Source organism: Struthio camelus, chromosome 1 (assembly GCF_040807025.1).
Source record: "Struthio camelus isolate bStrCam1 chromosome 1, bStrCam1.hap1, whole genome shotgun sequence".
NCBI classification, from domain to species: domain Eukaryota; kingdom Metazoa; phylum Chordata; class Aves; order Struthioniformes; family Struthionidae; genus Struthio; species Struthio camelus.
This window is the reverse complement of record NC_090942.1, coordinates 58,947,647-59,068,923: the sequence shown is the minus strand read 5'-3', so window position 1 is coordinate 59,068,923 and position 121,277 is coordinate 58,947,647. Positions and strand designations below refer to the sequence as shown.

At 49.1% G+C, this 121,277-nt stretch overlaps 4 protein-coding genes across 9 annotated transcripts; 1 reads left to right on the top strand and 3 right to left on the bottom strand.

Annotated features, from left to right (window-relative positions):
- Positions 1–5,963: 5,963 nt before the first annotated feature.
- On the bottom strand, positions 5,964–17,506 carry C1QTNF6 (C1q and TNF related 6). Its single transcript, XM_009684305.2, has 3 exons — positions 14,939–17,506; positions 10,749–10,986; positions 5,964–9,140 (listed from the first exon to the last, which is right to left on the bottom strand). The coding sequence occupies exons 2-3, from the start codon at positions 10,978–10,980 to the stop codon at positions 8,593–8,595; spliced, it is 780 nt and encodes a 259-aa protein (XP_009682600.1). The 5' UTR covers positions 10,981–10,986; positions 14,939–17,506; the 3' UTR covers positions 5,964–8,592.
- A 3,995-nt stretch (positions 17,507–21,501) lies between these two features.
- Positions 21,502–30,773, bottom strand: SSTR3 (somatostatin receptor 3). Of its 2 annotated transcripts, none has more exons than XM_068942912.1 (2): positions 29,709–30,773; positions 21,502–24,596 (listed from the first exon to the last, which is right to left on the bottom strand). In XM_068942912.1, the coding sequence occupies exon 2, from the start codon at positions 24,540–24,542 to the stop codon at positions 23,337–23,339; it is 1,206 nt and encodes a 401-aa protein (XP_068799013.1). In that variant the 5' UTR covers positions 24,543–24,596; positions 29,709–30,773; the 3' UTR covers positions 21,502–23,336. The 2 variants fall into 2 exon arrangements, with proteins under 2 accessions (XP_068799013.1, XP_009682603.2); XM_009684308.2 differs by having other exon boundaries at positions 21,503–24,596; positions 27,627–30,773.
- Positions 30,774–30,910: 137 nt separating this feature from the next.
- Positions 30,911–40,399, bottom strand: RAC2 (Rac family small GTPase 2). 2 transcript variants are annotated; one of them, XM_068943119.1, is made up of 8 exons: positions 40,316–40,399; positions 40,186–40,249; positions 37,197–37,268; positions 35,634–35,751; positions 34,101–34,163; positions 33,145–33,304; positions 31,940–32,074; positions 30,911–31,176 (listed from the first exon to the last, which is right to left on the bottom strand). In XM_068943119.1, exons 2-7 carry the CDS (start codon positions 40,218–40,220, stop codon positions 31,944–31,946), a joined length of 579 nt encoding a protein of 192 aa, XP_068799220.1. In that variant the 5' UTR covers positions 40,221–40,249; positions 40,316–40,399; the 3' UTR covers positions 30,911–31,176; positions 31,940–31,943. The 2 variants fall into 2 exon arrangements, with proteins under 2 accessions (XP_068799220.1, XP_009682604.1); XM_009684309.2 differs by having other exon boundaries at positions 40,186–40,392.
- Positions 40,400–49,418: 9,019 nt separating this feature from the next.
- Positions 49,419–68,285, top strand: CYTH4 (cytohesin 4). Of its 4 annotated transcripts, none has more exons than XM_009684310.2 (13): positions 49,419–49,737; positions 55,598–55,680; positions 58,033–58,133; positions 58,384–58,450; positions 59,956–60,074; positions 60,451–60,531; positions 61,194–61,306; positions 61,882–62,030; positions 64,030–64,141; positions 64,610–64,686; positions 65,068–65,139; positions 66,358–66,512; positions 66,839–68,285. In XM_009684310.2, the coding sequence occupies exons 1-13, from the start codon at positions 49,719–49,721 to the stop codon at positions 66,909–66,911; spliced, it is 1,221 nt and encodes a 406-aa protein (XP_009682605.1). In that variant the 5' UTR covers positions 49,419–49,718; the 3' UTR covers positions 66,912–68,285. The 4 variants fall into 4 exon arrangements, with proteins under 4 accessions (XP_009682605.1, XP_068798977.1, XP_068798971.1 ...); XM_068942876.1 differs by lacking the exon at positions 49,419–49,737 and adding an exon at positions 54,738–55,278 and having other exon boundaries at positions 65,068–65,118; XM_068942870.1 differs by lacking the exon at positions 49,419–49,737 and adding an exon at positions 54,747–55,278.
- Positions 68,286–121,277: the final 52,992 nt, after the last annotated feature.

The following is a 121,277-nucleotide window of genomic DNA, read 5'->3' as shown; positions in this document are numbered from 1 at the left end:
CCAAAGGCCAACCCTCCCCCTTCCTTTAAGCCCTTTGGGGGTTACTGACTTGTGACTATGTCGTTAAAGTGCCTGAGGAGAAATGACTTGTTTGGAGGCAGCTGCCTGTCTCCCCACAGCTCTGTGTTTGGGAAGTATGCTCCTCCCAAGGATTTGAGGACAGTTCATGCCCCCAAGGGATGTACCACCTTGTGAAACAGGTCAGCACAAGGGGCTCCTTATCCTTTTGGGAGCCTACCTCTGCCAGAGTTTCAGGTCTGGCCCTGCTTCTCTGAAGACCTTTCCTCCCAGGGAGTCCTTCTGTGAGGTGAACCGCCTTTAGTAGAGTGGCTCTGTAGCTTGACAAGGTTTTTGAATGTGGCTGTACATAGCTGCTGAGGCCATTCACTGGTTGTGAGGGTGGGATAGGAAGGGTTGCTTGTTACTGGGGACTATGAACCTGATCTTTGTGAACGCTGCATGACCATCACCTGGGGGAAAAAAGGAATCCTGTAGAAAATACTTTTTTTCCCCTCTGTGGCTACTGAAGAGCCTGAAGGTTCTCCTTGAGAGATAGGACATACAGCCTTTTGCATGTGTGACATTTCAGGTCCCTTGCAAAAAACTCAAAGCCCAAGCCAGATCTCATCACATTTGCCCCATTTGCTGTGCTTATATTTGGTAACTGTGATGTGGAAGCCTTGGAGGAGATGGGACTTGGGTCTTTGTGAGAAAAAACAGAGCAGGGTGTCACTTCCCTCATCTTCTGGCTCCTGAGAATGACATGCATGGAAAGGCAGGAAAGGTCCTTTGAAATGTTATCATTCCCTGTCACTCCAGCACCTCCCTCAAAAGAAACAGAAAAGGACAGGGCACCAGAGCAGTTCTCCCTCTCCCTGCAGCTCAGAAGTGCAATTATAGCCTTCATAGCCAGCACTGGGCTGGAGGACTGTTTTAGTCAGGGTGCAGCGCCACACAGTTGGGAACAGGATGTGGAGAAGGTTTGGGGGGAATGTCCCCTTTCTGCACCTGTGTACACATACACAGTGCCACAGCCGAGGGGGGAAACATTGAGGTTGATCAAGCACTTGGCTCCACTTGAATGTTTATCCTGGAAGCAGGCCAAGGATGATACATGTCCAGAGGCACCAGGGTCCCTTCCCTTGTGATGTCCCCAGGTGATAGCTTAATTCTAAGGAAACTTGCACTGCTGCCTTTATGTTTTGAGGACATGGTGTCTACATTTCCCCAGTGCTGACCTTCTCTGAACCTCAAGAGAAAGAAACCCCTTCCTTTCTCTTCCTGCCATCTCCTTTGCAGGCAGCAGGTTCCTCATCAGAGGTGCCCAGTGCTTAGAGGTTATTTGGCTATGAAAAGGGCTGCTTGTTTTTTTTTTTTCCCCCTCTGGCCTTGGAAATGATGCTGGCAGTGTGGTGCAGTAGCTCTCCCTCCTTCTCCCCTCCCCTTCCCCTGCCTCAGCCCCCGTGAGGGGGGAGGAAGAGCGTGGGTGGTGGAAGGAGTTGTGGTCCCCAGATGTGTGAATTACTGCTGAGAAGAAATAGCACACCACGGACAAACAGCAGAGCAGTTCAGCTGAGAGAGAGCCATCGCTCTGGGCTTGCGTCACTGACCTTTTCCTCTCGCCCTTCTCAGTCCTCCCCTGACCCTCCCACTGCTTCCCCTGCACTTTGCACCAAGAGACCTCTCTGCATAGTGCTTTGCAATGGTTATCAGAGCTGGCACTGGAGTTTAAAGGGAGGGAAGTGGAAAACAAGCCCTGCAGAAAACAGAAGGCAATTCTCTTCATTTCCACAGAGGTCAGGTTGTCACCTTGCAGGACAAGAAAATCACGTGCTGACCCAACATGCCACTGTCCCTACCTGGCCTATCCATTGCAGTGAAGGCATAGCTATTCTGCCTCCACAATTGGCAGGGTTATTGGGGCGGGGGGAGGAGGAGAAAGCTTCTCCTAGGCTCAGGGGATTGCCTCAGACTCTGAAATATAGTGAAGAAGTCAAAATGCTAAAAACATTTCAAACCCTTGCAGGGCCAAGCTTGAAATGTGGTACAAAACCTGCACCAGTCTTCTAAGAGTCAAACAATGCTGCCAAAGTACCACATGGAGAGAGAAGTGGGTGTCAGCGTGAAGTGAGGATGTGGGAGATATTTTGGAGTATGTCTGCAATGGCAAACCTGTGGTCCCTTGGACCAAAAGATCTATCGAATTGCTTCCTGCAGCTGCAGGAGATAGGGCTTGGTTGCCTGGGAAGTCCTTTCTAGTAATCTGCTCCATTCTACTTCTTTAGGGGCAGAATCAAGGATAGATGGAAAAACATGGGCAAATGAGAGAATGCAATAAGCCTAGAAATGTTAGTGTATGGCAAACAGGACAATGCAGCGAGCACAGTCCCATGCTATTGCTTCTGAGATACTTTGCCTTACCCTTGCATGAGGACATTGGTATGGCAAACATTTGGTGTTCAGGCAGGACTTTAGCACAGGGAAGCCAGTGAAAATAATGCCTGCAGGATGGGTGTCAGTGAGACAGACTCATTGCCCTCTTTCATGTTGGTGGGGCATTCCCTACCCCAGCTTCTTTGAGGCACTGCCACTGACCTCAGTGGCAACCACTGGGGCTTGGGCACATCTCCCACCTCAGAAGCGCACTGAAATATGCATTGACCGAGCTCCCTTGCAGTCAAGGGTCCTCAGCAATTTTAGGTTGATGCATGTCAGCCTCGTTTCCTGAAGGCACAGATGCAAGTGGGTTAAAGAGAATCAAGTGCCAACACAGCCCCACAGCTCCCACTCACCTAAGGCTGGATTCTCAGCCTTCCCAGGGTACATGAGCAGTCCTACTCCTAATTTCTGTGCACCCTCCCATTTTAACAGTTGCAAGCAGAGACTCAGAAGGGTGTGAGTTTCTGCAATAATCCTCTGGTCATTTGTGAGTTAAGTGACACACACTCAAGAGGTGGGACTGGTCTGTAGGTTGGGAAGCTGTCAGAAAGCTTTAACTTGAATCTTCTGCCTTGCCACTTGCTGTGGTGTAACTGAAGGGAGAGAGATCACAGAGGGCCAGTGTGGGGAGGAAGACAGGTCATGATGCAAGGGAGCTGTGCTCATACAGAAGAGGCCTGCTGCCTCAGCCCCCCTCTACTCACCTCCTGATAGCATCTTCAGAGAGAGCCAGGCTTGCAAAGGGCAACAGTTTCCGTTGGCAGGAAGGCGGGAGATGTCCATGTGGGGTTAGTACGTGTGTGTTTACACATGTGTGGGTGTGGTAGCAGAGCACAGCTCGGCGCTGGCCTCTGAAGCCTGTCATGGCACAGCAAACGTTCCCTTTCCGCTGTGGTCAGAGGAGGGCCATGCCATGCTCACAGTCTGGTGTGAGGTGATACAAAGATTGCCTTCAGTAATGCAGCCATGCCCCATCTTCCATGCAGCCATGAGCAGGGGCTACAGCCAGCCCTTTGGGCCCAACATTGGCTCCTGCACAGCAGTAGGAAAAGGAACATCAGAAATAGAGGAGCTAGGGCAAGTTTAACCCATTGCCGGTGTCTGGCTGTGATACGCTGGATGGAGGGAGGGTGGGGCTCTGCTTGCAGTGCTGAGCATTGCTGGCTGCAGTGCTATATTGCCCCCTCTCCACCCCTGACTCTGGGATATAAAAAAGCAGACTGTCTGGATTATGTGGAAGGGAAGGAGGGAGAGCAAGCTGGAAAAGGGGAAGCTCACCACATCCCAGAATGGCAGCCTCCTGAATGGCACTCCCAGCACAGAATTCCTTGGCTTGGGGGAAACCCTATACCACGGCTGGAAGTTGAGGCAAGGTTCAAGAGGTCACCTGAGTTGTGTCCCAAAACTGCCCCATCTGTGACAAGGTCTGGCCAGGGTAGGAGGAGATGCAGAGCCAGCTCCTGCCACGCTGGGCCCCTGCCCTCTCTAGCACTTCGGGTGCTTGCATGCGCACCTGCATCTGTGTGAGTGCTGAGGGTCTCCTTCTGGGCCTCCTTCCCTGGTGCTAACCCTACACCTTCCTTAGGGACTTTTATATCCCTTTCCTCCCCACCTTTCTCTCTTCTCCTTTCCAACAGCTATCACAGGACAAGGAGCTAGCGCAGAGCCTTCACCATCTCCTGAGCTGGGCCTGATATGTGTTTTCTTCCCCGGAGACAGCACCATATCCTGCCCTTTACCTTCTCTCTCCCACTCCCTCCCCCTTCATACCTGCAAGACCACAAACCAGCAGGAAGCCAGTTCAAGGGCCTCAGCAGATACCTTGAGCAAGCTTGAGAAAAACACATGAGACCTCAGTGCCCTTTTCAGGGCTTGTACCACTTCTCTGGGGGAAAAGAGAGGCATGGTCCAGGGCTAGTGCTGTCACTGCCAGGCAGTGCTGCCTGCCCTGGGGCATGCTTCTTGTGTGAGCCCCACAAGCACAGGGGGTCAGGTCTTTGGCCCGTGCAACAGGCATGGCACTCATGCTGGCTGTCCCCAGCTCCAGGTCCATATATCACAGAGTAGCCACTGTTGCATGGATAAGGCCCCAGAATTAGAGGGAATGAGGTGACTGGAGGCCTCATGGCCTGCAGGGCACAGCTGCACCTTGGTCATCAGGGCTGGCCTGACCTGGTCCAGATGTGGGTCATTCCTTCAATAGCATTGCAGGGCCCATCTTGCCTGAGCTGAGCCTCACCTATGATGACTCCCCAGTCAGCCTCTATGGTGTGACGGGTGGCACGTGCTACAGACCCCTGCCAGGGCTGCATGCATCTTAGCCTCGAGGGATTTGGCTGAATAGCCTCTTCTGGTGGCGCTTTCCCCTCCAAAAGGGCAGGCTGAAGGCCCAAATCGTAGAAAACTTTTCTAGAAGGTACATATGCCACTCTCCCTTGCTTTTCACCTCTTGTAAGTGTGACAAAAGCACCTCCAATCTACCAGCATCTCACCTCAATAGGCCAGAAATATGCACGGGCACAGCTCCTGCACTTCTTGAGGCTATATTTCTATCCACTTGCTTGGGAGAAAATAAAAAACCTGCAGAAGGCTGGGCTCAAACTGCTGGGTTATCACATGTATGGGGATTTATGTACCGGGATATATGTAGCCCTAGCTCTGGGCCTGAAACAGGACCAAAGAGGCCTGTAAGGATGTGGAGACAATGTGCTTATGCTTTCCACCCCTTGGCAAATAGACATCTGGAACACATTAAGCCACAGGAGAAGATGTTCAAAGATTAATAAGACTCAAAATAAGAGGTCCTATTTGGGCATGTTCCCTTGTTCTCTTGTCCACTCCTCCACTTCCACAGGAGTGCTGGTCCACACAGTGCAAACCCCAAAGACCTTGTGATAAACCGCACTTACATCTTTTTCCTACACTGAGACCTCCAGTGGGCCTCTGCCTGTCCTCAGGCTCTTACCCACTCTTAGATCTTCCACCCAGACCTCCAAGTCTCCTCTCCCCACTGATGCTCAAGTCTTCCCATTCTCCACAACTTCATGTGCAATTGTCACTTGTTTTTCCACCTCTAACCTAAACCTCAAGCCATTCCCATCACACACACGTCTTCCAGAAAGTGTGTCCAGTTTAACTCTTGAACCACCACCCAGCCTATTGTTAGCAAGCACAAGTATCTAGTCAACAATTTAATGTACCTACCTCTTAAGTCTACACTTCTGGCTTTACCTCTTGACAGAGAAGATAGAAATAGCGCAGTGAAAACTCACTCTTATCATGCTTACAAAGTACCCAATAGAAGGGTGTGATGAAATTTTCACAAGATAAAGGATCTTGTCCTTCTCAAAAGGTGCCTGACCTCAGCCCAGCCTTCCTCAATGAAATTAGTTAAGTACTTGGAGACTAATCCTACGGTGCATTGTCTTCCTCTTTTTTTGGTAATTTCCAAAGAAATCTTCTCTCAATTTGCTTAAAGCCTTCCCAGAAGGGAGGAGGGAAAAGTGCAAATCAAAGTGCAAAACAACCAGGGAGAAAAGTTTAATACCACTGAAAAAATATATATATACAAAAGTTATTGGAGTTTGTTTTTGTCATATAAAGCACCATTAATTCCACAGTACGTTACAACTCAGCCTACTACGCCTTCCAGAAAGCACCCAAGACTCTTGAAATCTGATTTAGCACCAAGGGATTGCCATCTTGTTTAGCACCAAGAAGCCTGTTAAGCATACCCTTTGGTCCCCCTGCTATCCTCTCCCACACACATCAGGCACCATCTGGCTGCTCATGGGCAGCATGTGAACCCCAGACCTGTCACTGGTACTCAAAAAGCAAATGGGAAAGGAGGAACAGAGAAGCTCATGTCTGGAGATATTCAGTCTTAGAAAGGCTTGCTTCTGTTCAGGGAGACAGAGTGGCACTGCACACTGTAAATACATAATATCTGGGTTTGCAGCCTGCAGCTAGGGAAGAGATAAAGAGATTTGGTCCTGAACATCACCTCCAGCATGCTGCTTCCTCTCCACTGCCTGAAATTTGTCTCTGAGCAATTCCACACAACCAATCTGCTAGTGGAGGGGAAGAAACTCAGTCTCCTTCTGTTCCTATGACCCCATCACCACATGGTTCACCAGGGAGGACCCAGCTTTACCTTGGTTGAACCCTGTTTTTATACCCATAGTCCAAGAAAGGATGGTGATGAGGATCAGGAATACAAAGAGTCTGAAACTCATTCCAGTTTGTATAGCTTCCTTAGCAAAGCAGGGAAGACAAGTAATCAGCGCAAGAGAGAAAATGGCCTGCAATTCTCTCAAGTTCATTTTTAATATTTAGCCTATATCCCTAAGCCTTTGCCATCCTGGGCAGAGCGTACCTGACTTGATCCTGTTTAATAATCTGATGCATATCTCTGACGGGAGAGCTTTGGTAGTCCCAGGTACTATAGGCAGAGACCATGGTTAATCATGAGACCACGGAAGCTAGGTAAGTGAGGGACTTCATTATTAGTTATGGACAGAGGAGAAATACAGTTTCTCCTGCTTGTCCTGTCCTGAGACTCAAAAAAGAGACAACCCTTAGCACTGCTGTTTACAGCAGTATCAGAACATGTGGAAGTAGGTTTCCCAAAGTGCTGAGTCAGCCTCATCTGCTCCCCTCCAAGACTATAGCAACCCCAAAGGGATGTGAATGAAAACAGCGTGAGACCTGTACTAGAAAATCCTACTGCTGGCCACCACGTCTCCAACCTGACAAGAAGCGTGAGGATGAGTTTTAGCCACATACTTTTCCCAGTTATTCTGATGGGGTTGCCAGAAAAGGGCACAGAACATATGACAGGGATGTTTATAATATTGGGGCAAGGTGCTGAAGTCTCACCTCTTTACATGCCACCATTTACCTCTACCTTTTTTTCCCTCGCAGAGGCAAAGAGGTACCAGCCTGTCCAGGTTTGAAAACTGTGGTTTAACTGCAATAGGCCTAACAGCCTATAGCTCAGGTCCTGAAACAGATGTCCCTCCGTACTGATGTGGAAGAACCACCTTCAGGAGGACTGACATGATGGCATACAGGGACCATGGTCCTGCCCTAACTCTCCCCTCACATCAGCAAGTGTTAGGGATAATTGCTGGCATCACTGGAACAACACAGATGCACTTCTGCCAAAGATGACAGCAGCATCAGGTCCACCATCTATACTTAGGAAAGGGATATCTCGTGCTGGACTGGGCTGGCTTCCCCAAGCTGGGAAAATGAAATTGAGTAGTGCTGCAGAGCAGGTTTGCAAGGCTTCTCTCTCATTCTGCGCTTATGATCCCTAGTGGAGATAAAGTGACTCTACTCATTCAGTAGGCAGATGCCTCTGAAGGGTCTGGCTGAGGGTCAGGCCCCTTTTCTCTTTGAAAAGCTAGAGCTGACACAGCAGAAGACTATCCCACCCGGCCTAGGCCTTACAGCCAACCTAGGCTGGGGAAGGGCCACAAAATCCAGAAGTCTGGGCTGTAACCTGAGGGCTTTGTGACACAAAATGGTGTCTAAGGCAAGTCAACGACATACTTTGGAAGGCTGGTGGTCCCCTATTTGGAAAGACAGTATCATCTCTCACCGGTCCTGCATTTTCATCATGCTACAAGGAGCCAACAGACCCCAGTCCATTCTCCAGTCTACAGGCAGGAGAGTTGACAGTAGAGTCATGTTGCAGGCTGCGAAACTGGCACATCCAGTCAGGACAGAGAGAAGCCAGGATGCACCTAGGCAGTGGGAACTTTCTAGCCCTTTCTATAGGAGTCCTTTGTGCATGAAATCCCAAGGAGGGAACCATCCCCAGGAACAGCACTTTAGCTTCCCTCCTGCTCCAGGACTCCATGTGCCAGATACAGCCTGCTGGCCGTTTATAGAACAAGTCAAGAACCTAAGTTAGGGTAATGAGTTGAGGGGGTAAGAGATAGTAGTGTCATGCTGTAATGCACAGATACAGGCCTGGCTATGGAGGAGGGAGCATGAGGTGGGAGACAACATGGCAAGTCTCATGCTCAGTGCCTGAGACTTGCCCGGCCCATTTCCAAGTGGTTTGCAGTGGTTGTGGGCAATACAGAGAGAGAGAGAGAGGAAGAAGAGAAAGCCCAGAGAGGCCCAGGGGGCAGGAGGAGGCAGTTAGTCAAGGCTGGGCTTGACCAGATACCCGTTGAAGGTGATGTACACATCAACATCATCACTGTAAATGGCGTTCTCCCGCTCCCGCTTGTAGAGCCGCACCCAGACCTCATCATTTTCCTGCAGCTCCAGCATGAGGCTCTGGCTCTGCATGATGCTGCGGTCACTGGGTTGGGCATACAAGATGACTGCCTCTTCTTCATTGTGCATGATGTGCATATAGGTCTCCTTGAAGTTCCAGGTGTGGACGTTGAGGCTGAAGTAGTAAAGGCCGCCTACATAGCAGTAGAACTTGCCATTGAACATGTCAAAGTGGCTGTAGAGGTTGACGAAGACTGTGTCAAAGATCAAGACCTGGTAGCCCTCGCTGCTGTGCAGTGCTTTCTTGCGACCCACGGAGAATGCAGCATACTGATGCTTGCAGGGGTCCCCTGCTGTGCCCATCTGTCCTTTACTGCCTTTCTCACCCTGGGCACCCCGCTCACCACGAGGCCCTTCTTTGCCCCATTTCCCTGGCATCCCAGGCTCTCCTCGGTCTCCTTTTTCTCCTACAAGAGAAAGCAGAAGACATATCCCCCACATAACACCAGAGGGAGAAGTGGAAGTGGCAGTGAGATAACACAACAAAGAGGCAGAAAGTTGCTCAAGGATGGGTCGATGCCGGAAGGAGGAATGCTCCTGAGACTCACAATATCATTGTGCCTTATGGGAAAAGAGCCAGCAGAGCTCTGAGTATAACTAGGGTCTCTTTTCTTGCAAGCCTCCTGCTCACGACATGATATGGTGTTGCTGGAGGCAACGAATTCCACCTCAAGATGGAGCTCACAGTACAAAGCACTCTTGGAGCTCTTGGCCTCTTCTTCCTCCTCTGTACTCCCTTATGCATACCACAGTCTCTGCCCTCCAGCACACCTCTCCCATGACACAGTTACCCAGTAGTAGGAACACAGTTCTTGGTGTAGGTTGGGGAAGGGGGAGAAGCACTGATGTCTACGGGAGAATATAGTTAGAGAGTGTCAAGGAGTGGGGTCAGAGGGAGAAGATCCAAGCTGGACTTGGCAGATGGTGAAGTGCAGGCTAGAAGACTGGTATGGTAGCAAAACCAGCGTCATTTGGTTCTCCTCTATATCTGCCTTGGGGTTGGTGCATTAGCCTGCTCTGTGTCTGCGCTTTGGGCAGGCATCAATGCAGGGAGAGAACAACACAAGAATGTACTTTATGCGTGGAAAGGAGACAGGGGTCAGAGCAGCCTCCGCACAAGTGACAGCATCCTAAACTTGTGCTTGGTTCCCCTTCTCTCCTTCTTCCCCTGAGTGGCTTTGCAAAACTGCTGGTGCACAGCTCCCCCTGCAACACCCCACCCTAGTCCAGGCCTTCGTCTGCCCTTGAATGCACTTCTGAGCTTTTATAAATTGCAGCTATTTTCAGGATGGGCCGAGAAAGGGGGAACATCTGCCCAGCCAGGCCAGAGGAACCACAGAACAACAACGAGTGAGTAGAGCAGGATCCAGCTGCGAACAGGCTTTCGCCCACAGCAAAGGCTGAAAGGGGGGGCCTCAAAGGATCTAAAATAGGGAGCGTTTCCCCCTAAGCCAAGCCAGCCACAGCAGGGTGGAACAAGCTAAATGTCACTGCCAGTTAGCTTGGAGGTACCTCCAAATAGCTGCTGCTTCTTCTTGCCCTCTTCCCCCCCACAAGTGCCTGTGACCCATGAAACTGGAGAAGGCTTCCCCACAGCCATGCCTGTCTTCCCTCCAAGCCTGCATACTTTGCAGCTGGATAAAGGCTGCTCTTTCCCTCAGGCACTACAAGACACTATGGAAGTCTGAGGCAAGGAAGGAGGCCTGCCAGTCTGGCAAGAGGCCACCACTGTCACTTCTGTGCTAGCAGGAAGGACGAGCTGGTGGCAGGCAGCTTCCTGAGACACAAAGGTCACAGCAAATATATACACTCATTTCCTCCCTCAGGCTACCCTTGGTCATGGCACAAAATATCTGGGCCCTCCGCACAGTGTGGGTCAGCACATACCCTGAAGGATGGTGTCTGGCAGTCTGTCAGGTTAACTGGCGTGCCAGCAACCCAGCTGTCACCTCCAGCACTGTGCCACTGGTCCCTAAGCAGGCCTCAGCACCCCCAGGGCCAAACTCGGCACTTACCCTTCAGTATGGTGATATTGATATATGGACGGACCTCTGGCATTGGGTAGGGCGAGTGGTGGTGACTGGGAGGGAGTGGTGAGGCATCTGTGGAGGAGTCCAGTGGGTCACAACAGCGCCTGCAAGCACCAGGGGTTGGTTCTGTGAGGTTGGGTTCATCGGTGGGTGCCCCAAGCACAATGAGAGGGAGGATAAGGAAGGCCAGGGATGTGCGCAGACAAATTATTTCCATGGTGACCTGGGAAGATATGAGGAAGTACCAGAATGAGACATTAGAAGGAGAGAACATGGGAGACCCTATCAAGGAACAATAGACTTTGGTGGCTGGAGCCAGTGGTGGGACGGAAATGGCACTGTCCTGTGGAGGGACTTGCGTGCTCAATTTCCCTGGAGTTTCAAGGCTGCAATCTGAGCAGCAGCCGCAGGGCCCAAGAGGATGCCCCACACCCATCAGTCCAGACCAATGGAGACTAGGTGTCGAGCCTGAAAGAAGGCTTGACCCTCAAAGCCTGCCACCAGGCAAACCACTGCAGCCACCTCGAGATTCAGTTCCCAGGCTGGGATAGAAGAAGGAGAGATGGCAAACCACACAGTCCCTTTAAGCAAAAGCATGCTCTGATAGGCTGCTGAATCTGTGGGGAGGACTGTGAAAAACTTCTCCAGACCTCTAATCACTTTGCATCAACTCTTCATGGGAGTTAACTCAGCCCTCTGGACTGGGGTCTGACCCACACCTTTCTCCAGAGAGGCCCCTTCAGCTGTGGGCTAGGAATCTAACTTCAACCTTCTCCTCTCCCCACAAACCAAAGCACTTCTCTCTCCACACTTCAGTCCCCACACCCAGGGTCAGTTTCTCCTTTTCCTTCCGTCACAGGAGGAGAGCTGACCCGCAGCACCTTCCTCAAAGGAACTGTCGAACAGCAGGTGATGCCAGGCCTTTGGAGAAAGACCGGAGGGCAGCTGCTCTGCTGCGGAGGGGGAAGGAAGCTGAGAGCAGAGCAGGCAGCCTGCAGAGAAGCATGTGTTCAAGAGACAGACACGCAAACAATCCCAGAGCCCCCCTCTCCCAGCCTCTGCCCCTTTCCCTCCGCCTGCACCCCAGTGCAGCGTGGCAGCTCACCCTGGAGGCTGAGGGCTCCCCTGTGTGCTCCCCAGCCCCTGCTCGCTGGCTCACCTCCGCCTACAAAGCTGGCCCCCAGGCCCAAGGCTTTAAGAGAGCTGGCTCTTGGCACAGGCACTGCTGAGTGCTGGCTGGGTGCACAAGCTTAGCTTGGACCTACTCCCTCCTCTGTCCTCTCCCTCCCTTCCCCTCCCTGGCTTTGGGCGCTCTCCATTGAAAATGGCTTGGGTTTCAGCGCCTTTTAACTCTTTCCTAGGGAGTTCCTTTCCATTATATATATATACACATATATCTTTTCATCTTCCTTTTTCCTTCCAAACAGCCTAGCCCTGGGCAGCAAAATGCAGGCAGAACAGCCTGCACCCTGTGCAAGGGGTGGGCAGGCAGCACAGTAGTGCCCCAGCCTGAACACCTCAGGATGGGCAAGGTGGGGTGCAGAGGGGCAAGAGACAGCCTTTCTTTCAAGTGGGATGATCCAGGACTCTGGCCTCACTGCTAGTCCCCTTTGTTAGCCCCTTGTCCTGTATTTAAGCCCCTCGCCCCTACCTCCCTGTGTTCTCCCTGTAGCTCCCCAGCTATGCCTGTCCCAGGCAATGTCCCTAAACTTCATCTTTCATTCCTTCCTGCATTATTTCTTTTGTGCCTCTCCTTGCCCTTTCTCCCCAGCCTTGGCATTTCTAGCAGGCTCTCCTGCCAGCTGGGAGAGACATCAGCTTTTCACCTCTTTGGTCATCCTCTCTCTCTGGGCAGAGCCCCAGTCCTTGCACTCTGGCATGTGTCAACGCCCGGTCACATCCCTGGCTGAGCAGTTCATGTTGGAGGAGCGTGCCTGGCCTGGAGCTCAGCCCTGCTGCAGGGAACTGCCTCCCAGCAAAGCTGACACTCTGGAGCAAACCATGGCCATGGTCTTCACCTCCAGCCTGGTGCTAAGCCAATCTAGTCATGTCATCGGGGCCAGGGCTATACAGCAGTGCTGGAACCTGGGAACAGACAGCATTTTGTGGGGAGAAGGAGGGTGAGGGGAAGCAGGGGACATTCCTCACACTGCAAAATTGATTGGGAAGAAGGTTTTGGGAGTCTCATGCTGCAGCAAGACCTGATTTGGGAACGTATACCCATGGGGGTGCACATATGTGTCTTCAGGAGGCAGAAGGGGGGACGGGCTAGCTGTAGTTCTTTTCTGCGGCAGCCGGAAGTGCCAAGTCAGCACTCTGTCTCCAGTATTTTCAGAAGGAAGCCAGAGAAGGCTGGTAGATTTCTGAGGGGAAAAGGGTCTTGTGCATGTGTACGTGTGCTGGCATTTTTTTTCCCCTTCTCCCAGTTGTTTGGTTTAGGAATGGGAGGCCCTGCTTCCCACAGTGGCTGGCGCTTGGCAGGACCCCAGCACCACTGGAGAAGTAAGCGGAAAAGTCTGGGAAAATATGTGCTGCGAGCTGGGGGAAGGGAGGAATGGGGGTTGGGAGGCCTGGAGATATTCTCAGGCTGCCTGTCAGCCCGCAGTTCAATGAACATGGAGCGAATATGTCTCCCAGCTGCGGCTGGGGGAGGCCCACGAAATTCACTGCAGCGCTCATGAGTTCCCAGCAGGGCTCCAGCACTGACAGGCAATGAGGCCCAAAGCAAATCTCCCACATCTGCCCCGTGCCTCAGTTTCACATCTGCCCTGTGCCTCAGTTTCCCTGTTTGGAAAATGAGAGGGAAAAAGGGCAACACTTCCTGCTAATGGAGCCTTGTCAGGTTACAGAAGCAGGTTTTCAGTTGTGTTATCTACTTCTGCCTGCTGCTGGGAAGGATCTCCTCGGCTAACAGTGCTATTGCTGCTGGCCAGTAAATTACCTTGGATGGAGAAAACTCAGAGACTCTCACACTGTCGACAGAGCTCATCTCTGTCCCATCAAAGCTGCTGCAGTGCTTCACTCTCTCAGGTTGTCTTGTCTCTGAGGCTATGGCTTATTTCCAAGCATGACATTTCTTTTGTACTCCCTTTCGCAGCTCTATGCCTTATCTCTGGCTGCACTTACCTTTTGAAGGAGAACAGGGAGCAAGGAAGGCCGTTGTCCTCATTCCCCCCCTGCTCTTGAGGAGTTCACAATCGAGCAAACATTTGTCGCCGAGTCCCTCAGTGGCCAGGGCCTCTGCCTTTTTCCTGTCTGACTGCGATCACAGGCCAGAGCAGAGAGCGAGCAGGACTTTGTACTGAATATCTCGTACAAGCCGAACGGGGTTGCTCTGGGAGCCAGCAGATGAAGACTTGCACTGTTGGCATTGTCCAGCTGGGCAGCAGTTCACACCAATAAAGGCACTTTTGCCAGGGTAATATTGCCATGCTCCCTGAAGAGAGCGGGCCGTACCAGCAACGTTTTGCAGCGTAGCTGCATTTGCAGGAGGCTTTGGCTTGTATAGCCAGGTGCTCGAGGACATAGGCCTTGAAAACGCTGTCCAGCTTCCCTGTGCCAGCCACGCTTTCAAGCGTAACCCAAGCCTCGAGGCACCTTGTGTACTCAGCTCTCTCTCCCCGTTCACACTCACTCTGCCTTGGAGGCAGCCCAAGGAGGTACTGGCCAGATTGGACTCTAGCAATCCCTGTTCAAAAGCAGCTGCTTCCTCCTTCTACATTTCCTCCCCTCTCCTGCCCCCTCCCTCCCTCCCACCATGGGTGAAGCCGGGGGACAAAGCCTGGATCCCCTCCAGTGGCTCCCTGCATCCTATTATTCCCATCCACCATATGCAGGGAAGGAAGGAAGGAAATTCCCTTGCTGTTTCCTCCCCTTCCGTCTGTATACAACTCCTCTTCGGCACATATCGACCCCCTGATCTGCTATACATACTCACATCCACTCCAAAACACCCACACACTCCCCCTCCCAGCTCCTCCCCCAGGAAAGCCTGGGCTCTTCCTCCCAAACAAATGTATTGTCCACACTGAGAGGCAGGGAAACAGCCCCTTCTTTTTCCTTCTTGGCTGCTCGTCCTTGATCAGAGCAGCTTTCCCTTTCCCTGTTTTCCCACCCCTCTGTTCCGAATCTCCCAGAGCAGTGCAAGCAGGAAAGGGAAGCAGAGGACCTCTTACCTCCGCACCCCTCTGGCGGGGTCCTGTGCAGGGTTACGCGTATCCTCAGCTGCTCCTTGTTAGCACCGCAGGGAGGGAGGGCTCGTGAGGCCCAGCTGACTATAGCCAGATGCTCGCCAAGTGCTGTTATGTAATTACAGTCTTTTCCATCCTGCCTCGCAGGCCTTTCTGAGTACCTCCCCCACGCTCTGGCCCGTGTCAGGCTTGGCTTTCACTCCCCCTCCTTCCCCCCCGCACTGGATCATGATTTGTTCAGCTCAACAGCTGATTCCTTCTGGAAGCAAAGTTCATGCTTTTGGCTCCTGCCATTGCTACCCTTGAAAGGAGAGAGTACATGAGTTGTCAAGTGGCCGGAGCTGGGAACCAACAGGCAGTATTCCTCTTCTCCCTTGCGGCCTGACCTTGGCTGGGTCCCATCGGCTTGCTCTTCCTTAGGGTCCCCATCTGCAAATGGGAAGGAGGGCTTGAGCTGCTGAAGAGTGGCAGTGAATTTTCATGCTTCTTATATTCTGGGATGCCCCAAACTTACCTGGTAACAGCAGGATTCCCTCTGCAGTAAACTGGTTTATATTCTGGCCAAATTGCACAGGAGGTTTGGGAAACAAAATATTTTCAAGCCTGTGTTCTGCAATGCCATGCATGAGGGTTGTGTCACAGCCAACCTTTGCTAACCAGAGTGCCAGCACTGTACAAAATTACCAAAGGGGCTGGTTGGGACTGTCCCATATACCTCTGAGAAAGTGCAGGCCTGTCAGTAGCCAGCTCAGTGGCTACATTTCACTCATAACTTCTGCCCATATGGGGCCTGGATCAACCAGGAATGTCCAGTCCCTTGGCTCTGTGAAGGCTGCCGCAGAGTTTAAGGGCACTTCTGCCAGCAGTGTTTTTTGCTGCAGGCTGTTCTGTCAGCCTGGCAGTCTGGAGTTTCTCGTACGGAGATTAGGGCCTGGCAAAGCTGCCACATTTTTTGCTATGCACTGCTTAAATGCCACGTGGCTGAGCAGTAGCTGGAAGAGCAGTTCACCTGTGCTCATAGCTAGGGCAAAGCTGTTACTAGAGCTGGTAGTCTCCAGCACTGAGCTAGTCGAGATCTCACGTGTCTGTTACACACAGCTGGATTGTATATCAGAGACTTGCTGACAAGTTGTGTCAGTGGAAGATGTACTGGAGCTAAGGTCACATCACCCAGCCTGTCCCTTTCTCTGTAGTCAAGTCCCACTGCTAGGTAGCTTTCCCAGCTTCAGTCTCCCACCTGCCACCCCTTACCCCCACCTTGTGATCCTGCATGTGAACCCCTTCCACACGCACCAAGACAAATGTCCTTCAAAACTCTGGCATGTGGCAACTCAAGCACTAACCCTACTGCAATCCGTGAGACTTCATTGCCTTGTCAGCACCTAGGCCCGGTAGCTGGGCTTGGTAGGAGATATCAGGTGACATTACAGCCTGTTTGAACCAGTTCTTAAAAATCACCTCCAGCCAATCCTGTTCCTTTCTCCTTCTGCACCTTTTCCTTAGAGCCCCTCCTGCCATCTGAGTACTTCCTCCTCCTTCCATTCACTCTAATTTAGATCCATGACTTTCTATCCCTGTGTTGTCCCCTCCCACACATACTCCCATGCCCTGTCCTGGGAACAGGGAGCTATTTACAACAGTACATCACTGCTTGGGACATCTCAACTCTCACAAGGGCTGCTATGAAAGGTGGACAGTGATTAGGACCAGAACATTTTCTTCAGAGGTTCCCATGAGCTTTCTCACCAAAGAAACAAGAACTCTGCAGCAAGACAGAGGGAACCAGTGCTTAAGAGCTCACAGAAACTCTTGGACTGGTGATGGATCTGTCCAGCTGCTGGACCCATTCTGACACCTGTGGGCCTGGGACAGCGAGATCCCACTATCACTTGGTGGTACCATCCAGAGTCTGGTCCTAAACCCATTCGGCAGAGGAGAGGCCTGCCATCTTCTCTAGGCATTTGATCCAGCATGAGCATGTTTGCCACTCTGGCCTCAAGGCACAGAGCACAGGCATTGCTCGATACTGGTGCGGCAAAGCTCAGTGCTTCCCACAACAGACCTCTTCTGAAAATGTACCATGCCCATGTGGTAGCTATGGTGCTTCTGAGGGCTCTGTGTGACTTCTCCAGCTCCAAGTGCTTGCATGGTGAATACATAGGATTTCCAAGAATATAGTGGTGGCAGAGAGAGGGAGAAAGCTACTGATGAAAAGCCTGACAATATCCCTTGTCGCTGCAGTCAGTGCACAGCCAGGTGTGCAGGACTATTGGGACCACGCATTCATGGACCTTCCCTGCTGGGCAGAGCCATGCCTCAACATCAGGGATTTCCAGGTGGGAAAATGCATGTCTGTGACACCTGGTCGCGGGTTAGCGATAGTGAAGCCAGCCCTGGGGCTCTCCGGTTTTGCAGCTGGAGGTCTGCTCGCCTCCAGCTCCCTCCCGTGTGCCTCCGGAGCAGGAGGAGCTTGCTCGGTGCCTGGAGTGACAGGAGGCGGATGCAGGGCCGCCGTCGGTGGGTGTCGAGTCCCCCCTGCAGGAAAAGCAGCGCAGCGCACCCAGGCCCCGTGTCGCCTCCCCCGTCCCCGGGCCGCAGGGGGCGTCCCGCTGCCCCCGCGTTGCGCCGGGCCGGATGCAGGGCGCTGCATGCAAACCGCGGGCGCCCTGCTTGTTGCGAGCGTTGCCTGAGGCTGCGGCGCTACAGGCTGTCTGTGCCAGTGCTGCTAATCCCCGTGGAGAGTACCTGCAGCTGAGTAGAGGAAGACACCTGGTTAGGCACAAGTTCTTTTGTCCCCTCTGCAAACCCACCTCTCAGCTTCGCTGAAGCTCTGATGAAAGACCACTAAAGGAAGCTGTGATGGGGCATACTTTGAAACATCTTTGTAGACACTGTATGTGAGTCAAGGCATATAGATTTCCTTCCCACACATCCCTGTCATGCATAGAAGGACGTGCTACAGCCCAGGCACGTATCTTTAGCTGGCTACATTGACGTGCTGGGTATGTGTGTGTGTTTGTGCATGACGTGCTAAGTGTGAGGTCTGGGTGAGCTGGCTGCATTCTGCGTGGCGTTTGCATATTTTATGCTTGGGAAGGCAAAGAACACTAAGTTTTCATGAGCAAATATTTGCATATTTTCCACTCGTTCAAGCAGATAAAACATTTCAGTTCTCTGTTGCATCCTCAGGAGAGCCAGGAACATCTTTTGAAGGGTGTTCCTTCCTTGTATCTCCCTGCCTCTTTTACTTACTGGCTCCCCTACTTCAACAACGGATTAACTGCTTCTTGCCCACTCCCCACACCTCTGCAGCTGAAGCAGAATGTGGCCTGGACAGTTTTGTATTTGTCTGAACTGAGCCACTGGGTTACTGTGCAGATTGCAGATACAGTTTCTTCCTGATAATAGCTTCAAAGGACATCAAATGTGGGCTGTGTTAGTAACAGCCTGGAAACACGTCCACTCCTCTGCCACTGGAACCACTCCTCTATCACTTTTCCCTGCCCTGCCAATTTCTCTCCAGAAAAGCCACTGCAGAGCTGAAGGGTCAAACTGAGTGGATCTGAAGTTGCCTGATGCCATTGTTGGACAGGCATGAATGGGCTTGGGTGTGCATGCATGGTGGGTCTGAGCGTGGGGAGGGTTGTTTGCAAGGTCAAGCTGTCAGCTCCCTGTTTTAGCCTATGCCTTGGCGGCAGGGGGGGGGAAGAACGTGCTGTGTTCTTGCATTCGTGCTTAGGCCGAGAGGTACAGTCGTGTCTAAGCACACGTGCGTCTTTGTGGGTGGCCACATATGGTCTCACGCACAAGTAGCTAAACATAAATTAGAAGCATCCACATACATGAATATATATATATATACACACACACACACACAGTCGCATGTACCCACACATACAGACATGCAGTCACATCAACACTCATTTGTATGCATGCATATACAGCACATGCATACTTCATATTTGCTGTCATGCAGTCTGACATGTACATATACACTCTTTCAGTGGCTGGCAGAATGGGCTCTCCATGACTCTAATACCCTGCCCATGATCAAATGTTTGTTAGGAAGAGACGTAGCATAATGCTGCTGGAATCACTGCGGCCTTTTCTAGTCTTGCAGCTCCAATCTCTACGTGACAAGAATAAAACCTTTTGTGCAGCACGAGGCTTGATGGAGCCCTTATCTCCATGCCTCTGCACCCAGAATAGAAAAATCCATTTCCACATCTAACTGGAACAAATCTCCCTGAACACAGTCAGAATTTCACTTAGCCACTGTGCATGGCCCCTGTGGGCTCTGGGTTGCCCACAGTCAGTCACACTGTTATTATGAGGGGGAAAGGGATCACAGAGGTATTCAGATTAGTGCTATTACCACAGAGAAAGATGGGGAATTCACCAGGATGGAGACAGAGCTGAGGAGAGACTTGTAATCAGTGGTTATACTTTGCAGAATTTTATAGTTTTCATTTTCTCCTCACGTGTTTCAGCCCCTTTTCATATCCTTTTTTTTTTTTTTTCCATTTGTCTCAGAAAAATAGGCCATGGGGTAGGGGGAAGAAGAAATCAAAAGGTAGAATAACATGATACTTGTGACCCTTTTCAAAAACTGCTGTTTAAACTAGACTCCAAATTGTTTGCAGGTGTCCCCAGAACATGTTTTGTTTTCCCCAGCTGGCTCCCCTGCCGAGCTGCCTTTCTATTGGGCTTAGATTCTGTGTACCACAAGGATGTACAGTGTTTCCTTGGAGCACCTGCTCAGTGTTGGCCTTTCAGTGCTTGAGCTGTTCAAAATGTAGATAAGTATTTTAAGAAGCCAGCCAGTCTGTGGAGTTTCTTGGGTGGTGACTTGCAGCAGATGGAGCTGCGAAGGCGTGTAAAATGAAGTCTCAGCTCGATTCAGTGGTGAGGGAGAACATCTCTGATAAGTGCTGTTGGCAGAGGGAACTCCCCCACCTCCTCTAGGCAGCTGTGCAGCCACTCAGTGGAGGAGGAAACCTTTCCTATATCTGCTCCCCACTCTTCTGAGCCACCTCCTGCAAAGTCATCCCCTATCACACACATTCCTCTGCGCCTGCTTTTTAGCCATGCACAGCACTACATGGTCCCCAGCTAATACCATCTGCACACCGTTCACTTTGCTCTGCTACTGACTGTAAGAGGAGCAACACAGATCCCCAGTTAAACTGTTGTGTTGTCCATGTGTCTACCCACTTGGTAGCTAAACCTTTTAATCTTTCTACTTTTTCTTGCCTCATATATAGGCAGGAGCTCTGGCAGTATATTTTCATTCCACTGGGATTTCTTTATTGCCCCTCCTGCTGTTGCTGCTGGAGCTCCACATGCAATAAAAGAGGTCTCTTTGGTTCAACAGACTGTCTATCTCATTTCTAGGAATAGGCTGGTTGCTTTCCCCACTGGAGACCACAGTGTGGGGATTTTGTTTTTGGATGGAAGGAAGAGGAGACCTAAAGAGGTAGCACAGGATAGAAACTGGCTACCAGGCACTAGGAAGCTTTCTTTTCCCCATGAGGTGAGCCTGCACTCCTGAGTATGTGCCTGTGCACAAGCTCAGTGGAGCAAGTGCACTTTGCAAGAGGAGGGGAGCAATAGCTGGGTGGTAGCATTGGTAGCTCAGCGTTGACTCCTGAGGCTGAGCCTGCAGGCATGGATGGCTTGGCACCAGTGTCCCAGACTTAGAAAGGAAACAAGAGGGTGGAGGAGCCATAGGGGTGAGTGCTCTCTATCTGCCCCAACGCCTGAGAGCTCAGCTGAGCGTCTTCAGCTCTGCCACATTTTACAGTCCCTTCCCACCCTCCCTCTAGTCTCTGGTGTGGCTGGGGCACGTTTTCTCACCGGCGCCCTGTCAAGCTCCTTTCCTGCATTAAGGTCCCCTGCGCTTTGGTCCCGCTGATGCCCGTCACGCCTCTTCTCATTTTGTCCTGGGGAGATCTTAACTCTTGCTTCTTCATAAGGTGGTTCTGTTCCCTTCACCCTCAGCTGCTCCAGCGTAGGGCTTTTGTCTTCTGCCCCAGCACACCTGGCCCTCCTGCCATCCCTTCACACCTCATGCCTTCTTTGAAATGACCAGTGACACACCTTTCCATCACCCAGCCAGCTCTTGTCACTGACTCTTCTCTTGCCATGTCCCCACCTCCTCCATCTCCTCACTTCAGGGAGGCCTTTCTACTCCTGGTGGGTCCCTCAGTCTTCTTTCCCTTTTCTCTGAATTACTTGAAACCTGAGAAAAAACTTCTTTACTGTGAGGGTGACAGAGCATTGGAACAGGTTGCCCAGAGGGGTAGTGGAGTCTCCTTCCCTGGAGATATTCAAAACCCGTCTGGATGCGATCCTGGGCAATGTGTCCTAGAGGACCCTGCTTGAGCAGGGAGGTCGGACTAGATGCTCTCCAGAGGTCCCTTCCAACCTAAACGATTCTGTGATTCCATGATACTTACAGAGAAAAGTGCCCAGATATCACCAAGGGCTCTGGTATGAGAGTCTTCTTTGTGGCTGTAACTTAGCAACAGCATTTGTGGGGAAGTTCAAGGTGTGAGGAGAGACATTTAGCAGAGCCTGCAGGAAAGTAGCCAAAGTGGAGGGACAGACCTTCATCCCCCACACATTTGTACATCGCTGCTCCTGTAGCCTGCACACTCAGGCAGACCCACCTACAACTTCCATCCACCAGCAGATATGCACAAGCAAACACACACACTAACACACATCCTCTCACACTCTTACACAACTAGCTACGTGCACACACTTCCATACATACTTGCATGCCTACACAAACAAATCAACTGTTAAAGATCCCACAATTACGTAAACATACTCCCTCCTCTGCATTTGTATATGCTTATATAAACACATATACCCCTTATGCATACTTGTACACATATGTACACTGAGCCACACTCAGACAGACACGCACACTTACACACATGCAGATTAACATCAGTGCCCAGCCCAGCCCCCACTGGCCCCACAGCACTGGCTGCTGGGTCTCTGACCCTATTCAGCCATTCTCAGAGTCAGATAAATTCCTGGCACCTGGAAAGCAAATATCTCACACACCTGCGTTTGGGCATATCTAATCCTTGTGCCCTTAGAGTGTGCAATTGTACCGCCACAAATTCTTTCCAGCTTCTCCCTGCTAAGAAACTCATTTCCAAGGCTTACCCAGCCAGTCCTGTGCACTCATATGGACACCCCCCCACCCATACAATCCAGGGATCAAACTTTCCCATACAGCCCCCTATATACACATGCAGACATATAATTTCTTCTCCATCCTGAGCCAAATACTCAACCATTCCCCACAAGATAAATTAGTTCATAGTATCACCCCAATTCCCTCCCCTGTAGCCCTCCCCAAGGACTGATACATGCCTTGATCTCCTGTACCAGCCAAGCACCCCTCCATACAGAGATCAATCTGTCATACAAACATTTAGGTACTAGTGTATATTCTCAGGAGACCCAAATCTATAGCATTCTCCCTCCCCTAAACACAGAGCGCTTCTGCCCAGTTGGTCTTTAAGTCCAAAGTCTTTTTGTTTATTTACAGTAAAACTTAGGGAAAGGAAAGGAGAAAGAGCATTTCTTTTAAGAAACTCTGCCCCCAACCCATGCCTCGTTGGCTTCTTTTCCACCCTTGTTATACCTTCCACCATGGTGCATAGGCACCAAGAAAGCCCTGAGAAGTGCAGAATTCAGGAAAGAAGTGTTGCATTTGCTCCCCCAGATAAGTCTCATCAGCCTGCCCAGAGCCTATGAGAACCCTAGAAACAAAGAGGAGGCTTTGGGCAGTCAGAGTGACCTCCAGCCAGGACTAGTGCAGCTGGGGAAGCAGTCCCCAAGACAGAGCAAGAGAAGGGTCGGCCATTCATGCAACTGGTTGGTATGTCTTAGCTGCAGAGATTTTTCGTTCCTGCTCTTCCTTCAGGGAAATCTGGCACTGGGATGCCCATTCTAGACCTTCAGTAGCTGTGGCCACATGTTCCATGTGCCATTTTGAGGACTTCCTTGAGGTGCCACAGTCAGATGGCAGCTGTTGCCCTTCACAGTTGGGCAATCTGATGATGGATCATGCTGCTGGCCTTCCTCTCTCTGTGTTGTCAATGCCCATCACTTCTCCAGCTCACCCTGGATACAGTCCTTCCTATCTCTGGTACCACACAGACCCGGGGGTCCCTTCCAAAGTCAGATACAATGTTTTGCCTTTTCCACAGGCTCCTGGAGCCCTCTTCATCTTTAAGCGGTCTTGGCCTTTAGTACCTCCCTTGTGGCAACCTCTCCCATCCGCTTCAAGCTGGAGTAACACAGAAGTTGAAGGGGATCCCATATTCCAACCTCTCTTTCCTCTGCACCATCCCTTTCATCATAAATAACTGACATGCAACCTGTTGCTCTTCTCACAGCCCACAGGCTCCTCAGGGAGTGGTTTTTGCTCATTACTTTCTCCTGCCCCACTGCCGAGGGGGTGTTCCTGTCTGTCATTTCCATTCTGGGTAATGTTGCTAATCTCCCCCTCTTCCTCTTCATCATCAGTCTTCTCTGGGGGACATGGTGGCGCCTCTTGGCTCTGGACTCGGCGGGATGGCCTGAGGATGGCTCTCCGGAAGCCCTGCTTGAAGCGGTAGGAGAGAAAGCCATAGATGATGGGGTTAGCGCAGCTGTTGGCGTATGGCAGCACCACCACAAGAAAGTAAACGCCAAAGAGGGATGGCTCCTCTGGCAGTGGGCAGACAACATTGATGATGTTGAGGACATAGAAAGGAAGCCAGCAGAGGACGAAAACAGCCACAACAGCCACCACCATGCGTGTCACCCTGCGCTCTGAGAGCTTGTGCTTGGAGGACAGAGCCCTCACCCGCCTGCCAGAGGAACGGACCTTTACAACGATGAGCAGGTAACAGAGACAAATCACCAACAGTGGCCCAAAGAAGCCCAGGGCAGCAGTGTAGACAATGAAGCCAGCTCTCCACACCGAGGCAGGCTCTGGCCACTGGATGTGGCATGTGCTCATACCTAAGGGGACATCTGAGAAGACCACCACGGGCAGCACCACCACGGATGATAGCACCCATACAGTTGCACTCACAGCCTTGGCCACCCGTGCCGTCCGCCATTTGGAGGACTTCCCTGGGTGGACCACAGCCAGGTAGCGGTCAACACTCATCACTGTCAGGCAGAAGATGCTGGTGAACTGGTTGATAGCATCCACGGCCATCACCAGGCGACACATGAAGGACCCAAAGGGCCAGTAGGACAGGGCATTTTGTGCAGCCAGGAAGGGCAAGCCCAGCATGAAGAGTTCATCAGCTAGGGCCAGGTTCAAGATGTAGACGTTGGTCACCGACTCACTCACGGAGTGCCGCAGGACCACGTAAATGACCAGAGAATTCCCAGCCAGCCCCACAACACAGACAATGAGGTAAACCAGGGGGATGAGAACACCACTGACAACCACACCAGGGCTAGTGGTGGTGGAACCGTTGGCACTGGTGGAGCCTGCCCAGCTGCCAGAAACATTCTTCTCTTCTGACTCTGGCGGGGTGGGGAGGCTGAAAGCAGACGCGTCCATATCAGAGACAGGGAAGAGGGACGGGACAGTCTCCCTGCAGGATCAGCTAGCAGTCTGGAGGTGAGAGAAGGAGAAGAGAACTATTTATACGGGGAATATGACAGCTGAACAAGCCACAAATAAAATTACAGCATTAATGGTTGGGGGTATGGACAGGCATGGGAAGCCAAGGTAGGTTTGTGTGTGCTGGCAGCCACTGGAACATTTGGGATAATATTGGCCCTATCCAGACCTGGGAGGCAAATGGGCATGGAGAGACAAACAAGGACCTGGCTCAATGTGCAGCCAACAGATCCTCTCCCCTAAGGAAAAATGCCCTGGGGAAAGAGCCACAGACTAGTCATAGGAAGGTAAATTTCTTGTTTTCTGCTAATGGCTCTAACACTGGGGAAATAATAGTTCTAAGGTGCCTAGTTCTCATTTATGAGGGGCAGTTGCTTTACAAACAAAACAAGGAAGAGCATACAGTCACAAAGTGTGAACCTAGCTTTGGCTCCCTAGTTCACTAAGTGTCCTATTGCTTGCTGAAGCTTTCTTTGAGCTGGCCAGGTTACTGTGGGGTTGCTAGCCCTCACCAGCAAGAATGAAAATGCCTCTTCTCTCATTTCAAGCCAGAAGCTAGGCTCTGCACCTGAGCTGGAGAGGAGGTGGTTTGTGTTATGCCAACTTGGGAGTAAAGGAAGAGCCAGATCATTTTAAATAACCCAAGAGGGAGTAGTCCGAACCTCTCTCTCTCTGTGTCTTTCTCTCTTGCATTTCCGCTCTCTCCTTCTGCACCCTGCAACACACTGCTAATGGAAGAGGCTCTGCCTGCCTCAGCTGTTCACAGCATCAAAGCAGTGTCCCAGCCTTCTTAATATGAGATGCCAGATTGCCCATCACATCAGGCTTTGGCATGGAAACAGCACACAGCTCACTCAGAGAGAGCCTTGAACAAACAAGCTCTCTGCTCTCCACCAGCTCTTGGCTGACACCAGGTGAGAAGTTGCAGGGAGCAAGGGGACAGACAGAGGAAGGACGTGCCTTTTGTCTTTTGTTAGGGCACCAGACATGTGACTAACGCAGCCCAGCACATAGTCAAGCCTGGAGACATCCTGACATATCTTATGCAGGGGAGATATGTGTGATGCTGTCAGGATCACTAGAACTCTGGCAAAGCTTGCTAGAGGTGTGAACTATAGAAGGGTAATCCTCTTGATGAATTCGCTTCTGGGAAATGGGGATGACTTGGATGGAAGAGGACAGGGACCCTGAGGGTCATCTGTACCCATCCCAGCAGATCTCTTAGAGCTCTGAAGCTCTTTTAGCATTCAAATAAGAGTTAGAGGTCTCAGAGGAAAGAGCTCCTAAAATTATCTACTTTCAGGAGGCCAGAAACATTCCAGAAACTTTCCTTCCAGATAGGATTCTCCACAGCATCGCAACTTTGTTCACACACGTCTTGATATTTCAGTTTTAATTCTTTTGTGTTAATGCCACTCCAACTTCTGGAAACCTCAGGGAAGACCTGAGTGTTGGATGGATTCCTGGGATATCAGATAGGTAAAACCGACAGAGTTCACAAATGCACTAAATCGTATGTGTTGATGGATCCTAATGTGATAGGCCCCACAAAGGGACATCTGGGCAACCATGTCTTAACCCCATTCTTCCCCTATTCCTATAGGCCAATGCATGAAATACTTAATACTTGGCTGCTATGCTTAAATGATCTTTGAAGGACTGGAATTTTTTAGGCTTTCCTTATTTGCACGTGCCTTGGGCTGTGAAACAGTGTCTCAGTGGAATCCCATCTGTTGGGGTCCTGCAGCACTGGATTGTCCTACACATTGTCAGTGGCTGCAATGGTGGGCAGAGTAGAAAGTGATTTGTTCAGCACCGTTTCTAACTTTTAGGATCTTCCCTCTGGGATTTTTTTCTGCTGCTTTCTAATGATGCATGTGCCCGTTAGCCACTGCTGGAGGAAAGGGGAGGGGCAGTGCCTGCTCTGGAGACAGAGCCCTGGGAAGGGTATCAGAGAACAGAATAGTGTGGTGGTCCTCTAAAATGTGGGAATATAATGAGGGATCCCTGTGGGTGTTTCTCCTGCATGCACAGGAATTTCCAAAAAGACATTCAGAGACAGAGCCCTACAGATGTCAACTACGGCTGGGGATACTTCTAATGGGGATGTAGAGTATATGGGGAAGTGTCTGGGGTCCATACCTCAAAGCTGATTGCTCAGGCTGTGGTTTAGCAATACACCCAGCTTCATGGCTCATAAAACCCTATCAGAAATGCTAAGGCATGCAACATAAAGCACTGATTCACTGCAGACAGCTGTGATGGAAAAACTTTGTCCTTAAGAAGGCATAGTCTGTCTGTGCTTTTCTAACTTTATCAGGTACCATCTACCAGCTTAAACTCCATATCACGCACTGCCTAGTTAAACAGAACAACCGTTTGACAGCAGAGCCTGATCTGGGTCAAATGCATCCTGCTGGGTGCTATGGCAGTGCCCATATCCAGCAGGAATTGATGGGAAACTTTAGCTTCAAAGTTGAAATTGCGTCAGCACCTGTTTGGGGTCAGCCCTTACTGATGTGGAGAACACCTGGTGCAAGAGGCTTGGCATTCCCAGACAGGTGCTGCCAGAACATAGCTGGTCCAGACAACTGGAGAGCAAGGGGTCAGAGAGGTGGGAGGGGGCAGTGAATAAGCGCCGCCATCGTTCTTTAGGAAAATAAAATCTTATTTCTATATTTCCACATAGAATGAGAGGAGGAGGTGGATGCTAAAAGCTGAGCCTATATCTGATAATAAAACAGGAATAGAGGCTGGGAGGGACCGCTGAGTTCAGTAACTTGCAGCACTCTTGCCACCCTCCCCTTCCTTTCAACTTATTTCCCACAGTCCCATTACAGTTCAGCTCTCCCCCTGCCCCATTGCAGCGCTGAGCTCTGTGGTAGAGGCCAGGATGTGCTGCCAGAGTGGGGAGAGGGAGTTGGTAGGCTTTCTTCTCTGGGACTGCAGAGTCAACTTCTGCATGGACTCACGCCCGCGGTAGCCATCTGGGAAGGGCAGGCAGAGCCGCCTGGTACTTACGTGTCGTTGGGATGTACATTTTCCTCTGCTTCACCAGGAGAATCCGTGTCATATTTTTCCCCTTCCCCTTTGCTAAAAGCAATTTGAGCAAAGCAATCCCAGGAGGGAGCAAGTCCCAAAACGTACTATCAGAGATGCAAGTCTTTCTTCCTGGACCTGCCCATTGTCCCCTCTTTTACTGACGTGGGATGTCTCCTCCTCAGCCCTGTGCCCCACTCATGCACCTGCTGATGGCCAGCCGGCTGTGCTTGCGTCCCTCCAGGGATGTGAGGCCGCTCACGCTGGTGGCTTGACAGACCTCAAACTCCCCACGCTCCCCTTGCCATCTGCCGGAGTGGGGGCTTGTCTGCAAGGGTTAGGTAGATGGAGTGGGGTGTCAGCTACTCCAGGAAGGATCCCAGCAGCCAATCGGCACCACGCACAGAAACACCAGCAGGAGAATGAGAATGAGGGGATGAATGATAGGGCAGGAGAACAGAGAGAAGGGGGTGGGAGCGACTCGGATGCAGAGAGAGAGACAGACAGAGATATAGGAGAGAAGCAAGGAGGGAGAGGGAGAGGAGAGGTGGCGGTGGAAGACAATGGGAGTGACAGATGGAGAAATGGAAGTGCAATAAAAGGAGGAAGGAGCCAGGGAGAGTGGAGCTGAGACAGAGAGGAAGAGAAAGAAGAGAGGGATGCAGAGAGCAGCTGTATGTTGGGAGAGTGGCGTGGCAGGAGGGGGTGGCTCGGCTCAGCTGTCCTGGGGGGGGGGGGGAGGGAGGTGGCAATGCAAAGCATTCTGCTAATGCCCACAGGCGCTTCACAGCCACAGGGGAGGGACTCCCAGCCCCGAGGATCTTCCAGCCTGGACTAGTGCCCCTCAGGGCTGCAGCCTTCTGGCTGGCAAGGTACCCAGGAATTGGGGGGGGGGGGGAGGGGGCGTGGTTAGCACACAAAACCTTCTCCCTCCTGCTTTGCCCCACAAGCACTTCCAGATGGACTGGGTTGAAGGCAGATGGGAATATAGAGGGCTGCCTGTCTCAGTTCTCTCCTTTCCCTGGCTCCCTGCAGAATCCCATGGGGTTTTCACTTTCACTGGGAAAAAGCAACAACCTCAAACTCTCCCGCCAGATCTTATCTCTGCTCCAAGGTATGCACACAGAGGAAATGGGGCAGGGCTGAGAAATCAAGCTCCTTTGTATGAGCACTTTCCCCAGCAAGGAGATTAGGATTTCCCCATCCCATTTGCTGCACAAAGTGCTTCCCTTTCCTCTCCATCCCCTTCCCTGCAGTCAACAGAGTGACTCCTTGGGCAAATTTTAGCTGAGACAGAAGCAGGGAGTATCTCTGCAAGCAGAACATAGCTGAGGCTACAACTGGGCTTCCAAACCTACTTGAGCAATTTTATTTCCAGCTCAAAGGAACAGCTGAAGTCAGTACAGGGTTACAAAACTGTCAGGATAGCTTTAGCCTAGGTTTTGGCCAAGATGATGGCTGGAGGCAAGCTGGAGGAGGCCTCACGGGGGAAGGAATGGCGTGGGCAACACCCAGTGGCTGTCTGTGTCATGGCAGGGGCAAGTATCCATGGCACCATGCAGAGAGCCCATGACCTGTTTCCTAGAAGAAACAGAGCCATGCAACAGCAGAGTTCTAGCCATGCTAACCACCCCTTTGAGAACTTGTTAGCACAAGCACAGAGTCACCAATCACAATTTCTAGGTCTCCAGCTTGCTTGTTCAATAATCAGTGTTTTGCCCCATACTTTGCCTCAAACAGCTTCAGCAATGGTCCTGCAAGCTACTTCAATTGTATTGGAAGGAGAGCTCAGCATGTGCAAGTAGACAGATATACAAACTACGTTTCACACATATAGCAAGCCTCTCCTCTCTCTGCATTGCTGTGTGGGATAGGTGACAGGGCAGAAAAAAACACTGAGAAGATCAAAACTAGGGCTTGGGAACTGGAGAGGGAACAACAACCCTCTTTTTAGGAATTCAATGGTTCCCTGTTTAGGAATTCAATGGTTTGAATGATGTTTAGGATGTGGCTAGGTCCCAGTCTCAAGGACTTTGTGTTCCTTGCCCTTCCGTAGATATGTACCTGTACCTGAGAGTCCATTGCTGCTCCACTGGAGTTGTGCTGACACAATTTATGTTACCTTTGGACAGGGCTTGGGCACATTGTCTAGCAGCCCATGCACACTGCAGGCACTTGTGGAACTCGCTGCCACATGACGTCCTCCAGGATTGCTCTGGAGATACCAAGACATAATGTTTCATGTCACTTAATTGAACTGCCTTACTCAGATCCGACCATGAATTGAACTTGCAGAAATTTCCCTGGCAGCAGGGTCATTCAGGGGTTTCACTGAGGTGGGTTGTTGCTGAAGCTGCCTGTGCAACTGCTCAGCACAGGAAGCAGCCTTTGAAACTCAGAAGCAGTTCTGCATTGACTGAATGGTAAGCTGGCTCAACTCCACAGTTTCTCTGTGCCCTCCTAGGACTGCAGGATTTTGCAGTGCCAATCTTTTCACCCTGAACCCTCCTCCCACCTGCAAACAGTGGCAGCAGCAGCCACCCTATAACACTTCTTACTCTCAAAGCCCTGCAATGCATCAGTAAGGCAGGTGCTCATAGCTGCCAGATCCATAGTACCTCTGGGACCACTCTCTTCAGCTTAATTTTAGTGACTTGGAGGCAATTTATCTGGACTGGTGACTCATTCCTCTCCCTCTCTTTTCTCCTGCCCTCCCCTTTCCTCTTCTCACTCTGCCTTTGCCTGGCAGTGTGCCTGAGTACCAGTACTGATATGACTGCCTATGACGTGAGCTCAGGATAATTAATGCAGAACTATTTTGGTGAAAGGGTGTCCCCAGCAACTTGCAGGAGCAGTTCCCACAAAGAGGAGCCTAGGTCTGGGTGTCCCTTCTGAAAGCCTGCACAGGAGGGAACGGCTTGCTAGGCTCCGTCAGGCCGGGCCTGAGGGGAGAAATTTTTTTCCTCTGAACACAGAAGCTGAGAAATGGAAGGGCAGAAGCTGAGGCACGATCACACGGATGCCTTTGCCGGGCAGGCTATTTGCTCCTTGCTGAGGAATGCTAGGGGCTCAGCAGAGAACTTAGCCACTCAGTGCATAAAAGAGGCCACATCTCCTCAGCCCACACTGGCTGGGGCTCCCCTGCATGGTGCTGACTGGGATGTCACTGTCAAAGGAGGGTACACCTAGGAGGTGCCTTGGACTCTCCAGCTGTCCTGTTGCTCAGTGAGTCATGGCTGTGTCCTTGAGCTGCAACAACACAGACATGGCAGGAATGTACAGTCCATTTATTGGGTCTTGTTCGCTGTAATGTAATCTAGGGATCTGTGAGGGAGGGGAGGGGTGGCTGGGGTGGGGTGAGTGTGGGAAAGTTGTGCAAATGGACAAACCGTTGCTGTAGACCCACAACAGTCTTTCAAGCCAGCAGAAGTAAAAAGCACAGTGACCACCACAAGGTACTGAGCTCCGGGATCCTCCAGCCATCACTCTCCTGCATGTCGTGCAGAGCCTGGCATCTGGACAGGGCCGGGATCTGTAGCCAAAACAACGACAGGCCTCATGAAACCAGCTCAGCCATTTTTCTGCTCTCCCTCCCCCTTCCTGGTGGTGGGAGAAGGATGAAAGGGCCTGGATCCTAGTTAGAAAACTCCCTCTCTTTTCTCTCCTCAGGTTCTGAACAGCTTTGCCTCTTGTCCCAAAGTCCCTCTGCTTCCTCTGCTGCATTGAGTTGAAAAGGAAGAATAGGAGGGGATAATATGAGAAGTAAAGAAGTCCTTGGGGGGCAGCAGCTGTCTGCTGACAAACAGCAATACAAGAGACCCCTTGAGGTGAGCAGGGACTGAGAAGAGCAAGGGCTGTCTGGTCAGTTTCCCATAAATAAGCAAGAGCTTTTTTGTTAATTCTTTTTTTCCTATGGACAAAGGCTGCGGCTTCACAGACCTCACAGCAGGTCATCCCCAGGGCAGCTTGGAAGCTGTTCCCTCTGTGGCAGAAGGTGACAGACAGCCCTTCGTGAGGGCAGAAGTGGAAAATCGTGCACCTCCGCACACCAGGAGATGGGGGCAAACCTGCACATGAGCAGGCAGTAAGGAGGGGCAAGCGGATAGGGGGCTGTGTGCTCCATCATACCATCTCCAGTTCTCTCCCTGCACAGAGCTGCTGCCTCTCTCTCTTTCTCAGGATGTCCCATCCCACCAGGCACAGCAGGCCATAGGAACACAGCAGTCCTGACCGTCTGGGTCCAGGAGCAGGGAAGGACTGGCAGTATCCTGCCCAAGGATCCCTTTCTCACTTACCCTCCTAGAGGAGGCTGCATATTCGTTTCTTTGGCCGGGTGGGCTGCGGACAGAGCACTGCTCGGATGGCCTCGTCAAACACTGTCTTGAGGCCACGTTGTGTCAATGCCGAGCACTCAAGGTATTTCACAGAATCTGTTGGGAGGAAGGCAGGTGCTGTGATGAGGAGGAAGGGAATTGAGGGTGGACAGGGTGGGTATCCAGGAGTTTGTAGTGAAGGATCCTCAATCAGAAGAGAACCATGCAAGAGGAATACAACAAATCAACGTCAAGCAGAGAGACGCACATGTCTGTATCACTGATACTCTTCTGGTTCCCATCACCTCACAGTTCCAACACACTCCCCTCCCAGTACCCATTTTACAGAAGGATCCTGAGGCACATACACATCCCCTAAACACCAAGTGAGTCTCTTCTTGACAGGTCTTATTCTCAAGCTTTGAGCGTCATTCAGACCATCTCTCCTCAAGGACATCTGGTAGCATCTCGAATAACGTGGCCCCCTCCATTTTGGGACTTTGAACCCCTGTGTTCTCAGAGGCCCTGCGCTGGAGAGCAAGGCACCTAGCTCTTACCTGTATTGAATAAGCCCAATTCGGGTGCTAAAATCCAGTAAGCATGCCCAGAACACACTTCACTCACTCAAGCAGTCTTGACCTGGCAGGGGGATTTGTGCATGTCACCAAGCACGAGAGGGAGCTGATGCCCAGAGGTGAATGCTAGGGCGAGACACGTACTTGGGGCTGCATGTATAAACCCAGTTACAAGAGGCAGGAACAGGAAGCCGCAGTTGCAACTCTTCCTGAGAGAGGTTAGAAAACTCATTCTTCTGCCTGTTTCCGGGTGGTGGAGGAGAGGCCCCTGCCTGCACAGCAGCTGTGGCTTTCATAGCAAAATATTGGCCCAGATAGAGGCAGCAGAGAAAAAGGGGAGGGGAATGTGAGAGTGTATATATGTTGGGGGCGGGGAGGATGGGAAGGAAAGAGACATTGGGTGCTGAGGTTCCCTCATGACTAGATATCCTTTCTGAGCTTCCTGAAGTGCATTTTGTTCCACAACCCTTAATGAGTCTACCAGTCTCCCTCAGAGAAACTGTCCATGGTCTTTGACCACTGTGAGATGCCTCCAAGGAGGCCTCATTAGGCTGAGGGGAAGCCATTACCTCTCTTTTCAGTAGGTCCAAGATGTTACCCCCAAGCACATACCGATTTCCTTGGCCAGGGCAAGGCCCTGAGGATATGTAATGGGGGATAGCTTCTTTTCCTTCAGCTTCTCAATGGTGTCCTTGTCATCACGAAGATCCAGCTTTGTGCCCACCAGGATGATGGGAGTGCTGGGGCAGTGATGCCGCACCTCAGGGAACCACTAGCAAGAGAGCAAAAAGACAAAGATGTAAGAGGAAGTAACACAAATGGACATGCTTTAGGGAAACAAAGAAGCACCCCTGAAAAACTAGCAATAAGTGGCTAACACCATTTCCTTCCACACTGCCCTTTCATCCAGCGTTGGGTACTGTAGCCTGGCCAAGACCAGCCCCTGTTACAGGGTCCACAGAGGCAAAATCCCTGAGTTGGAGCTCAAAGCATGAATTTGATTACTCAGGAACTAAAATACCAGAGTAGTGGAGTGGTGAGTGGGGAAGGGAGAGCCACAGCTGAACACTGTCTATTAAGCAAGAGCTCAAGTTGCACTCTATCCTTCACGGCTCCCCCAAACCCAAGGAGGAACCAAACGTTGCAGGAAGGAAACACTATGTTGTTTTCCTCTCCCTCCAACTCTTCATTCTTCCCTCACTTCCTAGCTAAAGGCTGTGTACCTGCTTCTCATATCCTATAGATTTGTCCTGAAAGTAAGAGCTGTGCTGTGATTGGCTTAGCTGAAAGATGCCCTCAAAATATAAGCCTATGGTTCACCTTGAAGTATCCTAGCAAGATGAACACTAGCCCTTTAATACAGTTGGCCATCTCCTTTGAGATGAGCCAGAAAAGAAATCCGTAGGAGGCAGATATTGTAGTTCCTTCTGACGCAAAAAAGATACTACTTCGCTGGGTCTAGACAGATCATTAGCAGTCTTCACCCTCAATTGCTGTCTTTGTAAGACTAGCATCAAGCTCCCCCTCACCCTCCACAGCCCCTCTTTGACCAGGATGCTTTGTCTCACCTTAGCACGGACGTTCTCATAAGATGCCGGGCTGACAAGGGAGAAGCAGATCAGGAACACATCCTGTAGGCACACAATCGCAGTATGGAGTTAGGGTGAGACCATGGGATTGCATGACAGGAGGCAGGGAGAGGAGCCCAGAACAGGGCAGGCAGCATCCTCCCTCCGCAGCAGGAAGGGCCATGCTGGGAAAAGCTGTCCCTCACAACCAACACAGTCCTGACTGCTACTACTTGCCTCTAGAAGAAAGAAGGATATTTGCTCCCCTGACTCATGGTAACCATAGCCACCACTATCAGAAGAGCCAAACTGTTAGCTCTGAGGATGGGGTTTTTGTGGTAGGCACGCTCATCCTCACAGGAAATGGTCTGACAGTGTCCTTTTCATTTCTCACAGATCACCACAGAGCTATCAGGCCAGAATAATTTTGCCTGCTCTTGATACAAGGCTAGGTTCAACCCAAAAAGTACATATGCAAGATAGAAATGAGGTGAAGTCTAAGGACCCCACATAAGCACTTCTCTTGCGCACAGCAGAATTTAGACTTCCATTCAAAACAAAACAAAACAAAACCAGCTCTTCAAGATGATATTTATTTCAGCCAACTTTCACTATCTAGAACAAGTGTGTCAGGTCCAACTTACCCATTTCCATACTTCCACGTTCACCAGAGATGAATACCTCAGAGCACAGTTCCCCCTCACCTATCCTTGGCACTTGTCCAAGGGTGGGTATAAGCATGTGATTGAGAAATATGCCTGTCTGCCCTGATTGTAGAAGGACCCTAGGCAAGTAACTTACAGCAGGTGACCAACTTTTAGGTGACTGAAACTAGCTGAAAAAAATACTGCTCTCAACTCCTAGCCCTTTTGTTTGCAATGGCAACCTTCAGACAAAAGCCTGAGGCAGAAGGGCCTTTTTGAGCTTGCTGGGAAACTGCTTGGAACAACATCCTCACGAAAAGGTGACCTTGAAGCCCTGAAACCAACTCGGTGACCAACTGGTGAACTCTGTCTGAGGAGGAACATCCACTTGTTCTGTTAGAGGCTTGGGCTTAACTGAGGCATCAGCGGATCAAATACAAGTATCTACACAGTACATCGCTTTTACAAGGCAAGAGCCAGAACAGTTCAGGCTCCCAAATAAGGTTCACAGAAACATGAAAAGCTCCTGTGTCAGCTCCTACATCCCCTAGGCCACTCTAACTTTATAAGAGGAGATTTGTTTTTACCCAGACTCCATGAGGCATCTGTCCCCCACTGAAATCAATGCCAGCTGGGCACATAAATACCTTTGAGGATCTCAGTTTTCTTGCTAGGTGGTACCAGTAATGAAGTTTAGATAAAGGCTCCAAAATCCCTTTTACCTCTGGAGTTTTCAGATACTTGTATATTAACAGAATTATCCTCAGAAAAGGGCAGAGAGAGAAAGGAACAGTCCTGTCACCACTGAATGGCAAATGCTGGTTCTGCAGCAGGGAAAGGAGGCATCTGAGGGAAGCACAAGGGAGGAGGGGCAGAGAGTGTGACCCACCGTCTGTGGGTAAGAGAGGGGCCTCAACCGGTCATAATCCTCTTGTCCAGCTGTATCCCATAGCCCCAGATTTACAGGCTTGCTGTCAACCATCACGTTGGCGGAATAGTTATCGAACCTGAAATGAAGAGACACAGACGGTGGCTCAAACAGGGGGAAAAGGAACTGTACGGTGGCACTGTAGGGTGGGCTGAGCAATCCCATTAGGTGCACCTCAGATCAAAGGGTAGTGATTCACCCTCTCAGCTCACCCGGCTGATGCTGTTTTCCTGTGATCCTTTAGCTCAAAAACTGTTCATGCAGCATCACCTTCCCATCACCCCGCTGTTCTAGACAGGTGCCTGGCTGCAGCTCCACCTTCTCCATCTCACGTGCAGATCCTTAAACTCTTTCTTTTTTCCACATGTCTCATCAACACCCTTTCCATGACTGTTCCTGCTCTAATCAAGCCTCTGCCCTTTCTCTTGTGCTCTAGAAACCAACTTTTTTCTTAAAAGTTACACACTGTCTCTGTAGCTCCCCTAGAGCTCTGCACTCCTCAACCCCCCTGCAGGAATTGAGGCCAATATGCCAAGATTTCCCCTCTTTTCCCTTTGTGAAAACACGACATGAAATATTTGAGAATGGTAGTCAAAATTGCATGCTTCAGAGCAAGACATATTGGAAAAACAGCTATTAAATCAACTGAGGTGTTCTTCCTCCCCAGGGCTTCTAGTAACTTTTCTTTCCTGTCCCATTTGGTATATTTTTTTTCTAAGCTTTCAAACTAAGGCAAGGGAAACCAGTGATAGGAAGGAACCAATGCAAAGACCTTGTGAATGTACTCAGGGCATATTCTGCCCTCTTTGTTAGGGAAGCCATGCTGCCCAGGAGAACAAAAGGGCCTCCCTTTCCTGCCTCCAGACACAAGTCTCGGTCATGAAGAGAAATGGTGTGCAGCACGCAAAAAGCATGGCCGCTTCATGGCTACATGCCAGGAAGGGGTGGTACCCTGACGCAAACCAACTTGTGAAAAGAGATGGGTTCTTGCTGCTTCAAACGTGTTGCAAATGGTCTGGAAAAAAAGTGATGCTCTGAGCTTTTCTTGTACCTCTTGGAGAGACAATTCCTTTAGACTCAGCCCAAGGCAACCCTAAACTTGCTCCCTGTTCCAGTAGGCTGCAGATCTGTCCCAGCCTCACACATGTGTCTGCTGGGTTACATAGGGCTTCTACTCTAGCCTTTAGCTGAATCTTGCTTTATAGTCTGATTACAGTCCACTATCTTTATAGTCTGATTCCTAGTTGTTCTGCCTAGCCGGACCCCTTCTACTGCCTGTAAACTTAGCAGGCAGCAAGACCCTTAATGTCTCCCAAATGTCACATTTATACCAGCGCTTTATAAAGCTGGTGAAAGGTGAATGATAGATCAGAAGTACAGATGCACCTTTGCTAGTTTGGCAGCCCTTCCTCTGCTGGCATGGAGATTGACCCTGCCTTCAGAGTGCAGAACAGGAGTTTTCTGGCCCCCTTAGTACCCCGCTTGCCTCCCACCCACCCCAGGCCCTGTTTATGTATCACTCACACAGTGGGGATGTATTCTCCTGGGAAGGCATTGGTGGTATAGCTGATAAGGAGACAGGTTTTCCCCACAGCTCTGGAAGATAAAGGAAAAAAAAAAGAGTCACTGTGGTGCAAGCAGTCTTGCTAGCATGAAATGCAGCTGGGGGAATCCTTCCACACCTCAAAGCTAGTGATACCAGTGGAGACCAGTGTAAGCAGAGACATATTTAGAGTGTGCATAACCACAGGTTAGACAACCAGCAGGAGAAAAGACAGGATGTCACCCAGAACTGTTGTCTTTCAGCACGAAGGCTTGTTTTGACAGGCTGGTACAGAGATCACTCAACTGAAATGCGTCTACTCTGAGGTGGAGGTGAGAGCCCATTTTCCACTATGTGCACAGTGCTGTACACTCAGCCAGGATATGTGTATCAATCTTGTACAAGAGTGTCAGAACAAAGCTTCCCAGGTGGTTATGGCCTCTGAACACAGACACTCGTGCCTAGTCCTGCAGGTGCTGTGGCCGGGGGCTGAGATCACTTCTTGCTGACTTGCCACAACAACTGCCAGTCTGATCTGTCTGTATGACCCAAGAGCTGGTGCAAGCTGCAGTGTCACCCACAGAGAGAGCTGTAAGCAGCCAGCAAGGTGCTTCTCCTCGTGGCTGACTGAGGCTGCTTTTGGTGTTTCTGAGCGAGTAGCTGATGCTTCTTCTCTCTTCAGCCTCCACCACCTGCATGCTACAGCAGGGTAGAGCACAAAGAGCCAGGGTAGCAGCCCAGCCCAGACTGGATGAGAACATTGGTGTGTGGCAGCTGGGAAGGACACAGTCAGACTGCCAAGGGGACAGCTGTGTCCTGGATACAGGAAAACCTACGGTGAAGGAAAGAAGAAATGGGAGAGAAACTGGGAGAAGGTAGATCAGCCAGGACAAGTGTAGAAAGGAGAATCCTTTTGCAATATACTCCGCAGTCATCTCTCAGGTCTTTGCGGCCTGGAAAAGTCTGACTGTGCTTCAGATTCCCTATGGAATCTCCAAAGTGAAGATGGCAAGAGCACAAGAGCAACCTGCCTCCTCAGCCTTTGACCACAACTGCAGGACCAGGGAGAGGCCTCTCCTGAGAAAAGTGAGAAGCTGGACTGCCACTGCTGGGAGCACTTGGACTTGCCATGGAGCCATGCTCAGAACATCCCAGCGGTACCTGCAAAGTCTTTTGGCAGGCCCCCGGCATGCTCAGCTGGCATCTTCACCCTGGCCATGAGGCACCTGCCTCAGTTACTGCACTGTCAAGCAGCTGAGGAGGAAATAGTGCTCTTCAGCGTGCTCTGACACTAGGTTCTTCATCCTGTCCCCTCCCTTTCTCTGATCCCCCTCTCTGAGTCTGCTCTCTTTCCCTAGCTTTCCTGCTTCACTCTCATCATAGAGATATTGAGGGAAAGCTGTGGGGGGCTGCATGCTTCCTGAAGCTCTATGAGGAAGGGCTCAGGAGATTTATGGTGAGGGGAGGGCGTTATTCATGGGAAGGGAGTATGGTTCTGAATTAGTGCCAAAGAACTGAGAGGAGCACAAAGGGTCAGTGAAGCAGTGAGGGTTACAGCAAAATTATTGAGGAATGAGGTGGGGTTAGTGCTCTGGACACCTGCAAGTTCTTGGGGTTGAGCTCAGGGTGTGTACTAACACAAGTGATGTGCGATGGAGAGGGATACAGGGCCAGAAGTGCTGTAGGGGAGCATGGGGGGCTTAGTGGAGCGATGGCAGAAGGTCTTCTGATTACTGAAGATGAGCCAAAGAAAGGTCTGGTAAGGTTGGGAGGGAGGCCAAAGGAGATAAAGGGGGGATGAAGCAAGAGCAAGTTATGGAGCCCAAACAGTTATAGAGTTGGTGCAATGTGTGAGGGGGAAACTGTGGGGTTAACAGGGCAGTGGGAGAAAGTCCTGTGGATCTAGTAATCCAGCTCTAGTTTCCAACCTGCAAGGGACTTTTCTAAGAGGTAACAATGTTTATTTGGGGCTCACTCTCCTTCCTTGTCCTGCCTCCTCCCCTCCCCCAACCACTTGCCGCAGCCCCTGAGAATATGTCTAAGTTATATTACTATATTTGTAGACTTCTTCCTCTCCGGAAGGGGGAAGTCACTGTGAAGACATTGCAAATGTCTCTTCATCTGCTACTAGATAGCTGCCCCAGATAACAGCCCTGCCAGCTCCTACCTGTGAAATAAATTAACCTGCTCCATGCCAAATATCCCACCCAACTTGTGGACTCTCCTCTGCTCCCCTCATCCGCTAATCCCACAGGGCAGGGAGAGCAGAGGCCCAGTCCCCTTGGCAGTACTTATCAACAGCTAGACTGCCCCATTTCCAGCAGTCATGGGACACGGGCAGAGACACTGCAGTGCTGCAAAGGCAAGGTTGCATTACCTCCCATGCCCAAAGTGATATATACCTGTGCCCATCTCAGTGGAAACAGCTCCTCCTCCTTGTGCCCACAGAAACCCCTTGCCAGACAGTCACCCCCACACCCTAATGCAGCAATAATGTGTTGAGAAGAGCTGAACATAGATACTGGAGGATATCTCATCAGAACCATAGTGTCATGTCCTGCCTCAGTCAGCCCCTGTGAGCAGATGGCTTTCAAGTGGCCATGCACTTGCAATAGAGTGCATGCACCTCCCAGGTTTTAAACCTGATTCCTGCCTACAGGCTGAATCTGGCAGCAATAATACTATCCCCTGCGTGCTGGACAGATCTGCCAGGCCTCTAAATGATCGTTCTACTTTCTATGCCTCTTTTACAGATGCCCTTCATAATGCCCTCTACTTCTCCCTCCCCCAGCCCTCTCAGAGAGGCGGGTTCCTTGCCTTGATACAGGAAGAGAGAGCAAGAAAGGGAACACAGTTTGCAAAAGGTCAGAAGCAATGCTAGGGAAATTTCACCAAGCAGCGACCTACTTTTTTGCCCCTTGTCACCATCCCTCCCTACCCACATCCACAGAAAAAGAACGGGGTACATACCCATCTCCCACCACGACACATTTGATAGCTTGCATGTCTCTGGACCCGTGGCTGAGGACAGCACCTGGGGCAAAGGAGAGTCAGGCCAAGGCAAACAGCAGGGAGACACAGGCAAATTTGAGTATCAAACCTTGAGCTGAAGTAAGCGGCAGGTTGCAGGGAGGGAGGAAGAGGAAGAAGGAACTTTACTCAATCACCCTCTGGTCCCTCCTCCCCTCCCACCACAGCTCTGCAACCCAGGCCGTTAGTTGCAGGCGGGGCGTGCATGACTGTGGTTTGGAAGATTACTTCTGTAATTTTTTTCTCCCCGCGTGTCTTGCCTCGCTCTCCAACCCATCCCAATGAACAGTTGGGGGCACCAAACTGCTTTTACATGGGAGCTGAACCAAGGTTGGAGAGGAATGAGAAACTGGAGAGATGGATATCCCCTAGTGCTCTTTGTCATCCAACCTTTGGAGCAGGTGTAAACAGGCAGATCTGAGGTGGCAGCAAGAGGTGCAACATGGTGCAACAACGATTTTTCAGGCCTTCCTGGTGTCCCTGAGAGCCAATGGTGAAATGTTACAAGGAGCAATGTTTTCTGTGAAGGCTGAACAAGGGACTTAAGCAAACTGTGGGAAGCAGCAGCTACTCCACGGCTGCTCTATCCCTCCCCTCCTATGGAGATAAGGTTCTGCTGCACGTCTCCACTTGCTCAGATTGCTGGTGCAAAGAAGTAACACAGGTACCTATGTGTTCACCATGAAGTGGTGCAAACACATCAAAGGAGGTAATGAATTTTTTTATCCCCCTGCCACTGCTGTAAGAGCCAAGACTGGGGATGGAAAGGAGTCCCTACAAACTCCCAGTTTCTCCCATATAGCTGCTGCTATACCTCTTCCATCTCTTCCTCAGAGGAAAAAATAGTTTTAGAGCTAGACAGCAAAGAGAATGGAGGAATTGCTTTAAGGAGAAGAGACAAGTAGCAGCAAGATCCTAGGAGGTTCGACTCCTTCCTTCTCTTCCTCATCCCTCCTGAAAATAAGGGTCTGTCTGCTCTTTCTCCCTTCTCCTACCTTGCAATGCCACACCTGGGAAAACGTATGTGTATGCATGTCTGCTGTGCTCCAGCCTGAACTGATGGGCAGACAGGCAGGAGATGCATTTCAGAGGAGAATAGATGTAGGGACACAGGGTTAATTAGAATTCTAGGCTTTGTCAGGTGGTCAATGAGACCAAGAACAGTAGGTTTTTATCTAGGGTATTCTTAAAGGCAAGGAGCTTTGAGAGAAAGTGTTTCTCCAAAGATTGGTGACCTTTGTGCTTCTGCAGCTGTGGGAAGTTGTTATGGACTGACCTACTTGGGAGAAGAGCTCTCCAATCCATCACTCAGTGTTGGCCGCAACCCAGAAACATTTGATACTGGATCCTTTCCAAGTCTTACAGCTATTTCAGAAATGCAAAGCTACCGGCTGTACTAGGTGTTCCCTCTGTTGGTGGTCATGAAGGGAGGAGAAGGAAACTCACTGACTCCTCTGCAAACATGAGGAGGAAAGGGCTGTGGAAATGCAGGTAACAGGGGTCAGAGGAGGACAGGAGGGAGAAGGAGAGAGGTTGCTATAAGAAGAGTAGCAGTAGGAGCTGTAAAGGGCAGGCAGGTGCAGAAGTACAGTGTGACAGGAGATAGGGGCCTAGTCAGAATAGAAGGCAAGTGTATCTGATTCTAGAGAATGTTACTGGTGGATAGAAAAACACTTCCAGTCTGAATCAGACCAGGAATCCTCAAACCAAGCACTGCTGGTAGAATGTGTTATACCTTTCCCCCAGACCCTCGCCCAGCAAGTGTCAAGGTGTCTCTGCAGGCCATAGGAAGAGGATTGTAGCTGTACTGCAAAACCAGAAACCTGTGAAGTGCAACTCATGGGCAGTTTGTTAGCACAAGAGCAGAGTTATCCATGAGAAATTCTGAGCTTTGACAGCAGTACATCTATCCAAAATATCTGGAGAGCTCTAGCTCTCCAAGTCCCCACATCTCAGCTAGAAAGCTTTGGGACATCTGATAGGAATTTATTCCCTGGGAAACTGGATACACTGGGAGCTCTCTGTGGCTGACACCTAGGTAACTGTTGAGGACCCGGGGATCCTGAAGGTCCTGAGGGCTGGGGCTGGTGCAGTCCTTAGGGAATGAGGGAGCACTATTTCCCTGGAACTTGGCCAGGCAGCCAGGGACAGGCAAGCAGGAAACTAATCCTTTCCTGCACATTTTTGGAACTGTATTAGGAATCAGCTTCTCTGGAAGAATGTTTCTGTTTCCACCAGATCTTTTATCTGAAAGTTTCTGATAGACCCTAGGTAGGATAGTGCTTAGGAGAAGTAAGGTGAGCAGAATAGAGAGCAGACACCTGGGGTGCGACAGAGGGAACTGGAGAGAGAAGCGCTAGAGAGAGCTAGAGAATTACAGAATCACAGAATCGTTTAGGTTGGAAGGGACCTCTGGAGATCATCTAGTCCAACCTCCCTGTTCAAGCAGGGTCACCTAGAGCATATTGCCCAGGATCACATCCAGAAGGGTTTTGAATATCTCCAGCGAAGGAGACTCCACCACCTCTCTGGGCAACCTGTTCCAATGCTCTGTCACCCTCACAGTTCAATGAGTGTTATTTGGGGCAGAGTAAGGATTATGGACAAAGGAGACAAGGAATGAGATTTAGGCTAAGGGAGACTGGACAGAAAACTGGCCAGTGGCACGGTAGGGCCTGGCGTCAGGACAGAACAAGGACCACTGACCTACTGACTTCAAGCGTGTGTTTCTGTCCTTGTAGTCTCACGTGTGGGCCAGTGGGATCGGCAGTGTGGGAACAAGTGGAGAAGTTAAATGAGAATGAGTTAAAATGGTCATGGAGGAGTGACTGCTTGAGACATGTGTCCAGGTGAGACCCATTTATAAGACTCAACAGTCATCTATGGCAACAATAAGCTGTGAAACTCTTGGCTAGAAGCAGTGTCTCCATCCTCCTCCTGGACAAATTACCTTTGGAAGATAAATGCCTCCTACTACTACTGATAGTCAGTTCTCTTACAAGTCAGAGGTCTGTGCTATGAATTTATAAACATCTCTCCTCTGCCAGTGTCTCTGCAAAGGGATGGTAGGGTTCTAAATGAAGCCTTTTGTGCAAGGGGTTTCTTTCCATCATACTTAAATTACTAAAAAATGGAAAATTACATTCAAATAACACACACTGTAACAGCAAAGCTGCCAGCTCAATCAGTTCAAAATTAGGGAGAGCTGGGCAGAAGCTCTGAAAACAAGCGGTACCTGCTCCTTTTACATCTCTCAGTTGTGCATGTTGAAGGAAGGAAACTGCAGGCTGGTAATCCATAACAAGTGCATACAGCTCTGTTGCTGCTTTGATCTGCTCTCACACCACCAAGAGGTGCTCTTGACATGGGTTCCCTTCTGCATGTGCAGCGGAGCTGAGAGAAGGAAGGCATTCATCTGGGGTTTCTTGTTCCCTTTGCTGAGTTTGAGGAAGATGCTAATAGCTGAAAGAATTGCTCAGTGAGACAGTCCTACTCTGAGAAATTTCCAGGGCCCCTGGCTAGGTCATCTCCGAGGCACTGTGACCCACAAGTCATGGGTTTGCGCAGCACCCATGTGGAAGAGTAAGCAAGAGAGGAGATGCATGCCAGATGCACCATGCAGATCCACAGCAGAGAAGAATTTGAGTCACCCCATTGCTCCCCCTTTTTCCATGGTGTTCTGCTCCCTCAGAGAGGAGAGGAAAAAGCTGGGGGGGGGGGGGTCTTTCAGAAAAGATGTTCGCACATTACAGCCCAGCACAAGAGGGCAGGAGCAGAGCAGTAGGCTTGTTCTTCAGCACAGAAGAAGAATCAGGGGAATCCTTCCCTGAGGGACACATGAGGCTCATTTCTTTGCACAGGGCATGACCGCAGCAGGTAGTTTTATTACCCTGGGCCCTGATGGAAGCTACTTTATGTGAGCTACTCCTCAGGCAATTCTGTGAGGCCCTGAGACTTTTTCTGTGTGTACTGGGCCTCCACCAGGGAAGACAGTATTGCACTTCAGCCAGACTGGGCTGCAAACTGTCCCCTCTGGCTCTATTCCCCTTTTTGTGACTTTCCACTTCCCTATTCGCTCAGCTTCCTGCCACCTGCCTCCTGCTTTTAGTTCTTGCTTTGCTTCTTCTCTTCTCCAAAACTCCCACCCCTCCCTTTCGCTGCCACCCTTTCCCCTCACTGTGCTGGTTTTTCACCAACTGCCATGCTCATTTGAAAAGTCTGGCTTTGAATTTGAGACTGAGATCATAACTAAAATGGGTGCTATGCAACTCAGGCCATGATGTCCTACAGCCCCTGTTAGACAAGTTGTGGAGCTGCTTCGCTCAGAGTCTTATTTCTAATATGCCTGTACTAGGGGCTTCTCAAACCTGAATTTTCACTCTCAATCAAAGCCCAGAAAAATGAAGTTCCTGTTCTTTCTGCATCCCCTCCAATCCCCTTGAAATATAGTAACAACAAACTACCTACATTTACATCATACACAATTTCAGCTTCTTGGCAAAACATAACTTGGCTTGCAAATGATATTTAATTAACCTTGGACTTACCTTGCTTTTCTGGAGACCAGCCCTACTGCAGCCAGGGGACAGGTGGTCCTAATACATTGTGTCATGGATGCTCATCCATCTTCAGAGCACAGCTGCTCTCAGTCTTGCCCTTTTTTGGGCAAAGGCGTTGGCCCTCTGTCATCTTCCTGTCTGGAGCACTGATGGAGGTTCACCTCCTCCAGCTCTTCTCCATGATGTGCCTGGGTAAGCAGAAGACGACGGCACAGCCCTTTGGCCATCAAGGCCACTGTGATGGCTGATTCACACTTGCACTTTCCTCGCTTGAGAAGTTGCTCCTAGAATCCTAAAACATACTGAATTTTTTTTTTGACTTGGCTTTGTCTTTTTCTCTAAATTTCTGCAAATCACCAGTGACTCTGATATCAGTTTCCATTCTTACAGACAGTTTGTTCTCAGCATGTGACAACCCCCACCTTGCTGGTACCATTCTATTATTTAATGCTGATAAATACCTATCAGTAACTAACTGCATCCTTTCTCACTAGGTGCTCAATTAGTTCAACAGCGTTTTCCAACTGCCTACTGTAGTGGGGAGGTAACGGGAACTAGAGATTATACGTGTTAACTCTAACTTGCGTGTAAACCACCCAAATGGGCTCTTTTGATTGACTTCTCCTTTTTGGCAAAGACACAAAGCTTCAAGCTTGCTGCACATCTGAGCCCAACAAAAAACATCTTTGGCTCTTAGTTCAGATCTATCAGACTCTAAGTGACCATCCTATAATCTTTATAACAGTTTTTTTTCCCTATGGCCTTTTATAATCCCTATCTTTCTAGCCTTAAAAAAATTTGACTTCAATTCCTTGAATTAGTAAAAGCACCTGGCAATAGGCTATTTCTACTACTCTGCACTAGTAGCTTTATTCACTGCCTGCACATTCTCATCCTGAGCTCTTGCTTTAGCAATCAGACTCCATGTTACTCCTCACACTGGACAAGGATTATTTTATTCTAATTGTTATACGCAAAACTGTGTTATTGCCTTCATTCTCATGCTGTTTTACCTTGCATGGCAGCCTGAACCTCCCAGAGGAGCTACTGAATTTGTATGAAGCTGTGCTTTGTTTCTCTGAGGATAGTTGTCAGAATACAGTTGATATGTTCAGCCCAGAGAAATTTTGGCTTTGGCTTTGTTGCTCTCTTTCTTTCCCAGGATTTATCCTCTTGAAATTAGTAGAAATATTTATATTTCCTTTTTATTTACCTAATTATTTGAGGCCGATAACAATGAATAAAAAAGTGCACCTACCCTGTTGGCTCAGTATTTCCCTTTATGACTCCCAGAACAACAGATCTTTCCAGCTCCAATTTAAATCCCTGTGTACAGTCAGGGAACTGCCCTGGGAGCAGAGATGGCTTATGGCAGCAGCCAGAAGTTGCAGCCGGCAGCAGGCAACAATCTGCCTAATCTGTCCATGCTTGATGAGATGGGAACTGCTGGTCCAGCCTAGATGTCCCTACAGACACTCCCACCTCCAGCTTGCACAGCCCCAGCCTAAGGCCACAGGGAAGGACAGTGTGAGGTTAGCACAGCTGGAAAGGTTGTGCAGCAGCAGTAGCAATTACTGGCTCTAAAGCCCTGTGCCAGAAGCCCTATTCTCCAGATATCTTCTACCTCTTCCTCTCCCTGTTCCAGCAGTTCCGGAATCATAGGAGACATTTCTCTCCCTCTCTCTGTTTCTCTTTCTCTCTCTCTCTTTACCTCTCCCTTTCTTTCTTTTCTTTTTCTTTTTCTTTTTCTTTTTCTTTTTCTTTTTCTTTTTCTTTTTCTTTTTCAAATAATGAAAGAGTTGTGTTGCAGCCTCCCCAAGGATATTTTCATGCCAGGGCCACAGAAGATGTATCATGTACTTAAGGACATTTCTAGGCTCTTTGCCCACTGAGATAATGTTGGTACCCACCTAGGTTCAATACACATCCATACTGTCTGTCTGGGATGCTCAAGGAAACCGACTGTGTCATCTGGGTCCAGGTTTCCTCTGGAGAGGAACTGTCTGGTTTGCTCCAGAAGGAAACCTGGAAGCAAATTTGTTTGCCTGCCTTATGAATGAATCTGGCACCAAGGACCTGAAATGTATCAGGGAACAAACCAAACAGACCAGTGAGACATATTTATCCTGCATTTTTGAAAGAATGGGAAATGGTCTAGGCTTAATTTAGTCATATGATCCTGTCTACTTTCCCTCATGAAAAACATCTCTTGCATATGTTTCATTATTACATGAAATAAAATTACGTAGTTTTGTAATAGTGTGCTTCCTATTCAGAGTTCTCTGGCTGAATTAACTGAAAGCATTTACATGTCACCAAGCACTGCTAAAAATGAGGCTACCAGAACTAGGAGAATGTGAGTAGTGGAGGTCATCATTGAACTGAATTAGTAGGCAAAGTCCCAAAATAGGATAGTCAGAAACACCAAAAGTGAGGCAGGAAAAGCTGGGGGAAGAAGGAAGCATCAGGGAGTTAAGAGATTAAGCAAGTATGGATTAGAGAAATCGGTAGGGGCTTTTCATTGGTCTCTGTTGGAGTGACTGAGAGTACTTCTGCAGTGTACAGAGCCATCCATTTTGTTGTTTGCAAAGTTTGGCCTGCCCACAGACACATGTATAAAAAAGTCCTGATTGAGTTGCCTATATATATAACCTATCCTTGAGGCAGGCAAGTTCAGGGCTTTCAAGGAAGCACCCTAGGTTGGCGTATCTGCTTGACATCCGCTGCAACATTGCTGAAACATACTTTTGCAGAAAACAATGATGGCAGGATTGGAGGTAGTGTGCTATGCCCAGCTCCAGTGCAATAATTGGGGCGTTGAGTTGGAGCTGCAGGACAGTGAATTCTCTTCTGCTGTGGCTCGAAACCTCAAGACAGAGACTGAGTTTATGAGGTGCAGACTCTTGGCAAGTTGTGACCAAGAGACAGGCTTCTGATAAACTTCATGGACAGACCTTCGGTGTGCTGAAGGTCAGGGCAGATATGGCTTATCTGACTGCATGAGTGTGGTGGTTTGAAATCACAATTTGCACTAATAAGGCTCTTTTCTCCTTCCTTCTCTCCCTCCCAAGTAAGGTTCTAGCTTCTTCTCTAAATATGTTGGCCCTGACTATGGAAAGCAAGTGGGGAATGTTTGTCACTAACTCTTGCTGAAGATCACAGGTTATTTGTGATCCCACCTACAGCTGCCTGTCAGTATCCATTCTGGATTTCTGTCACCCCTTCACACAATGCCTTCAAGGCTGGGATATCTCCCACTTTCCACTGGAGGTTCATTAGAGTGCTTGTCCTCTCCAATAACAGCAATGAACCTATAGCATGACCACAAATAACAACAAATGCAAGAATGAGGAACTTGAGAGGAAGGGAGGGCAATTTCCATGTGTGCCTTTCTCTGTCAGGTTAAATAGACCTAGAGCAATGGACCTTACCCAGAAAGTTCAGGCAAATCCTACTTTTCACCTCATACATTTTTAAGTGACATTTTTTTCTGACAGCAGGATGTCAGACCAGTCTGAGTTAATGGGAATGTGAGAAGGACTTAGCTCCTCCTTTGCTAGTGAGTTCAGGACTTTCAGTCTCACAGAAACCTGTTTTAAAGTGTGGCAAGTGTGCGTAGATGCCAGCTCTGACTCCACGGCATGTCAGAGGGTGATTTCTTGTTTTTCTGCATGTGCAATGCTCTTGCAGTCTCTATCCTGCTGTCCCATGGACAAAGAGCAGGCAGAGGTCTGGACCTGTTTTGGTCCAAGGCCTGCTGTGAGTGCAGCAACAGCTGGGAGAGCTCAAATTGTGACTTGTCATGCGCTTCAGAGGTAAGTGCCCATATGTAAGTGTTGTATGGAGAAGAGCTGTCTCTCAACACTTCAGCCCTGTCAGAGGAGGGAAGAGACCTTCCTGGGCCTCACACCTGGTCTGAATTTTACATTGACCTATTTCTTCACAGTCAGCAGTTTTTCTGGCTCTGACATGCCACTTCTTTTTTCCCATATCCCCTACATCAGAGATCTACCACATAAAACAATAAGGATAGTGTACATGGCAACCAAGTACAATTAACTCAAGGGGAAGTATACAGCTTTCTGCGGCTGTATGGAAGGGATGGAGGAAAAAGAGCCCTTCTCTGCCTCTCAAATGAACTGAGCACCAAAAGTTCCCTCAAAACTGTCCTGCTAGTGCCAGCTCTCCCCTCTGGAAAGAGTAGCTCTAAATCTGAGAGAGGAGTTCTTTCCTCCTCTGTTCACTGCATCCTTACTTAAAAGGGTTCCCAAGAAAAATAATTTGTTATGGGAAGATGGGAGCAGATTTGGAGTACAAGTCATTCAGTGGGTAGTGAGGGAGGGAAAAGAAGAAAAAAGACCCTCTTATTCACCCCTTCCCCATCAATCACCCTCCAGTTTTTGAGTACTTATCCTCCTACAACCTTCTGCAGAATTAACACAGGAAGAATATTTCCTTTAAGATCAAACCACTTCCCAAATCTGACGCGTTTTCTGAATCAGGAACTTCCTTTTTTTCCTCTGTTATCAGAGTATTTCACGCAAAATCCCAAAGTACTATCAGTCTCTTACTGCCCATTTCAGTCCCTTCAAACACCCACACACAGACGCTCCCACCCCAAAAAGGCTGCTGGCAATGGAAATGCATTTGTGGGTTTGCATTTCAGAAGTAGTCAAAGAGCCTCTGTGAGCTCCTAGCAGTATGCACATACAGTTTCCTTCACTGATGTGAGCTCATGAGATGTGACCTGAGGGACGAGGAGAGGAAGGGCGGAGTCACAGGGCAACCCGCCCCTCTAATGCTGCTACGATTTTGATCACTGACTACAAGTCGCTTCAGTTCTGTGAAGCATCTGAACGAGCAGAAGGCAAGGAGGAACGGCACTCGTGTGGAAAATACACTGGGCTTTTCGGGATGGACTTTTGTCCTGCTGGTAAGCCTTGACCATCTTTTGTCTTATTTGCTGTTAAGGCCGTTCACCTAGTTTGATGGAGCATAGCACACTGTGAAATCCCAGCAGCGAGAGTGGACGCTGTGGCTGGTGGCAGGAGGAACCAGGTGGCAGAGGATCCCTGGTGGTACAATTAATTGCTTGTCAGCCTCATGCAGTAAGCATAGTTTTCTTTTCACTTTTCTCCCCTGAGCAAGTTCTCTTCACATCAGGAGAAAATTTCCCACTGATCTGAATAGGCCTTTGTGCTGAAAGTCTCTGTTTCTGAGGTTCCCTGCACTAGTGATCTCGAGCTGAGTTGTGGAACTGACTCAGGGCTATCCGGTGTACACGTGGCACTTGGGATGAGCGCCCATAAGCTTTGGCTTCTCTTCATGCAGCTCTGGTATGGTTTGCAAGCTCCTCAGTAATGTTTCCCTACAGCCTCCAGGAGCTGTTTTGCCTTTGCAAGAGCATCTCATGCAGTTGAGTTTCCCAGTGTGACAGGCTTACAAGGCTTTTGGCAGTGGCATCCTCTCTTGCTTATCCCCATGTTAAGGCAAATGACTGTATTGGGGTTCTAGCACTTCCAAATGACCTGCAGGTGGGCCTGCCTAGTCTTAAAATAATCTCAAAAGGCAGGCGTGGGTGGAGGAGATGAGCTGCATCTGAGAAACAGAGAGAGATCTCAGTTTTTATTTCCTACTTTGGCAGGTGGTGGATAAAGTGATTGGGATTTAGCAAATCAAGGGATACTAATTGACAGACTGTTTCTAGCCCCCTTCTGGCTATGTGTGTGTATGCTTGATGAAAGGCAATGGAAAGGAAAAGCAGAGAGGATATAGGCTGAGCAGGAGCAAGAAAGAAAAGGGATCATTTTGCAAGGACACTGAGACTCAATCCTAGCAGGCCTTTGCATATAAGATATGTAGCACAGAGTGAAGGGAAAAAGCACTGCTCAATTTCAGCAACAGTTCTCTGCTTTGTTAGCTCCTAGCTAGATGGCAAAGGAGCTTCTACAGGCCAGATCAAATCCCACACTGGGCTTGCCTGCCAGGGAAATTGGTGGGACTCATGGGAGCTGAGCCCTTGCCAGAATTTGGCTGTGTGTGTTGGTGAAGGTGGGTGTCTTCACAGCACCCGGCTCTCACTGCCTGAAAGCAAAAGTAAAGAAAGCTGCTGCAGGACAAACTGAGGTGGGAAGGGAGGTGGGTATCTCATGTTTCTCTGCCGGTACAGAGCTTATTTTAAGGTCTATTTTCCACAAAAACTGGGGCTCTCAGAATGGATAGTCTGACAGTCATCTAGTAAAATTATGTGTTATTGAGTTAATTATATCTTAAAACTATGCACTGCAGTGGTGCAAAGGGGTCCTGCTCAGGGATGATGAGGTTTTGCTCAGCTCTCGCTAGAGGCAGAGCCAGGACACAGGCAATGCCTGAAGAGAGATTTTTGACTGGTGTCTTTGTTCAATCCCAACTTGTCACTTCACAGTCTGGTTAGGAAGTAGGCTTGTTTGATGCTGCTCCACCTTGGGAGCCAAGACTCCCCACAGATGCAGGTTTCCAGTGGACTCTGGAGCCCTGGATGTGTTTCAAGTTGCTCAGTTGTGGCATCATTTGTCTGAAAGACATGGGTGTGTGTACTCCTTGTACTTTTCCTGGAGTCTCTCCTACCTAGAGAAGCAACGCCCCTGTTAGGTACCTGCCTGCTCAGGCTGGGTGAAGTTGAGCCCTATGTCTATGGGGAGTTTGTTCTCCCTGCAGTGGACTTCCTCTTTCAGGTTCCTTCAGGACCCTTGAGTGACTGCCTGGGTAAGGCCACAAAGCCAATATGCCAAATCACTGAGCTGGGTAGCAGGGGTTGGGGGAGCAAGCCTGTACCCCTCTATCACAACACAGGATGTGCGGGGTGGGAGCCCCAGGTTAAAGTGGTTGGAAACTGTCCTGAGTGCTGTAGGTTGTCATGTGGGATAAGGGGACCAATAGCCAACATAAGCTCTTCTTCCCACCTTTCCCCAACATAGCAGGAAAGAGCAGTTTCTACCTGTGTGAGCTCACTATTGAATTTCTTCTGGAACAAGCTGGCAGAGAACTGTAGAGTGGCTGCAGGAGAGAAACAGATTGGGCTGGAGGGAACTGAGTAACTGGTAGGTCCTTGCCCTGGTACCTGGCTGGGTGGGTGGTCATCTGTGCTGAAGATGACACAGTCCTGTAGCCCAATTCAAAAAAGAGAAGGAATTTCAGGTAAAATTCTTCCATCACGCAGGCTCAACCAGGCAGGTGGTGCCCAACAGGCTGGTCTGCTTGTGTGTTGTCCTGGGTGGAGGATCCTAAAGTCTTTTGTGGCCAAAATAGTAAATACTATTTACTGGAAAAGGGGCCAGCTGAACCTCTGCTGTCATGCTGTAGGCATGCTCGTGGATGCACATGGATGGTCTATAACAGTGCTGCAGACAGTCATTCTTGGTAACCTTCCACTGCTGCTTCTACAGACCATCCTTCCAGTTCTCCTGTAAGTACTGCCCACTTACCTCTATGCTCCAAAAGCTACTTTCTCATTTGTATACTTTTGCTTGGAATTGAAGGCCTCACTTTGCACCTGGACAGCTTTGCACAGCCCACTGCAATGGGAAGCAGTTACTCTTGGCTGGCCACACGAGCACCTAGACTTCTGGGTAACTCCAGCCTGCTCTCCAGATCAGGAGGCTGATGGCCTAAGACACCACAATTGGAATTTAAATCTCTGTTCTGTGTTGAGATCCAGCACTAAAAACACAAGGCTGGGTGATTTATGAGCAAGCGGCAGGTCTTTCTATATGGGTCTGCCCTGAGCGAAAAAGCAACCTCCAGAGCAGGTGTGAGTCCCACAAGTGTGGTGCTCTCATGCTCTCCCTCCAGATCTGTTCTCTGGAAATTAGGTTCCCAGCAGCCACAAGTCCACTTCGGAGAGGGTACTAGCCAGTATCACAACACACTGCTTATGTGTTGTGTTCTTCAGAGTTGTGTTTGACTGCCAGCATCCCCCTGAAACCTGTGGGTGTTTTCATAGGGTGTTCTTCAGCAGTAGGTGAAATTTCCCCCTGTGCAGAGAACCCTGACATGGGCTATGCATCATCTGTGTCCTGATTTGACCCTAAAAGGAAGTGGAACTTGGTGGTATGGAGGATTTTGATGGTGCTGAAACCCCGCCTCAGTCCCCTTGTGTAGGGATGAATTCCCCCTGCCATTCCAAGAGTCTGGAGTGAGTCAGGGTAATACTTCACTGAAAATCTCCTTCTCCTGCTGATTCAGGTTGTTCTGAAAGTGGAGAAGGAAGGAAGGCAAAGCAGTCTGCTCCCATTATCTCATCTGCTGCTTGCCCCCCGCCTCTGTTGCTTTCTGTGACTTTCTATGGACGGTTCCCCAAACACGACTTCTGTGTTCACTTCCCCTAACTGTAGTCCCCAGTGCATGCACTAACATTGATGAATAGCCTCAAAATAGCCTGGAACAGAGCATCAGGAGTTCTGTTAGAGAAGCAGAGTGATTTACAAGAACTGACCTCAGAGTTATTTTCCAAGGCAACCAGGGACTTAAGCTGTTTAGGCTACTTATAAAACCTTACAAGGACCCTCTCTGCACCTTTGGGTACCTAAATTGCTCTGGAAGTTTGATCCTTGTATTTTTTTTCCCTCCTTTTTTCACCCCTTCTGTTTTTTTTAATTCCTTGATTCCTTCCCCTTCTCCTTAAGACTCATATGCTTTGTCTCCCCCACCCTCCCCATACTTTCCTCATTCTGACAGGCTGGGCAGGTAAATCAGTTGGGGTTTTCAAATGTTCAGGAGAAAGGGGGACTGAGTTATTTACAGTTTCAGCGGGGGTCATGTGAGTGAGACAATATCCTCTGGGATCCTCATGTCTCTTTGAGATGCTTTAGGCTGCTTCAGTAGACACAGAGCAACTGAAGCAAAGCAGCCAGCCACACCACTCAGTTTGCTGATGGGATGGAGGAAGGGAAGACTCCTCAGGTGAGTCCTGCTGCAGCGCTTTTGTGGAAACAAGTACAGGCCAAGATGTCTTAGTGATAATTTGACAAGGTATGACTCCAGTGATTCCACAATTCCCAGGCCCCAGGGGGTGAGGGAGATAAAGCTGGAGAGGTGGAGAGGCTGGCCTCATCTCCTGCAGGCTCCAGAACTGGGGGAGACATAAAAGTAAGTTGAAAGGCCCAGGTTTTCTTGAACACTGCTCACAGGCCAGGCTGACATTCAAGGGGGAGTCAGCAACCTGCCCAACATGCAGCAAAGCCACTGCATGGGGTTTTGTTTATTTGTTTTTAATTTCTGGCCCACAGATTTGGCTGTTGCAAGCTGCTGGATGCCACAACTTTTCCTCCCTTCTCAACCAGCTTCAGAAGCAGTCAGGTTTTTTCAGCTCTTCATGGAGGTTCCTTGCAGAGCTAGGAGGGGATATGGGCCCTTCTCAGCCCACACTTCCCAATGTTTACTTGCCCGACGCTTTCCCTCCAGGGGTGTGGCAGCCTCTCCCTGGGGAATGCAGTGCTTGAAAATGTCTGTAAGAGTGTCAGCGAGAGGCTGCAGTCTGGAAAAGGTGCTAGCACAGAGTTAGCACATAGAAACCCAACCAGCCAGGATGGGGGAAAAATTAGGATTAGGGATGACAGGTCTCTCTGAGCTGTTTTGGGTATGGCAGGAAAGAAGCATATAGGCTCCAACCTGACTGCCTTTGTCCCCTTTCCTCTTATCTGTCTTAGCTGGTTCCTTCCCCTTTTCTCCCCACTCATATTTATAGCAGTTGTTTTGCATGTGAGATCCACACTAAGAGTATTTCCAAGGCAGCTGGTGCCACTTCCCCTTTTTCCAGGAAGATGGGAGGCCCAGGGGATTTTAGCTTATAAAACAGTAGAACAGGGCATCCAGTGACCTGACCTGACTTGCCAGGAAGCTTTGTCTTTCAGTGTTTAGGTACAGCAAAGACCTTGACTGTGAGTTCTGCAGTGAGTTCCCAGGAGCGCCATACTCTCAGCTTTCTGTGAACCCCTGGTTTTTCCTGTGGCTCACCATCTGCTTTGCCTTTCTGTGGCTGCAATCTCCTCTTTCTCCTTGCTGAAGATGCTGCGCTCCAGCTGGATTATATTTAGTAGCACTGCTGTCACCCCAATTCTTTAAGGTCTTTTATGAATCATTCTGTGGTCTCCTTGGCTCTGCTGCTGTATGTTTGACTTCCTGTACATTACAAGGAAGCCTGCTCATATTTCTGTATTGTCTGTAGTCCACAGTGGGGGAGGAGAGCAGAACAGCAGTCTCCCACAGACAGTCCTTCAGCAGTGCTTTCATCCCCGAGATCCTGCTCTCAGACTTGAAAAATCTTGATTCTCTCTCATAAGCCATTTCTGTCTCTAGCTATGGTAGATCAATCAATGAAGCTAGTGGCTCTTCATGGGACATTTGGATTTAGATGGAGTATTTGGGTCACAGCCTTCCTGTTCCCCAGATCTTGTACATAAAAGTGACTATCATGAAAACCACCAAAGAGCGTTTGGTGAGACCTCTTCACTGTGTTCGCAATGAGTAAAATCTGTTGAGTAGGCAGGGTAGATTGCTGCAGGGTTAGATCAGAGGGCTGTCAGGCAGGAGGGATATGGTGGGCTGAGTTGCTGGCTTTGGACTGAGAATCATTTGCAGGGCAAATCTGAGGTGCAGTAGCTGCAATAGCAGGGGAGGCTGGAACATGGATATAAGAGGTACTGTGGCATGATCCTAGGAGAAGGAGAGGATGAGCATTGGGAGGCTGAGGCAGCTTTGCCTGTGATGTGCTGGGCCTCAGTACCCTTCTCACAGGCACCTGTTTGTTCTTCCAGAGCCATCTGACTTGAGCGAGGCTGAAGAAGCTGAAATAGAGACAATCAGGCAGCACAGAGAGGAGCTTCTGAAGGACATTAAGGTAAGGACCTTACCTCCTCCTCACTGCTTAGCCTTCTAAAAAATGTGTTCACCAGGGAATCTCTTCAGTAACAGTCCAGGCCATGCAAAAGTGCTCCTGGACAAGGGATATTTGCTTTGGCACGATCCAGCTTGACTTCTGAAATTCAGGCTGCCCCAGCATGTGTGCCATCAGTATTCATCCAGCTTGTGGTACTCTGCTACAGGAGTCATCAACTACCACAATGGGGCATTTGAGAAAGGCTTCTCAACTCATTAGCAGAGATGAGCTAGGACCCCATACTTAGCATTAAGGAACCTTCACTAAGTTCTACTGACAGGGGTCTGGCTCAGCATTTACGGCTCTTTCTAATTGCTCACTACCTGATGATGACATATCCTAGTTACCTACTGCATCCCTCCATGTTTTTCAAACTTTTATTTGCTTTGTGGACCTCTAACAAGTCCTCCATGAAGGATTCTGTCCCTTTAGAAAGGTGTGACGGCAGGACGTCTCACACAAGTTTCCAAGTTTGAACTTGTTTTTCTTCTTTGCTTTTAGCAGTCCTGTAGATTTCCTCTACTGACTCCCAGAGTCTGCAAGTGACATATTCAAAATCACTCAGTAATACCACATAACATTCATGCATGGTGCTGTACAGTTTCCATTCTGTTTTCCATCACCATGGCACGCGGGCTTCCATCTGAGAGAGCTTATTGAACTGAATCATAGGACGTACACTGCTTTTCTGACAGCATGAAGACGTTCAGATGCTTGGGAAATGGGTGAAGCATGTCCTTGCATAGGAGAGAACATTGAGCCAAATACCTATCGCTTCTCAGGCTTCCAGACATAACATCTTTGCTGAGAAATCAGAATGATGTCTTATCCTTTCTTGCAAAATAGGCTGTGGTTGTTACCTACTAAGTTTCCAGAGTGAACAGTGGGCACTGTAAAAAGCAGGATATGTGAATAAGAACACTACATTTTTTTTATCCAGTACAGCCAGAAAAAAGATGTTAGACTACATGGACGCATATCCTAAACCCTAAAGCCATTGATCAATGTGACATTCATTGCTCAGAGGGATGAGTTTAGGTAAAGGGGCATCTAGCAAGAGAGAAATTTTCCAAGCGTGGATTTCTTCAGAGATCATCTAGCAATATCCTTTAACACAAAGACCTGGAGGAATGGCTTGGTGGGATGGGAGAGGGAGAGAGGAGGGAAAAGAATGAGTCTAAACTTGCCTGTTAAACTGACAAAAGACAGTAATGAGGGAAACAACAAAACTATGATAATTATTTGTAATTCAGGAGCTATGATCATGGATTTGTTACATTTGTGCACCATCAAAATTTATTAAGGAACAGTCTCAGCTCTGGCAGCCTGATGAAGCAAGACAGAAGGAAAGCAGGAAGCAAAATCAAGGTTCAGAAGCTCTTTTAAATGGTGGGATTTCAGAGAACTTCGTAGTTCCTGTATCTGGGTACATAGTGTGGCCATGTCTTCACTCCTTGTTGAAGCAATATCTGGGATGCAACAGCCCGTCTTCCTCTGACCATTCTGGTATGCCTGTGCTGTGTGATCCTGGAAAAGACCTGTGATGTACTCTGGCTCCTAGACAACGAGGAGTCCAGAACAGCAGGATGGAAAGAAACAGATCATAGTGATCGTGACAAGGAGATCACAGCAATCTTTGTTTCCTTGATAACCCAGATAATTTAACAGAGAGGGCCATGGTCTGTCGTGGACCTAAAGGAAGCTGAATATTACAATTAAGACTCAGTCTGACAATGATTCCTCCTCTTTTCCTCATCCCTCTTTTTTCTGCACTTAAAGACAGATTTCTACTCACTGGTGTTTGACTGATAGGTGCATTAAAAACTCTGTGTTTTACAACTTGGCCACTTCAAGTCTATTTCAGCCTGCCAGTTACTGGTTCCACTTCTGCTTTCCTGGATGCATAGCAGGGCGATGCAAAATAAACGCCAGAAAGAAATGGGCATGATGTAATGAGTCTCACATGTGACATCCTTTGAGGAGTTGAAATGACACTGGGCTGAGTTATCTCACTCTTCCATGCTGTATAAGCATGACTTTCCAGCCCTGGATGACAACAGGCCTGAGAACATCTTTTTGCTTCTCTCTCTCTCATTTCTTCCATCTGGAATCCATTTTGGATGGGCAAGGTGACTTCAGAGCAGTACCCATTTCACAGAAGACCTTAGCTGGTCCATGGAGCAAGGAGTTTAACTGACCTGCTCTCTACCAGCAGGGCTTCTCCTATGGCTGAGGGGAGAAGTAAGGCATGCTCTGTATGTGTCTCCTGCCTTTCCCTCCATCTCTCTCACCCCCCTGCTCTTTCTCCTGCAGAAGCTGAAAGAAGAGATTGCTGAAGTGTTTGCAGAGATAGAGCACTTCCAAAATGCAGAGGAGAGGCGAGAGGCAGACCTTATCCCTGGAGAACACACCAGGCAAGTGGGACAAGATGGATATCCCTTTGTTTACAAAGTCTCTCACTGGTTGTTGAGTAAATAAGAGCACCAATGGGATTTGGATCACATCAAGAACAGAGAAATGGGGCTAGGAACACCCTTCTCTCCTCTGAGATTTCTCTTTACTCCTGAACAGACATCTGTCCTTGATATACCTGAGCTGTCTTGTAAGTGTCCTGGGTGAAACTTGTCCTCTTATTCTGAGTTTCCTGCACCTTTATGTCTGCAGCACACTATCACAGAAGGATAAACTTCTGTCCCTGGGCCGGAAGAAGTTCAACATGGACCCTGAAAAGGTAGGATTTGCTCATTCTAGATATGAGGTGAAAGCTGGGAAGAAGAGCTTCTATTGGCTACTGGTCCACTTTGTTGCCTCCCCCCACCATGTGTCTGTAGGGCATCCCATCAAATGCAACCCAAAACTAAAGAGATATAAAGGGAAAATGATTTAACCATGCCAATGTGTCAAGAGAAACAAATATCCCTCAGCCTAGCCCTTCTTGCATATGTGAGGCTGAGAACTGCCCATAATATGGTGGAGGAGGATGGGGTAAAGGGAAGGTGAGAAGTTCTGAGAGTGTGTCAGGTTCCTCAACTCACTTCTCAGCAGAAGAGGCCAAGCTGCCGTTGTTGTTTTGGAGGCAAGGAGTACTGCTTGGACTGCGGAGTGAATCTAAGCTTTCCACTTCCTGGGACTCTGACCAGTGGCCTCCAGACACCAGAGCCTTCAGCACTCTGCAGAAGGCTCTAAAATCAGCATGGCTAAATAGAGAAGATGTGAGAAAGACAGTTTCTTTTCCTTCCTCCTCACTGGTGGACCATTTTTTTGAGCTCTGTACGGGAAAACCACAAGCTGAAATTGAACGATTGCTCACCATCAGCCAACCACAGCTAGTGCCTTGAAGACTGCTGCTCTGAGTAACAACTTTTTTTGCCTCCTCCCCTGCCTTGCTGAGACCCTCAAGCTGCTTGCCCCAGTGTCCGCATTGCAGCTAGAGTGTGTGACAGTCCACTGGCCATCATTCTGCCAGTGGTCACCCTCTTAGAGCACCCACATCAGTATTTACAGCCCACATGACAACTGGCTTCCTTTTTGTCTCATAGTCTGAGCTTGGTTTGACGCCCCAGTGGCGTCTCTCTCTCTGTGGCACTGTGCGATGCTGTGCAGAAATACCTGAACTAATTCTGACCCCAAAACAGTCTAACTTTTTTAGCTCAATGCTAATCTGCCTGGTTGAAATGTCATACTAAGTGCCTGTATTGTTTTTAGTTTAGAGTAAGCACAGTCAGATCTCTGTTTCTTGGTTCACTTTATGCTGCTTGCCATAGCCTGAGAGATGTTATGATGCAAGGAACTTTATTTGTCCCTCCCTATTAAGGTACATTTCATCCCTGTAATGCTTTAAATGAGTTCCTATCCCCAAGGGCACAGGGTAAGTTCCTGAGATGAGGGAGGTAAGGATTAGGAATAAGCCTGAACAAAACCCTTTGGGATAACCACTTTTTTTTGTTTTTGTTTTGTTTTGTTTTTAACCTACATAGAGTTTTTTGTTTGAAACAGTGAAACATGTTTATTCAAGCCCAGGGATGAACTAGGAGTGGGACTGACCCAGAGCAGGTAGATGACAAGGGACGGAATAAGGTGGGCACATGGTCACGTGCTCGCATGGAAGGGCTGGGGAGTAACAGAGGAGGCAACACCATCAAAGCCAAGGAAGGCTGATATCAGGATGTTAGGGTCTTGCTTTTTTGCTAGCTCCCAGAACTGTCTTACTTTGCTGTCTTGCTTCTCCTCCCACAGGGGATCCAGTACCTGATAGAGCACCAGCTGTTGTCTTCAGACCTTCGGGAGATAGCCAAATTCCTCCACAAGGGCGAAGGCCTGAACAAGACAGCCATTGGGGATTATCTGGGTGGGAGGTGAGCAACCCAGGCAAGTTGAGGAGGTCCTTTGGAAGCCCTGTCCTGCTTTGCCCCTCTCAGCCACCATTTTAGATGAGCATGCAGGTGCCAAGACTGAACGTGGCCTCAAACTACAGTGGGCTCGGTGGCCACATGCATCAGGAGCGTCCCTGTGAGTGCGGCTAGAGCTAGGCACATGGGCTGCCTCTCCTCCCATCTGTCATGGGGTCAATCTTCCTAGATAAAGAGTGGTACCCATGTGACTTGGCTTCTCATGGGGCAGAGGGGAAGGGGGTGTCAGGAGGGAGCAAGGTGCATGTCACCATGCCAAATGGCATCCGAACTGCGCAGGGTCAAAATTCTCTTCTCACCTTTCCTCCCCATTCTTTCCCAGGGATCCCACAAACATTCAGATCCTCCAAGCCTTTGTGGCATGTCACCAGTTTGCCAACCTCAACCTGGTGCAGGCACTGAGGTGAGTGAGCAGATGGAGGAAGGAGTGGGTGGAGCAGAGTCCTATTCAGCCACTGGATCCGCTGGGAAGGTTGTGAGACCTCACTGGGCTTCCCCAGGCTGGGACTCTAGGCCTGTCTGGGCAGCATGTCCTGTTGCTCTGTGAGATGTGTTGACATGCTTCCCCAGGGGATCCCCTTCACGGCCTGTTGACTGGGTCAGTTATATGCAGAGAAATGGGGAAAGCAGGGCAGGTCACTGTGATTTGGATGGATAGGGAGACAGGAGTAACTTATTTTTTTGCACCAGGAAACATGCCAGTCATACTGTGACAGGGCCCATTACGTTAGTGACAAAGTGACTCTTTCCTAGGGCGGCCTCCTGGCAAGGCTCTTTCTCTTGAGGTCCCTGGTCCCTTGCAGAGCACCTTGCTGGGCACTCATTAGGGAACAGGACCCATGATTTGCAGCATGTTTAGTTCTGCTACCTCCTATTATGGTGTTTGAGGCTGATGAGCCCAGATCACTTCTAGAGAGAGGAATTGAGCTCCTGCTTCATAGAGGCACTCCATATTGTCTTCCCTATGTGGTAGGATGACTCCTCTTGTTTTCATGGTATTCCCAGGGGCTCAGGGAAAGCCTGTGATTGGACACAGTCTGAATAAGTGTCTGGTATTCCCAACAGACAGTTCCTGTGGAGCTTCCGGCTGCCTGGGGAGGCACAGAAGATTGACCGGATGATGGAGGCCTTTGCCAACTGGTACTGCAAGTGTAACCCAGGAGTATTCCAATCCACAGGTAGTTATGGGGAGAAGGCAGCCTGTGAAGCTGAGTTCCACTGTTTGCTGAGGAGAGGAGTCTTCCTTTCCCAGCCACAAAAAACAGGGCATCACTTTGGAGTGTGGACGTTGCCCTTTGTATTCTCTTCTCTTAAGTGAAAGGAGTTAGTGCAGTTCCTGTGAAGCTTTTCAATAGGCTGAGGGTCTCCAACCCTCCTTTTCTTATTGTGCTGCAACCCACCCCAACAGGTAATAGACTTGAAGTGCTCTGAGCCCCATGTATCTCATCACAGCAGGCACACAAAACCCTGCCAGCACTAGCACTGACAGACACCAACTTATTGAAATACATCTGCTGGCACAGAGCTACCCAACTTGCCCCATCAGGGAATTGCTTCCATTATAGGAGAGCAACTCTCCTCTAGCTCTGTCCATCTCTCTTATTCCTAGCAAAGGGGACATCTCCCATTGCCTCCTATAGCTGAGGGGACAAGGCTGTTCTGTAACTGGAACCCATACTACATATTAGGATCTGGATAGATTCGCCCTTTAAAGCAGCATTCCACCCATGCTGGTTCTTTTCCTCCTTGACAGATACCTGCTATGTACTTTCCTTCTCCATCATCATGCTTAACACCAGCCTGCACAACCCCAACGTGAAAGACAAACCCCCTTTTGAGAGGTTTGTATCCATCAACCGAGGCATTGACAATGGAGGTGACCTGCCAGAAGAGCTCTTAAGGGTAAGAAGGGCTCTGGCCTCTCATTTCCTCATCAGCCGCTCTTTTCTCTGTGGCTTGAGGTCCACTGAAGACCAAAGGTCCATCGGTCCCAGTGTTATACAGACCTACTGACCTTCTCCCATGCAAGCAGAAGGACTGCTCCAGGAAAGAGGGCAATATGTGCAAAAGCAGAGCTGAAAGATGTAGAAACTGCTTTGGATAGGGGCAGGACACATGCTTGTTGGTGAAGACATGGAACAGGGGAGATGGGTGTAGAGACATGCAGGGAATGGCAGCGTGGGTTTAAGCAAACTTGTATGTGTGAGTGTGTCTGTGTGAGAGAGGAACATACACTTTGACTGTGTGAGAGAGGAGATACTGAAAGATAGAGATACAAAGCCAGTATATGTGTGCCAGGATATACACAAAATACAGGCAGAGAACAGAGAGATGCTCTGGGGGTGTGAGGGAAAGCCCACCTGTAAAAGCAGTCTATGAGCAAGCTACAGAGTGCAACAAAACCTGTGTGGGAGGAGGCTGAGGGCTGAGCTGTGGGTGTCTGTGTGTTGTGTAGGTGTGAGGCAGGTTTCCAAGCTGGTCAGTGACTTCTGCAAGTTTCAAAAGAGAGACTAATGTCCTGGAGTCCCAGCTTTGAATGACTTTTTTTTTTTTTTCCCCAAAAGATCTATATGAATGGGACATCCAGCTCATTGGGAGCTGGCTGGGCACCTGGCTCTTTTGACTAGCTTTCAAAGTCCTAGCCTTTGGGGCAGGGACTGTCTGTTTTTTTGTTTTTTTTTTTTTTTGGGGGGGGGGCGGCCTTGGGTAAGGATGTCACTGTGGCCCAGATTATTAATCCCTTTCCCTTGTTCCTATCTAAATGTCCCAGCTCACTCCAGTGCTCATGTAAGTCCAGACACCAGAGCCTGGCCTCTCTTATACCAGGACATGTCTGTATGTGAGCAGAACAAACTAGTCCCAGAAGAGTGTCAGGGTCTCTTCCAGCATCTGTAAAGCTCTCAGCAGGTCCATGGTGTCTCACCCCAAAGGATGAAGATACAGAAGGGGAGACAGAGGCAGAAGAGGTGATGATTAGCAGACCTGGAGCAACCATTTTCCCAAGGGCTCAGCAGTCAGAGTACCTGCCCTCTGAGGCAAGGTAGAAGTGGACAGCCTGCCTGCCTGTGCCTGGCCTCACCCAAAGAGCCTGTGGGCAATAACTTGTGCCTTGTGTCAAAGAGCCTGCTAGCATTGCACCCTTGGGTTTGTTGAGCAGCATCTCCTCAGGCTAAAGGCTTTAGATTTTTCTCCATTGTGTCACTTCTTTTAGGCAATTTGAGGGAAGTTGTAGGTGCCTATACTTCTAATTTTATTCAGGAGCTGGGGCTTGTGCAATAAATGATGGCAAATGCCAATGATGCAGGTGTCATCTTTGTATCACTGTAAAACTAGTAACCTGCCTCCCTGCCACTCTGCTATTATAAATGTCACATGCGGTGTCTCTCTGTGCAAATGCCTCCCTACTGCGAAATGTGTCTCCTTGTGGTCAAGCGGATCTGTGTGGGGGTCTGTGCATACATGTTCTCAACTGAGTGCTTGGTTATTGGATGGCGCTCAGAGCCCACAGCCTAAATGGGGCTGCAGGCCCTGTCACCTTCTTCCTCCCCTGCCCACTTCCTTAGTACTACGCATAGTGGCACTTGTGTGACATGCTGCGGTCAGGCGCTGCAGTCTCTCTTCATATGGGCACGCACTTTTGTGCCCGTGGGTTTCCAAAATGGGCCTGTTTTGACAAAGGATGCAGCGAAAAGATGGCTGTTCCACTTGAGACCTTGTGAGGTGTACACTGAGGTCTGTTGTATGCCCAGTGCTCACTACCCACTCCCCTCCCCATTCACCTGCCTGCCCCTATGGAAACAGTGGTGGACTGGATGGACCCAGGGCAGTTGTGTACAAGCTTTGTCAGAAATATGTCTTTTTTTTCTCTTTCTCTCCCTATCCCACCAACACTTTGGGGCAGAGTCTGTTTGAGAGCATAAAGAACGAGCCTTTCTCCATACCAGAAGATGATGGAAATGATCTCACACATACTTTCTTCAACCCTAGCCGTGAGGGCTGGCTCCTGAAACTAGGTAAGTGGAAGGATTCCCTTAGCTTACCTGAATCCCCTCTCTGCATGCACCTCCCCCTTGCCCCCCCCCCTTGCTTCCCATCACAAATCTCCCCCAAGAAATCCAAAACCTGGCCAGGCATCAGCATTTCCACCTTCCTTCTCTCCCGTTGGCTGCAGTAGTGCGAGGCTGACACCTGCTGTTGAAACCAACTGCTTGCTCTCTCCAGCCAGCCCACTCTTGCAGGGTCTGCTCAGAAGGGGACTCAGAAAGATATCCCTCACACCTCCCCATTCCTAGCCCCATCGGAGCATGATTGGCTCCCTGCATGTGTGTCCAGCATATGGCATCACATCGGTTGTGAGCACTGCAGTTGCATCCTTGGGGCTGATCTACTGGGAGGGCTGAGAGAGTGTGTGCTTGTGTGAAGCAGGGGAAGAAAGATGGCAGAGTGTGGAACTAATGGCTTTTGAACCTCGCTGCCTTTAGGAGGACGTGTGAAAACCTGGAAACGTCGTTGGTTCATTCTGACTGATAACTGCCTGTACTACTTCGAATATACTACAGTAAGGGCCCAGTCGGGAAACTGCATCCTGAGTGGTTACAAACCTTTGAGGGGAACTGGGAGGTACAGAGGATATGGGACAATTCTTCCTTTCAACCCTACACTCCCAGACTGAGTTCAGACCTCATTTCTCTCCCATACCAGCTCTAGTCCTGATAGTGATGGAGGCTGACACTGAAGCTATTGCCATGATTTCTTATTAACTAAGAATTAATTAATTTCTTATTAACTATTTATTGTATAAATGCAGGGGGGTCTCCTCAGGCACACATGGCCCTTGCACCCCCAAAACCACATGTATCTGGGAAAACCGAGAGACTGTAAATCATGGCATAGGTGTGGGGAGCATGTTGGGTGTTAATTTGTGTTTTCTTGTTTTCAGGACAAAGAGCCTCTGGGCATTATCCCCCTGGAGAACCTATCAGTCCGGAAGGTAGATGATCCCAAAAAGCCTGTAAGCCTCCACTGCTTGATACTTTGACCAAAACAGTCTCTCAGGGGTGTCAGTGCGAAGAGAGAGCACTCACTGGCCTCTCCCCTCTTGCTCTCACTCTGCAGACTTCTCACCTCTCGCCCTACACTGCCTGGGAAGATGGAGCGCACACACACACACGCACGCACGCGCATGCACACATGCACACACAAAACCCTGTCACAGGCCACCAAGTAATATTTCTATTCTTAATGCTCTGCTTTAGTGCTGGGGAGAGGCACTGGGGCAGTAGTTCAAGGAAAAGCATCACATTTTTGTCTTCAAGGTACAACCTGTGCCAAAAATTGCTTCCCATTCCCCCTGCCTGTACTACTGAGGCTGCTGGGGAGCACTCACCAGCTCTAGGGTGGTAGATAGGAGGGGAACAGCGATTTCTCAAGCCTATTCTTTCCATGCTTCTCAGAGGGAAGATACTATTCCAAACTGTCCTGTCCTCCCTCTAAACATGATTGTATTTTAGTGGGGATGAACTGGTGGTGTGAGATCAGAGCCAGTTCCAGTCTTGTGCAGTTCCTCACTCGTTTTGCTCTCTCCCTTGACTGGCTGCACTGTGCGTATTTGCATGTGTGTGTAGGGGGACAGAGATGAGTGCACAAAACTGACTTTTACACATGCTGCACCAGGACATACAGGTTTGATTTCCCTCCCCATGACTCTCCATAGTGAGTTGCAGTATGTGTAGACCAGAGAGTGCTGTGGTGTTAGGAAACTTCCCTGGGAAGTGGCACTCTCTCTCTGTGCATTTGCTATGGATACTCACTCCTCCAATGTGGCATGGCTCCAGAAGACTTGCCTTTCTGTCTGTGTGCTGGCAGGCAGAAGAGAGGATGTTGCATTATGTGAAAGGGGAAAGGTTCTTCATATGTTGAGCAGGAGGATCAATCCTACAAGGTGTTCTCTGATAACTGTTGATGCTCCACCTCTCCATAAAGCCTGTTTTAGTGTCTAGTCCTTCACAGGAGGGGGTGTGTTTATCTAAGAGGGGTAGGTTGGAGATCCAACTTATAGGGAGATTCTTGGGGTGAGGAAGGTAAGATTGTGTTGTGTTTCAAAGGCAGAGGGCTCCCCTTCCCTTTGGAAGCTCTCTGATCCTGTCACTCATGGCTGGAGGCAGCATTGCTTCCTTGCCTGCCCCTCTTCTCCCTGCCTTATTGCTCCATTTTATTTCCATCTTGACAGAATTGCTTTGAGCTCTTCAATCCCAACTGTAAAGGGCAGAAGATCAAAGCCTGCAAAACAGATGGGGATGGGAAGGTGGTTGAGGGCAAGCATCAATCCTACAAGATCTCAGCAGCCACGCCAGCAGAACGTGATGAGTGGATTGAGGCAATACGGTGAGAAGACCAGAACTTGGAGGCCTGAGGATTTCTTTGTCCAGCCCTTGGGCAAATGGTCACACAGTTTATTTGGCCACCAGGGAATGGAGCCTGGAAAAGGAGTGGAAAGAAGTGTTCACAGCCTAGCAGCTGTGGTATCCCTTAACTCCAAGGGGTTCCAAGACCCCTTCTGGAGAATCTGCAGCCACAGCTAAATTCCCTGCTATGGGTCTACAGATCTCCAGTTCTGCTTTCTTGTGAGCGGGATACTGTGCAGGATCCTGCCTCTGCAGTTCTCCAGCACTAAACCTCTTGCTCTTGCTCTCATTTCTTCCTATTTCCAGGACCAGCATCACACAGGATCCTTTCTATGATCTCGTCTCAGCCCGTAAGAAAAAGATTGCCAACAAAAACTGAGCCCTGACCTGCAGGAACATGCAGTTGAGCAGCTTCCCTCCCATGCTGGGCTCTACCAGTGAAGAAATTTGGGAGTATTGGCACCCTCTGCCTCCCACTTGGCAGGGGGATGATTGACAGAACAACTTGCCAGATCTGCTTCTTCCCTTTCCAAACAGAAGGCAGATGCACAGGGTGCACTCCACTGAGGATTGTCAGAGCTGTGGGCATGGCTTCTCCCACGTTCTAACATGCACTTGACTGCAAGATGGCATTTGGATTCTCCCATACAGCTGCCAGGCATGTAGGACAAGATCTGAAGAGAGACCAGAATGTCTCCAGAATGTCTCCGTCCCCCAGCCATTCCCTCCAGACGCCAAACCAGGCCTGGATGTTGTTCTGTGAGGAACTATGCAGATGCTTTCTAGGCAGCCAAGCATGGTTTAGTTAGTTGCAGAATAAAAAAGCGCCAGTGGTTTCTCTTCTATGAACAGATGTGCTCTGATGGTGGAGAAGGGATACTGACATTTAAGAACCACAGTGTGAAACTGGAGGCCAAAGAAAGATAATAAAACTTCTATTCAGAAGAAACTTCCACCTATGGCCACAATGAGGGCTGTAATTCTGGGAGGTCCCTGCTCTGTAGCTGAGGAAGTGAAAGATATTGTAGTGAGCAATAAAGAGAAACTGGATGTAGAGCGTCTGTAGGGCCAGAGAAGCAGTTCTGTGTCTTTGTCTCTATGTTTTGGTGCTCAGGAGCCAGCACAGGTCTCCCTAGGGAAGAACACAAAACACTAGCTCTCCTCCTGGATCCTGGCTCCCAAGCAAAGATTGTTTCCTTGCACCACTTCAGAAGGCTGAGCTCAGTGTCTGGAAGACCTGCAGAAAGAAGTGATGAAGGCTTGGAGGTGCATACGCACCACACGCGCGCGCACACGCACACACACACACACACGCACACGCACACACACACACACAGAGACACGCCATCTTCATGTACTGGTTTCACCTGGAGTCTTTTTTTTTAATTTTTTCTCTTGTTTAAAGAAAGGAATAAAAGTACTCCAAACAAACCCAAACCTCAGGGTAGAATGATTTTTAAGTGACAAAAGCAGAGGATATAAGATAAGTGTGTCATGTTCCTGTGCCTAGCAAAGCTGCCTAGCACCACTGCAGCTCTGCACTGCACCCTGATGCAGGCAGGCAGAAGGCATGGCGCAAGCAGGCAGCTTCAGGTGGTGTGGGAGGGGGACGAAGTTAATGAGCAGGTGGAAAAGTGCAGGGAACTCATAGTCTGCAAAGGGGAACAGTCTGGGGGCAAGTACTAGAGAACTGCTGGAGACAATTGCATGTGCAGGATCGGGTTAAAGGACTTAATAAACCATTGCTATCTCATCTGATGTCTTTCAGACCTCTCCTAGTAACTCCCGGTGCTGTCTCACGCTCTGCTTTTTTACTTCCTGCAGGGGGCTCTATTTACCAGGAAATCTGCAGCAGGGCCAGCACAGCGCAATTACTCATTTTAGTTATTTTTGCCCAAGCCACCGGAATGTTGAATTAATTTCAAGAGGCAGGGATTGTATCTCAGAGTTGAAGCACGTGCTTACCCCAGAGAAGGAACGTGAAGGTTTTCTCCTGCTTGAGCCTGCAACTGTCTCCTGCATTGAATCCCCTTGTCACTGATGTGATAGGCAGTGAGTTTTCTGTCCACTGCTCTGGAGCACACGTGCTCACGTAGGCATGCACCCTTGCTTTGAGTTCAATGCAAGGAGGCATGATCATGTCCAGAGGTGGGGGGAGAAGTCAGGATCTGACCCTTCATCCAGGCAACTTCTCCAGTATATATGAGAAATATAAATGTGCGCTTGACCGGACTGGTAAAAGATGCCCCAAAGCCTAGGATCTGGGTGAGAAATGTCTATCCTAGTGCCTTACAGGCCCATGCTCAGGGTGCCAAAAGCCATCAAAATGTAACCGAAGTCTCTCTTCTACCCACAGTCTGGTCTGGGGGGAGGGAATCCAGGCTAAGCTCTTCTTAGTGTTTACCTGGATCATTCCTTTGAGAGCAGACTCTCCAGGCTCTTCCCAATCCCTTCTCAGTCAGAATCCTTGCAATTCTCTTCGGGCTTCCTATGTCCTTCTCTTCCATCCTTCCTCCAGCTACTCACACACTGTAAAGCAGAATTATTCCTAGCAGGGGGAGGGACAAAACAGTGCGAGGAGACAGGCAATTGTTCATTTCTATCCATCAAACTAACTGAAAGAGACAGGTAGAGATGGACCAGGTTTCCTCTCTCCTAGAAGCTGAGGTAGGGAAAGAGACAAGCATTTTGAGTTTCCATTTACTTTCCTTGGCTTCAGCACAGAAAATTCATCTCCAGACCTTTTGCTGCACCGCTTCTCAGTCTCCCCAGTACCGTGAACACAATGGCACCTGATGTTGCCCACCAACAATGCAACACATGCACTTTCTGAGTGCTGTCTCTGACCACACGACCACTGAATACAATGTGGGTGTGTGAGGAAGGAGCAAAATGATGAAAACTGTCCAGGGTGTCTCACGCTAGGTCTATAAAACTTGAACACACACTCATTATCAGTGTACTTTGACAGGCATGCTTGCAGCCCTCACAAACTTATGACAGGAATGATTCGCATAACTAGAATGGCACCACTAGGCAAAGTGTTCACAACCACATGTTCCCTTTGCTGAGGACAGCTGCAGTACCACATACACAAATGCAAGCACACACACACAGCCCTTCAGGTACTAAGTTTGATAGATTGCTCTCTGGTATGGATGTGTTCACCTTTCTCCTCACAGGCAGCATGGGTCACACTGACATACACACAGAAGACTGACACTTATTCCTTGCCCACCCAAGGACTCCGGCACACAGCCAGTAATTTGTTTTCATAATAAATGTCCATCTATTTTCATTAAAGGTCTAGGAAGAGAATGCCACAGATCTGTGGAATACACCACATCATTGCGTTCCCTTTCTCCCATCCCCCGTTAATCAGCTCCTTTTTTGGAAAGCTAATACATTTTAAAAAGGCTTACTTGAAATTGGTTGCAAGTGATAGGGCTGGAACAGCTGGGAGGATAGCCAGCAGCCTAACTCCATTCAGCTTAGGTGTCTAGCAAAAGGTAGAGAAAGACTTTGGGAAGTGGAGGGGAAGGACAGAGTAAGAGATGGACCAGACTGAATTCTGGGTTCAGAGCTGATCAAAGGGCATGAGTTGAACCTGTTTCTGTCCAAAAGGTGAATAGCAGCTCCCAGCAGCCCCCTACAAGGAAGTTCCTGAGCAAATGAAGGCCTATGGAAGGCATTCTCTCTGAGTGAGCTGACCAGTGGTGGTCAGCAGCAGGGTGAGAGTGCCCATTTGACACACCATCCATGCCTGGCAGGCCTGAAACTGCTCAACTATGTGTTGTACACCCTTTAGTGCAAGGGGAGAAGCAAGCAGCTCTCTTCTGCTAGCTCAAGCAGGGTTTTTGGAAAAGGAGTGGCAAACTTTCACCTCCCTCTATGACTGATGTGCTATGTGAGTCTCCACACCTCACCCCTCCACAGCAGTGGAAGGACTGTGACCAAGAGGGGTTGACAGCTTGTGCCTTCATCAAACCAGAGGAACAGAAGGCTATTACAAGGGCCTCAGAGGGATGGGAACCAGACTTCATACCCTCTGGGGTCAGTCCTTTATAAGGAGAGAAGCACAGCCTGGATGTATTTCAGCTGGTTTGAATTGTGCAGTCAGATTTTTGGGGGCTAAAGGAGCAGTTCCTCCCATTTCCCATCATTATGGTCAGTGGCTGAACAGCAACTAGTTACCAGAGAGTGGAGGACCTGTTGCTGTGCTTCTTCCCTCTTAAAATTTGCTTTAAATGTGTTTCATACAGAAAATGCAGAGCACACAGCTAAAGGGCAGGATGGCTCTCAAAGGCACCATGACCTCTCTGCTTGCCTTGCTGTGGCTTACTTCTCCTATCTGCAGCCTGACAGAGGGCCAGTCTAGGGGGCTGGACAAAGCCCAGGCAGACCAGGGCTGAGGGCTGCCCAGGGTTTCTAGGAGTACCACTGCTATCACATCTCCAGTGACTCTCCTTTAAGTGTCTGTGACAGGGACGTGCTGCAGTTTCATCTCACCATGCCATTTCCAATCCTGCTGCCTCACTGTGATGAAGATGAATGTGACCTGTCCCAGGCTATCGCACTCTTGGGTGTGTAAGCCTGCACACAGATGATATTTTGCTCCTGAAGACTGATGCTGTCAGGTTAACTGCAGGGAGGCGCGTATGGTGGGGCAGAGGGGACGTCAGGGAAGGTGGAAGAGGCTGGGTCCTGTATGGAGTAGTCCTGCCCCATGGAGTCTATGCTTATGGGAAGAGAGCCCTGTACCTGGGCAGAGTTGGGGAAGGACTGTGGAGACTATGTTAAGGGACATTGTGAGGTGAGGCATTTAACAGTCCTCTCATCCTTCTGAGGGACTAGGCTGACCCTACAGGTGCCCACATGGGAGATATGTTCTGCTGCCGCTTTCCCTGTGGTGAGTAGAAGCAAAGTTCTTGGTATTGGCTGAAGAGGTGGTTGTTTGGAATGCAATTAATGTCTTATTATTTCTATGAATATTTATTGCTCAGTAACAGTGAAACTCTATCTGACTGCAATCATATTCACAGAGAAACTAGAGCTTCCTTTGTTTTACAGACCCTCTTCCTCAGTGGTATCACTGAGACAAAAGACCCAAAAGGTACAACCATCCCATTACACATGTGAAGCACAGGAACGAATGGAAAATTTTATTCCAACCTTTTTGGGGGAGAAAAAACTGGATACTTAAAATGGGTTGACTGGGAAGAGACACATTAAAATGGTTTGGTATATTAACAGACTTAACCCATGACGGAGTTTGAGCTTGTGGGGCTTTTTCATGCTCTCTCATTTATCTTCTTTTGCAACAGGGGAGAGGAAATTAAAGGGAGAGAATTATAAACTCCTATAGCTGTTTTGAAAAGTCAAGTAATAATCGGGGGGAGGGGGGTCAAGCTTGAAATTTACCCCTTCCTCCAACCTAGCATAAAGTGTAAGAAAGAAAGCTAGTATTTTATTTCTTCAAGAAATACTGCTTTTTGGACTTACTGCCATCCTTAGAGGTCTGATGCTTCCCAACTTTGTCTATATTTATGCACCTTTCCAGAACTCCCCCATTTTCTCCTTTTGCTTTCTCCCTGCCTTAATCCTTTCACCTCACATCTCTCTCTGGCTTTTCTTTCTCATAGTCCCCTTTTCCCCTCTGTATTTTCCCCTTTTCAGCTCAATTCCCTCCATAAATTTGCCACTGTCCTCTCACCTTCACCACATCTCCCTCTTCCTTTCTCCTAATAAGCAATACTGCCTTTCCTGCTCTCCCTGCTCCTCAGATAGATAGACTCCACTCTGGGAGCTCGCAGTCTGTCTTGGCAGAGCTCTGGGAAACCCCATATTATCAGTGGAAAATGAGTTGTTAAACCTGAGCCAATCTCTCCAGCTCCTGCTGATCACCTACAGCTTGGGTTTGTGCTGGAGGCTCTGCCAACAGCCTGTTATTACCTAAATGAAAAAGATACACAGCCCTCCATGAGAAGGAAGAGATGCAGATAATAGTGATTTGTCTGTTTCCTGCTGCCTTCTGACTGGGAAAAACACCCCAAATTCTAGCAGGGCTTCCAGGACCAGCCCTCAGTGGAGAGAGGGAGAGAGAGACAGTTCCGCACAATGAAGGCCACATTTTCACCTTCTGCATGGGTGGAATTCTGTAATTTCAGTGGGGTGTAAGAGAAGGTCCTTTAAATTTGCACCACAAATATCTCCTTCCTCCCAAGTCACTGTGCTTGGCCCTGAGCATCACGGTACAGGTCTGGAAAAACACAAAAACGGGAGCCAGTAACACACCTAGAATAAATAGCAAGATGTCGGGGAAGGGAAGAGAAGGTAGAGCTGGCGAGCCTGAAATCATTGTTATAGTGGAAAAGGGCTCTGTTCTGCAAGAGTCTGGCACTTGTTTCCCATGCTGCAGCCCTTGACTTTCCCCACCAGCTCCACCATTCTGCTCTGGAATTGTGATTTCAATATCCAGGAGCTAATATGTTGCTTGGCCTCCTCTCCAGGGAGCATTCAGCCCGAGGCTGTGTGCTTCACACACAAAGAGGCCACAGGGACATCAGGGAAGGCAGTGGAAAAAGGCAGAGAGGAGCAAACAGCTTGGAGCCACATGCTAGGGGGAATAAGGTCACTTGGAAGTTCCTGGAAATTCCAGCTGCTCCTAAATCCCTGATATACACAGCTCGGCCCAATATGGCCTGGTCCACACAGAGTGCTGCCTCTTCTCTAAAGCAATTAAAATTTATGTAATGGTACACAACATGCACATACACATACACACATTCATCTTCCACCACAGCACCTGCTTATACCCATTTACCACTTGACCACATCTCTTCTGTCCCCAAGCTAGACGAAATACCACTAACTTCCTCAAACATAAAATTGGACTAAAAAAAACCCCAAAAAACCCACAAGATTTTAAAAAATGAAATGCTTCTGGGCTTTTTATTGGCCCCATGTCTGAATGTACCCTTGCTTGGTTATATTTTGAAGCTCTCCCTCTGGACAAGAGAAAGCAACTTGCTTCCCTCCTTCCTTTATTATTTGGTATGAGAGTTAAAACTGTCATTTGATCCCCTGACACAAGGTGCTGGGGCTTTAGGGAAAGTATTAAGTATCATGATGCTCAGGACAAAATGGTAAGGATCTGCACAACTTCCCCGTACTCCTCCATCACACACCTCTCCTCCTGCTGTAAAGCATGCTCTTATACTTGCATCTTCTCCCAAATGCTTGCCCTCCTGCCTCCCTCAGCACATACCAAAACCAAAACTCTATACCACATTCAGCCCTGCTCAGTCCTTTGCAATCACACACAGCAGAGTCGTAATCTTTTTTAAGAAGACCAGTGTTTAAAGTATGGCTCCACAGGGCAAGATACAGGGTCTCTTCCCAGCTTTACCATAGACTCCCCCAATGATGCATCCTCATGCTTGTTTCCAAAATTCATCAATGAAGGGGATGTAGCATGGACTTTGTAGAAAAATAAGCACTTATAAAGCCTTGAATGAAAAATATTCAGTATGCTACTTAAAGATCCCAAATCATTCAGTCCAATTAGGAGAAAGCAAGCCTAGCACTTCCATGTCAAATCTCTGTACTTGCACAGCCCTCAACTCACCTCACTCCTGGAAAGCCTCTGGCCCCATAGGTGTGGGATAGTACCCACCTACACTGTTACCCAGTGGACAGCTGTCCCCCTTCCAGAGTCAGGCTTGTTGGTTTAAGCAGCCAACACCAAGAGCTGTAGGCAAAACTATGGGGCTCTGGTAACACTCTAGCAATACCATGAGGGCTTTGCTGTGGAGGAGGGAGGGAGGGGAAGAAGAAAGCTTTTGTCCTCTAGGCAGGTTTGGGAGCTGCTGCATGTTTCTGCTCCCCTCCCCAGAGCAGGCAGGCTGCTCCTGTGAGCTGGGAATTGCTAAGAGATTGAAAACCTGTTGGTATGAATTTCAGAGAGGCCTGGCAGGGGCAGCTGGAGCAAAGAGTTCAATGTATTAAACTCACCATAGTAAAACCATAATAAGATTTTGCATGCTGTTGTGACCAGAATACCCAAACCAGCTCATCATTTCGCATCATCAGGCGTGCTTTCAACACCTTCTTCCTGATTCAGTCCCTCTCCCTGCACCTGCAATGCGTACCCTAGTCCTAAGGCTTTGGAAGAATGTCTGTGTGTACAGGGAGAAAGGGGTATTTTCCCGTTCAAGCCCACCTAGGACCTATATGTATGTTTGCTTCTTCCACTGTTCCTTTAGGAATATGATAAACATCATTTATAGGTGGGAATATGTTGCTGGTGAAGGGGAGAGGGAAGAACTATGAGAGACAATGAAGGAGGAAAGGAACAGCAGGGCAAGGAGACACCTGGTCTAACCCTAGCTAAATCAGGCTATCTGCAGGACCCTCCCATTTTAACTTGCAACCTCCTGCCCGTTCTGCTTGTGCTTCTAAGCCCAGGGTCTGCCCATGTGCCAGGGAGGAAGGCACAGCTGGCCTCCCCCTAGCTGAGAGTGAAGATAGCCTAGCTCCTCCATCTCTGCTGGGAACTAGGGAGTGAAGAGACACCCCCCTCCCAACACACACACTCCTTGCCCAGCCACATGTTCAGCAAGAACTTCCCATAGGATTTCATCTACCATCACTATGGCCCCTTACCTTTACCCTACCCTTCTCCCTTTCCCCTCTCTCTTTCCCCACTAGTCCTTCTCACCTAGCAGATGATGTGGTGCAGGGTAAGACAGAAGGGTAGTGCTTCACTCCTCCAACTAGGCAATGCCCCTCAGCGCTATGGGAGTTTGTCATCTGTGGCGATCAATTTGCAGGGAACTGGTGAAGGTTTCCGACTGTGCCAGGCAGCTCCTACACACATCATCCGCCATTAAATTCACTCCTGGCTATTGGTGACGACTGGACTTTGCAGTGGGGGCAACATATAAAGGGCAAGAGCCTGAGATCCCTAAGTACTAGGGAGACAACAGGTGGTGGCAGGGCTTTTATAATGTAGGAAAAGCCTAAATAGTAAATCTGTTCTTGTTTTCTTCTCTCAGTGTGTTGTGGACCTGGAGTTCTTCATGCCAGGCACTGCAGCAGTCTCTGTTCCACAGATCTGACTCTGCAGTGGAGCTCAAGGGTTGGGAAACCTGCTTAGACCTGTAGTAAGGGTCTGCTGGGAGCCCAGAATGGAAAGGAGGAGTATGGACAAGATTGGGATTGAAAGAAAAGGTCAGAGAGGAAGAACAAATGAAAGGAAGAGCAAGAAAGGAAGCAGACAGATCTACAGAGGGAGGCACCAGGGCAGCCAGTGTTTACATTTACTTAGGGATGTTGCTGTGGACTCCCTCTTTTCCCAATCTCCTCAAAATTTATTGGCCACTCATCATAGCATAGGATATGATACAGGAAGAGACTTCCTGGCTATCAAGAGAGGTTCTGATGGCCAGGAGCAACTAGAGCCCTACAGCCCCTTCAAATCACTCTTAAAAGCATGAAGAATTTTTTTTAAACCCTTAAGCACCTGTTACAAGACTTAACCTTGATTAGAAGACAATGAATTGCACCTGTGGAGCACTGGGCTTCAGGCCTCTCAAAGTCCCCAGGGGTTAGTTATTTCATCCCTACCTTTATATTGCCTTTGTAAAATGGGACGTTATACTGGAATAAACCTTTTTCTTTGCCATAGTTTGCCTCATCTATTGTGCTGCAAGTTCTTTGGAAGTAGGGCAGTGGCTATAGCTGCACAGCACCTAACACAATGACGTTGTTATTTTTGCTGGAACTGCTGGGAGCTACCCTGATATACATAACTGGGAGGGAGGATTGCAAATTCAAGGATATCTTCTTCCACAAACGTGCAATTGGAATTCGAATCACTATCTGGAGAACCTGTTTCCTATCTATGTGTACTTCCCTTCCTATCTCCACCTTGATTTTCCTCTCTCCTGAAGTTTTGCCCCCTCTGTCTTTTCATGACTTCTTATCTTTCTCCTGAGTTCTTCAGTGGGAAGGCATCTGGCTGACATGGTTCCTCTTTCACTGTAATGAGGAGGCAGGCAGGGAATGTGTGCAGGAAGGAATCTTCAGACTGCCTCTGGGGAACCTCCTCAGCTCTAGTTATCTGCCATCAAGATGCGTGTCCCAGAAGCCTATCCGACCTCAAGGTTTGGCCTCCTTGACACAGAGTCAGAGCTAGCTTCCCACCCTCTCCAGCTCCCTCACCTCAAAGTATAAGCCTGAGAGGAAGGGAAAGGGTTGTAGGTTAGTGAGTGAAGATTTGTCAGGGTCAGTAATTTAGTAATTTGGAGTATTGGAGTCTGACAGGGTGGGAATTAGCACAAGGGATGTATGAGGCGTTTCCGTGCACACTGCTCCTTTCCAGCTCTGAGGAAGCCAGGAAGCTACTTGAAGGTTTGCTCTTCAGCTGTGAGTCAGCTTGCATGGGAAACCACATTGTTTGGGTAACTGACAACTTGACTGGCTAGAGCACTATGGGGAGTGCTCCCTCACTGGCTGGGTAATAAGAGCATCTGTCTCCAGCACTGGCAATGTGGCAGCCAGGCACTCAGGGAAAGGATGGATCCAGTCATACCACAGCCAGAGAAAACTTGGGAGGGAGATGGAGTCCAGCTCTGTTGGGCTATGCTGTGGCTGCTTAGCAGCAGAAGGAGAAAATTCAGTGGAGTCTTTTCTTTGGTACCCTGGAGGGTGATACCTCAGATTGGATAGAAAGGGAGGGATTCTAGTGTCATTGTGGGTTAGGAGAGGATTGGGGCAGCATACTTACCCCTCCCTCAGCCTTTCCTCCCAGCACCCAAACCAGATACAAGATGTCATCATCACTGTACCAAAAAGCCCCCACCACAGTTGCAAAGGGAGGCCAGGGCATAAACTGGCAATGGGCATATTGCTCCACCTCTCCTTAAAAGATCCTTTCCTTCCCTTCTTCCCATGTGCTGTTGTCTCCCATCGTCCCAGTGAGGAGAGACAGGTGAACCCCTTCCTTCCACTACCTCTCCACACAGGGTCTCCAAGGGCTGTGGAATGGCAGCATCTCATTTCCCAGTGCTTTGCCATAGAGTAGAGAGATAAGCTATACCCAGCTAAGGCTGGTACTGCCACTAAGGCAGGCAGGAAAGATCCAACTCACAGGGCTCCAGTGAGCAGTAAGCTGATCCTACCACATGCCTCCACTTCACTCCACTTCATGGGGTGGGGAGAGGTGGCTCCATACCAGAGCTTCCTCTTTCCGCTTGAGGGATGGACCTGTCTCCCTTTGTTCATCTCAAGGACAAGGCACCACTGGGCGTAGAGGAGGACAGCAGATCTGAGTGTCTGTGTAGGGAATGGCTCCCCAGCTAGAAAAAGGCTTGCTGCCAGCAAACACCACCGCACGAGGTTGTCATGGTGCAATAGGGAATCACAGGAGCGAGCTCCCTGACCAGAGGAAAGCACAACCCCATACCCAGCATATGCAAGGGATGTGTGCAGTCCACCGGCTCTAATTTCTTCCCTGCTCTGGGCTTTGTATGCCAGATGAGATGGATCAGGAGTGCTAGTATTTTGCTAAATCTTGAAGCTGACACTTTTAATATCCATTAGCATTGCTACTCTGCCAGAGAGCATTAGCTGAGATACTTGGGCTGCTCCCGAGGCCCCCTTCCTACCATCCCTGCTTCTGTCCCCCCTCACCCTCCACCCAACCTGGCTGCTGCTTCTGGCACTGATAACATCTCTTAGCTCAGGTTTTCTTCAAACCCCCTCTTTGACAAATCTTTTGCCCAGATCCTTTCCAAGGGCTTTTGTCTCTTGGGGAAAGTGTCCCACCCACACTCAGGCACGCACTTAGCAAAGGACAGAGGGAAAAAAAGACCCTCTAAAAGGCTTGTGAGGCTGTGTGGAGCTGGATGCTACCCTTCCAAGGGAAGACATTAGCGTCTTTCCAGAGCTGCGGAAATGCAAGAGAGCTCCTGGAAGTGGTGTGTGTGTGTGTGTGTATGTGATGAGGGTGTTCAAAACAGAAAGTTACACACAGGTAACTTACTCCTGCTTCCAATGAACAAGCAGATACAAAACACTATGTTGCAAGAGAATGAGAAAGTTTGAAATACAGATTCTGGCATTCTCTCTTGGCTGCATTGCAGGGGTCAGCTGGATCGTCTGCCAAGATTTGTTTGTGAGGTGCTATGTGAATGCATTATCAAAGCCAGCGCTGCCACCCTTCCAGTAGCTTGGGCTACTGACCATCCAAAGGCAGGATGGCTGTCCGTCTTCTGCAGGGGCTGAATAGAGGTGAGGAGGGTGGGTGAGATTTGCTCTGGGTGTCTGTAACAAGGCTAGAACACGGAGCTGGGCCTCCACACACTGGTCAAGCTGACATAGACTCATCAGACTAATTGCCAAATTCAAGTGGCCTAAAACACTTTAGAGTCAGATAGTTAAACTCTCCTCTCCTTCACCAGAACAGAAGGGCCACATAATGACCCTTAGCTTTGGCTCTCCCAAACCAGGCATGAACTTTGTACTGCAGAGTGCTGATTTGTGCAAGCCATAGCCGTGCCCAGGAGTGAGCTGACAACTGAGGTGCGGACAGTCTGAGAATAGTGCTCAGACTGTCTTGGCTGCGTTCAGAATAGATGTAGCCCCAAAAGACTATGTACCTTCATAGTCTTCAGGGGATTGAAGAGTCTATGGGGAAAAAGGAAAGAAAGAAAGGCAGGAGAAATGCCTTCTGCAAAGGACTTTCTAGAGAGATGATTTTAAGTGACTCAGGCAAAGAAAGGCAGTGATTTTGAGACCAGTCCAGTTTCTTCTTGGGGCTGTGGTCAAACACAAGATAAAGGAAAAAGATTCTCTCTCTGGATTCCCATTTTGTCTGAGTGACTATGAGCACTAATACAGGTGTGCAACTAAGAAATGCCAAGGGTTGGGAGGTGAGTTGCTGCAGACTTGCACACCTTCCCCTACAGCCATTTTGATCTATCTCCTAGTTTTAGAATTAGGAGTCACCTTCCTTCCCCCTCCCCATCACAAAGGTTCAGAGAAGAGGACAAACAAGGCAAGAGCTATCCACCATATGTACAAAGGCAAGGTCAGCACAGTATGCCACAGGCTTTATGTTACCTCAGTGGAGAATTATTGGGGAACACATTTTTGGGCATCAGCTTAACACTGGAGAAAGGGTTTGTAGCAGTACAGTATTGTGTGCTTATATTTGTTTGTGTTTATAATGAATAAATACCCACCTGTTTGCTTAAAACGGGTATGAATGTGTTTCTATCATCACCTAGAAATACTGATGCTTTTCTCTCCTCTCATATGCTTCCATTTTCAGGTGATATTGTCCTGACTGGACAGTTAGGAATAGTGAATATACATGTTATGGCTGAAAAGAGGAGTACACACCAAATGTTAGAAAGCTGCAAGAGCAGGGCTCCTCCATGAGAGAGGATGAGCCAGAAGCCAAGGGCAACTCAAACACAGTCAGGTCAGTAACCCCACTGACTTGGTGCAGTCCCACAGTAGCCAAGCAGAGCTAGTGACAGTAACAGGGGCTGTCAACAGTCTCAAATGAGTGACACGTCAGCCCCAGGGTTCATCCAGGAACAACAGGAGACAGAACTAGAGACAAACCTACAATATAAGCCTGAGATCTCCCTAGGGGAAGAGAACTTAGGACACATTCACCTACACAATAGCTCAAATCAGGACTAGTGGCCTCAGCCTGAGCTTAAATAGATCTCCTGGACCATGGGCAGAGGATGTGTGGGTGGAGGCCACAGGTGAGACTGTTCAGGGCAATTAAGGCAAATTAGCATGCTCAGGGCTCTGACACTAATTAATACCTCTGAATGCAGTGTTCTAAGTGTGGTTCTATGTAGTGGTGGGCATGTTGGTTAGTGCAGTTTTGGGTGGGCTGTGGGTGGTGGTGGTGGTGGTGGTGGTGATGATGATGATGATGATGATGATGATGATGATGTTCTGATTTGTACTGAGTATATTTGTGTCTGCTAGTCTACTGGTATGAAGCTGCACTGCTATTGAATGTAATACAATCAGTGTTGTTGGAGCTGGTAGAGCTGCTTCCATCTGCTAACCTAGTCCAGCCTTCAAGGTCTATGTGAGTTATTTTTACCTTTGCTATTGCACCCAGTGCTAATAAGTTGATTATAGGGAGATAAGCCTGTGTGAGATACAGATAATCAGAGCTACAAGTAGTCTCTACACTGCTTCTTCATACTGTCTCTTGGGGAAAACCCTTTAGAGAGTTTACCTGCCTGAAATCTGACAACTATCTAAAAGGCTTTTGAAAAAGACTAGTTTCAGTCCCAGGTTTGGTTTCTTTTTCCCTGAGTTGTTTATTCTCCCTGTGGAATGCTTGACAGTCTTTCAAACAAGATAGTTGTCAATCATTGTTCCTGGAGTTGTAGTAGAACCCTTGCACGTAACTTGAGTGAGTCCTGTCCTGAAGACAGCTTTGCATGTTGTTGAAGAGTTGGTGACTGTGCTAGAAAGGGAAAATAACTGTTTCTGGCTTTCTAGAAAGTAGGGGAGGCATTCCCTTTCTGGGTCCCATCTTGGGAGGAAATATTAAAGAACACTTCACTTCTAGCTCTGAAGAGAGGAAATGTCATCTCTGTCCCTGATAGCTGATGCTCATAGTTTATTGTACCTGTATAGAGTCCAGCTAGAAGACAGAAGTAATTGGGAAGAGCAGGAGTCATTAAGTATTCAGCCTCAGAGGAATTAGTAGGACTCTGAAGGGAGCCTTGGAATGCAAGAGGCAGGACTGAAGAGCATGCCTGGATAGAGGATCTCAGTGGTCACAACTGCCCATAATTCACTGAACTTTTTAAAGGGTGTTATTAGGTAATATATCTGCAGCAAAGTATGGTGGGCACAATGATTTCCAGTGGAGTATAAATGTGACCATTGCCCTTCTGGCTTTGTAATCTAGATTGGAAATGGTGTAAATTAAACAAAGGAAAAGAGGATGCACATCATGTACACTTAATTTTTAAAAATGTTCTATGTGGTACATTTTTAAGACAGGCCACTCAAATGAGTTAGTTGAAATAATGACCCAGGAGTATGGGAAGTAACTTCACTAAGGCAGCCTGTCATTGCAGGGCAATAAAATTCTCTTGTTGAAGTGAAAGGCAGTTCCTCCGACTCTCCCTTTCCAACCTACTCTTGGAAGCGCATGCTGTCCTGTGACAGACCCTACCCAAATTGCCCCAAAACACTGCTAGACTTTATATTCCTCTCAACCTTAACCCTATCTGTAACCCAAATGCTAAAAGGTTTCCCAGGCCAGTGCCGGGCCTGAGAGATTCATGTGCGGCCCAGACAAGAAATGCTTCACAGGAACTACCTCTGGGCAGCACGCACCTTCCCTTGGCAGCCCCTTTCCACACCTACGCCACTGGTGCCTCTAGCCTTTCTCTATTTTCTTTCTTTTTCTCGTTACCATAACCTTAATGTAACTCAAAGCTTAATTTCGGGTTTCTTTTTTTGACCATTTCTCCCTTCTCTTTCCAAGTATACAATCTGCTTTAAAGTACAGGTTTCTTTGCCTCATAATGTTTCCCAGTCCCTTTCCAACCCCTGTCTACCTTCCTGCTCTTGGCTTTCTCTGTATCTTTTCTAAAATAACTTTTACTGATTTAGATTTTCAACATGGGACTGCTGCATCAGAGCAGACCATGGGAATGGCCTGCTAACTTTTACATATAGGCTTCTTGCAGTGCCGGGCTTTGGAGCTTTGTTCCTCGCAATATCAGCCTCATCTTCCTTCCTCAGGGAAGGCAATGAAAATAATATCTCCATCACCTTGGCCATAGTATCTCAAGTCAGGCTATATATAGTTCTTCCTCTTTGGGAAATGAGATAAGATTTTCAAGATAATCAGTTTTGTGCTCTGGTCAGTAAAAAAAGGGCCTAGGAGAGGGTAGTGATCCTTATAATTTTCCCCCTGAGAGAAAGACTCCAGGATATGTTCGTTATAAGAGTAGATATAGGGAACAGCCTGGCATTCGGGTAAAGTTTCATGTTGTCTTTCACCACAGTATCAAGAATTCATACAATTCTAGCTAATAGGAAGCCAGGTCTGGCACATGCATAATGATATGTTTGTTTAACTACATCTTCTGTGCCCTTCACAGGCAGAAAAAGCACACCTTCCCTGGTACAGCAAGTCTATGTGTGCAGCTTCAACTCACACCTAGCTCAGCTTCTTGAACAAGGTCTATACATTATAAGCCAAACTGTAAGCAGCTGTAAGTGATACAAACACTGATCACCAGCACTGGCATCCAGTTTACAAAAAACATGGATCACACATTTGTTAACACAGGAGGGAGAATTCAATTTGAGTGCTGGATGATACTGTGCCAACAATGAGTGGGTGAGCTGTACCTCCACAAGGCAGATAAAGGTGGCAGGGTCCTTGTTTCCTGCTGATGATAAGCCTCTAAGGAGAGCACATAACCATAAGTCTGTGTCTTGGCAATTTCGTAAAGAGGTGGAGGGAGAGGGTCTTTTCTGCCATTTGTCCATCATCAAGCTTGTTTGTCTGCTCTAGCCAGCTAACTGGAGTTTAATCCTGTGGGCTCTCCGCTATCTCCCATCACCATGGTGTTCGGGCACCAAGCAGCAAACTCCCTGTAACCTTCTTTTCTGACAACAGATATGGTCAAGTCCCCTGGGATGAGCCAGAATATTCCCTCCCCGAGGCTACAGCATGTCCAAGAACAAAATGTAGGGTCAGGTCTGGAAGACAGACAGATGGTAGGTAGACTGAGGTTTACTTTGCCTGGCCTTTCTGTCCCTCGTTTGGTCCTCAGTGCTGGGATTGCTCTGAGATTTATTTTCTCTCACCCCACCCCATTCTGAAAGCCCCCTCTAATGGCACTAGCATGACAGCTTTAGGTGATGTGATTGGAAGAAGGGACAGCTGGATCTAAATCTCTGGTGGCTACATGAGAGTGGCAGGGCTTCCTGCTGTGTTTCCTACAAGCCAACATCAGTGAGAGGATACAAGGTGAGTTTGAGGGCTGTCTGGACACAGCAAGTGCAAAAGTGTGAGCAGATGAAACTTGGGAGGAGGCAGGAAATGTTGTGGAGTATTGTCAAATCCCTGTGATGATGCTGGATGGGGCCATAGGGTATGATGAAGCTGGTAGAAAATGGGCAAGAAGAGATCTTGGTCTTAATCTGAGAACACTTAAGAACAGCAAAAGTACCAGCCTGCAGGGCACTTTCAGTATACATCCTTCTATCTGCCAGGCAAGTCATGAGACAAGGGAGAACTCCAGAACCCTTTAAGATGAATGCCTACTTAAGCACCTAAATTCCCATTGATTGCAAGGGAATATCGGTGTGAAAACTAGAGTCAATTAGTACATCTGGGCCTTGCACACCACAGTGAGCCGATGACAGAGAGACAGACAGAATGAATGGAGCAGCTCTGAATTCATCTCCAGTTTAGCAGCATGCTCCTTTTGTCCCCAGGAAGCAAAAGACAACAGCTCAGTGCTGACCCATAAGCTCAACTGCTGCTATTCCAGGCAACCTAGGCTTGATTGCCTGGATTTGAAGCAACTGCCATCAAAAACACAAATCTTGAGGTGAGTAACAGGCCTCCTCATGAGAGCTTCTTTTTTCCCAGCCACCCTGTCTATTCTGCAGCTTTAAACCCATCCAAGGAATGAATAAATTTTTCTAATGATTGAAACAAGGCAGATAAGAGGCAGGTCTTCAAATTAGGTATCTAAGACTTGATTGCAGCTCTTATCATATTTTTCCATTCCCCCCCCCCTTCTTCCCACCAGAAAATAAATTGCTTCAATAAATTACATCTTTAATCTGCATAGGGGAGCAGCAGTCTGGGCTCTCCTTTTAATATGCTCTATGGTGAGATAATCAACCCCTTCCTCTTGTCGCATGGAGCAAACTAATAGATTTTAAACAATTCCATTATTTGATGATTTCTCCTATTAATACAAATTGCCTCCACTCGTTTTCAATTAGAGCATTTTTATTTTCTAATAAATCCCAGTCAGGTTCCCTCAAATACCACCTAAACATGGGGAGATTATGGCACTTTCCACTTTAACAATGTACCCATAAAATGCGCATGCCTTGCCTCCCTCCATTTCTCATGACTTTCCTTCTTCAGTGATCTCCCTCTTCTACTTTCCCCTCCTTCCTCTTTCAGCAGAACCCACTTATTTCTGTTCCCACTGCCTTCTCCTAAATATAATTTTATGACCCTCTCTCAGGTGATGAAGTCAATAAGACTCCCCATTAATGCTATTGATTTCTGCTCTTTCCTATTATTCTGCCTGCATTAGCAAAAGTGACACAGCTCACAACTGGCATAGATGCCCTCTCCAGGGCCTCCTTTCTCTCTCCTGACACATCAAAATGAGAAACGCAGTTAACCTCCAAGCAAGGGTTGCCTGTGTCCTACTGCCAGATCTGTTTTCAGTCACATCAGCTGCAGTCCTATGCCCAGATGTTCATGATGCAACCATGCAAGGGTGTCCTGACCTTGAAGGCAGGACTTATGCGGTCATTCACAGGGGTAAGACCTCTTCAAGGTATTTACTCCAGTTCCAACTGCAGTAAGGATAGCAGGGGTTCCTGTTGCTCCTATTGTTACTCTTGTTGATTTTGGTTATGCCCAACCACCTGCTCTCCTGCCTGAACTCTTGGACACACATATTGGCTCTGATGAATATTCACTCACGTTTTTGGGTCTCTAACCCCTGGACAGAGTGGTTGTCCAGCCTTGAGCACTGACATATGACCACTAGACACTTCATTTATTTCTTTGTTGTCACTCCAACAGCACAAGGAGGTCCACACTCGAATGTGTATGCAATAACACCTCATCCATGAGCTTAGAGTGGATGGAGAGGCAGCATTGTCACCCTGTTTTAAAGCTAGAGGAGAGAGGTGTGGTTTGCCCCACAAATCTAGGACAGAGCTAAATTCAGATCTCTCATGCTTCTTAATCTGAAAGTTTGAGGGTTTTTTGTGGCAAGGTCCTGAGTCACACAAATAGAAGTCATCAAAGTGTTTGTGTGAAAGAGCTTTGGGAGAGCGCACCAAGACATGACGACACAATAGAAATGTAAGAATTGCCTTCTAGGGGAAGATGAAAGATCCAGGATCCTGTCCTCTGGAAGAAATGCTTAAAAAGTGAAGCACCATCTAGTTAGAGGACGCCAGCTGTTGTACAAAGTAACACTGACTCTTATTGCTCCTGTTCAAGTGCATTCCCTAATGATGCTGCTTGGAATAGACAGAGAAGGCATTCAGCTCACACTTTAATGCAGCTGCTTTTGGGGTGGAACCTGACAGCCTACTTGCTTCTACAGTGCAGCAGCATGTCTGCGTGGCAGGACAGAAGAATGAAGATTCCCAGAGAGCTGTGATTCAGCACGGAGGTTGTCTGCACTGCCAGCTAGGAATGGGCTGGAGCCCTCTTCTCAAGTCCCAGTCCTGCCTGTTTTTTAATGCAGTCATAGCATAGCTTAGCTTTCAGCACATAGCACAGTATAGCTTAGTTTTCAGAAGGGTGCACCACTGAATCCAACTCAGCAGCCGGACAAGACTGGGTGTGGGTAGAGAGCATGAAGCACACCTCATATACTAACAGCCCTCTCCCAGCATAGCACATGGATGCTTTGAGCCCTGGGGTGACACCACCAGCCTCAGAGGATTACTATATGAGTCCCAGGGTCCTCTGTGGTGAAGTTTTAGTCCTGGGCCTTGAGGAAAGAGCTCTGCTTGCTGCATCACCCATTCACTCATCCAAAGCAGAAGCCTTATGCATATGGCCAGTGTATTTGGCACTGGAAGCTAATGAGAAGCTTCAGTATTTCCATCAGGGAGGGCTGAGCCTATGATGCTGTTGCACGCTGGTGTTCCCAGGAGACAAGGACACAGACAGGCCATAGGTTTCTTCCAATAGGCCCATCTTTTTTACTGCTGTGGCTGATCCTCCTGAGAAGTAGGACAGGTGAAGCTGTCAGCTGCTGTGGCAAGCCACCTTGGCTGGTGAGGAATGAGGAAAGAATAGGAGTAGGGGCAGGAATTGGAAGGAGTTGAGGGTACAAGATCTGTACAGCCTGGTTCGGGGGAACTGATAAGCAGAGGTTGTTAGCGATCACCATCCTCCATCATCACAGCACAAGCAGGCCTGTAGGGGCTGCATGACTGAATATCAGGAGGAGGAAATTGCTGTGGGACAGGATAGCTGGGTTCCTGCACTTTGATGGGCTGAACGCCTGTGGTGCCCTGTGACCCTGCCTTAAATTACCCGTGCAAGGCCTGCAGCTCCCCAGCACTTTGCCCACATCACCCACAGCATGTGCCATGCAGCACACCCCTACCAGTGGTTTGCAGCTCCACGTTGCCTTTTTCTGCCTGGAGGTTGACACACTGCTGTTGCCCACCTACATACATTCTCCACGAGCATCATTTCTCCACTCCTCCTTGACACACACAAACACATACCTTTGCCCCTACCTGTGGGCAGGTTTGTAATGCACATGTATTCACTGACCGGCCCTACATGCACACATTGCCCTGTAGCTGCAAATCTGTGCAGATGTGGTCCATTATCTCAATGCAAATCCCACCTTGTGCCTGTGATCCTAGCTTCCAACACATATACACACGTACTCTTCACAGAGAAAAGTACAGCCCCCCCAGTCCCAGGCTTCTCCTCTGCCACATATGTTTGCATACATTGTCACAGCCCACTTTCCTCCTCCTCCCCCTTCAAATAAATTTGCTCAAAGCAACTCACTTCCCTAGTATACGCTCATCTTCCTCTCCACCCCAACACTCCCTCCTGCCACGCCAGCCAGCGCCAGCCGCCCACACAAACACACACGAGTGCAGACAGAATGACAGCAGAGTCCTCAGTGAGCTGCTGGAGCAGAACAGATGGCTTAGCAACCAAAAAAACAGTCATTCGCTCCACAAGTTTCTTCCTCGATGTTCTGTTTGTTTTCAGAATGTGCTCATTGATGGAATAAAATCCAGTCAAGATGGGCTGCTATAAACACCCCAGTCTTGTTCCCACAAGGTGTGAAGTCCCACCTGCTTTTTGCACCTTTTTTTTCACAGATCGCAACTAACTCTTCTTCAGGCACCCTTTCCCAGCTCCCCCCTTCTCCAGCTGCAACATCCCTCACCCTCCTTGGCTTACAGATTAATTTCGTGCTCCTTGTGAGAAGAGACCCCACAGCTTGCCTGTTTCTTGTCCTCAACTGGCCAATCCTCTCCACACTTCACAATGGCCTTTTTTCTGCATCAGGCGTACAGCTAAACCAAAAAAGCACCTTGACTTCTGTCTTGTGCTGGAGTTACATTCCTGAAGAGCATTTTCTAGGGTCTTGAGGAAGCTGCTTGGTGCATGGGGAAACTGCCAGTGATGTGGCTGTAGACACAGTACCCGTAATGGTAGCATGTTTGTTAATAGGAAGGGGTGAGGAAGTGCAGAAAAGTTGCAGCTGCCTCTTCCCTATGATGAATTCCTGCCTGGGAGCTGGGCTAGCAGGTAAAGGGAGATTCGTATGACTGAGGGAAACTGTATCACAGACAAGAAGGCAGCTGTCACATTCTTGATGCCCTGCATCACAGCCAAGTGGGATCTGTATTTATTCCCTAACGCATGGGTGTGTTAGGGAAGGCTGTTAGGGAAGGCTCCTCAAGGCTATCTCTACTCAGGGTCTATACCAAAGGAGATGGGGAATTAACCTCTCGGGGGCTGTCTGCCCACTATGGGGCAGCGGGAGGGGAGGGTATTTCTTATGCCTGCCAAGCATTATCAGCTGAGCAATCCTGTCTATCACCCTCCATCCCAGAGGCTCCTGGATCATGCTGAGCATATCCCCAAAAGCAGGAGAAGGCAGGCCTTTGACTCCCTCTCGTGATGTATCTGGATTAGGGCCTCATAGACCTGCTTCTCCACAGCTTTACCAAAATCCAGCTCTGCAGGCTCAAGATGCAGGGTCCAAACTCCCCTGCCAGTTCAAACCAGGCTGTTTATACAAGCAAGCTAATTAACGGCTCATATGTTCATTCCCACTTTGACACATAATGATGCCGCCTCCTGGGAAAAGTCACCGGAGGCGTGGCATGGGAGGGCAGGAAGCCCCGGGAAGACAAGCAGCTGGTGCCAGTGTGGTAGGAGCAGAGAGGAGCTGAGTTAGGATGGGGTTGCTCTATGCCTTCTCGGCAAATTAGCTCAAACACTACCTTCCCCCTTTAAATGGGCATCTCTTCCCTTGCAATGCTCTTTGCAGTAAGGGAATTGCATATCTCTGTTTCATCTCTGACAACAGGCACAAAGTGCCAGAATACAAGCAATTAAAAGCTATGCAGTGCACAAGCAGCCTTTGTATTTCTAGCAGTGGATGGGGTAGTGCCCTCTCCTCATGCCATCTCTCCCCGCTCCCCTTCTCAGGAAGAAAATAAAACATAAAAAAGAAAAGCTTCTGCAAGATGAAAAAGAATTTTTGAAAAGAAAGGCTACATGAAGAAGCAATTGACAACACAGCCAGTGTAAGGAGAGGCAGGCAGAGGGGTGGGGATGACGGAGCAAACAGGAGTGAAAAGGTAAAGGGTTGTACCAATTTTTCATGAAGAGGAAGAGATCATGTGGTCTGGAGGCTGGTGTGTTCAGCTGGTAATGAATGGCTGTCCAGGCCAGGGTAAGGAAGGAGGAGAGGGTGTTAGAGCACAACTTGCTTCATGACAAAACAAGGCCCAGCCAGGCAGACAGCGTGATGAGACAGGAAACTGGGAGAGAAAGGGAAGGGTTGGAAAGGGAAAGGAGTCCTTTCTGCGAGATCAGTGGGGACTAAGGAGCACAAAGTACACGAGAGAGGATTTCCTAACCCTAAGAAACGGTTGTGTTCGCATATCACCATGCTAGGTCATGCCTAGCTCTGATTAGGCCATCTGTTATACTTAGGTCCTCATACTCACAGTACATTTGGAGAAAAGAGAGGTCTCGGTCCTGCCCACATACTAAAATGTTTTGTCCTATAAGGTGGACATACCATGGATAGACTGTTTGAGTTTGTGTATTACCAACCTCTGTTGAGAGCTCCAGGTTGCCTCTTCTGTAAGCTGTAGCTGTCCTCCTGTAGAAGCTGCATCTAGCCTGTGCTGCAAATACAGGCTGCAGCATGTCCTGGTATCCTCATTGCACATCTGCACAGCTGGGGAGACTTGATTGTAGCAGATCGTGGCTCCCTGCCCACCTGCATCCCTGCTCTGCCACATCAGGTGGGCACAGACTGCGTCGTCTCATCCCACATGGGCTCAGTACAGGACAAGGGTGCAGAACAGAGATCACAGCTAAGAAGTGTTCTGGGGTTCTGCAGCTCAAATTTAGCCTAGCTTTTAGCTAAAAAAGCCTTTTTTTTAGCTAAAAGCCTTTAGCTTTTTTCTATCCCCAGGCAGTCTGCCAGGGCAAGCGGGAAGGAGCACCAGCCTTGCCACCACCATGAAATTGTGAGCAGTTGTGCTATGTGGCATAGCAACAACTGTGAAGTCCCAGGGGGGGTTACAGATTCGTTATACTGTAATGTATCTGGGTCAAAACATGGCAGCCAAGGGGAACTGACAGGAGAAGGAAAATTGAAATTCTTCCTCACAGACTGCCTGCGAGCAAGGACCGGCACCCACAGTGCCAGGCAGGCTGTGGTCATAACCTGCTGCTGGACCTCAGCAGTGGAGGGAGGCATTATCTTTGCCCTAGCAGTTGTTGAACAGCTGAGGTCCCTCTAGACTGCCCCTGCACCAGGCGCTGTGGTAGCTCTCCTTCCTTGGGTTGCAGCAGCTCTTGAAGGCCTGCAGCTGAGTCTAGGGCAGGGAGGGGAGGCCTCAGCCCAGACAGTCGCTGTGTGGGTCGCTGGTCACCAGCTCTGCCATGCACTGTCATGACCTGCCAGGACAACTGCAGGCAATAAAACTGCACAGTAACCTGTAGGCTTTGCCCTGGTGTCAAGGTAGGCAGAGGAAAGGTAGAAAGGGAGCCCCGTTTCACGTGTTATGCCAAAGACCAGGCAAGCTACACCCTTCTGTATCCATGCAGGGGATTGTTTCTCTCCCTCAGCTTCCCACTCTTTCAGCTGACATGCTTTGGGACCCCCTCCCTCCTTTCCCTCCAGTTCTAGCATCACTACTAATATTTCCAAGAAAGGCTTGACCCTTCTGTCAGTTTTTCTCAATTGCTTCTTTCACACAAAGCACTGACAAGGCAGGGGCTGTTTCTCCGTATTGGATAATTCTTTCCCAACAAATGGTACTGGCCATGCATATTTGCATCTGCAGCCCCAAACACTGACTGTGGTGTCATCCTGTTGCTGGATATGCCCACCAGCTGCCAGGCCGAAAGATCAGGGAAGACTAGGAGCTCCCTGACAAAGTTAGCAGGTGTCTAAGATGCCAGAAATGGCCCCTGATCCTTTCATGTCTGGTCTCACGCACAATCTGCTCAATGCCTCTCGCAGCTGGTGAGAGCCAGTGCTTCCTCTGCATCCTACTTACAGTGGGAATCCTTCCCTCCTCTCCACAGCTCCCAGCACTCCTCTTCCGCACAGGTGGAGGGAGGTCATGTCCCTGCTTCATCATTGTGGAAGATGCCAAGAGAGCAGATCTGGGGAAGAAGACTGAATTTCCTGGCAAAGGTGACGTGTGCAAATCAAGGTTTGGCACAGCATATCAGCACTGGGGCCTTCCGTGTTTAACCCACTCCCCTAATAGACTTCCATATTGACACCATTCAATGTCAATATGGATCTGGTGTGCCCACCACCACAGGGCAGTCCCCAATTATTTTGCCTTTTTCTCCTCAATGCCCCTTTCCCTCAGAAATTTATTATCATGAACGGCCATTTTGGATAAATGATCTCCTGACAGCTCCATTTACCAAAGGATGAGGAGGAAGAGGGAGCCTGTTTGTGTGGAGGTGGGGGAGGCTCCAGCTGACATTAGCATTCATCCACAGAGTAGAACAGGACCTAATTAACATGCAGAGATGCTGCCCATGGCAGGTAGTGCCCATGGCAGGACATCAGCACGGAGGCAAGGAGGCCAAGAGGGAAAAGAGCAGAAGGTACAGACAAGTGGAAGAAGAGGGAGGGCAGGAGAAGAAGGGGCAGGGGAAAGAAGGCAGGAGGAAAAGGGCAGCCCACCATTTCTCTGTCACCTTATGGGTGCTGCCTCCTCCTGGCTTTTCCTAAAAGATTGCAGTAACTTTTTTTTTTTTCACCTGGCTGGTGAGAAGCAACAGCTCTTTTTTTTATGTTAACATTTCAGAGCAAAGAATGGCAGCCAGGCCCTGCAAGGGGTGATGAGAGATGAGAGGGAAGGTAAGGGGGAGCAGAGCACACAGGGATTTTGCTTCTTTTGCTTCTTTCAATTCTGAATTTCAGATGACCTTGTTTTTGTTTGACACACACCTGGCTAAAGGTTAGAGAGATGGGGTGGAGGAGCATGGAAGGGGAACAGAGCCCTGTTCATGGTCATACATGTGTGGCAGGAGGTTTTGACATGAAAAGAGCCAAACTAGCCCATTTCATACAGTTGAATTAATAGGCAACAAAAAACATGATGGGGAAGGGGGGAACAAACTATATTTACAACTTCCAGATGAGAGGGGTGGAGAAGACACTTCACGATATGCCTATGCATGCCTACTCACTCTGTGTGCACGCACACTGCTTTGTGCCCCCATGCCATATGTGCCTATACAAACCGATCTCTCAGTGCCCTTGTGTTCAGGCTCTGTGTGTGTGTGTGTGTGTGTGTGCGTGCATGTGTGTGTGCGTGCATGTGTGTGTGTGTGTGAGAGAGTATGCATACACACCCTATGTGGCCGGTTGCTCACTATGAGTCTGTGGGAGTCCAAGTGGCAGCTTGGCTTTGAGCCTGCAAGGTGCTAGGCCAGGCTGTCATTGCATAGTCATGCAGCTAAGTGTGTGTGTGTGGTGTGTGTGGCGTGTGTGGTGTGTGTGTGTGTGTGCAAATACGTGCTGCTTCCTTTCTGTACCAGCTGAGTGCTCACGGAGCTGCAGGGTGTATGATGTCCGGACAGCAGCTCTGTGCTCAGAGATGCTGTGAATGATATAGGCTGGCTGTGGCAGTTCTCAGCAGCTCAGGAGAAGGCTTGTAACTTGCACAGACAGACAGCGCTGGGGGCAGCTGGCAAGGGGCTGGAAGCCAATCCATTGTGACAGCCACTCTGCCAGGGGTGGTTGGGGCTTTTTCTTTTCTTGTTTTCAGCACAGAGTGGTTACCTAGCGTGAGGCTAACAGGGCTGCTGCAGCATCTAACGAAATGGGATCTACGGGGACAGGCACAGAGTGCATTAAGCAGAAGAGCATCAGGAAAGCAAAGCTCTCAAGAGCTGCACACTTCCTAGTTCATGAGCTACTGATACACACTCCTCTCCTCTCATGCATGTTTCCTATCCCATGGCCCCTTTTCCCTTCTTTCCTACACTCCTCCTCCTCCTCCGACCATACCCTTCTTGCCTTTTCCCAAACGTCTTAGCTCCATGCCCTCCCTGAGCTCTCAGTCAGGATATTGCCACAGCCAGAGTTTCCAGTGTGTCTGGGACTGCCTCCTTGGCTATCTTTTAGCAGAGAAGTCTGAGAAAGGACTACAGCTATCCCGTCCTGTTGCCATACTCTGTTCTGCATCCCTGACCACGGCTGCACTGGGAGCCCTAGAGCCAGGGAGGTTTCAGCTACCACAGAAAGCTGCTTGGTCTCTGCTTCCCTTTAGGTTCCTGACATCACTGCTGAGCCTCATGCTATGAACAAGGAGAGAAACAGTAATAGCTGTGAGCCTACTGAGGAGATCCAAAGGGACTGTGATACCTCCGCATAAAGTCCAACCCTATAGATAGGTACAGGTAGCAGGGAGGAGGGCTTGAGAGTAAACACAGGAAACCTAGCGCTCTGGTTTACCCTTTAAAACCAGCCTGAGTCTGCTTTGAGTCTTTCAGTCCCCTGCACGCCCCACACTGATCCCTTCACTGCAGTTTGCCTCTTTTCCTACAGTCTAGGAATGCTAGTACCTTTCTCCTACCTCACTAGCCAGTTGGAAAAGCCAGTGAGGCCCCAACTTTTTACTCCATGAAAAACAGGAAAAAAAGAAAAACAGTAGGATGCCTGTCTTGGCAGAGAAAGTCGCTTTGTCGCCCATCAGCCCATAAATCTCATGCCTGTCAGACTTTTTAGTGTTGGAGTTACTTAAAACCATGGCATTTTATTGGTCTAAGCTGATGAATGGCACCAAGAAAAGGAACAGCCTAGAGCTGATGGGAGACTTTGCCTTCTCTCGTTCACATTCTGCTCCCTCTCCCCACTAATGGGACCTCCTCTCTTTAATCAGAAAGTGACTGCTCTCCAGGTTCCTGCCTGAAATATTTAGAGACTCTCTTCAGGGAGACCTGAAAGCAGCAAAGTTTGCCTTGGAAACTCTTCAGTCAGGAGAGGACAAAAAGAGGGAAAGGACTGGGAGGGTTAGAGGCTGCATATGCAAAGGGTAGTGCTTCCCCAGGTGTCATCTCAGCCAACAACAGCCTGTCATGTTTTTTGAGATGCTTGAGGCCAAGCCAGGCTTAGTCAGCTTGGTGGGTGTCATGAGCATAGTAGTTCTCAGAAAAGGCCACCTCCAAAAGGACTGAAGAGAAAGACCAAAAGAATAACCCTCTCTCCTCCTCCAGAAGAGAGGAATGTACTCCTCAGGCAGCACAGTAGAGACCATGGGAGACCATTCCAGGGCACGCTTCTGGCTTTGCTGAGGGCAGCACTGGAGATCGTATTGCTGGGGTCTACTCTTTTTTAGAGCTTGTCTTTGGCTCCCTAGTTTCACCCCTTCTCAGTCTAGTTTGCTGATACAAGGGAGAAATGGTTTCTGAAGGTGTCTGCTTGGCTTGAACTAGGAAGTGTGCAGCTCTCAAGAGCTTTGCTTCTTCTCCCATGATGATCTAAGTGCTAAACAATGGCAGAACATCATACAATCCTGTGAAAATCCATTTTCCACTTCCATTCTGGGATCAGATAGCCCAACATCTTCCCCAACTCTACCCTGTTGCCTAAGTCTGCACAGCACCAAGTGTGAAATCTCTGGGTTGTTATTTTGCCCCTCTCTCTTCCACTCCTTTCCTTTCAGTCTCCAGCCTGAGTCTCCTGCTCTGCCACTGCCCTTCAATGGCTAACTTCCTCCTTTAGTCTCAATTTCCACCCTTCTCATATTCCTCTGCCAGACACTATATTTTTCCCAATTTGCTTCTACTGCATTTTTTCCTGTTGACATTCCCAAAGGAAATCCCCTACTGTCTTCACATTATTGTTCTTGCAAGTGCACAGCTCATTAAGTAGCAAGAGTATTACTCATGCTCCCCTCCTTGCCTCTTCTGGGCAGGCAGTGGTTGGAGATACAAGCTTCTTGGGAAAGCCCCAGTCATGGGGTCACTATAGCGTCCCCCTCCAGATCTCAGCCCAGGCGGGCAGGAAGAGCACAGTGACTGCAGCCAGGCCAGGCTTAAATTGAGGGCTGAGTCAAAGTAATCCCACCCAAGGGCCACTGAAAAGGCTGTATGCCTAATTTAAATAGCTATGTCTTGTGTGGCTGGCCACACCTTTAGCACTGTTGAACTTCTTCAAGGAGTGGGTGTAAGTTCCCTTGTACAAGAGCAGCCTTGGAGCATGGGAGCACAGGAAGTCTACACAGCGGTTCACGAGCCCTGCTCAATAACTGCACGCCCTTTAACTTGATGGTGGTTAGGCACGTTTGGTGCGTGCAGATGGGATCCCTCCTCACTCAGCCTCCAATGTCCTCCTGTTTTCCTACAATGTCCCAGCCACCCACTCCCCGACTTGCATTACTCTCTGCATCTTTGGAATTTTTCAAATATATCTGTCCCTGAAGTATCACTTTGTTGGGGTGGGGAGGCAGGGTGATAGGTTAACTCTGCATGTGGAACAGTAGGAATTTTGTGTCACTAGCACGTAAAATCTTTGGAAATGAGGGGACCATGGAAGAGTCTGTAAACCAAATGCCCCTTTCAGAGTTACAGACACACTTTGCCTGAGATGTTCAAAAGATGCCCACTGTGATTTAGGTATCAAGCTCTCAACGCTGCCATCAGTCCTCTCTCCTTTACTCCCAGCCTCTGACGCAGCCTGGCCCTGTGCACCAGGGTGTCTGTCCCTGATCCATTTGTGACTTTCTTGCTCTCTTGGACAACATAAAATCAGAGTTCAGCACCTTTGCCGTGTAGCTCCCAGAATCACTGCCACCCACAGTCCCTGGCATGCAACCAAGAGGGTCAGAGGGAGACTCCCATGTAGGGGAAGCACCAGAATTAGCATGCCCCATGGGTGCTTTAAGTGAGGTCTGCTGAAATAAAGGCAACAGGGAATGTGTAAGACTCCTAGAGAACTCACAGCAGGTAAGCCAAATAGAGCAAAGAGGTGAGCTAGAGACAGTGCAGCAGAGGGAGGAGGGCTGGAGCGGGGAATGAAATGGAGGGGGGGCCTGGGGAAGGCACCTTCTCTGCTTGGTTGCTGGCAGGCATAATGACGTCAGCCTTCCCATGAAGGGACCTGATGACAGGATAATTTCAACTGTGGCGTTTTCTAAACGCTGGCTCTGCTGATGAGGAGGGCTGCAGCGCTGAGCTTGCCCTCTGAAGAGAGCATGTGCAGTGAAGGGGGGGGAACGATAAGCACAGTTTGAAATAGGAGGATGTGCCAGTGACTTTGAAAGGTTGCAGTCTCCAATTACCTTTGCTTGGGAGGCTGTTTTAGGGTGTCTGTTTTGGGGGGATGGAGAAATGGATAGAAGCAGAGCCAGAAAGAGGATACTCTGACATGCACTGCCCCTGAAGGCAGTGAAATCAAGAGATCTTTCCCTCTCAGCCAAATGGCTCCCTCATGGCGGTGGGGCTGCTTTCTGAGGTAAAGGAATCCTTTTCCTCCAGAGCCAAACAGACTATGACAAGAGCCTGTGACTATGCCTGTTTCATTATCTCTGAAAGCTTCCAAGGACCCCGGCTTTCCTAAGGTGTTGAGCCCCAATGTCTTCCCTTTTGCTCTATTCTCTCTGGGTATTTTCCCTCCTTTACACCAACATGAGCCCCATCTGTTCCTTATGCAGCAAGAGGCTCCTAGTCTCCTGATATCCTGTTTGCCTAATTTAGAGGCTCCTTAAATGGATTCTCATTCCTGGGGTGAAGAGGGCAGGCTGGGAGCTCTGTCTCAATGTGTGTGTAAAGGGGCTGCTGTAAAGGACAGAGCAGGAGCGAGGCTCTCTGTGTGTGAGTCACTGTAGGGAATAATGTGGGAGGGCTATCAGAGAGGGATGGCTGGGGAGGGCTGGCAAAGCAGGAGCAGTTGGAGTATGGTGAGGGTAGCCACACTGCTGGCCCCACGCCATGCCCCCTGCTCCCCACAGCTGTCAGAGGTGCTGCTGTGCTCACTCTGTGTGCACTGCAGTGTGTGGAATCTCCACATCCTTCCAAGTCGGTGCCTCCCCTTCCCCTTCGGCCATGTGTAATCAGCTCCATGCTCAGATGGCATGACATGATTCACTCCTCTTTATCACAAGGCTCTGCCTGCCTATTCCATTCCCCACTCTAATTTTGATGAAGAGAGACCCAGAATGGGAAGATCCTACCCCCTTCCAAAGCCAAGATCATTTCCCCCATCAACAGCAAAAACATTTGGCTTCCATCTCTCTTCCTTGGCGTCTCCTTCTCCTCCTCTCTTTTTCTGTGAACTATATTTTTTCTTCTAATGAGGGCAACACCTGCTTCCCAGCCTCATTTGAATTCCTGAGCAATCTTATCCAGTGAGTGCAAAAGAAGCTCAGTAAAGGAGTGGAAGGACAGGTAGCAACCAGGGGAGGAGAGTCCACATATCTGGATGTTGGGACCAGAGGGTGAGGCACAGCAATGGGTCTCTTGGCTCCAGGTGGGAGCTGGGCTGGGAGTGGGGCTGTTTATGCAAGAGACTTGCAAAACTCAAAGGCTCCTCTGGCCCCCAGTCTCTGGATGTTCAGGATCTAATACTCAGGTGGTTGTACCAGCCCTTCACAGGTTATTTCATAGTCTGTGGATTTCAATAGTTCATGGGAGCATAGTCCTGAGCAGCCTAGTTAATCTGGGGGGCATAAATTTGTATAAACGCCACATGTGCATTTCTCCAGGCTTTCTAGGAGATTCTCTGCTCCTCCTATTACCCAGTCAGCCATAGGAAGGGATGTCCCGTGTCTCAGCTTGTGGCTGAGCAGGACAGGCCTTTGAGGAGGAGATGTGAACAGGGAGATGCAGGGGGAGGTCAACCTGCCTGTTGGCATTTCCTAAGAATCTGGGCTAGGACCTGTTTGCTGAGAGGAAAGACCAAAGGCTGAGTGTTTGTGAGAGCAGTCCCCAGTGCCAGGGAACCCATAAGCAGCTTTGCTCTGAAGCAAAATCTTCATTTTTTACTGTGCAGAATTGAATGTATGAGCTACGTGGCTAAACCATGCTACTGTGCTAGTTGACAGCACAGGGAGAGGGGCTGAGACACAGCAGGGGAAGATGGATTGACTAAGGGTGTAGACCAGATGACAGACAGTGGCATGGGGACACAGGGGAGGACCGTGTGAGATGGAGGGGCAGAGGAAAGGCAAAGAGACTGAGGAGAAAGAGGGGCTGAGGGAAGCAGAGCATTAGGGAGACTGGGTGAGCACACGTCAGAGCTGCAGGGACTCAGGGCCGGTGTCACAGGCAAGGCTGAAATTTAAATGGAAATTCTCACTGAGCCGGATCGATGCTGTATTGGCGAATGAAAAAAGGAGGCTGGAGGAGCAAAGCAAAACAAAATAGTCAGGGCAGCCTGTATAACATCTTTCCATAATGGCATTGTCCCACTCCGCTAGCTGAGTGGATGCCAATTTGAGGCTGAGGCTGTCAGTGAAGTAGAGGGGGAGAGAGAGCACTAGTCACTAGTTCGTTGCAAGTAGACTGATGAAGAGAATGAACAATGACATACAGCCGTTTACTGTGCTTCTCTCTCTACTTTTCTCTTATCCTACTCCCCCTCTTCCACCCTGATCACTATCTGGACAGCTCTGGTAACTATGGCAATCAGCTAGCCTTCTTTTCCCTCCACCCCTACCCCCAGCCTCTGTCTCCTACAGGGCCTATTTTGTGGTATTGGTGGTATTGGCATTTTTCAGTGGGGCTCCCGGGACCCATCAAATATGTTAACGGCCCTTAGAGGCCCAGGCACTGATGCATATATTTATTTCTTAATAATGTAATTACTCCTTCTCCCAGTCTGGTCCCAGAGGGGCTGGAGAGGCCTGGCCCGATCACTGTTCAAGCACAGATCATGATGCTGTTTAAAGAACTAGGCAGCATTTATCAAGCAGCTGCAGTCAATAGGGTTAAGGTAAGGAGACAGGAGAGCTAAGGGCATGATCTCTTAAGTCAAGGGAACCGTGTCTCTCCTGAAGGATGATGAGACCTCTAGCTCCCCACTTTTGCCCTCACAGCTTGTCCATGGCTGTATTTCATCTCATTCTGTTTTCTCCTCACCCAAATGCCCTGGCCAGCCATAGTTTCACATACTCACCAGCCCAAGTCCCACCATCATTTCTAGGCCCTATTAAATCTACCTTCATTTACCTCGTTTAGCCTTGCTGCCTTCTCCTCCCAAGCTCTTCTGTTTCTTTATCTAACACTTTCCTTCTTCTCCCACCTCTCTATACACCAAATTTCATGGTACTGGAACAGAGGCTTAGAAAAATCAATGATGTGGAGCAGTGCAGATTAGCCCCAAGTTCTGCCCTTTCTTATCACTTGTCTTTATCTGCTGCTCATTTCCTCATGTCCCCAGAGGAACACCCACTTCAGAGCACAGAGGAATGTCCTTTCAGATAGAAATATAAATATTGAGAGTACAGGTGGTGTCACGGCACTGAGGCCTGCAGGTTGGAGACTCCAGGTACTGAGCTGCAAAGAAGAAAAAGACAGAGGGATAGATCAATGACTTCTTTTGATCTGGGTCCACCCTCATCTCCTAATACCACAGTCCTGACCATTTCTACCTATGAACAACAAGATGGCGAACTTCTGGCCTTGAAAGCCCCAAAGCCTAAAAGCAAAAGGGAGGCCACTGAGGGAGAAACAACAGTACTTGCCTGCAGCAAGTTTATTCCCACTGGGAAATTTATGGCTTTCCAGTGAGTCCATATGGGCTATGTGTATGGGAAAGCAAGCAGAAGTACTTCCATACCACTGAAAGTCCTATGATATGCCATCAAGCCTGGATCCTCCTTCCACCCCTGATGCTTGATAAAAGGTCTCCAGAGGGCATCAGACAGTGCCTTTGTCATTATCATGACACTGCCATTGTGATCACCACCATGCCATAAGACAAAGAGGTTTCCCTGCACTAGGCTATGCTTCCTACTTTATCTGAACAGTGCTGACTCAGCTCCTGCAAGATGTAAGGAAAGATCATACTACATACAGCAGTTTCCTTAGAGAGAGGGGGCGTGTGCTTTGTGTGAAGCACACTTCCTCCAGGCTCAAGAACAGTGCATCCCTGTGAGCAAGAAGTCGAGCAAAGGGGGCAAGAGACCTGCATGGATGAACAAGGAACTCCTGGCAAAACTCCAACAGAAGAAGGAAGTCCACAGAATGTGGAAAAGGGGACAGGCCACTTGGGAGGAATACAGGGACATTGTCAGAGTGTGCAGGGATGCGACAAGGAAGGCTAAGGCCCATTTGGAATTAAATCTGACTAGGGATGTCAAGGACAACAAGAAGGGCTTCTTCAAATACATCATTAGCAAAAGGAAGACTAGGGAAAACGTGGGCCCGCTGCTGAATGGGGCGGGTGCCCTGGTAACAAAGGATATAGAGAAGGCAGAGTTATTGAATGCTGCCTTTGCTTCAGTCTTCACTGCTAAGGCCAGTCCTCAGGAATTCCAGACCTTGGAGACAAGAGAGGAAGTCTGGAGAAAGGAAGACTCTCCCTTGGTTGAGGAGGATCAGGTTAGAGATCTTTTGTCCAAACTGGACATCCATAAATCCATGGGCCCTGATGGGATGCACCCACGAGTGCTGAGGGAGCTGGCGGATGTTATTGCTAGGCCACTCTCCATCCTCTTTGAAAGGTCCTGGAGATCAGGAGAGGTGCCTGAGGACTGGAAGAAAGCCAATGTCACGCCAGTCTTCAAAAAGGGCAAGAAGGAGGAGCCAGGAAACTACAGGCCTGTCAGCCTCCCCTCCATCCCTGGGAAGGTGATGGAACAGCTCCTCCTGGAGGCCATCTCTAAGCATCTGGAGGACAAGAAGGGGATCAGGAGTAGTCAGCATGGATTCACCAAAGGAAAATCATGCTTGACCAGTCTGCTAGCCTTCTGTGATGGGATGACTGGCTGGGTAGATGAGGGCAGAGCAGTGGATGTTGTCTCCCTGGACTTCAGCAAGGCTTTTGACACTGTCTCCCATCACATCCTCCTAGGTAAGCTCAGGAAGTGTGGGCTGGATGAGTGGACGGTGAGGTGGATTGAGAACTGGCTGGATGGCCGAGCTCAAAGGGTTGTGGTGAATGGCGCAGAGTCAAGCTGGAGGCCTGTAGCTAGTGGTGTCCCGCAGGGGTCAGTCCTGGGTCCAGGACTGTCCATTGATGTATTCACCAATGACCTGGAGGAAGGGACAGAGTGCACCCTCAGCAAGTTGGCTGATGATACGAAACTGGGGGGAGTGGCTGACACACCAGAAGACTGTGCTGCCATTGAGAGGGACCTGGACAGGCTGGAGAGCTGGGCGGAGAGGAACCTCCTGAAGTTCAACAAAGGCAAGTGCAGGATCCTGCACCTAGGGAGGCATAATCCCACGCAGCAGTACAGGCTGGGGGCTGACCTGCTGGAAAGTAGCTCTGCCGAGAAGGACCTGGGAGTCCTGGTGGACAACAAGTTGAGCATGAGCCAGCAGTGTGCCCTGGTGGCCAAGAAGGCCAATGGTCTCCTGGGGTGCATTTGGCAGAGTGCTGCCAGCAGGTGGAGGGAGGTGATCCTGCCCCTCTACTCAGCCCTGGTGAGAGGCCTCACCTGGAGTACTGTGTCCAGTTCTGGGCTCCCCAGTACAAGAGAGACATGGAGCTCCTGGAGAGAGTCCAGCGGAGGGCTACAAAGATGATTAGAGGACTGGAGCATCTCTCCTATGAAGAAAGACTGCAAGAGCTGGGCCTGTTCAGCCTGGAGAAGAGAAGACTCAGGGGGGATGTGATCAATGTGTATCTGAAGTATCTGAAGGGGAGGTGTAAAGAAGATGGGGCCAGCCTCTTCTCAGTGGTGCTCAGCAACAGGACAAGAGGCAACGGGCAGAAACTGAACCACGGGAAGTTCCATCTGAACCTGAGGAAAAACTTCTTCACTGTGAGGGTGACAGAGCACTGGAGCAGGTTGCCCAGAGAGGTAGTGGAGTCTCCTTCGCTGGAGATATTCAAAACCCGTCCGGATGTGATCCTGGGCAATATGCTCTAGAGGTCCCTGCTTGAGCAGGGGGGTTGGACTGATCTCCAGAGATCGCTTCCAACCTCATCCATTCTGTGAATTTGTGTGATTTTGTGTTTTCTCATTTGTCACACTGTGACTCCACTTTTCACCTTATCTTTTACCCTGTTGGATTTGGTTGCTCTCCCTCATGTAGTCTCCCTGTCTCAGTCTCTTCACTTGCCATTCTCTCTGTGTAACCTGCCTTCATTCTTTGTCACTTGTTCATGATCTCTTCTCTTCCCTGTAATTCATATGACCCTCTTTTCCTTGCTCTTTCCTTTTCTTGCCAATCTCTCTCCTTCTCTTTCTCTCAGCAGGTAGATCAGCATCTGTGATTGAAGGTTCATTTTCCCTTCACTGTGTGGGTGATAAATTCTGACTCTTATAATCGCTTGTGAAAAATCAAGAGAGAAACAAACAGCACCAAAGGCACAGAAACGGCTATGATGTTCATGAGGAGCGGTAGCAGGCAGGGTAGGGGGTGGGAGGGTGCTGAGCAGGGTGGGGAGATGTTCTTGTTTCATTTCTCAGGATGAGAGTTTGGGGGTGGGGGAGAAGGATGATGAATAGATTTGGGGCAGATGGAGAATCTCTTCCTAGGATACAGTTTTAACCCAAGTCACCAAAGTGGAATGGTTCTATGACCACCTCTGGCTCCCAGGGGAAAACTGGGGTTTGACCTTCAAGCTGTGGGGCAAAAATGTACTGGTAGAGTTTGTCCGGATAGTGAGGTGCAGAGCTGTACTTGTCCATGTTGCTGGCTCTCGCTTGACTTAACGCACCCACAGTGTGCTTAGGCAGAGCTCTATTCTGGGTGTTGGTGGTGCACCATATTGAAGCAAATGTTTGGATGGGCCCTACTGCATCCAAACTGTGAAACCATGCACCTGCTAAGGTGTGACCATACAGGTGATCTCCTTTCCACAGCACTCCAGCAACCTCTTAGCACTGGTGTGAGGAGTCCTGATGTGGGCAATAAGCAAGTCCAGTTTATGTCCAAAGAACTTACCTTGGCAGGTTTACCTTCACAGAATCACAGAATCACAGAATCGTTTAGGTTGGAAGGGACCTCTGGAGATCATCTCGTCCAACCTCCCTGCTCAAGCAGGGACCTCTAGAGCACACTGCCCAGGATCGCATCCAGGCGGGTTTGGAATATCTCCAGGGAAGGAGACTCCACTACCTCTCCGGGCAACCTGCTCCAGTGCTCTGTCACCCTCACAGTGAAGAAGTTTTTTCTCAGGTTTAGGTGGAACTTCCTGGGGTTCAGTTTCTGCCCGTTGCCTCTTGTCCTGTTGCTGGGCACCACGGAGAAGAGATTGGCCTCATCCTCTTGACACTCCCCCTTCAGATACTTATACACGTTGATGAGATCGCCTCTCAATCTTCTCTTCTCCAGACTGAACAGGCCCAGCTCTTGCAGTCTTTCTTCATAGGAGAGGTGCTCCAGTCCTCTAATCATCTTTGTAGCCCTCCGCTGGACTCTCTCCAGGAGCTCCATGTCTCTCTTGTACTGGGGAGCCCAGAACTGGACACAGTACTCCAGGTGAGGCCTCTCACCAGGGCTGAGTAGAGGGGCAGGATCACCTCCCTCCACCTGCTGGCAGCACTCTGCCAAATGCACCCCAGGAGACCATTGGCCTTCTTGGCCACCAGGGCACACTGCTGGCTCATGCTCAACTTGTTGTCCACCAGGACTCCCAGGTCCTTCTCGGCAGAGCTACTTTCCAGCAGGTCAGCCCCCAGCCTGTACTGCTGCGTGGGATTATGCCTCCCTAGGTGCAGGATCCTGCACTTGCCTTTGTTGAACTTCAGGAGGTTCCTCTCCGCCCAGCTCTCCAGCCTGTCCAGGTCCCTCTCAATGGCAGCACAGTCTTCTGGTGTGTCAGCCACTCCCCCCAGTTTCGTATCATCAGCCAACTTGCTGAGGGTGCACTCTGTCCCTTCCTCCAGGTCATTGGTGAATACATCAATGGACAGTCCTGGACCCAGGACTGACCCCTGCGGGACACCACTAGCTACAGGCCTCCAGCTTGACTCTGCGCCATTCACCACAACCCTTTGAGCTCGGCCATCCAGCCAGTTCTCAATCCACCTCACCGTCCACTCATCCAGCCCACACTTCCTGAGCTTACCTAGGAGGATGTGATGGGAGACAGTGTCAAAAGCCTTGCTGAAGTCCAGGGAGACAACATCCACTGCTCTGCCCTCATCTACCCAGCCAGTCATCCCATCACAGAAGGCTAGCAGACTGGTCAAGCATGATTTTCCTTTGGTGAATCCATGCTGACTACTCCTGATCCCCTTCTTGTCCTCCAGATGCTTAGAGATGGCCTCCAGGAGGAGCTGTTCCATCACCTTCCCAGGGATGGAGGGGAGGCTGACAGGCCTGTAGTTTCCTGGCTCCTCCTTCTTGCCCTTTTTGAAGACTGGCGTGACATTGGCTTTCTTCCAGTCCTCAGGCACCTCTCCTGATCTCCAGGACCTTTCAAAGAGGATGGAGAGTGGCCTAGCAATAACATCCGCCAGCTCCCTCAGCACTCGTGGGTGCATCCCATCAGGGCCCATGGATTTATGGATGTCCAGTTTGGACAAAAGATCTCTAACCTGATCCTCCTCAACCAAGGGAGAGTCTTCCTTTCTCCAGACTTCCTCTCTTGTCTCCAAGGTCTGGAATTCCTGAGGACTGGCCTTAGCAGTGAAGACTGAAGCAAAGGCAGCATTCAATAACTCTGCCTTCTCTATATCCTTTGTTACCAGGGCACCCGCCCCATTCAGCAGCGGGCCCACGTTTTCCCTAGTCTTCCTTTTGCTAATGATGTATTTGAAGAAGCCCTTCTTGTTGTCCTTGACATCCCTAGTCAGATTTAATTCCAAATGGGCCTTAGCCTTCCTTGTCGCATCCCTGCACACTCTGACAATGTCCCTGTATTCCTCCCAAGTGGCCTGTCCCCTTTTCCACATTCTGTGGACTTCCTTCTTCTGTTGGAGTTTTGCCAGGAGTTCCTTGTTCATCCATGCAGGTCTCTTGCCCCCTTTGCTCGACTTCTTGCTCACAGGGATGCACTGTTCTTGAGCCTGGAGGAAGCGATCCTTGAATATTAACCAGCTCTCTTGGATTCCTCTTTCTTCTAGGGTCGTAACCCATGGGATTCTTCCAAGAAGGTCCCTGAAGACGCCAAAGTTTGCTCTCCTGAAGTCCAGAGTTTCAATCTTATTTATTGCTCTGCTTCTTCCTCGCAGCATCCTGAACTCCACCATCTCATGGTCACTGCAGCCAAGGCTGCCCCCCAACCTTCACATCTCCAACCAGACCGTCTTTGTCAGTACAAAGTCTAGCAGCACACCTCTCCTTGTTGGCGTCTCCACCACCTGTGTCAAGAAGCTATCATCAATGCTCTGCAGAAACCTCTTTGACTGTTTGCACCTAGCTGTGCTCTCTTCCCAACAGATGTCAGGGTGGTTGAAGTTCCCCATGAGAACCAGGGCCTGTGATCGTGAGGCTACTTCCAGCTGTCTGTAGAAGGCCTCATCAACTTCCTCTTCCTGATCGGGTGGTCTGTAGCAAACATCCACAACAGTGTCACCCTTGTTAGTCTGTCTTTGAATCCTTACTCATAAGTTCTCGACCTGCTCATCATCTACCCCGAGGCAGATACTTTCCCATCGCTCTCTCACATAAAGGGTAACTCCACCACCTCATCTTCTTGGCCTGTCTCTCCTAAAAACCATGTAGCCATTCATGACAACATTCCAGTCATCTGAGCTATCCCACCATGTCTCTGTAACTGCAATGAGACCAAAGCCCTGTGACCGCACACAGATCTCTAATTCTTCCCATTTATTCCCCATGCTGTGTGCATTGGTGTACAGACACTTCAGAGAGGTATTCGAGTGTGCCAATATCCCAGAAGGGGTGCAAGAGGACACCCCATAGGCATGTCTTGTAGGCACTTCATTGGCTGCATGCAGTTGCTGGAGGTATCCCCACGTAAGCCCTGTTTTGCTGTCTGGGTGCTCTCTATAACTCTCCCCTTCCCCCATCTTTCCTAGTTTAAAGCCCTCCTTACCAGGTTGGCCAGTCTGTTGGCAAAGATGCATATGCCCTGTTTAGTGAGGTGGATTCCATCTCTCCCAAACAGTTGTCAATCTTCAAACAGGGTCTCATGGTTATAGAAACCAAAACTCTGCTGCCAACACCAGCGATGCAGCCAGTTGTTTACTTGGAGAATCCATCTATTCCTCCTCTCATCCTTCTCCCTAACTGGCAGGATTGAAGAGAAAATAACCTGGGCCCTAGACCCTTGACTACCTTCCCCAGAGCTCTGAAATCCCATTCGATAGTTTCCAAGTTGTCCTTGGTGTTATTGATGCTGAGGTGGAAGAGCATCAGGGAGTAATAGATGTGTGCACAAGCCTCAGCAGTCTTTCCATGACATCTCTGATTCAAGCCCCCAGCAGGCAACAAACCTCTCTAGACAAGTGGGTCAGGTTGGCGGATGGGTGCGTCTGTCCCCTGCAGCAGGGAGTCACCCATAGCAGTCACTTGCCACTTCTGCTGGGTGATCCTGCATGGCACAGGGTCCATCGGCTCAGTTGCTTCGCTTGAAGCCATGCCGAGCTCCTCCTCAGCTTGAGGGGCACTAAACCTGTTCGTCAACTCTAAGTCATCAGGAGGAGCAAGAACCTTTCTTCTCATACGACGAGTGACCAGCTTCCAGCCTTTGTCTTCTACAGACTTATCACGCACTCTTTCACATGGCACAGAGCCCACCTGCATCTCCACTGCAATGGGGTGTTGAGACTCCTGATGCTGTAGAGTTTCTGAGAATATCCTGTCCATCTCTTGCTCATCTTCACGGATGCTACACAACCTGCTTAGTTCCTCCCATAACTCCTTGACGTGGCAACACAACTCATCAACAACAGCACATCTTCTGCAGAAGAGATGACTGTCAGCCCCAGCCTCACAGAGAGGCCCCAGGCACTCCCTGCAACCTGAGACCTGCAGAGCTACATCCACTGTCAGAAGATCTGACTGAGTGGAAGCCTCTGACACAGCAACTCCATAGCTACCAGGGAATGAGCTCCGTGGCATGCCAAAACCATACCTAAGGGAGCATACACTACTAAGACAGGAGATGAAGGGGCCTTCTTGCGCCTTGCTGCTCAAACTGCTGCCTCTGCTCACCGCGCTCTGGGAGCTGCACTCTAGGCCTGGCTCTTTTATAGGCTTCTGCCTTGCACTGACTCACAGGGTGATTAACCCACCCTAATCGAGGGCTGGTTGGAACAAAGGTCCCCAACTCCCTCTGATCAGGGGCAACCAAAAGAACTCTTTAGCAGCAGCTACATCAGAAGAAGTTAAGGCCCGCTGTAGCTGTCCTTGCCTAGCTCTCCTTTGCTGTCAGCAGCAAGCACCCTCTAGTTCCTCAGAGGGTCCCCAGAAAGCCCCAACAACTTCACAAATCCTCATCCTCCTTTCCACCCTACCTCCCACACAAGCCCAAACCATTACCCCATTGTCCCTGTCTCTCAGCAGGATTGGTCCCTGCTTTGACTTTGCAAAGTGATTCTGCCTGCCCTTGAGCCTGCACAGGGACAAAGTGACCACTACAAACTGTCTCTTCAGCAGTGCCCTGGCCCCGATACAGCCCTAAAGAATGCTCTGTCACACAGATACACAGTTATTCACATCTCTCAGATGGGAAGATGGTTACCACATATTGTCTTAGTCATCACTTAGCAGAAATAAACATATTTAGTGCTTAATCTTCCATCATCAGTCAGGCCCTTCTTGATCCTTCCATCTGCTGTTCTGCCCTGAATCTCCTCCGTTTTCTCTCCATCTCAGTTAATAAGCTGTCCAGTCAAGCAGAGCCCTCCAGAGAGGGGCCAGCAGCTCCCTGCTCAATGATTTGATGCCTCTTTAAGGACAGCCACTTCCTTCTCTGCCTCCTTCCCTCCCACTGCACTACACTCCCTCCTTCCAAAGAGCAGCTATGGACACTGCTGTTTTGTAATCTTCTCCCACCGCTCTCTGCTGCCCTTCCCAAGGATATTGCCAGGCCTAATGATTTGCTTCCAGGTCCTGCAATGGCTATTCTCCTTTAAAGACTCAATTACTCGTGTCAGATGAGGAGATGAGAATTTTGAGCTCTTGAGAATTATACACATATGTACACGCACATAGTCAAATTTGGCCATGTTGCAGCCAGAGGTGTCCTGATAGAGAGGGGCAGCCAGGAGAGGCCTGGAGGTTGGCTTGGTTGTTTGGTGAGCCATGAGGCAGTACACTGAACACCTTGGGACCTGGGTTTGTCAGGTAACCTAGGGAAATCATAGTGTCATAGGAAAAATTATGTTTTAAGGGACCTCTGCAGAGCTTTAGTCCAATCCCCCACTCATAGCAAGGCTAATCTCAAACTTAGGTGAGTTTGTTCAGGGCCTAGTCCAGTTGGGTTTTGAAAACCTCCAAGGATGGAGACTGCACAGCCTCTCTATTTTTTGACCATCCCCATGGTGAAAAGTTTTCCTTATCTCCAGCCAAAACTTCCCTTGTTGCAACTTGTAACAGTTGCCTCTTGCTCTTTCACTGTGCACTTCTAATAGGAGTCTGGCTCTACCTTCACTACAACTCCCCATTATATAGCTGAAAACAATTAGATCCCCTCTGCTTTCTCTTCTCCAGGCAGAATATACACAGTTCTCGCCTTTTCTCCATGCATGTCATGTGCTCCCGCCTCCTGACCATCTTGTTGGCAATTCACTGGATTCTCTCCAGTGCGTCAATGTCTTTATGGTACTAGAGAGCCCAAAACCAGGCATGGTATTCCAGATATGACCACAAAAGTGCCAAATAGAGGGGAATTGTCATTTACCTTGACATGTTCGCTATGCTTTTGCTCACACAGACAAGCGTGTGGTTGGCCTTCCCTGTCTCAACAATGTTGTGCTGATTCATGTTCATATTTGTGTACTAGGACTTCAGGTTCTTTTCTGCATAGATGCTGCCTAAGCAGTCACTCCCCGGTCTGTGCTGTTGAATGGGTCAGGACTTTGCATTTGCTCTAGTGGAACTTCACAAGGTTCCTTTTGGCTTGTTCCTCCAGTCTGTTGAGATCCCTATGAATAGCAACTTGGCCTTCCAGAGTAGAAGCTGCACTCATTTGTCAGTGGCTTGGAGAGCAGTCATACAATAAAGGGAATATCCTAGCTCCACTGCAGGGATTAGACTAGCAGAGAAGTTGACAATGACCTGTAATGGCACTGAGGAGCCAGGCACCAGTGACCCTCCTTGATAAGACAGGGTCTGTTGCCTCCTCTTCCCTTCCCCTCCCTCCTGAAACTGTTCCTGCTGCAGATCTTTTTTCAGAGCGGTCTATGAAGAAGCTAACTCAGGAAAAGGTTGGAGAGCCAGTCACTCTGGCAGATAGGTTTCTTTTTTTTTCTTTTCACTTCCCTGCAGCAAGAGTCTTGGAAAGAATCTACTCATTTATTGTGGTACATTGGCATAATGATTACCTCAAAGGCCTCCAGCACACAAGCACACAGAGGTGCTGGACTGTACAGTCACGCACATACCCTTGATGGGAAGGCAGGGCTGAATCCATGAAGGGGCTGTGCATGTGTGACAGGGTGAGTAAAGATGCTGCAGGATTAATGATTGCTGTGAAGCCTGCACTTGCTCATGGATAAGAATGGAGGATCTGACTGGATTTTGGAAAAGTTCTGCTACAAACTGATAAAAATGTCCTTGAATCAGGTGGATTTAGTTCCTGCCTCTCTTTAAGATAGCTCCAGGACACAATTAACCTCCTGTCTGAGGCAATACTGGCCATCACCGACACACAGACATACACCAGAACAAAGCCAAAACAAAAGGATATGTAAGAGAAGAGCTGTGTATGAGAAAAGACTAAAGAAAACACTGAAAATGCAGCCCAATAAAAGGAAGATATGACAGATAGCAAGTGATCAAGCACTGAAAACAGCTTGGAGAAAGTTTTTTGGGAAGTATGCTAACTAATAGGGGCTTGGAGCTCTGAGGAAAGAAATTACCTCCTAATGTTTGACTTTAGTAAAAGAGGGCTTTGTACCTCCTTGGGAAACAGATGGTCTCCCCAGAGAACTTCCTGAACCCATCATTAATTTGTCTTCTTAATGAAAAACATTATACAGAAGCCTGAACTTCAGCCAACAACTTTACTCAGAAAGACGCAAGGCAGTCTGTGGCCATAAGCCTAGAGCAGGGATCCTCTAATGCAGCTCTCCTCACCCTGCAGTACGTCTCCCTTTAGTGGGATAGCAGATACATCCAAATAGCATGTGCTCATTGAGGAGGTAGGAGCTGCCAGTGATGACACCTGCCATCATCACTATGTGCTGCTGCTTGTACCTTTTGCCATGCAAATCCCGGCAAAGAAGGTTGGGGCCTGATTTATTCTGGTCTCCTACATGTCTCAGGTCTAGTTTTCCCCATATTTGCTAATGAAGGCCAAAGAGTTCAGCTGAACTTGGTTAAGTTACCACTTACCAAACTAAAACATGTGCTGCTCACAGGGTCTGGGAAATATTAAGGTGCCAGCTCTGCTCAAGGGTTTCTAAACCTCCCTCCTGGAGCATAAAGAGGACATCCTTGCACTTGGTTCTCTCCTACATCTGCTCTCGTCCTTCTTTAGCACCCCATCCCACCCTGTCTGCCTGTTTATCCCTCTACTCCTTGCCCTCTCCTGGCAGCAGTGTGCACAATGGGTCAGCAATAGCCAGGGAGAGGACACAGAGCTGCCTGCACACCCATCCTGGTCTTTAGCTAAGCAGAGGGAAGAGGGAAAAGGAGATGACAGTACCATTCAGAGAGGATGGGAAGGAACTCACCTGGGCTCTTGCCATTTCTCTTTACGTTGACTTATTCATTCTCCCCCTCCTGCTCCACCGTAGCCAGAGGGATTTTTTCTCTGCTGACTTCCGTGGCAGCGGGAGCCAGTCACTAATTAGGAGCCGGTATGACAAAGCACAGAGTAGCCTGACACTGCTAGACCCAGGCACCTAGGGGTGGAGAGACAGCGCCTGCCCAAGGATCAGTTTCATTAAGATGAACAACATCAAACAGCTCTCCCTGAACTGACATCCGTCTGTCAAAGGAGCCTGCAAAGAAAGGCAGAGCTGACAGGGGCCCCAAGGAGAATCTCATTATAACAGTTTTAGAGGGGCCTCTTGATGAGAGAGCGGTGGGGACTAGCCTCTCCCTCCCATCAGGGATCTCTCGTGCCTGTCAGTTTGTTGTCTCTGTTTTCAGAGGCTGATGGGGATGGACAGGTAATACTGATGGAAGTCACCGGCATGGGAATGTGACCAAGGAGGAGGCACTCGACAAAGGGAGAAATGGTGGAGCAGGGTGCCAGAGAGCAAGTGCACAAGTGGGAACACTCAAAGCACGACTTGCAACTTGCATCTTGGCCCCGAGGAGAGGGAGCTGCTGTGAAGGCAAGCTACTACCACAACTACCCTAGCGCTGTTCACCCAGGCAGTGCTGGGCTGCCCAAGGAGAGCCTGCGTTGGTGTGACAGTAACACCTCACCTCCTCATGCACACATACGCAGAGTTGAACGTAGACAGAGGTCCTGCTTTTTGTTTATGGGAAGTGGGTACAGCTTTCACTCCGAGGGCATGTATGCATATCTCTAGAGGTTCATCAAGATCTCAGCCCAGCTGAATTAGCCCACAGCCCAGCCTAACACGTAGGGATATTATTCCTCTTCCCTGGGAGCAGCAATGAGGAAGGACCGCTTCACTCTATAGACAACGGCAACATGCATGTTTGAATGGAAGAGATATAACCCGAGGGATATATGGCTCTCTGAGTCTGAGCCACAGCCACATGGACCCAACATAGATCAATGATTTCCAGGAGGCTTAAAATCAGGCATTTATCTACAACCATGCTTCTCTCCTGAGGCACTCCTGCTGGTAACTGCATTCAGATGCTTGCTCTGCAGTACAATGAGCATGTGCTCCAATTCCCCAGCTAGCTCTGATTCAGTAATCACAAGTATTCATTAGTGCCTGCAGGGACATCCTACTTATTTGGAGCGGTCAGCTGGGCATTGCACTATGTTCAAGTGGTCCATCAGTCTTTAGCCTCTGTAACTGACCTTGCAATTGACTGCTACACAAGTTGATGACATCATTTAGTGTCTCCAGAGGCTCACATGGGTGATATCATTGCCTTTTTTTAAGCTGCTGCTCACAGCCTCTTGGTGTAAATTGAAAGTATGATGTTGTCTTTCTCTTCCTTCAAAAGCTCGTGCTGATGGTCTGTCTTTGCAGTCATCCTTAGGGCTACCACATAAGACCTCATTCTGTTTTTCTAAAACAAGCATGGGGGACCTAAAGCCCATGGACTGGACATGACCTGCAAGTGCTTATGGGCTGGGGACACATCACAGATACCAAGCATATTCAAAAGATAGGCAACTGGGCAATGCAAGCAATGCCCCTAGCACAGGGCAGGGTCATTGCGTGTGCCATTGCCAGCTCAAAGATACAGCTCATAAACTTTGTCCCAACAAGCACTGAATACCACACACACACACACAAAAAATAGCAATAATACTCCCAGGGTTCTCAGAATCTCTCTGAGCAGCACCGAAAACCATTCAATGTTCTCACATTGTGTTTTTTGCTGTGCAGTGCTAGGGTATGTGTGAATTTGTGACCAGCTAAAGGTATTGGAAAGACCTGTTCTGTCCCCAGGAAGGAATAGGCTCATCAGCCCTGCACCAGGACTTTGCAGTGATGACATCATTTAGGCTTTAAAGAGCTCAGCCAGATGATGTCACATGGTGTCTCTGAAAATCTGCAGTGCTGATGCCTTCCCTGGTTTTAAAGGATTGCACAGTGATGTCAGTCAAGGGGTGAGTCAGATGCCCAAATGCTGGTGTTCAGTGCAAGGTCACCCACCTGGCTCCAACTTCTTCTCCAGAAAAATATGTATCTTCCATAGGTCCCATGTAGTGTTTACCAGCCCCAATCAAATGTTTCAGACACCCCAGGGCACCAAAAATGGCCCTGGAAACCAGATTCCTGAGGGTCTGCAGCAGTGGTGCCATCCCTCCATCTCTAGCACATTCCTGGAATGCAGATGCCATTCCTCCAGCTCTTCCTCTCTTCTGAGGACAGCTGTTCAAACGCAGAGGGCTTTTCCTAGCACCTGGCTTGTTCTGCTGTCCCTCTGGCTGGCAGAGAACTGAGCTGCATTTCACAGTGCATAAGCACTGCAGAAGCCCTTGTTTTGCCACAACACTTATGTTTCCCTCAGCCTTGCAGGAGTTGGAAGAGGTCCATCACTGAACGCTGACCGAAACTAACCAGTCTCCAAGCACTAGGCTTGAATCCCTAACCCTCCATGGACTGTCAGCACCAGTGGAGAAAGGAATCTGAGCAGCATCCTGGATATGATCTCTGTCCATCAGCTTCTTTATTCCTTCCAGGTCCTTCCATGACCTTTGCATCAAACATACTGGGAGAAGCACTGGACCAGGAAGGTGAACACAGCTGTCAGCACACCACTAATGCTCCACAGGCTGCATCAAGTGGCTGTCATTTATCTCCGATCGCTCTCCACAGAGCACCAGTAAGTGGTCCAAGGGAGACGGTCCCTACACTCAGAGGCAGGAAGGCAAATGCTTCCTTCCATCTCTCCATCTTCCCCTGCTTTCTTCCTGGTCTGCTCCCAAAAGGTCTGAGATGTCTCATGTGACAAAGGAGCTTCTTCTGATAGCCACGAAAAGAGAGAGAGTTCCCTAAACTCATGTGGAATGGATTTCTAGGTTTAGCAAAGAAAGGATGGCCTTCAGCATCCTGAGCCCCATGTACAATAATTCCCAGACCCAGCCTTGTCTGCAGTGTAATTTGACTGGGGAAGATAATGGGCCTAAAATGATGGCAGGTGATCCTCTCTGCAGAGGCAGCAGGAGCAGCATAGCTGATACGTTCAGGCCAAACAGGTGCAGGGAAGGGACAAGATGTTCCCGTCTCCCTGACACTGGGTGTCTACGGTGAAACACTGATGGGCCTGGCCAGCTGCAGGACCTGAATGTGCTGGGCTAGCCATTTGACTCTGCAGAAGGTGCTCTTGGAGGCAAGAGGAAGGCTGCCTGCCTCCTGCTCCAGTTACAAACAGCACAAACATACAGAAGCAGCAGGACTGGCTGTGTGAGTTGCTGTCTGTCAGGGCCTTGGACTATTCCTCTTTGGCTTCCCAGTGTATACGGAAGGGAAAAGGTTTGCTGAGCCAATCTCCCTCAATCTCATCTCCACCGCCACAGCTTGTCCAGGTGGTGGTGTGGGCTGGGTGGGGATGGAGGACAAGACCCACAACAGGGAAGCCATGTGTGTGGACTTGAAGCTGCTGCAACACCCCCTTGACTCAGGCCAGAAGGTTGAGCACATAGCTCTTAGGACTACCCATTACCACCTGACACCCACTAACTGACATCAGCTCCAAATCCCCAAAGTAGCCTTCCTGGCAAAGCAGGGCTGCAGCAGGCTCTGCTTCAGCTCACCGCTCACCTTCTGTCTGCCTCTCCTGCTCCATCTCACACCCACACTGTTGCTGTCTTGGGCTCTCTCACACGGTCTGTCTCTCACATGTATAAGCTCTCTCCAACACAAACACAAAGGATATAGGATATATATCTCTCACATAGTGTTCAGGCTCCCTCTCCCTCACATAGTGTCTGTTTCACACACAGTGTCTCTCTCCCTCACACTCACCCTTGGTCTCTCTGCCACATACATCTTTTTTTCTTTCATGTCTTTCTCTTTCTGGCACTGGTGGGAGTTTCAGGGAACAAGGATCTGTCTTCTGTTCGTAGCATCCTGCCTCCTGCCAGTCTGTACCATTTCTTTTCCTATAGTACTGCTGGTTTCTTTGTTCAGGGCTCTGGTCCCTCCCTTCCTGGCTCAGCAAGACTGTAACAATGTAGGTAGTTCCGAGAGGTCCCTCCCTTGCCACAGGAAACAGAGCAATGTCCCCTGACTCTTATGGCTTAGCACGAAACATATCCCAGTACTGAGGATTCTCCAGATGTGCCTTCATTTGCATGTACATGAGGGTTTGGTTTTGCTTTAGACAGTGCTTTGTTTGGCTACACTACCTGTCAGAAAGTGATGTTCCCACCATATGTCAGGTTCACATGAGTCCACCTGATTGCCAGGTGAGCTTAATGTGAAAAGAAGCTATTCAATAGCAAAGTAAGAGTTGGGTTTTTGGTTATAGCACTGGAAATGCAGCTAGAATCAGCTCTGAGAATCAGCTATATGTTGAAATACAGCTCAGCTTAGAAGAAAACCGGATCCTCTTCCTCCTTATTCCAGGTGTGCATTGTAACAGTGGGTATTTGCATGCAAATGGATCATCAAAGCAACTCCTAAATCTTCTTCTTCCCTTTCTTCCCAACTCACCAATCAAATTAGGGTATGTTGTTACATTTACAGCTAGGTCTTTGTAAAATAAGAATGCATATTTTAATAGCAGTGCTATTCTAAGTCTGATATCTAAAGACTGTGAGAGTGGCAGGGTTTGTAGAGAAAGGTCAGCTATGTTACAGTCAGGAAAAAAATGGACAGGATTTCAGACACGTGGACAGGTCTGGAGCAGATAAATGCACCAGGCTCAATGAAGAGCTTGTCCATTTTTCCAGTTGATTTGGCTTGTCCCAAAAAAGACATTTATAACCTCTATAAACCTTGCTTCACCAACAAAACATTGTTCCAAGTTGGCAGGAATCAGAATTACATGGATTCCTCACAGCAGCACTACCTCTCTTAGAGCAGCATGTCTCTAAGAAGACAGGAATTTCCATTTCCTTGCACACTTCCCAGATGACAAGAACTTTTCCATGGCTTCATATAGGCTTACACCTTCTGTAATATCAAAAGTATCATCTAGATAACGTTCTGATAATTTCATAACTTCAGATACAGATGACATTTGGGTGCATCTCATCCCCCTTTTTTGAGGTTTCTGGACAGTCACAGGGAACTCATCTGAAGGCTTTTTCAGAGAGCCTCAGCACTGTGTCCCATGGACAGATAGCACAGAGCATACCTATCATCTGCTCAAGAGAGCATGTGACGCTGACTGCAAACAAGGTCATTAGCACATCTAGCACAGACCTATGTCTTTCAGGATCATTTCCTCAGGGACTTTCCTGGCTCAAGACTAATCTTGGTTCAGAATGGGCTTTAGGACATGGAGCCATCTGTTTCAGTTTCTTCCTTGTTTATTTTAACTAATAAATTCCTGATTTCTTATATCCTTCCAGTCCTGTACCTTTCATTGTCAATAAGCCCTGACATCAGCATTCTCATCACAAGGCAAGTTTTGCTATTAGAAGGATTCCAAAATCCCAGTGCCTTGGTACCATGGCTCCCCCTCGCTCACGTGACCTGATGTGCCAGGCATGGTCTTGGTCTCAGCACCTGCCAAGGTGCTGGACTGGATAGCTATGAAGATTCTGGTGCCCAAGGCAACCACGTCTCCAGGGCTACCCTTGCTTATTTCATTTAATCTGATGAGAAGCTCAAGCTAAATGTAGTTCTGTCTCCTGTTCATTTGCCTGATTGCTGCTGCACTTTATGCAAGCATTTGCTGTGTCCTGGGAGGACTATCAGTAGCAGCTGCAGAACTCCAGAACCCTCAATCTCACTACTGGAATTCTGGGAAACTTTAGATGCAGCTGTTTTCCCATCAAGTCTGTCAGACAGTCTTAGCATCAGGCTAAGAATTACTTGGCATTTTACACCCCTGCAGCAGCCTTGCTGGGTAGACCTTGGCACAAGGCTGTCAGGGGTTCCATGAGACACGCAGAAATGCAGAAGAATGGATATACAGGATCAACATGAAGGTCCATCTGTCTGTGTCCTGTCTCTGATGATGGCCACAAGTGGCTGTTTGAAAAAGAGAAGGGCTTGAGCCTTCCCTGTTTACTTTTCCCAGCTTCTGGTCATCAGCAGTTTAGAGACTTCCGGAGGTTTGATTCAAGTTGACTGCTTCTGTTCCCCAGGATATTTCCTTGGTTTGGAAGAAAGGCCATGTTTCCTGAGAAGATACATTTGCCCCCTCTGCATGGTCGCCATCTGGTATCTGATCATGCAGAGACCAGAAAACATGTGCCTTCTTCCACTGGGCTTTGCTCTCATCTGAGGCTGCAATGTGCTGGTGAAGGAAGAATGGCTGTGAGGGCTTCCTCACCTGGAGGATAAGAAACAATGGCTGTGAGGGCTTCCTCACCTGGAGGATAAGAAACACTAACATGTGGCTGCCTCTGTGGTTAGAGACCAATGGCTTCCTGCAGGGAATTTTTCTAGTAACAGACTCCTGGATGTGGGCTGTCCAAGAATTTCAGTAACTGAGAGAAGAAGATGTCCCGTAGAGGGGCTCTGCTACAAGGCACAATCCATTGCTACCACTCTGCCATCACCTCTTCCCCAATCTCCTCTGCAGCTTCTTTTAGCTGAACATCTTGCTGTAGAACAGCCAGTTCAGCTAGATCCTGAGGCATTTTTCTTTTTCTCGGAAATCTTGTGTCTGTCACTGCTGCACTAGGAGATCTTGATTTACAACTGAGATCCTACTTACTAGGAAACTTTTGTAGTCTGGCTTTAGAGATCCTTCACTTTACTCTAGGTCTTGCTTAATCTGAGAGAGAGGTTCAGTGTCCAAAATGCTCCATTTGTTGACTTAACGTTATTTTTCTTTCCTCACTCAGCCTAGGACAAAGCTGGAGTGGAGAGGAGCAATTTGTGTGTGTGCATGCCTGTATGTATGTGTATGACATCTTAAGTTTATTTCATATATTGACTATATCTCAGCTGCATCCCAGACTCCACCCCAGTGTAGTGTAGGTATGTTCTGGCTAGCTGAGCATCTTAGCAGGACTTTGGTTAATGCACTGTGGTGAATCTTTGACCTGGCAAGTTTTGCCTTGTTTTATCCCTTTCTGAGCAATGAGCTTGTATTTTTTGTATAATTTTTTTGATGATGATTTTTTTTGTTGTTGTTTTCGCTGTCAGAGTCCAACACTGGATTGGGGTCCTCTGTTGCTACACATTCGGTCAGACATCCCAACCTTTTTAGAAAATGACACCTTCTCACAGCAGCAGGCTATGCATATCAGAGCAGAGTTGTCACCTGGTGGTTCTGGGCAGCTGGGTGCCCTTCAGATCCTTGTGGAGGTTGCTTGATTCTTGGTTTCCACAGATGTTGTCCAGTCAAGTTCTGTTTTCCAGCTCAGCTCCCTGCAGAAGTGGAGCGAGGAGTGGGTATGAGCGAGGGACCTTCCTTCCATTCCCCGCTCCAAGGTCAGAGCTCAGCAGACCCCAGCTCCACAGGGAGAAGGACAACTTCCACCTCTACCATGTCAGTCATTAATCCTTGGCACCATCTGTGCTAACCTACCGCTCTGGGGTCTCTTTTTGCCTGCTTGCTTTTAGGGGAGCCACTGGTGTCGCTGCAACAAAAGCAGGACTTCCATCAGTCAGTGCTGAAAACTGGCCTTCTCCCCTCAGGGGCATTTTCCCCACCACCATGTCCTCCAGCTGTCCCACTCCAATCTGTGCCCAGTTTTGCTCCTCACTCTCCCAGGCAGTTTACTCCACCTCCGAACCTCCAACCCTATTAAGGAGGGAAAACATCCTTTTGCTGGCCACCGTCATCAACACCAATACCACCTCCTTATTCCTCCCCTCTCCACCGACGGCAACATTCCCTACAATGGCCCTGAAAGGAGGGCACTGCTCTCATGTAGTATGGCAACATAGCCCTGGAAAGCTTCTAATTAGCCCTAATTAGCTAATTCACAGCCTCATCCTGGCAGCTCTTGCCACGAAGTGCTCAACAGACAGTGTCAAAAATATCAATTATCTCTCTGGCTGCCACTTGAGAAGCAGAGAGCAGAGGAAGGGGTGCCACAAGCAGGAGGCCTGGTGGCTGATGGTGGCAGGAGATATGGAGAGAATGTACTGGAGGGAAGCCGAGGCAACAGCTCTCTCCCTTCCTTACTAGGAGTGGCTGAGAAGCTGGGATCTCATTTGTCTACTGGCCCAATGTCCCTCTGAGCAGTGCCCAGAGCAAAGACACTTTTCCTCCAAACAAGAGGACAGCGTGGGAATAAGTAGTAGCTCTGCTTTGATTGAAGGCCCTCATACACAATAAGTACAGCCACTTCAGTCTTTACAGCTTTAACCTGCTAGGTCCAGCCTCTCTTTGCCCTCATGAATCAGCCCTGTAAAACAGTTTGGCTTGACTTGGCCATATCCATCAGGCAGCTGCATCACTGTCCTGCAGCTCAGGAGCTGGGCCTGACAGTGCACGAGCCCAGCTCAGCGATTAGGAATCCTCCCACACACTGGTATCCTCACCCCTGGATCAACTCCTGACATTCAAGCAGGGAAAGAATGGGGTAAGGAAATGCCCATGCCTCTATGAGGAGGTGACAGCTGACAGCTGGGGCAGGTCTGTGCCTATTTGCTTACAAGTCTGCGAGTAAGGCTACGCTCCCTGCCTGGCTGTGCTTCTCCCTCCTTCAGCCATTTCACACTAGAAAGTCCTCAGCCTCCCCCACCCTTTATTCAAGCTCTATCTTGCTATTCAGCCCCCGTTTGTCCCTCAGTACTCATGGCAGCACTTCCCCTGTGGTTGGAGCTGGAGCAAGACAAGCGGGACAAGGCACTGGGCCGGAAAATTGGGTGCAGGAGTTGCAATGAATTCTTAATGTTGCCCTTTCTGGCAATTTATAGAGAGAGCTGGAGCCAAATGCTTTTCTTTTTTTTTTTAAGTGTTTCTTATTTAAAAAGTGATGAGGCTTTTGATCCATTTTCTACAACAGCATTGGCTGGGCCCCTGTTTACTTCTGCCTTTGTTAGCAACAGTCACCAGTGCGGCTCTTTGGACTCACTTTCAACACTATTCCTTCTTCTTTGGAGTATATGTGTTGGCTACTAGTCCCTGACTAGCCTGGTAATCCCACTATGAGAGGTACCGTATAACCATACTGAGGCAATCCCTGTCCCAGAGAGCTTGACAAGTGGGAAGGAAGGACACAGGTCCTTGCTTGATACTTGGGAAGCAGGAATGCAGCAATTCTGCGTCCTGCCATAGTCCCACAAAACCTGTGGCAGAAACATAGCACAGCACCACTAACACTAACCCATCTCTTATCCCAAGTATGTATATGAACCTCTGCCATGTATATTCAAGTGGTCTTTCTATCTCCTTTACCCTTTTACTCCTAAACCTTTCACCCTCAAGCTGTTCATGTTTGCATTCTCTCTCTCTCTCTCTCTCTCTCCCCCTCCCTCTCTCTCTCTCTCTCTCTGTCTGTTTTCTCCAACCATAAGAAGGGAGATATCCGGGTTGCTCAGTGATATCCTCCATTCTCCTGCTAAGGGTGGGCACAGCCTGTGGGCTTACACTCCCAAATCCTTCTAGGCTCTGTGTATATTTCACCTCTCCTCCAGTTCTACACTACATGCAACTGTGTATTTTAATTAAGAGCATGCCCAAGAGATGTCAGCCTGAATGTTCCCTAGACCACACTGCTCTCCTCCCTCTTAGGGACAGACCTCTGGACAAATACCAGCAGTAGGGCCCTCACATCCTGATCCATTTCGTCACTGCCCTGCACAGCTGTTGGTCAGTGGCCCCATTGGAACTGACAGTGTCTTGGGGGAAGGATTTCCCACTCTGCTCCTGTAGGCCTTGCCTGACCCTGAGGAGAAACAATTGCTCAGGGTCCCCAGGGGCATTGCAACTTCAGAGAGCAGTGACCTCTCCCCTCATCTGACCTGGCTATTGTAAAAGCCTCCAGGAACTGTGTAGGAAATCAAGGCTCAGAGGGGATGTTAGAATTGTAGGGGAAACAGACTTCATTTGCCATCTGCCAAGCTACAGTTCCTCCAGGGGGCCAGAAGTGCTCTTCCAGCCTAAAACATCAGGCTATGTGAGGCTGCACTGTTCTTCTCAATGATGTCTTTGGACAGCAGCCCAGCTCACATTCTGGCCACCATGTTCACTTAGCTGGCTCCCTCCTGCATGCTGTCCTCTGCAGCCACTTCATCATTTGCAACATAGCAC

What these genes read in the sequence shown, in the direction of transcription:
- CYTH4 (XM_068942870.1), top strand. Translation starts at nt 55,176, where the DNA reads ATGGGACATTTGGATTTAGATGGAGTATTTGGGTCACAGCCTTCCTGT. An exon ending in TCAACATGGACCCTGAAAAG is followed by an intron (nt 58,451 to 59,955) that starts GTAGGATTTGCT and finishes CTCCTCCCACAG; the next exon opens with GGGATCCAGTACCTGATAGA. An exon ending in TAGATGATCCCAAAAAGCCT is followed by an intron (nt 65,140 to 66,357) that starts GTAAGCCTCCAC and finishes CCATCTTGACAG; the next exon opens with AATTGCTTTGAGCTCTTCAA.
- SSTR3 (XM_068942912.1), bottom strand. Translation starts at nt 24,542, where the DNA reads ATGGACGCGTCTGCTTTCAGCCTCCCCACCCCGCCAGAGTCAGAAGAG.
- RAC2 (XM_068943119.1), bottom strand. Translation starts at nt 40,220, where the DNA reads ATGCAAGCTATCAAATGTGTCGTGGTGGGAGATGG. An exon ending in TGTGTCGTGGTGGGAGATGG is followed by an intron (nt 37,269 to 40,185) that starts GTATGTACCCCG and finishes TTTATCTTCCAG; the next exon opens with AGCTGTGGGGAAAACCTGTC. An exon ending in TGCCCTGGCCAAGGAAATCG is followed by an intron (nt 32,075 to 33,144) that starts GTATGTGCTTGG and finishes TCCTCCCAACAG; the next exon opens with ATTCTGTGAAATACCTTGAG.
- C1QTNF6 (XM_009684305.2), bottom strand. Translation starts at nt 10,980, where the DNA reads ATGGAAATAATTTGTCTGCGCACATCCCTGGCCTTCCTTATCCTCCCT. An exon ending in CAATATCACCATACTGAAGG is followed by an intron (nt 9,141 to 10,748) that starts GTAAGTGCCGAG and finishes TTTCTCTTGTAG; the next exon opens with GAGAAAAAGGAGACCGAGGA.